Source organism: Hyperolius riggenbachi, chromosome 4, assembly GCF_040937935.1.
Source record: "Hyperolius riggenbachi isolate aHypRig1 chromosome 4, aHypRig1.pri, whole genome shotgun sequence".
NCBI lineage: Eukaryota > Metazoa > Chordata > Amphibia > Anura > Hyperoliidae > Hyperolius > Hyperolius riggenbachi.
The window spans coordinates 466991715-467135893 of NC_090649.1; the positions used below are offsets into that span (position 1 = coordinate 466991715).

At 46.3% G+C, this 144179-nt stretch overlaps 1 protein-coding gene across 3 annotated transcripts; it reads left to right on the forward strand.

The window, feature by feature from the left end:
* The first annotated feature begins 24558 nt into the window (after positions 1 to 24558).
* Positions 24559 to 93447, forward strand: DUSP10 (dual specificity phosphatase 10). Of its 3 annotated transcripts, none has more exons than XM_068232874.1 (4): positions 24559 to 24680; positions 32687 to 33542; positions 85742 to 86110; positions 88808 to 93447. In XM_068232874.1, the coding sequence occupies exons 2-4, from the start codon at positions 32735 to 32737 to the stop codon at positions 89071 to 89073; spliced, it is 1443 nt and encodes a 480-aa protein (XP_068088975.1). In that variant the 5' UTR covers positions 24559 to 24680; positions 32687 to 32734; the 3' UTR covers positions 89074 to 93447. The 3 variants fall into 3 exon arrangements, with proteins under 3 accessions (XP_068088975.1, XP_068088974.1, XP_068088976.1); XM_068232873.1 differs by having other exon boundaries at positions 24559 to 24665; XM_068232875.1 differs by lacking the exon at positions 24559 to 24680 and adding an exon at positions 24842 to 24989.
* Positions 93448 to 144179: the final 50732 nt, after the last annotated feature.

Here is a 144179-nt window from a genome sequence, read left to right on the forward strand (position 1 = left end):
TATAAGCTCTTTTTGCTAAATTTTTTTTTCCTCTTGTACCCACTCCCAAGGTGCACATACCCTGTAAATTTGGGGTATGTAGCATGTAAGGAGGCTTTACAAACCACAAAAGTTCGGGTCCCCATTGACTTCCATTATGTTCGGAGTTCGGGTCGAACACCCGAACATCGCGGCCATGTTCGGCCTGTTCGGCCCGAACCCGAACATCTAGATGTTCGCCCAACACTACCCCCTGGCTACCTATCCTGGGCACATATTACCCCCTGGCTACCTATCCTGGGCACATATTACCCCCTGGCTACCTATCCTGGGCACATAATACCCCCTGGCTACCTATCCTGGGCACATATACCCCCTGGCTACCTATCCTGGGCACATATACCCCCTGGCTACCTATCCTGGGCACATATACCCCCTGGCTACCTATCCTGGGCACATATTACCCCCTGGCTACCTATCCTGGGCACATATTACCCCCTGGCTACCTATCCTGGGCACATATTACCCCCTGGCTACCTATCCTGGGCACATATTACCCCCTGGCTACCTATCCTGGGCACATATTACCCCCTGGCTACCTATCCTGGGCACATATTACCCCCTGGCTACCTATCCTGGGCACATATTACCCCCTGGCTACCTATCCTGGGCACATAATACCCCCTGGCTACCTATCCTGGGCACATAATACCCCCTGGCTACCTATCCTGGGCACATAATACCCCCTGGCTACCTATCCTGGGCACATATACCCCCTGGCTACCTATCCTGGGCACATATACCCCCTGGCTACCTATCCTGGGCACATATACCCCCTGGCTACCTATCCTGGGCACATATACCCCCTGGCTACCTATCCTGGGCACATATACCCCCTGGCTACCTATCCTGGGCACATATACCCCCTGGCTACCTATCCTGGGCACATATACCCCCTGGCTACCTATCCTGGGCACATATACCCCCTGGCTACCTATCCTGGGCACATATACCCCCTGGCTACCTATCCTGGGCACATATACCCCCTGGCTACCTATCCTGGGCACATATACCCCCTGGCTACCTATCCTGGGCACATATACCCCCTGGCTACCTATCCTGGGCACATATTACCCCCTGGCTACCTATCCTGGGCACATATTACCCCCTGGCTACCTATCCTGGGCACATATTACCCCCTGGCTACCTATCCTGGGCACATATTACCCCCTGGCTACCTATCCTGGGCACATATTACCCCCTGGCTACCTATCCTGGGCACATATTACCCCCTGGCTACCTATCCTGGGCACATATTACCCCCTGGCTACCTATCCTGGGCACATATTACCCTCTGGCTACCTATCCTGGGCACATAATACCCCCTGGCTACCTATCCTGGGCACATATACCCCCTGGCTACCTATCCTGGGCACATATACCCCCTGGCTACCTATCCTGGGCACATATACCCCCTGGCTACCTATCCTGGGCACATATACCCCCTGGCTACCTATCCTGGGCACATATACCCCCTGGCTACCTATCCTGGGCACATATACCCCCTGGCTACCTATCCTGGGCACATATTACCCCCTGGCTACCTATCCTGGGCACATATTACCCCCTGGCTACCTATCCTGGGCACATATTACCCCCTGGCTACCTATCCTGGGCACATATTACCCCCTGGCTACCTATCCTGGGCACATATTACCCCCTGGCTACCTATCCTGGGCACATATTACCCCCTGGCTACCTATCCTGGGCACATAATACCCCCTGGCTACCTATCCTGGGCACATAATACCCCCTGGCTACCTATCCTGGGCACATAATACCCCCTGGCTACCTATCCTGGGCACATAATACCCCCTGGCTACCTATCCTGGGCACAAATACCCCCTGGCTACCTATCCCGGGCACATATACCCCCTGGCTACCTATCCCGGGCACATATACCCCCTGGCTACCTATCCCGGGCACATATACCCCCTGGCTACATATCCTGGGGACACTGGCTGTTTGTCATTATGTGCATTTGCTGGTGAAAAGCAGTCTCTTGTTATGTGAATTTGCTGGTGAAAAGCAGTCTCTTGTTATGTGCATTTGCTGGTGAAAAGCAGTCTCTTGTTATGTGCATTTGCTGGTGAAAAGCAGTCTCTTGTTATGTGCATTTGCTGGTGAAAAGCAGTCTCTTGTTATGTGCATTTGCTGGTGAAAAGCAGTCTCTTGTTATGTGCATTTGCTGGTGAAAAGCAGTCTCTTGTTATGTGCATTTGCTGGTGAAAAGCAGTCTCTTGTTATGTGCATTTGCTGGTGAAAAGCAGTCTCTCGTTATGTGCATTTACATGGGGAAAAGCAGTCTCTCGTTATGTGCATTTACATGGGGAAAAGCTGTCTCTTATGTGCATTTAGTGGGGAATTTTTGTCAGTAAAAATCTTTTGTCAGTAAATTTTTAGGTATTTGTCAGTAAAAAATAACGTGAAAGGTTGGCAACACTGGCAGGCTGTGTGGTGCAACGGGAAAGATACAGGCAGCCCACCTTGGGCTTGGCAGGGGGGAGGAGCCGACGTCAGCGAGCGAGAGTAGGGTGGCCGCAGGCAGCCATAAATACGCAGTGTGTGACTGCGTCGCACTCGCAGAGCCTCTCAGCCTGAGTCAGTCCAGAGACTAGCAGACTGTCACTCGCAGGAAGCCAAAGCCAGCCAGGAGCAAGCCCATGGAAGAGGGGTAGGAATGGGGTATCACATGCATGCGTAAAGAGGTGGAAGGTGTGGGTGTGATTAGGAAGGACATGGGTGTGGTTATGTGGTTGGGCGTGGTTAATTTAACCACTCCCATAGGCGCCAGAGAAAATCTTGCACCCAGGTGCCAGGCACCCCAGGCTCACCCCTGACCACTCCAGTGCATTATTATCTCACTGTATTCTGATAGTACTATTGCATTTCTCTGTGTGTGACACTCCACAGCCCGCTGACACCCTGAGCTGAGCACACTCAGGGCCGGATTTAGGCCTAGGCCACCTAGGCCATGGCCTAGGGCACCACAGGAGCAAGGGCACCAAAGCAGCAGACTAACCTGATGCAGCATTTGCAAGCTTGCAAATGCTGCAATGCAGGGAGATCAGGTGAGTGCCTGACCGCGAGTACTCTGCCGCCATGCTCTCTGTGCACGTTGGCATTGTGGCGGGCAGCTACGGACTTTGGCAGCATTGGAGACGGAGGGGAAGAGGAAGCTTTTACACTGAAGATAAGCAGAGAAGTGAGTGACACTGATGGCTGCTGCGGTGCGGAGGCAAGCTGTACTGAAAGGGGGGAGTGGGAAAGGAAGGGATTCAGAGAGTAATCTGGCTATCTATACTGGAGGGGGAGGAGAAGGGGTCATCAGGCTACCTATACTAGAGGGAAAGAGGGGTGGGGTCATCTGGCTACTGATTCTGGAGGGAAGGGTTATCTCGCTACCTATACTGAAAGGGGGTGGCTGGTGACATTGGCCTTGGGCGGTAAAAAGTACAAATCCGGCCCTGAGCACACTAGTGCTAATGTGGCCACATTATTAGTTACTCACACTCCAGTGCATTATTTGTAGGAATGTAATGTGATTTCTGCCCTTCAGCGCTTAAAGAGACACTGAAGCGAAAAAAAAATGATGATATTATGATTTGTATGTGTAGTACAGCTAAGAAATAAAACATTAAGATCAGATACATCAGTCTAATTGTTTCCAGTACAGGAAGAGTTGAGAAACTCCAGTTGTTATCTCTATGCAAAAAAGCTATTAAGCTCTCCGACTAACTTAGTCGTGGAGAGGGCTGTTATCTGACTCTTATTATCTCAACTGTAATTGAACTGTTTACTTTTCCTCTGCTAGAGGAGAGTTCATTACTTCACAGACTGCTCTGAAAGACTCATTTTGAATGCTGAGTGTTGTGTAATCTGCACATATTATAGAGTGATGCACGTTAGAAAAAACACTATATACCTGAAAATAAAAGTATGAGAATATTTTCTTTGCTGCTAATCTTCTAGTAATTATTCATAGTACACAACCAATTCATTATATCATATATTTTTTTTCGCTTCAGTGTCTCTTTAAAACACGACTGAGTCAACTGTTAGACCCGTTGAAACAAATTTTCCATCACTTTTGAGGCCAGAAACGGTCTTTGTAGGATTTTAAATTCGCCTGCCCATTGAAGTCTATTGCGGTTTGCCGGATTCGACTGTTCGCGAACATTTGCGGAAGTTCACGTTCGCAGTTCGCGAAGCCAAAATTTAATGTCCGGGCCATCTCTACCTGAGAGCCCTGTATGAACACTCTCAGAATGGGACAAGTCAGAGGAACACCTCTCTTGTGGGTGTGGCTTAGGTCGGGCACCTACTTGCATTTGCAAATCCATATCGCAACCGCTCAGCATTTTGCTAGCAATTTTACAGCGATTTCCGGAGTAATTTCTGGCGCTTTTAGAAGACATTTTTTTTGTGCTTGTGTTCTCAGAGCGACTGCGATTTGCAATTTTTTTTTGTTGTTGTTTGGGTAGTGAAATTGCTGCAAATTCGCTTTTCCACAGTGATGGCGAAGTGATTTTGCAGCGTCTGTATCTTGTTGTATTAGAGCGCAATCACTCCAAAAATTCAGCAGGACTCGCAATTGCTATTTCCCTCATCGCAATCGCTCCTATGGGCTCTCCTGCATTGACTTTTGAAATCGCTGGCGCTTATAAAGCACTGGTAAAAGTACTCAAGTGGGCCATAACCCTAAGGGCCTATTTCCAATAGACCCAGATGCATCCGGAATTCACAGTGTTTCTGAGTTGCACGGGGAAACTTTGCCTATCCTGTCAATAGCAGGCCATCTGAATTGCACATTGCTGCGATTCTGGATGACATACTGCAGTTTACCGAAGTACGCACCCAAATCCCTATACAAAACAAACACAGAGCATTTATATCACTTTTTTCTCCTGGCGGACTCAAAGCTCCAGAGCTACAGCCACTGGGGCGCGCTCTATAGGCAGTAGCAGTGTTAGGGAGACTTGCCCAGGGTCTCCTACTGAATAGGTGCTGGCTTACTGAACAGGCAGAGCTGAGATTTGAACCCAGGTATCCTGTGTCAGAGGCAGAGCCCTTAACCATTACACTATCCATCCACTATAGGTGTGCATGATTCGGTTGTGTACTCACATCACTGCATGTGGCGGCATGTGTCCTGCAAGACGCACCCCGGCTAAGTGGAAACCAGCCCTTATCGATTGAGCTTATTTTCAGAATTACCTTGTGTCATGGACAATCAAGTCATCGCTCTCCCAGCTGATGAGAAAGGAAAAATACAGAGCAGGAAATTTAGGAGCATGGCTAAAGCGGCGCTCTGTCAACAATTTGGGTCCCGTCAAAAGACGGAGCCCAAATTACTATAAAAACTCTAGAACGCTCAGTAATGAACATTCCGTACAGATCACCTGGCAGAACTAAAGATGTCACTCACCACTAGTGATAAATTTCAGAATGTAAATCAGGGAGAGGAAAGATTTTACAATGAGCCAACACTAAGGGCCCATTCACACTTGAAAGCGCAAAATGCCGGCACTTTTGTGTGAGACATTTTTCAGCAGAAAAATCACTAAACAGTGCGGCGATTTTTCCGCAATCGCGTTTAACGCTTCTATAGCACTGAAACGCGATCGCCGGGAAATCGTCTGAAAATGGTGCAGGCGACGCGTTTGCGATTTTGGGGGATTTGCGGCATTTAGCGCAAATCGCCTAAGTAAGAACGGGCCCATAGAGTTTAATCACACTAGCGCTTTCAAAAGCGCTACCGTTTGAGCGTTTTCCTGAAATCGCCAGCAAAACGCTCAAGTGTAATTGGGCCACACACCATACAATTTACATTTTAAATATCTGTTCAATTCAAGAATTGCAATCATTTTTTCCGACTGATTGTAACATTTCAAAAATCTGACCAATGTACCACACACACATGTTCAATTTTTCCCCAATTATAATAAAAATGATTGGAAACTCGGAGAAAATTGCTAGGGTGTGTATACTAATAAATTGACAATCTAACACACACCATACAATCTTTAGAAAAATTGAAGAAAAAGTTCCAGCATTCCGGATCGATAAAAATCGAAAAAAAAATGCGAAATCCGATCAGATTTTTCAGTCGAATGAAAAAAAAACTTTCGATTTTTTCGGGAGATCCGATCATATTTATCAAATTGCCATAAAATCGGATTATTTTATTGTATCGTGTGACCTTAGCTAAATAATCTATAATTGAATATTGTTAAAAAATAAGCAATTTTATCCATTATCTTATTTTCACTACAGTTCAGATAAACAATTGTATTTATCCTCCTATTCTTAAAATTACTTTTTTAGACATCCCATAGTTATTTTATATTTAAACATCTTCAAAATAGATTGAATGTTTTGTTGTCTTTGCTCAGTGACAGTCTATTAAGTGTCCCTGAGTGAAAATACATGAACTATTGACCTTTTTCTATCTCTCCCCTGCCCTCAGAAGTTGAATTCTGCCAGGAAAACTTTTATGGCTGTAGTCTGCTTATCAGTGATGGTTACTATATTCCCGACAAGGTACTGGCAAGACAGACGCTGTCACTTCCATGCCCAAAAATTAACTCTTTCTGGCAGCAAAATAAAACATATTAAATGGCTTGGTTATTAATATGTTTTGCACTGTACATACACATATCATCCTGTGCCATACGTCTGAGGTGAAAATAAACTGAAGAGATAAACAATTGTATCTACCCTCCTTCTCCTAAAAATGACTTTTTTAGATATCCTAAAGTTTTGTTTTATATTTAAAGGGAACCTTAACTGAGAGGGATTTGGATGTCTCCTTTTAAACAATACCAATTACTTGGCAGTCCTGCTGATCTCTTTGGCTGCAGTAGTGGCTGAATCACACACCTGAAACAAGCATGCAGCTAATCCAGTCTGCATGCTTGTTCAGGGGCTGTGGCTAAAAGTATTAGAGACACAGGATCAGAAGGAGAGTCAGGCAACTGGTATTATTTTAAAAGGAAAAATCCATATCCTTCTCAGTTTAGGTTCCCTTTAAATCTACTTTTAAGTTTTTTCTATTTCATTGTCTCTGCTCAATGACACCTTCATTGAAGTATGCTATGAACTATTGACCTTTTTTATCTCGTTCCTGCTAAAGGAAGCCATTTACTGACAGGAAAGTGTTTTATGGCTGACATTACTTATCAGTGAGGGTTATGCTATACACTGAGCCAGACAGAAACTGTCACTTGCATACCTGATGTTTAACTCTTTAAGGCCTTGTTTACATTGCGTTTTTCCCGCGTGGGCTTTTTTTCCGCGTTTTTTTAAAGCGTTTTCCGGCGATTTTCTGTGTGTTCGCTCGTTTTTGTGGGCGATTTTGTAAGCGCTATTGCAGAGCACGTCCGTCTTTTGATCTGGAACAAAATCCGGAAACAATAAATACAATGTATTTTTTACTAAAACGCTCACGCAATCGCTTGCCAAAGCGACTTTGTGAGCATTCTGCGTTTTCCCTATACCTTCCATTGAGGCAAATCGCCTCAAAAATGTCCCAAGCACCGCTTTTCTAAGCGGATCGCAAACAAACTGCTCAGATATAAACTCTCTCATAGAGAATCATTGCACAAGCATTTTCAGGGCGATTTTGAAAATCGCCCACGCTTAAATTTTTCCAAAAACGCCTATAATGTGAACAAGGCCTAAGGCAGTGAAAGGAAAAAAAGGAACACAGCATAGTTACCGTATATACTCGCATACAAGCCGAATTTTTGACCCCCAAAAAGGGGGCCAAAAGTTTGGGGGTCGGCTTGTATGCGAGTCTTGGGTGGTGGTGGTCCACGCCCCCCCCCGCCCGCTCCCCCCGCTGCTATTACCTGTTCAGCCGGCGGCCGCTTCCTCTAATCCGGGTGCCCCTCTCGCTCTCCATCATGCGTATAAGTGACAAGGCAGGAGAGAGTGGTTCCCCTGGTAACGGCGATGTGCTGTGATACACTTATATGCATGATGGAGAGCAGAGCAAGAGGGGCACCCGGATTAGAGGAAGCGGCCTCCGGCTGAACAGGTAATAGCAGCGGCGGCCGCGGGGGAGGGATCACTATACTGGCTATACTGGGCACTATACTGGGCACTTTACTGGCTATACTGGCCACTTTACTAGCTATACTGGGCACTATACTTGCTATACTGGACACTATACTTGCTATACTGGGCACTATACTGTGCACTTTACTAGCTCTACTGGGGCACTACCTACCAATACTGGGGCACTATACTAGCTATACTGGGCACTTTACTGGCTATACTGGGCACTATACTAGCTATACTGGGCGCTATACTGGGCACTATACTGGCTATACTGAGCACTTTACTGGCTATACTGGGCACTTTACTAGCTATACTGGGCACTTTACTAGCTATACTGGGCACTATACTATGCACTTTACTAGCTCTACTGGGGCACTATACTAGCTATACTGGGCACGATACTAGCTATACTGAGGCACTACATACCCATACTGGGCACTATACTTGCTATACTGGGCACTTTACTAGCTATACTGAGGCACTACCTACCCATACTGGGCACTATACTAGCTATACTGGGCACTATACTAGCTATACTGGGCACTATACTGGCTACACTGGGCACTACTGGCTATACTGGGCACTTTACTAGCTATACTGAGGCACTACCTACCCATACTGGGCACTATACTAGCTATACTGGGACACACTGGGGAGATCACGCTGCCTGCACCAATCCAGCATTTCCTACCCCTGGCTTATATGGGGGTCAATCATTTTTCCCTGTTTTTTTAGGTAAAAGTTGGGGGGTCGGCTTATATGCGAGTAAATACGGTATTTGTGTACTTGGCACTATAAATACACATGTCTATCTCATCATGTCACGTCACTTCGGTTGTTCTTTAAGATTCAAGTCCCTGTCATTGAAGATGTCCCTTTAAAGAAGACAGTTTGCTTTGCCTTTGCTCCAGAAGCTGATGTAAGCGGCGAGGATATTTCAGCTATGCCTAGGTGAGCCGGCGTAAAGCGATTGTGATCACATCGCTCCACAGCGGATTACCAGTTCAGCAACATTATCTGCATCTCTCCAGCGCACCCACTACACACATCATTCTATCCAAGCAGACACCCGAACTAATCTGCCCCACAATGACTTTACATTTCTTTTCAGCTTCATAACAAGAGAGGCAAATTAGACAGATATTTCCAAGAGAATGTGGACTACACACTGCTATAGGCGAGCTTCACCCAATGTTGGTATTTCAGGTAAGATTGTCAACAAGTGAAGAGAGATAAGTGCTATTTATTTTGGGCTGGTTACATACCTATCCCCATTGAAAACAAAGAAGACAAACGTATGTTGATCACCAGCAGTCTCTGGCTCCTGACCACGTGATCAATGTAAGCCAATGGGAGTTGCTTACATTGAAAGACAGGGCCAGGAGCCAATTAAATCATCTCCTGGCCCGCTCACAGGGCTCTGCTGTCATAGAGATGGCAGGGCGAGTGAGCTGCGGCGGGCAGAAAGCGACGTGATCGGCAAGAGCGGCTGCGCGGCGGCGAGGATATGAAATCTATGCCTTGGCAGGTATTAGGGGATCAAGACAGGGTGTAGATTGCAATCATCCCTGTCCTTAAAGGATGCCCGAACTGACATGTGACATAATGAGATAGACAGGTGTATGTACAGTGCCTAGCACACAAATAACTATGCTGTGTTTCTTTTTTTCTTTCTCTGCCTTAAATATCAGGTATGTAAGTGGCTGACTCAGTCCTGACTCAGATAGGAAGTGACTACAGTGTGACCCTCACTGATAAGAAATTCCCCTTTTTATCTCTTTCTTGCTCTCAGAAGCCATTTTTCTGCTAGGAAACTGTTTTATAGTTGTAATTTCTTATCAGTGAGGGTCACACCGTAGTCACTTCCTGTCGGAGTCAGGACTGAGTCAGCCACTTACATACCTGTTATTTAACTCTTTTAGGCAGAGAAAGAAAAAAAGGAACACAGCATAGTTAATTGTGTGCTAGGCACTGTACATACACATGTCTATCTCATTATGTCACATGTCAGTTCGGGTATCCTTTAAGTGGTTAAAGTAAACCTGTGAGGTTTAAAATGCAAAAAATGGGATACTTACCTCGGGAGAGGGAAGACTGGATCCTCCTGAGGGCTTCCCCATCATCCTCCACCAGATGGTTCCAGCTTTGAGACTCCTGAAGCTTGTGGGTACTTGACTACACTCACAGGCATAACTTTAAATCATGGGGTCCCCCAGCAAAACTTTGATGGAGACCCCCAATCTTTACACCCTTTGCCTTGTCTACTTCTGGTGATCCTCACCGCCTGGGGGCCCATCTCACAAGGGTCATAAAACAAGTGAGGAGCACCGACAATGTCGTCCGGGAAAACTGCAGCCTGCACCTGTAAAGGTCTGTGCCACAGGAAGTAGCCAAATGAAGTCTCCTGAGTCCTGACCGAGTACTCTTATCAGCTAATCCAGTGGTCCTCAAACTACAGCCCGCTGGCTAAATGCGGCCCCCCGAGGCTTTTTCACTGGCCCCCCAAACACAAAGGGCCTGATTCACAATGCTGTGCTAACAGTTAGCACGCTGGTGAAAAGCCCTTTATCACGCCTAAACTCAGTTTAGGCATGATAAGTTTAGGTGTGATAAGTTTAGGTGTGATAAGTTTAGGCATGATAAGTTTAGGCATGATAAGTTTAAGCACCAACTGGGTTAGCACCGCAGTGCACAGCTGATCAAAAGTTTTGCGCTAGCAAAGTCTGGTGCACTTTGCATAGAATTTAATGGCGCTGCTTTGCATGCGGGACTTTGCACGCTATCTACACTTATCTAAACTTAGCATGCCTAAACTTATCACACCTAAACTTATCACACCTAAACTTATCACACCTAAACTTATCACGCCTAAACTGGCTTTTCACCAGCGTGGTGCAATGGTTATCACGCCTAAAGTCTCTAACTGGGTTAGCACCGCTTTGTGAATCGAGCCCAAAATGTATAACTGATAGATGTGGCCCTCTGCTCCTTAAATATCAGCAGCCCGCATATAGAATAGCAGTGCTGACACCACCCATCTGCATACTGTAGAAGCCAGTGAGCAGTATTTCTCTGGCTTCCAATCCAATTCTACATCAGGTGACACTGCTGTCCAAATGGACGGCAGGTTGTCACCCGGCTATGCTTCACTGTCTGGTGCACAAAGACGTTCTTCAGACACAGCATGACACTGAACGGCTGCTGCTGGGAGTTCACCAGGCATGATTGGGGGAATCAATACCTAGATTCAATGTAATGTTTTTCAATGTATTTTCCGGCCCTCCAGCAGTATTCAGTCTCGGCCCACTTTGTATTTTGAGTTTGACACCCTTGGTGTAAAAGAACTTTGATTATCCCCAAATTTTTTTGGCCAAGGGCCAGGTCAACATACTTCAAGTATGCTGACCTGGCCCTTGACCGAAAAAGTTTGTTGATAATCAAAGATCTTTTACACCAGGGGTGTCAAACTCAAAATACAAAGTGGGCCGAGATTGAATACTGGGACCAAGTCGTGTGTCAACTTCAATGTCTACCTCTCTTATAAAATTCCCTGGTGTCTAATAACAACAACAACAACAAATAACATTTGTAAAGCGCTTTTCTCCCGTGGGACTCAAAGCGCATAAGCATGGCTCAGACCATCGTGGTACAGAGGAAGAAATTTTATAAATCTGGAAATGCCAGGCTAAACAGGTGGCTTTTCAGTCTGGATTTGAATAGCTCCAGGGATGGTGCTGTCTTTACTGGGTGTGGTAGGGAGTTCCAGAGAGTAGGGGCAGCATGGCAGAAGGCTCTATCTCCAGATTTTTTGAGGTGCACTCTGGGAGTGACCAAGTTTATAGAACTTGCTGATCTGAGGTTGTGAGAGGTGTGGTGCAGCTTCAGCAAGTCCTTCATGTATCCAGGGCCTAGACTGGCCCCCTTACTCCCCTATACAGCTCCTTGGTGTCTAGTGCCCTCCCTCATTCAGTTCCTTGGTGTCTAATGCCTCTTCCCTCCCCTATGGAGTTCCCTTGTGACTAGTGGTCCTCCCTCATACAGTTCCCTGGTGTTTAGTGGTTCTCCTCCCCTATACAGTTCCCTGGTGTCTAGTGGCACCATTCCTTCCCTATGCATTCCCCTAGTATCTAGTGGTCCTCCCTCTCATATACAGTTCCCTGGTGTCTAGCGGACCCTCCCTCCAGTATGGAGTTCTCTGGTGTCTAGTGATCCTTCCTCCCTCTCCTATACAGTCCTCTAGTGTTTAGTGGTCCTCCCTCCCATATTCAGTTCCCTGGTGTCTAGCAGCCCCCCCCCCCCATACAGTTCCCTGGTGTTTAGTGGTTCTCCCTCCCCTATACAGTTCCCTGGTGTCTAATGGCCCCCTCCTTCTCCTATACAGTTCCCTGGTGTCTAGCAGCCCCCTTCCTACCCTATACAGTTCCCTGATGTCTAGTGCCCTCTTACTATTTAGTTCCCTGGTGTCTAGTGGCCCCCTCCCCTATTCAGTTCCCTAGTGTCTAGTGGCCCCCTTCCCTATTCAGCTCCGTGTTGTCAAGTGCCCCTCCATTATTCATTTCTCTGGTGTCTAGTGGCCCTATCCGTTCCCTAAAATGTGATGGTTCCGTGGGCCAGATTTGGCCCGTGGGCCAGCGTTTGACATGTATGTTTTACACAGATAAAAATGAGCTTTACCGCAGGATTAGGCGACTACACGTGCCTAGAGTGAAGCTTTAGAAAAGCGCTCGCTCCATAATACTCACGCTCTGCCAGGTCACACGCTGAGGTGTGCCAAATATTAAGAGTAAAACTTTATCAGGCCTACTTTTTATTCCGCCTGGGACATAGAGACATGATTTTTAAGATGTCTTTCAAACCCTGGCAGCTCCGTCTTATCCAGGATCCGTCTTATGACTCTCTACTGAGAATAGCGAGGGGAACTGCGCTTATAAAATATTCATTGCATTTTGTGTAATCCTTTAAGACTCAAATCCAAAGCAGATAAGTGAGCGGAGGGAGGAGGCGGGACTGGAAGAGAGAGCTTTGGGCAAGCTACGAGTGACAATTAAAAGTCTTTATAAAAAAAAAAAAGGAATTCAGTAGCATGCCCAAATGTGCTGTGTGATGTAACAAGTAAGGACCTCTATACTGGAGCGTGTACGAAGACACTGTGATTGGGATGCATTCGGGGATGCATTTGCGTTTTTTTCAACCACAGCAGAATAAAACATTCTGCGTTCAGGAAAAATGCAACAGCAGCTCAACCGTGACTAAACTAGCTGTGTACACAAGTTCCGGAACAAATCTGAACTTTTAGGCTGGTTTCAGGCCTCATGCACGCTACATGCGATTTCAATTTTGTAAACGATCCAATTTTTGATTCCGATAAAAAAAAAGTACTGCATGCTGCACCTTTTCTTAATCAGAATCAAAAATCGTATCGTATAAAAAAATTGGAATTGCATGTAGTGTGCAAGAGGCCTGAGGACTTGTTCACATTGCGTCCGGCTGGCGTGTCCGTCCGATGTGGGCTTTTTTTACCCGCGTTTTTTAAAGCGTTTTCCGGCGATTTTCAGCACGTTCGCTAATTTTTGTGGGCGTTCTTGTAAGCGCTTTTGCAGAGCGCTTCCATCTTTTGATCCGGAAATAAATCCAGAAACAATAAATACAATGTATTAAAAAAAAAACGCTCGCTATCGCTTGCCAAAGCGATTTTGTGAGCGTTTTGCAATTTTCCTATACCTTCCAGTGAGGCAAATCACCTAAAAAATGGCCCAAGCACCACTTTTCTAACGGATCGCAAATGAACTGCTCAGATATGAACTCTCTCATAGAGAATCATTGCACAAGCGTTTTCAGGGCGATTTTGAAAATCGCCTACGCTTACATTTTTACAAAAACGCCTATAATGTGAACAAGGCCACACTTGATTTTTGCATTGCAGTTTGATGCTCCTGCAACAACAAAAAACAACAATCATATGACTGGGGTTGATCAAAGAGATGCAAATTCTTCCGAGTTGATGCAAATTTATATGCAAATATATGCCGCTTGAAAATGGACCAATCAATTTAACCACTTAACCTCCCTAGCGTTCTGGACAAGCTAGGCTCGTCCAGAGACGCCGGAGGTGACCGCTCAGGCCCCGCTGGGCCGATTTGAATATTTTTTTTAAAAAACACGCAGCAAGCACTTTGCTTGCTGCGTGCCTTACCCGATCGCCGCCGCTGATACCCGCCGCGATGCAGGGCCCCCCCAGGCGAGACCCCTTGCGCTGCCTGGCCAATCACTACCAGGCAGCGCTGGATCGGGTCTCCCTGTGACTTCACGACGTCAATGACGTCACGACGTGCGTCGCCATGGCGACAATGGGAACCCCTCCAGGAAATCCCGTTCAGAACGGGATTTCCGGACGGGCCATTGCGCCGGCGGCGATCGGAGGGGTGGGAGGGACGCCGCAGGGAGGGGGGAATCATGTAGCTAGCGCTAGGCTAGCTACATGAAAAAGAAAAAAAATATGTGCAAAAAACACTGCGGCCGCGGGAATCAGAACGCCAGGCAGGTTAATGACAACTGGATGTTTATTAACATCCAGTGTATTTGTGGAGAGTGCACCACCAGTTTGTTACTAAATGAGGCACATGTGGTGTCATTTTAACCGTGACGAGTTGTAGAATACATTTTGGTGTGTCTTAAAGCTGGGACTCATGTCACGCAAAAAGTAGGTACGAACAATCTCAATCCAACATAAAAAAGTCATTTTCAAAATTATGCTCAAATTTGGGAAAGTTTTAGCAAAACTACAAGGGACATGTGAGAACATTTTAACCGTGATAAGTAGTAGAATAGAGTTTAGAAAGTTTTAGGGTTGAGGCCCATGTCTTGTGTATTCTTTTAGTCACAAACTGAATCAAAGGTAATTAACTTTTTGCATATTCTGTACCAAAATAAAAGACTTGTAGAATGAAAACAAAGTGACAGAATACGAAAGAAACAACATATATTGTTACCTTAGGAACTTGGCTTTTTAAATATGCATGCCATGAGGGTATATTACTATTATTTTGGCAAATAATCATCAATAGTGTGCAATGAGAAATGAAAAACAGAAAAAAGACACCTTTATTTCTAAATACAATATTGTCACCATACACTGTGCTAGGAGCATAATCTAAATGTTGTTATAATAACCAGGATGAATAAGCAAATAAAATTTGTGGGTTTAACTTATAGTTAGCACTGTTTATTGTAAAGCTATAATGGATGTAAATGGAGAAATAGTGTTCCCCCCCCCCTTTCTTTTCTCTTTAAATGCATTAAAATATGGTAATTACTAAACAAAATTATCACACACTAAAAGCCTAATTTGTCCTGAAAAAAAAACAATATATAGATCATTTAGGTGTGATTAATAGTAATAAAGTTATTGGCGAATGAATGGGAGCAGTGCTGATAAGTGAAAATTTGTTTGGTCCTGAAGTGGTAAAACTTTGTTGGTTTAAATTGTGGTTTAAATTGATTGCTCCATTTTTAAACTAAATATATATTTGCATAAAAATGTTGCATAATAAGCCATGCGTACTTATCAGGAATTGCTGCGGCGTACGTGGCCAGGATTCTCACACACCTTCTGTATAAGGCATGTGCTGGGAGCCACGACAAGCAAACAGCTTGCCAAACAAATGCAGCTAAGTCTGAAGGAAGCAAAACTAAAATAACAGGGCCTAGCGTGACATTTGGCATTCATGCTTCTGTCCACGTCACACCCCACTCACACGGTCAGGCCATGCTTTACATACTTTATACAGGCAACTTTGTCACACCCCCTTCCTCACCATTTTCATGTTTTCTAAAGTCTGTTATTACTAAATCTGAGATGGGGGGGGAGATAGTCGTTTTCGGAAGATTTTTATCTATTGTGTGTATTTTATCTAATGTGAGTACCTGAGACAGAAAAAATATATACATACCTGGGTCTCCCTCCAGGCTGATCGCTGCCTCGCCGTCCTCCGCCGAATGGATCGTCCACAATTCGTCCCGGAAAGTCCTCCAGTCTGGGGCGTTTTGCGCAGAACACTCCCGGTGACGGCAGCGCGATGGCGACTTGTCCCAACTGAAGGATTTTCGGGGCCCAACTGCAGACAGTCCAAGCGGCAGAGGAGGACAGCGAGAAACCAATCAGCCCGAAGGGGGCTGGAGGAAGCCCCAGGTATGAATATTTTTGTTTATTTTTTTCCGCCTCAGGTACTCACTGAATAACACGAGAAACAAGCATGCAGCTAATCTCAGATCTGACAATAGTGTCAGAAACTCCTGATCTGCTGCATGCTTGTTCAGGGTCTAGGGCTAAATGTATTAGAGGCAGAAGATCAGCAGGTTAGCCAGGCAACTGGTATTGCTTAAAGAAAACCTGTAGCAGAAAAAAACCTCCCATGGGGGGTACTCACCTTGGTTGGGGGAAGCCTCCGGATCCGATTGAGGCTTCCCCCGTCCTCCTTGGTCCCACAGCGGTGGTGATTAAGCTCCCCGAAAAGCGAGCATGTAAATATTTACTTTCCTGACTCCAGCGCAGTATCGGCTCTCCGCTCGGAGATAGGCGGAAATAGCCGATCGCTGTCGGCCCGCTCTACTGCGCAGTCGCAAGTCTCCTGTGCAGTAGAGCAGACCGGACAGAGATTCTGCTATTTTCGCCTATCTCTATGCGGAGAGCCGCAGCAGCGCCCCCGCTGGAGCCAGGAAAGGTAAATAAATCAGCTCTTGTCAGGCTTGTCGAGGGAGGATTGCCGGACACTTCGGGGGAGCCAGCGCTGGACTGTCTGCAGCTACAGGGGAGAGGGAAGCCTCATTGGGATCCAGAGGCTTCCCCTCCCGAGGGGAGTACTCCCCAGGGGAACTTTCTTTGTTTTTTTTGTTACATGTTCTCTTTAAATGGGAATAAATATGGCAGCCTATTTATATCCATCCATCCCTCGCCTACAAACTCCATGCATTCTCTTGCCTCCATTTATCTATCACTCCACCACCTCATTATATCCCTCTCAGTTCAGGCAACTGACACCTCACTGCTCCTCAGTGCACATCTGCTGGAGGTACGTTCTGTGATCTGACAGACATCTCTCAGATGAAATCTGGCTGTCTGTGGCCAGTAGTTCAGTGATATAGTACCCAGGCAATTCACAGCTGCACAAGTGTTGAGCCGTGGCAGCACACGAGCACTTCTAGGGAAGCATTTATTTAACATGCGGTTAGATCGGCGATTGCACAGGTTAATTCCAGTCTCCTTTCAAATGTTACACATATCACCAGGATCACCTGCTAACCAGCGATGGTAGACTTTCATACACTGTGACAGGGCCGACGCTGCTGTTCTATAGTACAGGTGTGAGGCGGCAATAGTGATCATCTATCATGTCTTTATAAATAGCAACACAGCTTTATTTGTGAGTTAAGAATGTGACTTGACAGTTTACATTCTTAACTTAAAAATAAATAAATAAATATATATATATATATATATATATATATATATATATATATAGACACACGCCTTAAAGAGGGCTCAAAATACTGTCTGAATTAAACAAATACATTTATTATTGGTACCCCAAAAGATGCAACGCGTTTCGCAGGCACAGTCCACTTCATCAGGCAATAAGGGGAAAAACTGTGGACAAAGACAAAAGACGTCGCTGTAGCGAGCCACATGAAATACACTAACTATGTAGTATCATGCAAATTGTATGCAACATTTTCACAATATAAACACTGGATATGAGGTTGCACAATTAAAACAAGGTTGGCAGACCCTAGCGGTATAAAATCTACAAAGTGCATCTTGTAGCCTAAAGGTGCGTACACACATGCGACTATAGTCGTTTGAAACGATCGTTCCCCGATCATTTCAAACGAGGATTGTTTAAAAAAAAAACAGCCAACGATCATTAAGTCAAACGATGGACAAGCTAGATCGTTAAAAACGAAAGATCTGTCCTGGAAGATTTTTTTAAACGACGATCGTTAGAAAAAGTAGTACATCGTTAAGAAGTAGTTGTTCGTAGTAGGCAAGACATGCGCACTTCGTTTTATAGTCACAGCACATTAAATTTTCCCCTCGCGATGTAACGTTCGTTCTATGATTGTGCCCAGTGACGCGTTGTATACTACATGATTATACCACCATTTTTATTTTAAACAGGACAAAGTGTATTTTTGTATGTTTTGGCAACACTATATTATCTAGATGCTCTACTACATACCGACAGTATGAAATAGAAATTTAGTTATGTCATAAGCGTAACGTACGTTTTGAACCGTTCGTTACGTGCGGAACTTGCTATGATGTAACTTCCAGGAACAGTATGTGATGTTGTTCCGGATCGTTCGTTACCAAACGATCAGATCACTACACACCTTTAAAAGCTAGGTTCTTTCGTCAATTAAAAGATCGTTCGTCGTTCACAACTAACGATCGTTGTCGTATGTGTGTACGTGAAGAAAACCTGTACTGAGTAAAAATATTTAAAATAAACTCATGAGGTAACTTCAAATGAACATTACATAGTTACCTTGCCATCAGTTCCTCTCAGAAGCTCACCATTTTCTTCTGACAATGATCCCTTCCAGTTCTGACAATATTTTGTCAGATCTGAAATGTATCAGTTGCTGTCAGTAAAATATCAGTTGCTGTCAGTTATAGCTGAGAGGAAAACTGATGTACCAGGTAATGTCCATGTTTCCCTATGGCTTAAGTGGGCTAAGTTACAGTTTAACTGTGTGCTGACCAGAAAGCCGTTATGGGTAATGGCCATTTTCAAAATGGAGGACGGAAAGTTCCCTTGATCACAGTGAACAAACAGGACGCGGGAGAGGAGAAAGACGCTGAGGAGTAGACTACATGGAAGGTAAGTATGACTTGTGTATGCTTATTTTGACTTTTAATTTTCAGTTCAGGTTTTCTTTAAGGTGCACTGATGCACTGACTTTTTTGTAGATTTTATACCGCTAGGGTCTGCCAACATTGTTTTAATTGTGCAACCTCATATCCAGTGTTTATATTGTGAAAATGTTGCATACAATTTGCATGATACTACATACTTTAAGGCTTCTTGCACACCAAGACGTTGTGTTAGGTGTCACGTTAAGGTCGCATAACGTGCACCTAACACAACGTATGGTGCTGCAAAAGCCGACGGTAGAGTGAGCCGCGTTCGGCGGCTCGATTCCTATAATGTCTCCCAGAGTGGCGCTGATTGGCCAGCGGGACCACGTGATGCGGAGCGAGACACTCCGCATCACGTGGTCCCGCCGGCCAATCAGCTGCCGCCAGTGCAGTGAATATTAAGTAGCCATGTGCGCGGCTACTGTAGCTGGCTCTCCCCGCCTCCTCTCCGCCCCCCACTGCGCATGTGCAAACAGTCTAACGCGGCTATAGCCGCTCCAACGCCGTAGCATGCTGCACTTTGCACCGAACGTGCAGCATTACATGTAACGCAACGTGGGCTGTGTGAACAGCCCACTCGTGTTACATTGCTGTGCGTTAGGGGAGCGTTACAGGCTGCACTAACGTGCGCCTGTAACGTCTTGGTGTGTAAGCAGCCTTATGCAATGTATTTTTACTTATATGTGCCCTATATTGCTGCACTTTACGATTATTTTTTCTGTGGTCACTCATTTTGTGCTGCTACACTACTGCACCTTATTACTAGCAATATTTTGCAATACATAGTTAGCACTCTGCACTTTCTTGCCTCCTGCACAAAATTAAAATTTTCCTTAGGCTACAAGATGCACTGACCTTTTTTTGTAGATTTTATACCGCTAGGGTCTGTCAACCTTGTTTTAATTGTGCAACCTCATATCCAGTGTTTATATTGTGAAAATGTTGCATACAATTTGCATGATACTACATACTTAGTGTATTTCATGTGGCTCGCTGCAGCATCTTTTGTCTTTGTCCACAGTTTGTCCCCTATCTTATTGCCTGATGAAGCGGGCTGTGCCTGTGAAACGCGTTGCATCTTTTGGGGTACCAATAATACATTGATTTGTTTAATTCAGACAGTATTTTGAGTCTGCTTTCCGGAGGTAAGTCCACCACTGCCTCCCAGCAAATTTTAAAACTTTTATTACCTTTTATCCTGCTGGCGCCTCTGTTCTCTTACGGTAATACTGTGTCCACCCCTGGTGGAGGGGTGACCTACCCCTACTTTTCTGATCTACAGAGAGCGTCATCTTAGGCCCCGTTCACACTTGCGTTTTGCCATGCAAACGGACCGGATCCTGATCGGATCAGGACCTGATCCGGATCGGAACCGTACGGTTCCGATCCAGATCCGATACGGATCCGGTCCGTTTGCATCAGGCATGCATCAGGCTGCCATCCGGATCCGTGGGCAAAAAATAGCGAAATTTAAATAAAAAAATGTTGGGGTCAGCAGAAGGTGCACCTGTAGAATCAGGTTCCTCCGCTGTAGGCCTCACCTCCACCTCCGACATTCTGCCAAACAGCCCCAGCACGTCTGTCACTGCTGCTCCACTCCAGACATGCTTGGCCCATGTGTCCCCATCCGAAATGGCCGCTTGGATACGCATAGGAAGTGGGGTAGAACGTCAGGTGTTTGTAGGCAGTGTGTTCTGTGCCTTCCGTTCCCCATTGGTTTCTGTGTGCCGGATGGTGCTGTCAGGCTCAGGTCCGGCTCCGGTCCGGGTGCGTGGGCCGGAGAGCCGGACCCAAAAAATAGCGCATGTTGGAAAAGTGTCTGGAGTCCGGATCCAGTCCGGCTCCGTACTGTACGGAACGTACGTATGTGAACGTCCGCATAGCCTTTGCATTCCTATTTGGAACGTACGTTCCGTTTGTACAGTATACGGTCCGGATCAGATCAGGCGGATCCGGACAGGGAACGCTAATGTGAACCGGGCCTTAATCCTGAGTGAGGACAGGTCTAATCTCCTCACCTGCATCTACAGTGGTTGCCTAAGAGGTAACCCATGTTTGTGAGTATATTCATCTCATCCACGGTTTCCAATACATACTACACTATATTGGGCTCCCGGTGTTTCTTATTTAACGCCTTAAAGAGGAGCTGTCAGCCATACTATCTCAGAAAAAAACACATATATAAGGGGAAAAATACTTGCTCTATTTATGTATTGCACGTAATGATTGTCCACGTAATGATTCCTGTGAATTTTATAAAGGAAAAGCAGAGAATCCTATTCTAGACAGTTTCCATATTAACTGTGGTTATTTTGAAACCAATCCTGATGTCATTTCCTGCCCTATTCTCCTCTGCCTGATCTGCTTGCCCTTCACTAAAGAAAGTGCATTGTCTCTGCATGAGAAATATTGGCCAATCAGAGAAGAACAGAGGTGTGGGAGGGGAAAACAGGAGGGAAAGAGGCTTCAACCAATCAGGCTGCATTAGTCTGAGGGGAAAGTAGAGAAGCAAAAAAGGACAACCCAGCATGCCCTGCAACTTCCTTTTTGTGTACCAAATTTTGTGTGTACCAAATAAGAGTCAGGTAAACTGGGGAATGATCATTTATCAACAAGAAAATTAATAGTGATTTTAACTTTTTGATTGCATGGTTAGCATCCATATTACTTGTTTACCAGATAAAAATAAAGAATTGATTTTTTATTTTATGCCCGACAGTTACACTTTAAAGAGGAACTTTAACCCAAGATTGAACTAGCTTATCTCAATCAGTAGCTGATACCCCCTTACCCAAAATAAATCTTTACCTTTTTTTCAGATAGATCATCAGGGGGATCTGTATGGCTGACATTGTGGTGAAACCGCTCCCACAATGTGATCTCAGGGCCATGGCAATGACAGTTCGCTGTCGGTGAACCTTGTTGCATAGTAGGAAATACTAAGTAAGCAGTATCTCTCTCTGTACATAGAGCTCTCAGTAACGAACATTCTGTACAGATCACCTGACAGAACTAGAGATGTCACCACCAGTGATAAATTAGCTGCTCCTGTACTGTGTAGTGTAAGTGTATGCAGAGTGGAAGCAGACTCAGCTGTCTTGCTTCCTCTCAGCAGCAACTGCACAGTAAACGGTGCAATGCACAGGTTGACCACTAGGTGGCAAACATAACATATGCCTAGGTGGCCAAAGCCCAGAAATGGTCATATTCTCTTATTTATTTTGCAAATCAGTTCTGGAAAATGGTGAATTGAGCTATACATACTCTTAAAGAAACCCTAAAGGTAAACTTAAATAAGTGCTTAAAATGCCCTTTGCTTGTTTAGCACAACTGCTTTGAATTGCTCTATCACTAAAGGTTACACTGAATATAGTGTTGCATCTATCTGACCACAAGCAAACTAGTTTTAGGTTTTCACTTGTGCGCCGGCATGCGTCTTGCAAAACACGATGCCGACACAGCTGCTCGCGTCCGAATCCCTCTAGCCGCGCTATGCACGGCTATGCTATGCACGGCTATGCTATACACGGCTATGCTATGCGCGGCTATGCGATGCACGGCTATGCGATGCACAGCTAAGCGATGCACGGCTATGGGATTCGGACAGTCACACACAAAATTATGCTGCGGGGCCTCAGATTTTTCCTCGGCCACGAATTCAGATGGCTTACATAGACTTCTATAGGCTGCTAAAATCCATCCGAATTGATCGGTGAGGAATCGGCTCGGATTCGCAGCAATTGGAACCTAGCCTGAGTGTTGTTCTGTCAGAAATTCTGATATTCATCAAATATAAAATCATTATTTCTCCAGTGTGACATCTAAGGCAAAATATTACCCCTTTGTCTCAACTAGGTCCGTAATCTCCACATCTATCCCCAATCTGTTGCCTTACCACCCCTCCACTACCAACTCCATGCATTCTTCCCTGCATTAATCTATCCCTCCACCACCTCATTATATACACCTCTCCCCTACCACCTCCATGCATTCATCCCTCCATTCATCTATCTCTCCACCCCCTATCCCACCCTCTGCCTATCGCCACTTCATTATATCCATCCCTCCCCTACCAACTCCATGCATTCATCCCTCCATGTATCTATCCCTCTACCACCTATATCATCCTCTATCACCAACTCATTATATCCACCCCTCCACTACCAACTCCATGTATTCTCTTCCCTCCATTCATCTATCTCTCCACCACCTCATTATATCCACCCCTTTACTACCAACTCCATGCATTCTTCCCTCCATTTATCTATCTCTCCACCACCTCATTATATACATCCCTCCCCTACCAACTCCATGCATTCTCTTCCCTCCATGTATCTATCTCTCCACCACCTCATTATATCCATCCCTTGCCTACCACCTCCATGCATTTTCTTCCCTCCGTTTATCTATCTCTCCACCACCTCATTATATCCATCCCTCTACTACCAACTCCATGCATTTTCTTCCCTCCGTTTATCTATCTCTCCACCACCTCATTATAGCCATCCCTCGCCTACCAACTCCATGCATTCTCTTCCCTCCATTATTTATCTATCCTTCACCTCATTATATCCATCCCCCGCCTACCAACTCCATGCATTCTTCCCTCCATTTATTTATCTCTCCACCACCTTATTATATCCATCCCCCGCCTACCAACTCCATGCATTCTTTTCCTTCCATTTATCTATCTCTCCACCACCTCATGATATCCATCCCTTCCCTACCAACTCCATGCATTATCTTCCCTCCATTTATCTACCTCTCCACCACCTCATTATATCCATCCCTCCCCTACCAACTCCATGCATTCTCTTCCCTCCATGTATTTATCTATCCTTCACCTCATTATATCCATCCCCCGCCTACAAACTCCATGCATTCTTTCCTCCATTTATCTACCTCTCCACCACCTCATTATACCCATCCCCCGCCTACCAACTCCATGCATTCTTCACTCCATTTATCTACCTCTCCACCACCTCATTATATCCATCCCTCGCCTACCAACTCCATGCATTCTCTTCCCTCCATGTATCTATCTCTCCACCACCTATTCATTCATCCATTCCTAATCCACCTCCATACATCTGTCCCTCCTCCTCCTCTCATTGATCTATCCCTCCCTGCAGCACCTCCGTCTATCCCTCCCTCCCTCGCTTCCATTCATCCCTCCCTCCATTCATACATCCCTCCCTCCATCCATCCATCCCTTCATCGTCCGATAGAAAAGGATACACACAGCGCAGCTGCCTGTCTCCGGCTCAGTCTGGCTGCCGGCGTGACGTCTCTGATTGGCTGACAATGACATCAGCCGCTGTCCCGTAGAACCCCAGCGCTCACCCAGAGCAGCACCGCTCCATAGGGCCTTCTAGCCACACCCCCTCCCCGTCTCCCCCAGCCAATCCAAGCTGCTGGGGGACCTCCTCGCGCTGCGCCCCGCCCCGCTCTTGCTTTAATGTAGCGTCAGTCATCTCTTCCCCCCCTGAGCCACGCCCCCTCAGAATCTTTTCATTTACTCCGTGCTAAAGAGAAAGTAACTGTGTTGCAGCTGCACATCAATGGAGCCAAGTGAATGGGAGCTGTGCAGACAAATCAGAGGTGGCAGGAAGGAAGCCAACGGCTGGGGGAACATTTCTGCTCAGTGAGTATCAGCACGGTGGGTGGTCCTTTAATATTTTTTTTTTAATTTTCTAGCTGTGGGCAAGAGGTCTGATGGGGGAAATTGCATTGTTCCAGCAGCCTTGGGCAGTCCAGCTGCTGTGGGACTAGAAGTCCCAGCATGCCCCCCATCAGGGCTGGGACTTATATCTGCAACAGCTGGCAGAGAGAGACAGAGACCATCTTCTGGTGCTGCTTGCTATTCTTCCCCCCTCATTCAGGATCTGACTTCCAAAAAGGGTGCCCTGCATTGGGAAGTGTGCTGCTTAGATGTCCATGGAAGATCTGCTGCAGTGGCAATGAGATGGTACCTTCTTACCTATTCATTTTTTGTATTACTGTTCTTCTTATGATCATCTATCTTTCCCTTCGTCTTATCTTTTACTGGACTGTCACCCCATCAAGATTGGGACGTTGCTTGGCTGGAGCTAGATCTGTTACTGGTGATTTATAGTAATTTTTTTTTTAAAACACAGAGATATATAGCAGCTGCAATACTACCATCAGGACAATCCAGGCAGTTCTGCTGCAGGAATGCGGATTTTTTTTTCAGGCTTTTTACTTTTGACAGGAGATGCTGGGGAACTTAACTGCTGCCTGTCTGGAAGGATCACATGTTTGTAATGTGTGTGTGAGTGTGCTGATTGAAGGCGCCCTTGCGGGTCACATGTGCTCCAGTCTTCAGGCACCTTAGGCTGTAAGGGAATGTTAACAGACATGTTGGGCAGGGAGGGGAACATGTAGGGATGGGGCATGTGACTACATCTTATAGACTGTTATTAAGGTAAGAACTGCTTGCTATCTGCATAGCTTCAAGCCTGATACTCACTGTCAATTATGATTGTGCAATTACTGACCAATTTTACCACCTCCGTGTAGTACAAGGGTTTATCTACACAGTCTGCTCATAGTATTCAATATCTCTTCACCCTCCTACAACATGGAGGTGGTGGAATTGGTCAGTGGTTGGCCAATTATAATTGAAAGTGTGTACCAGACTTAACTTTAAGGAGATAAAATTGGCGTTTTCTCAGGCGTTACGCTTTGACAATACATCTCTTAGATCAGATGTCTTTATTTTTAATTGTAAAATAAATTCCATATTTAAGGATTATTTGCCGACTTGGTAGGCGGCAGACCTCCGCCAGGCACAGATCTCCCCCCCCCCCCCCACCTCGTGGTTGGCGACAGAATAATTTGTTTTTAATAACGATTTTGGTTGGTATAGCGCTGATGCGGAGATGCGGGTTTCTAAAGGGTCATATTATTCCGGCTGGCATGGCAGAGGCTGCTGATCTCGTCCGCTCTCGGTATTTTTAGCAGCTGTATATCCTTACCATAAAAAAAGCCTGTCTCGTTAGTTATCTCTGTGCTTGCGTTGAACGTTGCAAAGGAAGGCTTAAATGATTGAAACCGTAAGCAGCTCTCTGTCTTGTATCAAAGCGGAGAAAAACTTTTGCCATTTTTTTCTTACAACCACTAAAAAAATAAATAAAATAACAATTTCTGGGGCAACAATATCTCATCCAATCACACTGAAGAACGTTTCTTATTGTGACTGGTTCATGTCATTAATAGAGAAAACACAGATGGTTTGTCCTTTTCTAATTCTGCACACTACTTGTTTTATTATTATTGCTATTATTAAGCCTGATACACACCTTCTATTATGATTGGCCAATCACTGACCAATTTTACCACCACCATGTAGTATGTAGTAGCATGAGGGCCAATAGATTTTGAATACTATGAACAGACTGTAGGTAATGCTCTCATACTACAAGGAAGTAGCAAAATTGGCCAGTCTCCTGTAGATAAAAATTGCATGTGTGTACAGACCTTATAGCAGAAGGTGTTTTCTAAAAAGGCTATCACCATATTATGTATTTATATAACGATGACAGTTCTTAAAGAGACACTGAAGCGGAAAAAAAAATGATGATATAATGATTTGTATGTGTAGTACAGCTAAGAAATAAAACATTAGGAGCAGAAACACAAGTCTAATATTGTTTCCAGTACAGGGAGAGTTAAGAGATTTAAGTTGTTATCTATGCAAAAAAGCCATTGAGCTCTACGACTTTCAAAGTCGCAGAGAGCTCTGAGTTCTGAAGGTTGTTATCTGAGCTGTCAGTCAAGGATTTTCTTTTTTTCTGCCAGAGGACAGGTCAATAGTTTACAGCCTGCTCTGTAGAACCGTTTAGAATGCTGAGTGTTGTGTAAACTGCACATATTAGAGAATGATGCAATGTTAGAAAAAACACTATATAACTGCAAATAAAAATATGAGAATATTTTCTTTGCTACTAATCTTCTAGTAATTATCCATACTACACAGCCAATTCATTATATCCTAATTTTTTTACGCTTCAGTGTCTCTTTAAAGTGCTTTATGGAGCACTGAATACATTTAAGTCACGTAAGGTGCTTCAGTAATGACACAGTCTTAATGGTACAATCTTACCACTTCTACGTCATTGTCATATAAGGGACTACCTAAAGTGTATTCACTCATTTTGCCCTTCTACCATAGTAGTAGCAGTAGAGTATTGTACCATGTTAGTCATAAGTAAAAGCAAGAAGTTGTGTATCAGGATGATACCATTTATTAGCTAACTTAAAAGAATCAGAGAAAGTAATCAAGCTTTTGGCTGTGCAGCCTTCGTCAGATAACAGGATTGAGTCTGATGAAGGCTGCACAGTCGAAAGCTTGCTTGCTTACTCTTATAAGTTAGCCAATAAATGGTATCATCCTGATTCACAACTTCTTGCTTTCACCCTTCTACGATATTGATTTGGTAAGACCCGTTGTATAAATTGTGGAAGCCTTAAAGCGCACCCAAACTCTTGCACAGCACACAATGAAAAGTCTTTGTTCCACATATAGTTGATGAAGCAATGTACTGCTTTGTGTTTATTTAACCAGATCAAAGGGTCTAATTACAGAAGAACTTCCTTATATAAACTCTGATATAGTGAAACCCCTGGATATAGTAAACTCAGTCCTCAGGTCCCAGCAAATGTGTGTCTGTATAAATATAAAATGTATGACCAGTTCTGATAAAGTAAACTTCTCATGTAGTAAACTACTTTTCCTGGTCCGTTGGAGTTTACTATAAAGGGATTCATCTGTAGTTCTGATCAGCAGCTATGAATAGAGAGGGAAAGCCAGTTAACCTGTCTGTAAGTTCCTTTGTTTAAAGTGTAACTGTCAGGCATAAAATCAAAAATCAATTCTTTATTTTTATCTGGAAAACAAGTAATAAGGATGCTAACCAGGCAATGCAAAAGTTAAAATCACGATTACTTTTCTTGTTGATATATGATCATTCCCCAGTTTACCTGACTTTTATTTGGTACACACAAAATTTGGTACGCACAAAGGAAGTTGCAGGGCATGCTGGGTTTTCCTTTTTTGCTTCTCTACTTTCCCCTCAGACTTTAACGTAGCCTGATTGGCTAAAGCCTCTTTCCCCTCCTGTTTTCCCCTCCCACACCTCTGTCCCTCTCTGATTGGCCAGTATTTCTCATGCAGAGACAATGCACTTTCTATAGTGAAGGGCGGGCAAACCAGGCAGAGGAGACTAAGGGAGGAAATGACATCAGAATTGGCTTCAAAATAGCCACACTTAAAATGGGAAATGCTAGGAAGGATTTTCTCTTTTTATGCTGTAGAAAAATCACTAAAATCAAAACATGGACAGTGCAATGCATATGTTATGTAAGTAGAGCAAGTATTTATACACTTATATATATTTTTTTCTGAAATAGTATGGCTGACAGCTCCTCTTTAAAAAGAAGGTTCAGGGTGAGGCCAAAAAAAATAAAAATAAAAATCCACTTACCTGGGGCTTCCTCCAGCCCGTGGCAGGCAGGATGTGCCCTCGGCGCCGCTCCGCAGGCTCCCGGTGGCCGACCCGACCTGCCCAGGCCGGCTGCCAGGTCGGGCTCTTCTGCTCTCCAAGGACGGGCTCTTCTGCGTCCCACGCAGGCGCGCTGACGTCATCGGACGTCCTCCGGGCTGTACTGCGCAGGCGCAGTAGTTCTGCGCCTGCGCAGTAAAGCCCGGAGGACGTCTGATGACGTCAGCGCGCCCGCGTGGGACGCAGAAGAGCCCGTCCTTGGAGCGCAGAAGAGCCCGACCTGGCAGCCGGCCTGGCCAGGTCGGGTGGGCCACCGAAGACGACCGGAAGCCTCTGGAGCGGCGGCGAGGGCACCTCCTGCCTGCCACGGGCTGGAGGAAGCCCCAGGTAAGTGGATATGGATTTTTATTTTTTTAAAGGTTTCCCTGAACCTTCCCTTTAAAGGATACCCGAACTGAAATGTGACATAATGAGATAGACATGTGTATGTACAGTGCCTAGCACACAAATAACTATGCTGTGTTCCTTTTTTTCTTTCTCTGCCTGAAAGAGTTAAATATAATGTATGCTAGTGGCTGACTCAGTCCTGGCTCAGACAGGAAGTGACTACAGTGTGACCCTCACTGATAAGAAATTCCAACTCTAAAACACTTTCCTAGCAGAAAATGGCTTCTGAGAGCAAGAAAGAGGTAAAAAAGGGGCATTTCTTATCCGTGAGGGTCACACTGTAGTCACTGATATTTAACTTTTTCAAGCAGAGAAAGAAAAAAAGGAACACAGCATAGTTATTTGTGTGCTAGGCACTGTACATACACATGTCTTTCTCTGGCTGTTATCTGCTGTGTTTGTGGGTTTACAGAAACTAGGAGAAAAAAGGGGAGGGATGAACACCCCCACACAGATGTTTTCTGAACTTTGTAGAGATCACACAGTATACATTTGGGGTTACAAAATAAAGTTTAGATCTGGTGTTGCTTTCAAGGGAACCCAAGATGAGAAGGATTTGGAGGCTGGCATGTCTATTTCTTTTTAAATAATGCACATTACCTGGCTGTCCTGCTGATCCTCTGCCTCTCATACTTTAAACTATAGACCCAAAACAAGCATGCAGATCAGATGTCTATGAAACCTTAAAGAAAATCTGTAACTAAAAAAAGTTCCCCTGAGGAATACTCACTTCGGGTTGGGGAAGCCTCCGGATCCTATTGATCCTTCCCCTGTCCTCCTGTGTCCCACGGCGGCGGCGATAAAGCTCCCCGAATTGCGGGGATGTCAATATTTACCTTCCCGGCTCCAGCGCAGGCGCAGTATCGGCTCTCCACTCGGAGATAGGCGGAAATAGCCGATCTGTCGGTCCGCTCTACTGCGCAGGTGCAAGTCCCTGCACCTGCGCAGTAGAGCGGACCCGACAGAGATCGGCTATTAGGCCTGTTGCACACCAAAAACCGCTAGCAGATCCGCAAAATACTAGCAGATTTTGAAACGCTTTTACTTCTTTTTCTGTAGCATTTCAGCTAGCATTTTGCGGTTTTGTGAAGCGGTTTTGGTGTAGTAGATTTCATGTATTGTTACAGTAAAGCTGTTACTGAACAGCTACTGTAACAAAAAACGCCTGGCAAACCGCTCTGAAGTGCTGTTTTTCAGAGCGGGTTGCGTTTTTCCTATACTTTACATTGGAGGCAGAAACGCCTCCGCAATCCAAAATCTGCAGCAGCCCGGGAGTATGCGTTTCTGCAAAACGCCTCCCGCTCTGGTGTGCACCAGCCCATTGAAATACATTACCCTAGCGGATCCGCACCCGCAAGCGGATCGCAAACCGCAGCCGAAACGCTCTGGTGTGCACTAGGCCTTTCTGCCTATTTCCGATTGGAGAGGCCGTACAGCGCCCCCGCTGGAGCCAGGGAAGGTAAATATTGCACGGCCTGACAAATTGTCCTGCATTCCATGGGCTGCAGCGAGATCATCGTGGGACACAGGAGGACAGGGGAAGCCTCAATAGGATCCAGAGCCGTCTCCCTACCTAGGTGAGTACCCCCCAGAGGAACTTTTTTCGTTACAGAGTCTCTTTAAGGCCTCTTTTCCACGGACTGTTGATAGGCAGTAAAATGCCACTCAAACTCTCACAACTGCTCACTGTTGCCTGGCAACTGCTTGTTGCTGCCTGGTAACTGCTCACTGCTGCCTGGTAACTGCTCACTGCTGTCTGGTAACTGCTTCCTGAGCACACAGTTCAACTGCCCGTGGAAAAGAGGCCTAAAAGATTAGTTGCATGCTTGTTTCAGGTTTGTGTTTTAGACTAAATTATTTAGTCAGTATTTTTGCTCATTTCTCATCCCAATTTACATTTTGAAATTTATCACAGGTGGCGATATCTTTAGGGTTGGCAGGATGCATCTCTGTGGAATGTTTGCTTACTTTGTGTTCTGAGGCTAGTAAACGTCATGACAGCACCTGGCTTCCCACAATGCTCTTGGATGAGAATTCTGCATCCCTAAGGGAATTCTCCACCCAGAGCATTCTGGGAAAGCGGGTATATTTTGTACTGGCTTTAGAACTCTCAGTATTCAAACTTTCCGTAGTGCTGTACCTGCCAGGACTAAAGGTGTCACCACTTGTGATACATATCAGAATGTAAATCAGGGAGAGGAAACATTTTACAATAGGCAAACATTTACTAAATCCTATACAATGAAACCTAACTGTCCCTGCGTCATCCCCTATGTTTCCCAATGCTTCATGTCATCACACATATGGGAAGATGCCCTGCCTGCTCTACCCCATAGGACGTTAGATATATAAATTAAACAGCATATCCCTCCCAGTCTTTTGTCCTTGGAACTCACCTCAGGGACGTACAGGTGTCACATAAGTTGTTGTAAACATAGTGATTAAATTGTCCTGGTGTCACAGCAATCATTTTTCCTCCCATCATTTCCTAGATAAATCCCATGTGTGTGACGACATGAAGCATTGGGAAAACTGAAAATTGTGTCTCACCTGTCAGTAATTTTCCTTTCCCGATGCTTTCATGTCATCACACAGATACCCTGCCTTCTTCTCGACTTTGGTGATTCCAATGTTGACAAGACTGGGGGGGCTAAGCAGTTTAATTTATATATCTAACGTCCTATGGGGTAGAGCGGGGAGGGGCATCTACCCATATGTGTGATGACATGACGGCATCAGGAAAGGAAAATTACGGACAGGTGAGGTACAATTTTCCGTTTTCCTGTCCCACAACAGTCCATTCTACCTGACCTGTCAGTCCTGAAGTTCTCTTTAACCACTTCACCCCAAAGCGGTTTTTACCCTAACGGACGAGCGATTTTCACCTTTCAGTGCTCATCCCTTTCATTTGCCAATAGCTTAATCACCTTCTAATCACAATGAAATGATCTATATCTTGTTTTTTTTCACCACCAATTAGGCTTTTTGGGGTTGATATTTGTTTTCAGTAATTACTTTATTTTCTATGCATCTTAAAGGGAAAAACAAGAAAAAAAATACACTATTTCTCCAATTTTATCCCCTATAGTTTTAATATAAACAATGCTACCATACATAAAACCCACACATTTTATTTGCCTATTTGTCCTGGTTATCACAACATTTTAATTATGTCCCTAGAACAAAGTATGGGGACAATATATTATTTGGAAATAAAGGTGTACGGGAACGCACATGCACGCGCAGGAGCGCACACGTGCACGCGCACAGCAGCAGCAGCACTGTTTGGCTTATAAAAACGTCCTGGTGCCATTAAGAGGCTCTAGCAGGACGTTTTTATAAGTCTGGTTGTGGTTAAAGCCCTATCTACACCATACATTTTTTTGTCCAATTCGATTCATTGATTCGATTCAATCCGACATGTCCGATTGGGATTCGATTCGATTCAATTTGCCATTGTTTTGCAATGGCAAATTGAATCGCATTGAATCCCGATGTGGACATGTCGGATTGAATCGAATTGAATTGAATCAGCCAAACAAATTGTATGGTGTAGATGGTGCTTTAGGAGCAATATAATATTAAGCTCTTCAGGGCAAGAATATTAGTTTGGAAGCTCCTTAATAGGACATTAAACTATAGGCTCCTCATGGGTGGAGACTGAATAACAATAACATGCTTCTGTGTTTTCCAGCCCATGACCAACTCTTCTACTTGAACTGGCAGTCCTCCGGGGTTACTCATGCCTCCTTCGCCCCTCGACGATTCGGTTATTGTGGCATTGACCAGACCCGTGAGACCGCAAGAACTGAAGCTCTGCATAGACTCCTCCTTCCTCGACTGCGCCACGGTGAGTGGCAGCTGCAAATCCCTACTCAGTGCCAGCGTTGTCTCCTTAACCGCGGCGAATCTGACGTATATGCCCTCTTCCAACGGCTCTGCTCGTTCTTTGGGTTGCGGATGTAGCAGTGCCAGTTGTTGCAGCGTGGCCTCCTATGACAAGGACAGTCAGAGCCAGGCCGTCAGCAGCACCACCCTCACCAGCAACGTCGCAGGACCCTCCGCCGCCTCGTCCTGCAACCCGATGGTCAACAGCAATGAGAACAGTGCCACGAGTCTGAGCCCGTCTGGTGGAGTTGGCAGTCCGGTGTCCAGCGCTACCAAACAGTTTGCCAACATCAAGATCATCTACCCCAATGACCTTGCCAAGAAGATAGCAAAATGCAGCAAGACCCACGTCCCCCACCAGGGCCCGGTCATCATAGACTGCCGACCTTTCATGGAGTACAATAAAAGCCATATTCAAGGGGCCGTTCATATCAACTGCTCCGACAAGATCAGCCGAAGGCGGCTTCAGCAGGGAAAGATTACCGTTTTGGATTTAATATCATGCAGGGAAGGGAAGGACTCCTTCAAGAGGATATTTTCCAAAGAGATCATCGTTTACGATGATAATACCAATGAACCCAGTCGGGTAATACCCTCCCAGCCTCTGCATACTGTTTTGGAGTCACTGAAAAGGGAAGGAAAAGAACCTCTGGTGCTCAAAGGTAATAACGAGTGTTGCAGAAGGCCTGTGGTTTAAGTTTTTGGTTTTCTACTCTGTGCAGCTTTTTGCTGCTTGTTTCGCTTTGGCCTTCAGTGAATGCCGAACTGTTTAAAGTGTACTCGAGGCGATATGTGACATGATGAGATAAACGTGTTTGTACAGTACAAAACATATTAACAACCAGGCTGTTTTACTTGTTTATTTTGCTGCATGAAAGAGTAAATTTCTAGGCATGGAAGTGACAGCTTCTGTCTTGTCGGTAGCTTGTCGGGAATATAGTAAACATCACTGAGAAGCTAGTTACAGCCATAAAAGTTTTCCTGACAGAATGCAACTTCTGAGGACAGGGAGAGATAAAAAAAAAAGGTCAATAGTTCATGTATTTTACCGGTGAGATGCTTAATAGGCTGTTACTGATTAGAGACAGTATAACGTTCAACCTACTTTGTAAATGTGTAAATATAAAATAAAAACCTAGGATACTTAAAAAAGTAATTTTTAGGAGTAGGAGGATAAATATAATTGTTTATCGCATCAGTTTATTTTCACCTCCGGCAGCAGATATGGTCCTGAGCTCACAAAATGGGAGGCGGCACCCCGGGTGTGGTATGCATTGCAATGGGTAAACTTGAGTAAGGGCAAGTACACCCATGGGTAAACAGTTTCTCAGAGCGGCCAATCAGGATCCTCGATCTTGGCCTCTGCTCCAGTTTTCTTTGCGCTGATCTTGATAGCTCTGTTTCAGAATCTCAGTAAAATATTCAAACGTGTTCTAGTGGATAACTTTTGAAAAGTAAAAAAAAATATTAGAAGGTGTACAGTGGGGTAAAGAGGCTTTGGATTAAAATTAGATTAAAAGCAATAGTAATAGGATGTAAAGCGGTGGGTTACCCAAAAGGATGACACTGGGTACATAATAAGGAATATATTGGATAAATGATATATATATGTATGTATGTATGTATATATATGTATATATATATATATATATATATATATATATATATATATATATATACTGTATATATTGGATAAATTGGCAAGCAATGGCACCATGTTTCGTGAACACGTCTCCACTTCCTCAGGGCAATATTTAATGCCAGTGTCTAGCTCTGAGCGCCTGCCTGGGTCTCCAGAATCCCTGATTCCCGATCCAATGGAGTGCTGCGGAGTTCTCTTTTAGCTTGCCTCTCCTGTCACCCACTAGCCTGGATAACACATTTCAGTCTCAGAAGACGCAGAAGGAGATGATTAAAGTCTTGTAGACAACATGAACTATCGCAGTTCCCACACTTGATGTTGTGGGCGTCGGCCGTCTGCACCTTCCATTTCCTGCTCTGTGTGAAACACCCTTGTGTCCTGGGAGGGTGTAATTGCCAGTATGGACCAGAACAAAACATAACTTCAACTATTTTAATGGAGGAGATGAATTTAATGAGTGTGGAGATCTGAAATAGTAAAGCCACTTATGAAACTGGAAATTAGTCAGCAGCTGTGGACAAGTCAAGGAAAGATCAACACGGAAACCAAATATTTGCTACTCAGTTATACCAGATGCCCTCTGCACCCCCCTCCTCCTCCTCAAATGTCCCTCTATTGCACTGGTCCTCAAACTAAGGCCCGCGGGCCGAATGTGGCCCCCCGAGGCTTTTTCATTCGCCCCTAAAAACAAAATGTATAACTTATAAATATGTCCTGCACCTTTAAATAGTGACAGCCCACATATAGAATAGCAGAGCTAGCACCACCCATCCACATACTGTAGAAGCCAGTGAGCAGTCATTCTCTGGCTTCCAATTCTGCATCAGGTGACACTGCTGTCCAACTGGATGGCAGGTTGTCACCTGAGTATGCTTCACTGTCTGATGCACAAAGACATTCTTCAGACACCGCATGACACTGATTGGCTGCTGCTGGGAGGTCTAGACCAGGCATGATTGGGGGAATCAATACTTAGATTCAATGTAATGTTTTTCAACAACATTTTATGTATGTTGCGGCCCCCCAGTAGTCTGAAGAATGTTGACCCTGCCCTTGACTGAAAAAGTTTGGGGACCCCTGCTCTATTGCGTACAATGCCTAAATCTACACAAACACTTACTCTTTTGAGTTAAAACCCAGAGTCGGACTCATGTTGTAGTAATGCAGTTTAAAGTGAACCAAGGTGAGAGCTATATGGAGGCTGCCATATTTATTTCCTTTTAAAGAGGAACTGTCGCGAAAATCTTAACATTTTAAATACATACAAATAAGAAGTTCATTTCTTCCAGAGTAAAATCAGCCATAAATTACTTTTCTCCTATGTTGCTGTCACTTACAGTAAGTAGTAGAAATCTGACATTACTGACAGATTTTGGACTAGACCATCTTCTCATAGGGGGTTCTTAGGGTTCTCTTTATTTTTAAAAGCACTTAGTGAATGGCAGTTGCTCCGTCCAACTGCCAAAAAAGTGTACGGTGAGCAGGGAGGCTGGCCAGCATCTTTGTATACATTGTTCAGGGAGTGTCTTGATAAAGAATAAAGGCCATGCTGAGAATCCCCCCATGAAGAGATGGACTAACCCAAAACCTGTCGGTAATGTCAGAATTATACTACTTACTGTAAGTGACAGCAACATAGGAGAAAAGTCATTTATGGCTCATTTTACTCTGGAAGAAATGTACTTCTTATTTGTATGTGTTTTAAATTTTAAGATTTCCGCGAAAATTCCTCTTTAAGTGCTGCTGTGCCGCTCTGCTCTATTGTCGTTGTGGTTGGTTCTTGCACTGTGTGAGATGATCTTGCCTGGTTGCTGTTATCCCATGTTGATGCACAAGTAAGGCCTATCTGCTGAGCTGCGTGTTCCCTGTGCGATCTTCCTAAACGCCACATCTGCCTACAGCAACCCCTGTAACCCCTCTAAGCACACTATCCAAAATGTGCATCATTTGTATTCCTGGGATCGGAATGTTGGAAGTATCCAGGGAGAGTAACAAACGCTCATCACGCATCAACATATATTGCTGGACAGCGAATTGCTATTTAATTGCGTTTGTCTGGAGAGCATCATTTCTCAGGCGTTGTATAATACAGATATCATATCCCTATGCTGCTTGCCTGAGGATATCTCTGTGATAGCAAATGACTGCTTCTTGAGTTATCTTCCTGGTGATTCATTCATAAACTATGGGCAGATCTCTGAAATGTCACTACAGTGTGGCGGGTTAAAGAGGAACTGCAATGACTATATTAGCCTAGGCTGTTTATTATACGCAAATCTCAGAGACCTTCTCTATTGGCTTTAGAACTCTCTGTAAACAAACATTCCACAGAGATCACCTGACAGGTAATCCCCGATTTACGAACGCCCGACATATGAAGCAGCCGCAGTGGGAGATTGAAGGAGCCGCTTTAAACTACCCTCCCCCTGTACCGGCGCGCGTCACCCGCTGCAGCAGCGCTGGACTCGCCTCCGAACCAAGTCCAGCTCTGTCCATCCTCTCTCCACCACCTGCTGGCTTTTGTGCATGGCATTTCTTCCACGTCACGTGACACACAGGAAGCGGTGCCATACACTAGACGGAGCAGTAGGCGGAGTGGATAGATGGACAACGCTGCTGACACGGGCTGGAAAGTGAGTTAAGCGCTGCTGCTGCTGCTGCTGTGGGGAAAGTTCCACAAGTTTGTGAAGACAGAAACACAGAAGGAGACAAAGCAGCACAGAAGGGGACAGAGAGGAACAGAATGCGAGAGAAAGGCACAGAGTTGGACAGAGAAGCACAGGGGGGGGGGGGGGGCAGAGAGGCACAGTAGGAACAGAGAGGCACAGAGGGGGACAGAGAAGCACAGAGGGGGGCAGAAAGGCACAGAGTTGGACAGAGAAGCACATAGAGGCACAGGGGGGGGGGGGGGCAGAGGGGAATAGAGAGGCACAGAGGGGGACAGAAAGGCACAGAGGGGGCAGAAAGGCACACAGAGGCCTTTACCTGATATTTAACTCTTTCAGGCAGACAAAGAAATAAAAGGAACACAGCATAGTTATTTGTGTGCTAGGCACTGTCCATACACAGGTCTATCTCATCATGCCACATGTCACTTCGGGTATCCTTTAAATAACTATTTAACAGTCCATAAAAGCTTCTGATCAGAAATGTAACGTCACTTACGGCTCTGACGTTTCAGGGGTTGTGAACTTCACTTGAGCGGCAGGCGGCTCCGTCTAAATATAGCGCGCCCGGCCTGCTTTACTTTTCACTGAATGCTGATCCAATTTAGTGACACTCGGTTGAGCCTGTGACAGGCCCCTGTCATCCCCAGCGCCCTCCTATTAAGCTTTAACGCTTGCTTAAAATACGAGGCATGAACTACGGCCGCAACTCCCAGAAAGCTGGTTTTATAGAAGACCTAGCATACAAACGGCAGGCATTAGCAGAGATCAGGGTGGAAGTAAAGCTCTGCTATTTTGTAAGGGGGACCCTATTAAGGGGGTTCATAAGGGGGACCCTAACCTTAACTCCCTCTTGGTGGTGCCTAACCTTAATGCTCCTCTTCCCTGGATAGTGGCGCTACATGTAAAGACAGCGGCAATAGAAGGAAATTTGGGCACCCCGAAAAAATAGCGGGCGCCAGGCCTTCTGCTATGTAAATTGTAGAGATGGTAGCCCTGGTTTTTATAGCCGCAATTTGCATAGCGGTTAGCCCTCACGCCCGCTACTTCATTGGGCGCCTCTGGGCCTCCAAATTTCCATCTATTGCCGCCATTTGTGGCTTCTATCATTGGCACCTATGATGGCGCTCTGCTTACCAGGACATCTCGGGTACGTATGGATATGTACGCTGCCGGCAAGCTGGACGCAGTCATCACAACTCGGAGGGCGATTGGCAGAACCCCAAATTACCCTTATGCGCCACTTCAGAATCAGAATCAGAATCCATTTATTCGCCGAGTATGCTGTAGGCATACCCGGAATTGGTTGTGGTACACATGGCAAGGCATTTAAACATTCAAGACATTAAGACATTTGAGACAATCGATAGTTACGAGAGACAGCGCATTCCACTAATTCAAGAGACAGACATACATGCATTGGTGAGAATATATTCATATTGTACATGCCAGGCACTGAGAGAAGTACTTTAGGCCTGGTTTAGGGTGACTCGGGAGCTGGGTGGTCCGTGAACCAAACTATAGGGGCCAGATGGACAAGTGTTCAGCAGGAGAACAGCTTGAGGAAAGAAGGTGTTCTTGCGCCTTGTGGTTCTGGTGTGGATTGTTCTGAAACGGCGGCCTAGTGGGAGTGGCTCAAAGAAGCGACTACCTGGGTGGGATGGATCTTGTGCGATCTTGCAGGCTCTTTTCCTCAATCTGGCGGTGTGGATGAGGTCAAGGGGGGGCAGGGGCGTGCCGATGACCTTTTCTGCCGCGCTTATTACTCTCTGTAGTTTATACCTGTCACTAGCTGTTGCCCCTGCATACCAGGCAATAATGGAGTATAACGTTACTGCTATGGCCGTGCCTACTTTCGGCACTAAGCGCCGTGCACCAAAACCACCTGCTTTGCCTTGGGCACCTTTTTTTCCTGCTTCCAATTCAATAAGGAGGTTGTTGCTGGGTCTAAAGCGGGGTACACACATAAGATAAAAGTCTTTGCAAACCAAGGAATCAATCTGTTACATACAGAAAGGTTTGAACAACAGAAGAAGACCCAAGTAATGCTTTTGTAGTCTCTTTACTTTTTTCATGCACGGGCTGTCCACAGAAAAGTTAAAGAGGAACTCCACTGAAATAATGTAATAAAAAAGTGCTTCATTTTTACAATAATTATGTATAAATGATTTAGTCGGTGTTTGCCCATTGTAAAATCTTTCCTCTCCCTCATTTACATTCAGACATTTATCCCATGGTGACATTTTTACTGCTGGCAGGTGATGTCAGTGGAAGGAGATGCTGCTTGTTTTTTTTGGCAGTTGGAAACAGCTGTTATTTCTCACAGTGCAACAAGGCTCCCACAGTGTGATGTGAGAACCTAGGTGCTGACATCACACTGTGGGAGGGGTTTCAACACATTATCAGTCACACAGCGCCCCCTGATGATCCGTTTGTGAAAAGGAATATATTTCTCATGGGAAAGGTGGAATCAGCTACTGATTGGGATGAAGTTCAATTCTTGGTCACGGTTTCTCTTTAAGAAACATCAGGCAATGGTCTCATACACACATTGTTTAATGAACAATAATATTAATAATTAATATTAGTATAAATAATAATAATAATCATTCATTATTATCTCATGCACACATTGTTTAATGAACAATCATTTGCAGATCAGATCCACTGGGATGGATTGGAAAGATTGAGAGATAGATACTGTATATTTCGTTGGATATCTTTGGAGGTGTTTTATAAACGTTTCTGCTTGTCGTTGATCTTTTTTTTTTTTATCTTACGTATGTACACAGCTTTATTGGCCCTCTACAAAGGTCTTAGTGATTTTGGAACCGGAACTCTTGCATAGGACAGAAGGAAAACAGAGAGAAATACACCCTGTATGTATTTAGAGAGTTTAGCCTGTCTAATTCCCCCCACATCTGTGACTAATCACAACTGTTATTTGATTTTTCAGCTATGTGAGATGGCTGCCCTTGGCAGAGCAGCTAATTTGTAAACACAGGATGTTAACCTTATGTCTGCTTCCATAAAAGCAGGAAGTAGACACACTGCAGATTTATTGCAGGATTTGTATCAGCTGTTACAAAGAACGCCTTTATGTAGCAAGTGCTGCCGTAAAGCTGTATCAATCCACACGGCAAACCAATAGTGGCCGAAAACGTAGGACTGACATTTCAGGGGCACAGAAGTGTGTGTTGGACGATCCGCTCACCGTCCAGAAGGGATTCATTATGGGTACAACTTCTTGCCCGTGCGTAGCTGATTTCTTTCAAATACCTTCTGTTGTAAGAAGACAAAATTGTACTTTGCATAAGTAGTGCAGCACTATAAAGGTCATATCAGATCCTAGTGAGAGCTGCAGAGAGGTTTGTGAATTAGTGGTTGTGTGATTGCAGTTGCTTTTCCTTTTATTTATTTACTAGTGACCTTAGGCCGTCTACAAACGGGCTAGGTCTGTCACCGCTTACGCGCGCACACGCCTGCCCACCCCTCCTTGCCCCCCTTCGCGTCATTCCCCCAGCTCTTCTCGGTGTCTCTGCATCCCTCCCTGCACATGCGCACCGCAAAAGAACACACATACGGGAACATGGGACGCAGAGACACTTGCGTTTTATTAGGTAGGATTATTAAAATCAAGACAGCCTTTTTGCTCGAGGCTTATGCTGATAGAAAACTAGGTACAGTGTGTTCTGATCTCTGACACCTCCAGTTTGCACAGTATAAGCTTGTGTCTATACTGATGGAAAACTAGGTACAGTGTGTTCTGATCTCTGACACCTCCAGTGTGCACAGTATAAGCTTGTGTCTGTACTGATGGAAAACTAGGTACAGTGTGTTCTGATCTCTGACACCTCCAGTGTGCACAGTATAAGCTTGTGTCTGTACTGATGGAAAACTAGGTACAGTGTGTTCTGATCTCCGACACCTCCAGTGTGCAAAGTATAAGCTTGTGTCTATACTGATGGGAAACTAGGTACAGTGTGTTCTGATCTCTGACCCCTCCAGTGTGCACAGTATAAGCTTGTGTCTATACTGATGGAAAACTAGGTACAGTGTGTTCTGATCTCTGACACCTCCAGTGCGCACAGTATAAGCTTGTGTCTATACTGATGGAAAACTAGGTACAGTGTGTTCTGATCTCTGACACCTCCAGTGTGCATAGTATAAGCTTGTGTCTATACTGATGGAAAACTAGTTTCAGTGTGTTCTGATCTCTGACACCTCCAGTGCGCACAGTATAAGCTTGTGTCTATACTGATGGGAAACTAGGTACAGCGTGTTCTGATCTCTGACACCTCCAGTGTGCACAGTATAAGCTTGTGTCTGTACTGATGGAAAACTAGGTACAGTGTGTTCTGATCTCTGACACCTCCAGTGTGCACAGTATAAGCTTGTGTCTGTACTGATGGAAAACTAGGTACAGTGTGTTCTGATCTCTGACACCTCCAGTGTGCACAGTATAAGCTGTGTCTATACTGATGGAAAACTAGGTACAGTGTGTTCTGATCTCTGACCCCTCCAGTGTGCACAGTATAAGCTTGTGTCTATACTGATGGAAAACTAGGTACAGTGTGTTCTGATCTCTGACACCTCCAGTGTGCACAGTATAAGCTGTGTCTATACTGATGGAAAACTAGGTACAGTGTGTTCTGATCTCTGACCCCTCCAGTGTGCACAGTATAAGCTTGTGTCTGTACTGATGGAAAACTAGGTACAGTGTGTTCTGATCTCTGACATCTCCAATGTGCACAGTATAAGCTTGTGTCTGTACTGATGGAAAACTAGGTACAGTGTGTTCTGATCTCTGACATCTCCAGTGTGCACAGTATAAGCTTGTGCCTGTACTGATGGAAAACTAGGTACAGTGTGTTCTGATCTCTGACACCTCCAGTGTGCACAGTATAAGCTTGTGTCTGTACTGATGGAAAACTAGGTACAGTGTGTTCTGATCTCTGACATCTCCAGTGTGCACAGTATAAGCTTGTGTCTGTACTGATGGAAAACTAGGTACAGTGTGTTCTGATCTCTGACACCTCCAGTGTGCACAGTATAAGCTTGTGTCTATACTGATGGAAAACTAGTTTCAGTGTGTTCTGATCTCTGACACCTCCAGTGTGCACAGTATAAGCTTGTGTCTGTACTGATGGAAAACTAGGTACAGTGTGTTCTGATCTCTGACACCTCCAGTGTGCACAGTATAAGCTTGTGTCTATACTGATGGAAAACTTGTTTCAGTGTGTTCTGATCTCTGACACCTCCAGTGTGCACAGTATAAGCTGTGTCTATACTGATGGAAGAGTAGTTTTAGTGTTGACTGATTTCTGACAGTGTGTGCAGTACTGTATAAGCTGTTAGGCTGGGTTCACACATAAAATGTGTACAGTTCCGTTCCAGTCCAGTTTTCATCAGCTTTGCATCAGTTTTAATGGACAGTACCATACACACAAATGGACACTAAAGCTTGCTAAGTGTTAGCACGCCAGTGAAAAGCCACTTAGCACGTGCAAACTGGCTTTGAACGTGCTAATATGCGCGCAAAAGTTTAGTTTCGCGTGCAACATCAGCCGCTTCGCGTGCTGAGTAGCGTGATAAGCATACTGTGCACGCGAAGCAGCTGACTTGCATGCAAACGGTGCGTATGGTGCAGCGCCGTTCGTATGCACCGCGTTATGCGGTGTGCGCAATAAAATAGCACGTGATCAGTAACAGCTTTGCCGTGCAAACTACTTAGCACCCTAGTTTGCACGTTCAAAGCTTTTAGGTGTGCTAACTGTGTTAGCACGCTTTAGTGAATCAAGCCCCTTGTATGAGTGAACCCATCTATAGAAAACTGACACAAAACCGACAGGAATGGAACAGATCTGTATGCATTTTATGTGTGAACCCAGCCTAACTATATGCCTGTACTGATGATAACTAGCTGCAGTGTGTGCTAATCCCTGCTATCTCCAGTATGTACGGTATATGCTGTTACTCTGTGCCTATACTGATTTTAAACTAGCTGCAGTGTGTTTTGATCTCTGCTACCTTCAGTATGTACAGTGTAAGCTGTTACTCTGTGTCTGTACTGATAGTAAACTAGCTGCAGTGTGTGCTGGTCTCTGCTACCTTCAGTTTGTACAGTATACGCTGTTACTCTGTGCTTACACTGTTAGTAAACTAGCTGCAGTGTGTGCTGATCTCTGCTAACCCCAGTATGTACAGTATAAGCTGTTACTTTGTGTTTGTACTGATAGTAAACTAGCTGCAGTGTGTGCCGGTCTCTGCTACCTCCAGTATGTACAGTATAAGCTGTTACTCTGTCCCTGTACTGATAGTAAACTAGCTGCAGTGTGTGCCGGTCTCTGCTACCTCCAGTATGTACAGTGTAAGCTGTTACTCTGTGTTTGTACTGATAGTAAACTAGCTGTAGTGTGTGCCGGTCTCTGCTACTTCCAGTATGTACAGTATAAGCTGTTACTCTGTCCCTGTACTGATAGTAAACTAGCTGCAGTATGTGCCGGTCTCTGCTACCTCCAGTATGTACAGTGTAAGCTGTTACTCTGTGTTTGTACTGATAGTAAACTAGCTGCAGTGTGTGCTGATCTCTGCTTCCTCCAGTATGCACAGTATAAGCTGTTACTCTGTGTTTGTACTGATAGTAAACTAGCTGCAGTGTGTGCTGATCTCTGCTACCTCCAGTATGCACAGTATAAGCTGTTACTCTGTGTTTGTACTGATAGTAAACTAGCTGCAGTGTGTGCTGATCTCTGCTAACCCCAGTATGTACAGTATAAGCTGCTACTCTGTGTCTAACTGTCTATATACTGATAATAAACTAGCTGCAGTGTTCTGATGCTCACTACACCTGTTCCAGGCTAGGGTTAGGTGTCAGGGAAGAGTAGGTGTGGCTAGGGGTAAGTGTCAGGAAGGGGTTACTGAGGCACATGTGTGATAGGGCTTTAATCGGCGGGAGCACAGTGTGTCGCAATGTGCATGCACAGACCGCCGGTGCGCGGTATCCCAGTAACGTACTTCCCGCCCCAGCAGACAGTCGTGACTGACCGGGGGGCGGAGCTATGCATATGACCCTGTCAGCGCACTCTGCTGCAGGGTCACATGTTTGTCATTTTTTGTGTTGCAGTGGGCTGCGGCAGGAGCATCTCATACCAACGGCAGCGCACAAAATACACGTAAAACTGGCCTTAAAGGACAACTGAAGTGAGGTGAGAGGTATATGGAGGCTGCCATATTTATTTCCTTTTAAGCAATACCAGTTGCCTGGCAGCCCTGCTGAGCCTCTGCCTCTAATACTTTCAGCCATAGACCCTGAACAAGCATGCAGCAGATCAGGGGTTTCTGACATTATTGTCAGATCTGACAAGATTAGCTGCTTCTTGTTTCTGGTATGATTCAGACACTGCTGCAGCCAATAGACCAGCAGGGCTGCCAGGCAACTGGTATTGCTTAACCACTTGAGGACCGCAGTGTTAAACACCCCTAAATACCAGGCCATTTTTCTGTTAATAGGCCACTGCAGCTTTAAGGCCACGCTGCAGGGCCGCACAACTCAGCACAAAAGTGACCCCCCCCCCCTTTCTCCCCACCAACAGAGCTTTCTGTTGGTGGGGTTTGATCACTCCCCCAGTGTTTATTTAATTTTTTTATAAATATTCATATGTTTATTTTTATAATACATTTTACTATTTCTTTCTTTCTTTCTTTTTTTTTTTAAAAACCTCCCTCCCCCCAGCCAGCCAATCACAGTGATCGGCTGTCATTGGCTTCAGCCTATGAGAGCCGATCGCTCTCCTGTGTCCCAGGGGGACAGCCGTGTCACACGGCTCCCCAGTACATCGCTGCCTTAGATCGCAGCGCTGTACAGCCTAATTAGACAGCGGTTTCGCCCTCTAACAGTCTCCGAGCGGCGATCGCCACTGGGAGACTGAAGGAGGAGCGGAGCTCCGCCTTCCAAGTGGAGATGCGCACACGCATCAGCGTGCGCGATCTCCTGCTAGCCCCATAGAAGGCCGTTCTCGCCAATTGGCGTGGAGCGGTTGGCTAGAGGTTAAAAGGAAATAAATATGGCAGCCTCCATATACCTCTCGCTTCAGGTTCCCTTTAAGGTTAGGAAGGGGGGGCTGGGGGGACCTAGTTACAGGGATTGTATGTGTATAGCTGATAGACAGGGAGAAAAAGACAGAAGCGTTGTGTCTCGGCGATACTAGCGTCACACAGCTGATGCGCGGCACCGGGGCCAATGTAAACGGCGCTCAAATAAAACGTACACCTGTGGGGACCCTGCGCCGTCTTGCACATCCCTCTGTCATGTCACAGTGTGTGTAAGGACAGGGCTCTCGCCACTGACTGCACAGGATCAACAGACTCTCTGTACCGGGGGACGGACTGTGTTCCCGTCTTGCCCTAAGCGTGACCCCGGGCTTTAAGCGAAAAACAAAACAACGTATACAGGTCCAGCAGAGCCGCGTCTAGCCTGCCGCGTGCTCCCAACAAATGTCGCAGCCGCCCTGCTCTTATTTTTAGGGAGGTGTATTTTTAAACCCTGCAGCAATTTCAGGCATAATTTATCGCCTGGACAACTGATCCCCGTGTTTTTGTGTTTATAAACACTGGTTGCTAGCCTCCCGGTCCAAGTATAAACCGCCCTCCCCCCACCTGCCTCCGGCAAGCTCCATGTTTGGTGCTGCTGCGGAGGACCCGGGGCTCTGGCCTGCGTTTCATTAGCAGCACATCACACAGGACCAGAGATTGATCGGAGAGTCACCGAGATGAAATTACCGCCTCCACTCGCAGCACTAATAGAGCCAGGCTCTCCGCTCAAATGTTATCTGTCTGTGGGAGAAAAGGAGCACTCCGCCTCGCCATAAACACAGCCTGCTGTTTAAGGCTAGGTTCACCGTAAGACAGTATAAAGTCTTAAAAAGCAGCTTACTGCACTGCAATAAGAAGTCTATGCCACGTTCACAGGGCGACGTTAGCGTTGCATTGTACCGTGTAGCGTTATGGTAATGCACTGCTGCAGTGCGTTGCCTCTAAACGCACACGTTACCAGGTACAGGAAATCATACTTGCCATTGCCTGCATGCTTCACTGCACCTACTGTATGTGACGGTAACGCAGCGCTAATATGTGTTTCCACTTTTTTGTTGCGTTGAGTTGTAATGTTGCGTTGAACCGCAAAGTGTTACTGTGAACCTAGCCTTAAAGAAAACCTGTACTGAAAAAAAGTTCCCCTGGGGGTACTCACCTCAGTAGGGGGAAGCCTCTGGACCCTATCGAGGCTTCCCCCGTCCTCCTGTACCCCACGGCGGTCTCGCTGCACCCCCCGGAATGCACAGGCGACAAATCCGACAGCCTGTGCAATATTTACCTTTTCTGGCTTCAGCGGGGGCGCTGTTGCGGCTCTTCTGACGGAGATAGGTGAAAAAAGCCGATCTCCGTCGGGTCCGCTCTACTGCGCAGGCACAGGAGACTTGCGCCTGCGCAGTAGAGCGACCCGACAGAGATCGGCTATTTCCGCCTATCTCCACGGGAAGAGCGGATACTGCGCCTGCGCTGGAGCCAAAAGGTAAATATTTACATCGCCGCCGCTCCGGGAGGATTTTCTCCACCGCCGTGGGACCGAGGAGGACGGGGGAAGCCTCAATAGGATCCGGAGGCTTCCCCCACCCGAGGTGAGTACCCCCCAGGGGAATTTTTTTCATTACAGATTTTCTTTAATGACACCTATAAAAAGCCCTAAATAAAACTACTTAAAGGACAATTGTAGTGATAGGAATATGGAGGATGCCATATTTATTTCCTTTTAAGCAATACCAGTTGCCTGGCAGCCCTGCTGGTCTATGTCGCTGCAGTAGTGTCTAATGCTGCATACACACTTGAGATAAAAGTCTCTGGAAAAGGCAAGATCACAGACCAATTTTACCCCCTTCCATGTAGTATGAGAGCCATACTCTACACAGTCTATTCTATGGAGCTGCACTCCCCATCAGATAAAATCTTTGCAAGATGCTGCACACAAAGATGCCCGTACACATTCAAAAGATCATTATCTGCAAAAGATCTCTTCCTGCAATAGATCCATTCCTGCAAAATGCATTTATAGTCTGTGAGATCTGCAGATCACCATACACACCTTGTTTAACAGGCAATCATCTGCAGATCATCTGCAGATCAGATCCACCAGGATGGATTTTCAGATCTGCAGATGATTGCCAGATATGCAGATGAAGTCTGTTAAACAAGGTGTGTATGAGGATCTGCAGATCTCATAGACTATAGGTGCATACACACATCAGACCATAGTCTTTGGAAAATGAAAGATCACAGACCAATCTTACCACCCTTCATGTAGTATGAGAGCCATACCTAACACAGTCTTTTCTATGGAGCTGAACTCCCTATTAGACAGAAATGTTTGCAAGATGCTGCACACAAAGATGCTGCACACACTCAAAAGATCTGTAGCTGCAAAAGATCTGTTCCTGCCAAAAATCCATTCCTGCAAAATGCAATGATAGTCTATGGGATCTGCAGATCCTTATACACACATGATTTAACCGACATTCATCTGCAGATCAGATCCACCAGGATGGATTTTCAGATCTGCAGATGATTGCTTGATCTGCAGAAGAATGTCAGTTAAATCATGTGTGTATGATGATCTGCAGATCCCATAGACTATCATTGCATTTTGCAGGAATGGATTTTTGGCAGGAACAGATCTTTTGCAGATACTGATCTTTTGTGTCTGCACAGCATCTGAGTGTGCAGCATCTTGCAAAGATTTTTTTCTGATGTGGAGTTCAGCTCCATAGAATAGACTGTGTAGGTATGGCTCTCATACTACATGAAGGGTGGTAAGATTGGTCTGTGATCTTTCATTTTCCAAAGACTATAGTCTGATGTGTGTATGCACCCTAAGGCCTGGAACCCACTGAAAACCGCAAACGCAAAACGCAACCGCTAGCGTTTTGTCTGAGCGGTTTGCAAGCGGATTCATGCGCGTTTTTGGTCGTGTTTTGCAACATTGTATTTCTTTCCCCAGCGGGTGCCTAGCGTTTTGCGTTTTTATCCTGATTGGTCCTGTGAATTATTTTTCATTTTGTTACAGTGTGCTGAACCGCAAAACGCTAGCAAAACCGCTCAGTTTAGGTTTTGCTGAGCGTTTCCGCTAGCGGTTCAATACTTTACATTGAAGCGCTAACGCTCCCAAAATGCTGCAGGTCCTGCGTTTGCGTTTCTGGGAAACGCAAACGCTCCTGTGGAAGTTGCCCCATCCATTAACATTAGCCCAGCGTTTTGGCAAACTGCTAGCGTATCACAGTGCTGCCAAAACGCTGCCAAAAGCGCTCCTGTGGGTTCCAGCCCTAAGAATGCATTTTGCAGGAATGGATCTATTGCAGGAAGAGATCTTTTGCAGATAATGATCTTTTGAATGTGTACAGCATCTTTGTGTGCAGCATCTTGCAAAGATTTCTATCTGATGGGGAGTTCAGCTCCATAGAATAGACTGTGTAGAGTATGGCTCTCATACTACATGGAAGGGGGTAAAATTGGTCTGTGATCTTTCATTTTCCAGAGAATTTTATCTCAAGTGTGTATGCAGCATAAAGTACACCAGAAACAAGCATGCAGCTGATCTTGTCAGATCTGACAATCATGTCAGAAACACCTGATCTGCTGCATGCCTCTTACTTCTTGGAAAAAGTTTATTATAGATTACAATGTTAAAACTATGCAGACTTGCAATTGACTTGTTTGCCTGCCCTATCTATAGCCTGACTGGGTTACTCCAAAAACCAGGATGCAGGTATTAGATATTTCGGCACATCGCCAAGACCTGAATGTGATGGTCTGGTCCTCCAGGCCGAATCAGATAAAAGAAAATGTGCAGGAGCCCTTATGGAAGAAACGGCACAGCCATAGGCGCCTGTTATAAAAACCGCGATTAGCGGCAAATAAGAGATATTTGGGGGCATTGTGGTGGCTGCTATTAGGTGCTTGCGGGCGCCCAAATTTACCTTCTTTACTGCCGCCTTTATAATGCGGCAAAAAAGGTACATTTACAATACAATAACATTTCTATAGCGCTTTTCTCCCATAGGACTCAAAGCGCTTAGGCTCTCTCAGATTCAGTAATTGGTAGTAGGATGAAGTATTCACACAACAAAAGTTATATTTCTGCGAATGCCAAACTGAACAGGTGGGTTTTCAGTCTGGATTTAAACATGTCCAGGGATGGAGTGGAGCTGTCCTGATCTGTCGAGGTAAGGAGTTCCAAAACGTAGGAGCAGCATGACAGAAGGCTCTGGGACCAAAAGTTCCAATGTGGACTCTGGGTATGACTAGATTATTAGAACCTGTGGATCTGAGAATGCGGGGATTGCTACGCAGCTGTAACATCTTTCATGTATCCAGGGCCCAGATTATTCAGGGATTTAAATGTCAGTAGGCCGATCTTGAATAGGACCCTTCATTCTATAGGTAGCCAGTGAAGGGAGTGCAGGACTGGCGTTATGTGGCAGTGACGGGGTTGGTTGGTTAGCAGTCTGGCAGCAGTATTCTGTATCAGCTGTAGGCTGTACAAGTCCTTTTTTGGAAGGCCAGTGTAGAGCATTGCAGTAGTCCAGTAATTTGGGCGACCAATTACTGGCAAGCAAGCAAATATTTCAGCACAGGGAGGCATTGCATTGCTGCTGCGGGATGTGCGTTGCGGGAATTCAAATTGCGGCATTGTATAGCAGGTGCGGTAACCGGCGCTCCAATGTACCCTTTTTGCTGCATATCGCAGCTTTCTGGCACGGGGGGGGGGGGGGGGGGGGGGGGAGGTTGAGGTTTGGGTGGGAAGGGTTAAGCACCACCATGGTGAGTTTTAGGGTAAGGCACCATGGGGTGGGGTTTAGGGTTAGGCACCACCGTGAGGGGGGGGTCTTAGGGTTAGGCACCACCGTGAGGGGCGGGGGGTCTTAGGGTTAGGCACCACCGTGGGGGGCGGGGGGGTCTTAGGGTTAGGCACCACAAGGAGGGGTTTTAGGGTTAGGAAGCAGTAAAATGAGGGTTCTGCGTGAGAGTAGGTTTAGCTGATGTAAGATTTTGGTAAATTTTACCAATATTTTACTTACACAATCCAGCAGTAGGATAACGCTAATTTTAGCGTTATTCCACTAGCGCCAATACCCTGCACCCTGTTTTTCCAGGCGCCTTTATTACATGTATGCACTCCAGCCATGTAGGAGTTTGTGTCTGAAGTGGTTAAACGAGTCGAGCTGTCCCTCTGCAGTTCCTGTACAGTACAATGTGTAGAATAAATGTTTGCGCGCTGATCTCACTCCGTGACAGTGATGGGACACAGCCGGGTGGAGGAATTTTTGCGCTTTTCTGAGCTGGAGGTATTGCAGATTGCTTTCAACCAGTGAAGTCATTTGAAGGGCCATATATGACTGCACTGGGAATTGTCCTTCGTGACAGATGATCAGTACATGACTTACCACCTTAGGAGCACCATTCCCATCTCCGCCTCCTTGTGTGCTTTTCACTGCTTCACCCTGGCTTCACTGTTTCACCTCGGCCTGATTGCACACGTTTCCCTTCTTTAAAGGCATTGTAGTGATCACAAAAGTGATAAACGCCAAGTGACATGAGAAAGTGCGGGATAAAAGGTGCCAGCCCTCTCCCCCTAAGAGATTTAAATCCCACCCCCTTTCTCTCGTCAGAGTATAAGATTGTATGCAAGAAAAAGTGGGAGGGATTTATATCCCTCTGGAGGAGGAGGGGGCTGGTTCTGCGTCTGGATCATCATCTTTTGACCTGCCAGATGGTCAGATAGGAGCTGATATACTAGAAAAGATACCACCTCAATACTAACAACAAGGAAAGGGGGCGGAGATCATAAGTACCTCCTCCGTTACCTGGTGACACCTGTAAATTTCAATTTTTATGGTCACGTCAGGTTCCCTTTGTAGCCTTAAAACTGACGTTTGTGGGTGACGAAAGGCAAGTATGTAAAGTTATACTCACAAACATGGCTTACCACTATGGCAACCACTGTAGATGCAGGTGGGGAGATTAGACCTGTCCTCACTCAGGATTTAGAAGTCACTCTCTGTAGATCTGGAATTCCATGGGTGGACTCGAACAATGTTAAAAGGAACAGAGGCGCCAAAAGGATAAAAGTAGCTAAAACTTTTTTTTAAAAAACGGGGTAGGCAGTGGTGGACTTCATTCCTCCAAGCAGATACAAAAACAGGTTAATATATCAACAAGCAAATTTATTTATATACACACTGCATAGGGTCAAAGCAACGCATTTCGCAGGTGTGGCCCCTCTTCATCAGGAAATAGGGGATGGAGCTTTTCCACATCATGTGACTTCTGTACACTCATTGTGAAGGTTAGACCAGAATATCAGCCCTAATGAGGTTAGGATGTAAGTTCTCATGTCAGGAATGGATTTCTTGAAAAGACTATCCGAGCTGAGAGCATCAATGCCGGATGCCAGGCCTTCCTTTCCGGTAGGCCTCCACAACGTCCCGACTCTACCTATGTCACAAATCTGAGATCTTCAGGGAGGGCAGGGATCCAAAAGAACCATAAAAATGTAAGACGATAAGGCCTCTTCAGACAGACGCTGCAGGGGCGTGACTACAAGTCATGAGGCCCCCCAGGGACACTTTGATGGCCCCTTTAATGTTCACACCCCTTTCCTTTGCCTCCCCTTGGTGACCCTCACAGCTTGGGGGCCCATCTCACAAGGGTCATAAAACAAGTGTGGTCATCATTTGCAAAAAAAAAATAAAATCCAAAAACCTATTTTATCTATTATAACAATGGAAGATAAGTATGTCTTAAAGGGGCACTTTGGTGAAAAATTGTAAAATTTAAAATATGTGCAAACATATACAAATAAGAAGTACCGTACGTTTTTTCCAGAGTATAATGAGCCATAAATTACTTTTCTCCTATGCTGCTGTCACTTACAGTAGGTAATAGAAATCTGACAGAAGTGACAGGTTTTGGACCAGTCCATCTCTTCATGGGGGGATTCCCAGGGTTTTATTTATTTTCAAAAGCACTTAGTGAATGGCAGTTGCTCTGTCCAACTGCCAAAAAACTGTAGCGAGCAGGGAAGCTGGCCAGCATCATTGTTTAAATCCTTTTTAGGGAATATCTTTATAAAGAATAAAAGCCCTGCTGAGAATCCCCTATGAAGAAATAGACTAGTCCAAAACCTGTCACTTCTGTCAGGTTTCTACTACCTACTGTAAGTGACAGCAACATAGGAGAAAAGTAATTTATGGCTCATTTTACTCCGGAAAAAACGTACTTATTATTTGTATATGTTTGCACATATTTTACCTTTTTTTTACATTACAATTTTTCGCTATAGTGCCCCTTTAAGCTGTCCACACTTCCCCCCCCCCCCCTTTTACTTTCTTTCAACTTTTTATAATCCCCCCCCACACACACACACACACACACTCCTTTTGTACAGTTTTTTTCCCCCTCTAGCCTCTCCCCCCCCCCCCCCCCCCACCACCACCTCTTCCCCTAATTTTCAGTGTTTTCTTTGCAAACCATGATGTGAGTTCATGCCCAGTGCAAGAGCGTTGCAGTGACATCTGTCTAAACTGGTTGGGCTCTACTCCATGGTGGAATGGTGTTTGCATTGGTGGAAATGGGGGGGAAGGGTTTGCAGAGAACAAAAAAAAAAAGAAAGAAAGAATATCAGCCCTGCAACTTGCACCTTCATCAGTTAGGTACACTGCTCTCTAGACAGGTTCTCTTTTATTAGAGGAAGAACGCTCAGGGAGGAGACTGAGCCCCATCTGGAAGCACGGTAGTGTCTCCTGTCCTCCCGTGCACCGTCATTCCCGGCTTGGCAGGCTCCATGGCCTTTCACATCCTCCCACACTGTTGGGACGGGCCCAGGTCACATGGCAGCTATTCCTGTGACGTCCCAATTTGGTCTCTTTACCATCTGTGGCCACTTGTGTTCTCTGTGTCCTCCCCGGTCTTCTAGGAATGAGCACAAAACTCTGCTAACAGGCAGTTGCCCTCTGCCCCAGGAAGTGTCAGATGTGCCAGCAAATAAAAACCACTAGCCGCTAACCAATCCGTTGGCAGCTGGCTTTGCGTCAGAACGTGAGGGGCAGAAATCGATATGGCCGAGAATCTCACCAAATGATCGGTTTTGTTTGGGAATTGGAGCTTAAAGGACAACTGATGTGAGAACAATATGGAGGCTGCCATATTTATTTCCTGTTAAACAATACCAGTTGCCTGGCAGCCCTGCTGATCTATTTGGCTGCAGTTGTGTCTGAATAACACCAGAAACAAGCATGCAGCTAATCTTGTCAGATTTGACAATAATGTCAGAAACACCTGACCTGCTGCATGCTTGTTCAGGGTCTATGGCTAAAAGTATTACAGGCAGAGGATCAGCAGGGCTGCCAAGCAATTGGTATTGTTTAAGGCTACTTGCACACTAAGACGTTGCGTTAGGTCACATAACGTGCACCTAACATGACGCCTGGTGCTCTTCGTTGTGGACGTCAGAGTGAGCCGCGTTGTGCATCTCACTCTGGCGTCCAGGATGCCGTGATGCGTACTCTTGTGCGCATGCGGCATCACGTGGTCCCGCCGGCCAATCACCGCACAGAGCGGCCGCTCCAGGAAGTAAACACTGCACGTCACAACGTGCAGTGAATATTAATTAGCCATGTGCCTGGCCGCTCTCCCCTCCTCCCCAACGTGACTGCGCATGTGCAGACAGTCTAACGCGGCTTAAGCCGCTGTAACGCCGTAGCATGCTGCACTTTCGGCAGAACGTGCAGCGTTACATGTAACGCAACGTGGGCAGTGTGAACAGCCCACTTGTGTTACATTGCTGTGCGTTGGGGGAGCGTTACAGGCGCACTAACGTGCGCCTGTAACGTCTTAGTGTGTAAGCAGCCTAAAAGGAAATAAATATGGCAGCCTCCATATACCTCTTACTTCAGATGTCCTTTAATCCCCTCTGAAGAAACAACCGATTCTATGATTGGACATCAAGTGATTGGATGCTCTGATAATGACCGAATGGTCATACACACATCGGCCTGTGTTTATGGACGATCTTATCAAAGAATATTATTATTTTTTATTTATATAGCGCCAACATCTTCCGTAGCACTGTACCTTGTACAAAACAAATAGTGGGGAGCATATACATGAGACAGGACATCCAGCAATACAAGCACAAATACATACAGTTGATTTGGGGTGTGAGACATCTCTAATACTGGTACATGTCCATATGATAAATTATAGCAGAATCTGTAATCTCTGTTAAATACCGGATAACGGATTAAAAAATTCACTTTGGTTGTTTTGAGAAAACCTTTGTAAATCTGGACGAGAGTTTATTGTGTTTCGCCTGCAGGTTTCCATGTCCAAGATAACCATGAAAACAGTTCCAACCCCCCCCCCCCCCCCATGCAATAAAACACTGTTTGCTTCTATGTTTTTACTGTATAGGTGACATATTGTTTATCAGATTGGCGACACGTACCTGCCGGTACCGGAGATGCATGGCGTGGTGCTGTGCACCTGCTCACGGCAATCTCCAGGCTAAGCCAAGCATGCTTCAGTCAACATTGGCCAGTGTTGCCTAGAGAGGACTTCTCTGCCTCCATCTGTCTCTGAGCTCAGCGCGAGGCTCTCGTTGCCTCTAATGATCCGTGCGTTTGAGTTTAGACGGGCCTCTACGGTCATTTCTCTTAGAAGGAAATGATGAAAAGATCGCGGGACACAGAGAGGCTCAGTGTGTTCTCAGGATAAATGGGGTTCAAGGCAATTTATGTCTGCATTCATACACTGGAAATTAAAGTGGACCTGAACTCCTGCATAGGGGCAGAAGGAGCACATAGAGAAATGCACCCTGTACCTATTTAGCCGATCTAATTCCCCCTCATCTGTGACTGATCACCAGTGTAATTTGATCTCTCAGCTGTGTCAACTGGCTGCCTTGGCAGAGCAGCTAATTTGTAAACACAGGATGCTAACCTTATGTCTGCTTCCATGAAAGCCGGAAGTAGACACACTGCAGATTTATTGCAGGATTAGTATCGGCTGTAACAAAGAAATGTTCTTCTTCAAGGCTTTGTTGACATGTAAAATCAAAATCGCAAGTGTTTTGCGATTTTGTGTGCAATTTTTTTAGCCCCTCCCGGCAATTGCCTGCATGCTGCGGTTTTTTAAAGCACTTTTCTAAAACTCTTTTGCAGAGCGATTTTTTTTTTAATTCACTCCCTGACGCAAGTCAGAAAGGGAACTCTCTGACCCCGAAAAGAATAAATATAATGTATTTATTCTTAAAATCGCGAACGCAATTGCCACACAAAGTGATTCTGTGAGCGTTCAGCGCTCTTCCTATACCTTCCATTAGACCTAAATCTCCCCAAAAATGGTACAGGCACCTCATTGCTAAATGCACAGTGCACGAACCGCGCTGATATGAACCTTCTCATATTCATTGCTCAAGCGTTTTGTGGGCGATTTTGAAAATCGCCTGCGCTTGAAAAAAGGCCGAAAATGCCCCTAGTGTGAACCAGCCCTTAATGTTATTATGCTGTTGCTTATCTTTTAGCGCAGAGAGGAAGTTCTGAGTTCAGGTCTGCGTTAATGGAAGGGTTAGTACTCAAAGGTTTAATTTCACTTAGAAGCTAATTGATAAAATGACCTTTCCTGTACCAGAATTATCAGATTGACTTGAGCTGTACTAAGTTGTGTAAACAATGCAGAAAAGTGTCTACCTTGGCTGGGGGGAAGCAAAGAACTTTCTCTACTTTATTTGCTCAGTAATGACTTTATTACAACCCGATAATTGGTAATGTTATCAATTAGCTTCAGTGAAGTGTAAATATGCCTTCGAATCTTGTACAGTTTCATATTTGTTTATGGCTGTGCTTAAAGGACCTCTGTCACGAAAATCTTAACATTTAAAATACATGTAAACATATACAAATAAGTAGTACGATTTTCGCGACAGTTCCTCTTTAATGTTATAAAGCAAAAATGTAATTTTGAGGGTCATCCCACTTTACTCTGCGACCGCCTAACCCGGAATCGCGGCTGCAGAGTAGCTCTCCGGAGACCACCTTGCCCAGGATTGCGTCATCTCGCGATACGCGAGATTAGCAGGGAACGAGCGCTCACTCATCATCCGTTCCCTGTAGGGGGACGCAGAAGGCCGCAGCAATCAGCTTGCTAGCTTGCGATCGTGGCTAGTAGGCTGAAAATAAGCAAAACAGCATTTATTTACATGTACAGTGCTGCGATCTACTGCAGCACTGTACGGGGGGCAGCTCTGTCGCTGAGCTGTCCCCTCTAGTGGCTCACAAACAGATCGATCTCATAGGCTGATGCCTAGAGGCGACCTATGTGATTGGCTCTCAGGGAGAGGGAGGAAGGGTGGGAGTTTAACCACTTTATCCACCACTACAGTATATCTACGTCCTCTGTGACTTCATCTAAACCACGAGTCAGTAGATATACGTCTTGTAGCAGATGCAGTGCTGTGCAGGATTGGGCTTGCTCCTGTGCACATTTCTGGCACCATCTGATGCAGCACTAATTGGTGAACAGGAATATATGTTCCCTGAGCTAATGAGATTGATTTTAACCATTAAAAATACTTTTATTTTCTCAGTTTATAGTGAAAAATGCACTCTGTGGCATTATTTCAGAATGATTATTTTTATTATTATTATTTAGTATTTATATAGCGCCGACATATTACGCAGCGCTGTACAGTATATATATATATATTGTCTTGTCACTAACTGTCCCTCAAAGGAGCTCACAATCTAATCCCTATCATTGCCATATGTCTATATTATGTAGTGTAAGTACTGTAGTCTAGGGCCAATTTTTTTTTTTTTTTTTTTTTTTTTAGGGGGAGCCAATTAACTTATCCGTATGTTTTTGGGATGTGGGAGGAAACCGGAGTGCCCGGGGGAAACCCACGCAAACACGGAGAGAACATACAAACTCTTTGCAGATAGTGCCCTGGCAGGGATTCGAACCAGGGACCCAGCGCTGCAAGGCGAGAGAGCTAACCACTACGCCACCGTGCAAATATCTTCACCATTAATTGTGACAGGAACATAATCTAAGTGTTGTGATAAGCAGCAAGAATAGCCAAACAAAATTTGTGTTTTTTATCTACAGTAGCACTTTTTATTTTTAAACTGGAATTGGTAAAACTGAGAAATAATGTGTTTTTTCTATTTTTTTTCCCTGTTTTCCCATTAAAATTCATAGAAAACAAAATTGTTCAAGGGAAAAAATGGCACACAATGAAAGCCTAGTTTGTCTTGAAAAAAACAATATATACAGTATTTCATTTCTGTGTCATAAGTAGGGATAAAGTTATTTCTGATTAAATAAGAACATAGCTTAACTGTCAAAACTGCTCTGGTCCATAAGTGGGAAACAAGGTGTGGATGTGAATTGGTTAAAATAAAAAAATGACATTTTTATATAAAAAAAAAAAAATAACAATAAAATAATAATAATACAAAAAATCTCAGTAGCAATCACCAACAGAAAGCTCTGTTGGTGGCAAGAAAAGGAGGCACGATTCATTTGTGTGCTAAGTTGTACAGCCGTGCAGCAAGCTGTTAAAGCTGCAGTGGCCTAAATTGTACAAAAAATCGCTTGGTCACCAGGGGGGCGTAAACCTGTGGTCCTCAACTGGTTAAAAGCATCTTGTGAGCATTTATGAAACTGAATTTTACTTTATTTTTACGTTCCCAAAAATATGCTTTGCATCGGATTTAGCTGCGGATGGCAGATTTTGGAAATTCATGCATGAAAGAGAAAAAAAAGGCAAATAGATCAGTTAGCGCTCTGATTTGTGTCGCCAGGCAGCGGCGGCCGTGAGAGATTTGCTTTAATCATCTGTTTAAAAATAAACGTATTTTGGGATGGAATTAGCAGGAGGTTTGGTGTCAGTCAAGCCAGTGGCTGCGCAGATGATTAACCGATTGTCTTTGGGGAAGTTGGAGGCCTCTCGTTGAAATCGGAAAGCTGCAGAAACGGTGAACAGGCAATTAAATCCGGCAAATTTGGAAGCGGGAGAATGAAACCCAAAGTGGACCTGTCACCTTAGATTTGGATAGTGTGGTAGGGGGTTGTTCTGTGTCCTCGTCTTTGAGAAATGTCATCAAGACGGGAATGAGAGAAATCTCTCCAAAAATCATAGAGACAGAAACAAAACGGTTCCATAGAGTGGGGAGGAGCAGGGCCAGAGTTGTACTCTTTACCACCCAAGGCCACTGTCACCAACCGCCCCCTTCACTATAGGTAGCGAGATGACCCCTTCCCTCCAGTATAGGTAGCCTGATGATCCCCCCAGTATAGGTAGCCAGATGACCCCTCAACCCTTCCCTCTAGTAAAGGTAGCCAGATGACCCCTCCCCCCTTTCCCTCCAGTATAGGTAGCCAGATGACCCCTCCCCTTCCCTCTAGTAAAGGTAGCCAGATGACCCCTCCCCCCTTTCCCTCCAGTATAGGTAGCCAGATGACCCCTCCCCCTTCCCTCTAGTAAAGGTAACCAGATGACCCCTCCCCCCTTTCCCTCCAGTATAGGTAGCCAGATGACCCCTCCCCCTTCCCTCTAGTAAAGGTAGCCAGATGACCCCTCCCCCCTTTCCCTCCAGTATAGGTAGCCAGATGACCCCTCCCCCTTCCCTCTAGTAAAGGTAGCCAGATGACCCCTCCCCCCTTTCCCTCCAGTATAGGTAGCCAGATGACTCCCTTAATCCCTCTTTTTCCCACCCCCTCAGTATAGTTAGCCAGCTCGCCTCCACACTGCAGCAGCCATCAGCTTCACTTATTTCTCCGCTCGTCTCCAGTGCAGAAGCTTCCTCTTCCTTTCCGTCTCCAATGCTGCCCAAGTCCATAGCCACCGGCCACAATGCAAACGTGCACAAAGAGCAAGGTGGCTGCTGTGCAGGTGGCTGGCAGCAGAGTACCGCAGTCAGGCGCTCGCCTGACCTCCCTGTACTGCAGAATTTGCAAGCTTGCAAATGCTGCACCAGTTTAGCCTGCTGCTTTGGTGCCCTTGCTGCTGTGGTGCCCTAGGCCATGGCCTAGGTGGCCTTGGCCTAAATCCTGCCCTAGGGAGGAGTAAGGTCCCTCCCCCACCTCATCACATCGCAAAACAGAAGGGCCGCCGCAACACACCGCACTTCTGTTCCGATACGATTTGTGGCAATGTGATTTGCGATTCTATTCATTTTAATGAATGGAAATCGCAATGTGTCTGTGTACTTTTGTCGGCACCAGTGCATTGCAGTTTCGCTGTAAATTAGGGGGACATCAGACAGTGCCGTCTATGCACATCTGATGCTCCTGTGATCGCATCACATTGCGGCTCAGAAAACTTGATGGAAATCACGGTATGTGGGTAAGGGGCCTAAAGGTATGTCCACACAGTAGATAAAAATAGGCTGAAACGGATGATAAAGACCAAGTAGGCTGACTATCATTTGCCTTTCTAATGTGTGTGCAGCTTAAAGGGACTCCGAGCAGTGCAGAAACTATGGAAAGATGCATATCATTTTAAAGCTCTCTTTCTCCTCTTTCCAATGATATATAAACCGCCGCCCTACGCCTTTTAGTTTTCGATATTTTCACAATTGAAATTGCTGTGGCCGCGATTTCGATCGCGAAAATAGAGAAAACTAAAAGGCGTAAGGCAACGATTTAGGTGTCGCCAGAAAGAGGAGAAAGAGAGCTTTAAAATGATATCCATCTTTCCATAGTTACTTGTATTACACAGGACGACTTTTTCCTAAAGTCAGCAGCTCCATTCTGCTGAATGCAGCTGCTGACACTGGGGAAAGTGTCGCCCTGTGTAATACAAGTAACTATGGAAAGATGGATATCATTTTAAAGCTCTCTTTCTCCTCTTTCTGGCGACACCTAAATCGTCGCCCTACGCCTTTCGGTTTTCTCTATTTTCGCGATTGAAATCGCGTCCGCATCAATTTCAATCGCGAAAATAGCGAAAACTAAAAGGCGTAGGGCGGCGGTTTATATATCATTGGAAAGAGGAGAAAGAGAGCTTTAAAATGATATGCATCTTTCCATAGTTTCTGCACTGCTCGGAGTCCCTTTAATGTCGCCTTGCATATCCTTTAGGGATCCAACAAGATAGTGAGCTCCTCTGGGGACAGTCAGTGACATGACTTTGCACTCTGGTGGAAAGTACTGCAGAAGATATCAGTGCTATATACAGTAAATACATAATAATAATATGGTAGTACATTAGATTATGACTATGGTAGGGATTAGATTGTGAGCTCCTCTGTGGCAATGACTGGACTATGTACTCTGTAAAGTGCTGTGGAAGACGTCAGTGCTATATATCCCAGCCAGGTCAACATCTGCAAGGAGTTTGTATGTTCTCCCTGTGTCTGTGTGGGTTTCCTCTGAGTACTCTGGTTTCCTCCCACATCCCAAAAACATACAGATAAGTTAATTGGCTTCCCCCTAAATTGGCCCTAGACTACGATACATGTGACTATGGTAGGGACTAGATTGTGAGTCCCTCTGAGGGACAGTTACAGTGGTTTGCACCACTTTGTATTGGTCTTTCACATGGAATTCCAATAAAGTTGATTCATGTTTGTGGCAGTAATATGACAAAATGTGGAAAACTTCAAGGGGGCTGAATACCACTGTAGGTGACAATATACTCTGTACAGCGCCGTGTAAGATATCGGCGCTATATAAATACTAGGATGGGGCGGACTATTTCCGGGCCAGTAATCTAATGTTGTTTCTGAAAATGACTAACTGATCAGCTTCTACTTTCTGGGGGTAAAGCTCCTCCCCTCTTCCTCCAGTGGCTGCTCTGCTGATCATGTGACTCCCCTTTACTGCTGTAGTGGTCAGAAAGTCTCCCTGTCCCCATAGTTACCTGCAGCCAGGCTTGCTTCAACCTTCCAGCAGGCTTTGCACACACATCAGTCTATTAATAACACAGAAAGAAGGTTTGCGTGAGCCTCAGACTGCAGCCGTGCACGCCTCGCGTTCCTTTTCCTTCCATTTCTGCACTATTTCCGCTGTTACGGCGATGAGTTGTGATGTGTTTGTTTTGCCGCTCTGGCTAATTTTCGGCGGCCGCCCTGATGTTTCTGGCTGGTCTCTCTGGCAGAGGCTGTTCGCGAGGCACCAATAGCCTTGAGGGGAGGGGGCAAAGCTTGCTAGCAGTGCATGAAAATTGGACATGAACGCGGCCCAGTTCAAAACAATCCCTTTTGCCATCTGTCACATGTTATTTGTCAACCCTCACAGCCAGGTTCTGAAACAAAAAGCCCCGGAAAACCTATTACCTGCTTTATCTAACATTATTTTAGCATGGTTGGACTCCGCGTCCCGCAAATATATCATGTATACGTGGGGCCTTGGCTTGGGAGGTCGCTGGGAACTTCTAGAGGACAGACTTGAAGCAGGCAAGTTTATTTTCGCCTCTGAATAATAATAAAATGGTTTGTTTTCATTGTTTGTGGTGCTGCAAGTGGATCAGCCTTAGGGATCATACACACATCAGACCATAGTCTTTGGAAAATGAAAGATCACAGATCAATTTTACCCCCTTCCATGTAGTATGAGAGACATACTCTACACAGTCTATTCTATGGAGCTGAACTCCCCATCAGACAGAAATGTTTGCAAAGGTACTGTAGACATTCAATAGATCAGTATCTGCAAAAGATCTGTTCCTGCAAAACATCCGTTCCTGCAAAATGCATTAATAGTCTATGAGATCTGCAGATCCTCATACACACCTTGTTTAACAGACATTCATCTGCAGATCAGATCCACCAGGATGGATTTTCAGATCTGCAGATGATTGTCTGATCTGCAGATGAATGTCAGTTAAACAAGGTGTGTATGATGATCTGCAAGTCTCATAGACTATGAATGCAATTTGCAGGAATTGATTTTTGGCAGGAACAGATCTTTTGCAGATACTGATCTTTTGTGTCTGTACAGCATCTGTGTGTGCAGCATCTTGCAAATATTTCTGTCTGATGGGGAGTTCAGCTCCATAGAATAGACTGTGTAGGTATGGCTCTCATACTACATGGAAGGGGGTAAAATTGGTCTGTGATCTTTCATTTTCCAAAGACTATGGTCTGATGTGTGTATGCACCTTTAGGGTGGGAACCCACTAGAGCGTTTTTTTTGAGCATTTAGGGATCCCTTTCAATCGCTAGCAGTTTCCCTATACGCTTTGCCACTGTAAATCGATGCAATTAGGGAAATCGCAGGACATGCAGCATTTTGGGAGTGTTTGCACTCCAATGTAAAGTATTGAAGCACTGGTAAATTGCTATTGAATCGCGACACACAGCAATTGGTTTTGAATTACTGCAATCTGATATCTGCCTGTTTGACATTGCTCATTAGAAGACTGGGCGCTAGTCTAGTTGAGGTGACCCAGCGGGAAACCTCATAGCCCAACGGCAGCTCCCTGGCACTTTGGTAGTGTTCACTAATTTGCAAGAAATAGGGGACCAATAGGGGACCAAGCAAGTGCACACCAGGACCCTCGCCTGCGGACTTTACTAAACCTGTGGCGTGGATAGTGTCTCCTGCTGAGTCCCCTATTTCTTACTAAATGACACTATCTGCACAGAGTTTGTATATTCTCCCTGAGTCTGCATGGGTTTCCTCTGGGCACTCGGGTTTCCTCCCACATCCCAAATAACATGCAGATAACATACCTCCCAACTTTTTGAGATCAAAAAGAGGGACACTTAAGCCACACCCCTGATCACACCCCGGCACACCCCTAGTCATGAATACCATAAGGATTTCTTAAGAAAAATATGTTGTTTTATAACTCAAACCACACCGGTCTTTTCCATCCTGGTTGATTTTCCTTCATAGTAACATTTTAAAATTACCGTAGTAATATATCAATTTATAGGGTGGGGATAAAGTTTAGGGTCAGTCAAACACATTTTTTCAGTAGAGAAATACATATGTTTACAGTGGGTTGCAAAAGTATTCGGCCCCCTTGAAGTTTTCCACATTTTGTCACATTACTGTCACAAACATGCATCAATTTTATTGGAATTCCATGTGAAAGACCAATACAAAGTGGTGTACATGTGAGAAGTGGATCGAAAATCATACATGATTCCAAACATTTTTTACAAATAAATAACTGCAAAGTGGGGTGTGCGTAATTATTCAGCCCCCTCAATACTTTGTAGAACCACCTTTTTCTGCAATTACAGCTGCCAGTCTTTTAGGGTATGTCTCTACCAGCTTTGCACATCTAGAGACTGAAATCCTTGCCCATTCTTCTTTGCAAAACAGCTCCAGCTCAGTCAGATTAGATGGACAGCGTTTGTGAACAGTAGTTTTCAGATCTTGCCACAGATTCTCGATTGGATTTAGATCTGGACTTTGACTGGGCCATTCTAACACATAGATATGTTTTGTTTTAAACCATTCCATTGTTGCCCTGGCTTTATGTTTAGGGTCGTTGTCCTGCTGGAAGGTTAACCTCCGCCCCAGTCTCAAGTCTTTTGCAGTCTCCAAGAGGTTTTCTTCCAAGTTTTCCCTGTATTGGCTCCATCCATCTTCCCATCAACTCTGACCAGCTTTCCTGTCCCTGCTGAAGAGAAGCACCCCCCGAGCATGATGCTGCCACCACCATATTAGACAGTGGGGATGGTGTGTTCAGAGTGGTGTGCAGTGTAAGTTTTCCGCCACACATAGCGTTTTGCATTTTGGCCAAAAAGTTCCATTTTGGTCTCATCTGACCAGAGCACCTTCTTCCACATGGTTGCTGTGTCCCCCACATGGCTTGTGGCAAACTGCAAACAGACTTCTTATGCTTTCTGTTAACAATGCCTTTCTTCTTGCCACTCTTCCATAAAGGCCAACTTTGTATAGTGCATGACTAATAGTTGTCCTATGGACAGAGTCTCCCACCTGAGCTGTAGATCTCTGCAGCTCGTCCAGAGTCACCATGGGCCTCTTGACTGCATTTCTGATCAGCGCTCTCCTTGTTCGGCCTGTGAGTTTAGGTGGATGGCCTTGTCTTGGTTGGTTTACAGTTGTGCCATACTCCCTCCATTTCTGAATGATCGCTTGAACAATGCTCCGTGGGATGTTCAAGGCTTTGGAACTCTTTCTCTAGCCTAAGTCTGCTTTAAATTTCTCAATAACTTGATCCCTGACCTGTCTTGTGTGTTCTTTGGACTTCATGGTGTTGTTGCTCCCAATATTCTCTTAGACAACCTCTGAGGCCCTCACAGAGCAGCTGTATTTGTACTGACATTAGCTTACACACAGGTGCACTCTATTTAGTCATTAGCACTCATCAAGCAATGTCTATAGGCAACAGACTGCACTCAGATCAAAGGGGGCCGAATAATTATGCACACACCACTTTGCAGTTATTTATTTGTAAAAAATGTTTGGAATCATGTATGATTTTCGTTCCACTTCTCATGTGTACACCACTTTGTGTTGGTCTTTCATGTGGAATTCCAATAAAATTGATTCATGTTTGTGGCAGTAATATGACAAAATGTGGAAAACTTCAAGGGGGCCGAATACTTTTGCAACCCACTGTACATAGAAAGAGGGACAACATCCTGAAAGAGGGACAAATGAGGAAAGAGACACAATAAATACATAGACATAGGACTATGGTAGGGATTAGATTGTGAGCCCCTCTGAGGGACAGTTAAGTGACAAGACAATATACTCTGTACAGCGCTGCGTAATATGTCAGCGCTATAAAAATACTAAATAGTAATAATAATAATAAAATCACAGCCAAATTGACACAAGCAGGAAGAGTCTGTTGGTCCCCTCAACTGGACAGGCTGTGCAAGAGGCGTGTCATGTGTACACTGGTGTGAGGGTGTGGCCTCTATCTCCCCGGCTGGTCTCAGGGCCAGGCTGTAGTTTGCCCAGTCTCCCTGCTTAGCCAGTGTGGCGATGGGTGCTGCCTCAGCCTGGTACATCTCCCCATGCTTGTACAGGTGCCAGTCCATGCAGGAATCAGGATGTGTACTCAGTACTGTACATACTGGCTCCCAGCCGGGCACACTGCTTGTGTGATGTAATGTCTTACCTGTATTTCAGGTTTCTTGTGACAGTGTGTACAGTACAGCGTGGCCACAGCTTATTAAAGGTAAAGAATGAACAATTTCTCTCACATTTCACAGTGTTTTATAATGGCTGTGTTCTATATACATTGAACCAGGGCCTTGGAGGCGGAGTTGTGGAGGCGGAGCAATTTTGGGTACCTGGAGTCAGAGTCAGTGGTTTCATATACTGAGGAGTTGGAGTCGGATGATTTTTGTACTCACTCCATAGCCCTGGATTGAACTTTTGTCATCATGTCTATAGCTGGCAATAAAAGGATTTAGGATGAAGAATTATTTTTTACCTTTCATTGAGACTCCTTAGTAATATTAATTTTAAAGTTAGCTCTGTGGCTGAATGCTGTACAGGACCAGAATAAAGGGATGTACACATGCATAATTACTGTCGCCCAAAGGTATGGGGACTCGATCTCTAAGGGCATAGTGCTGTATAGACACGTTGCTAGCCTGTAGCCTATTTTGTTGCTTTGGAGGGGTGGGGGGGGGGGGCGGTTACAATGGAGTGGCGTAGAATGGAGTGGTTTCAAGCAGGAAGGGGTTGGGCAGGGACAATTGAGTGGCGCAGAATGGAGCTGTTTCACGTGCGAGAAGGAAGGACAATGGAATGGCGCATGATGGAGCAGTTTCAAGTGGGAGGCAGGGACGGAGCAAGACCAAGTTGCGCCTGGGGCAAGGTAAGGTTTTGGCGCCTAAACTGCCATTCATTTTGCCGCCTTTTTAAGAATTCAACAAACTGCGCCTGGGGCAAGAGACCCGGCTGCCCCCCCCCCTAGATCCGTCCCTGGTGGGAGGGACAATAGAGTGGCACACAATGGAGCGGTTTAAAGTGGGAGGAGGTGGAGAAGGGACAATGGAACTGCACACAATGGAGTGGTTTCAAGTGGGAGGGGAGGAGGAGGGGCAATGGAGCGGCAAACAATGAAGCGTTTTTAAGTGGGAGGGGGAAGGAGAAGAACTATATACTCGATCTGTGTTTGGATCTCTTGGTGGCGCGTTAGGGCCACTGACGTACACATGCTAAATTCTGATGGCCCCCATTGGCAGCCTTGGTTAAGAACCATCTAGCCTATGTACAGTATGAGGCCTAGCATTTATTTCAGGTGTGGGAACATGAAGTCATGTTTTTAGAATGTTCTGTGGAACCTTTACCCCCTGTAGACTAAATTCTGTCCCCCTTTACACTCCCGCCGTACACCGCCATACCCCGGTCTCCTGTGTATGCCGAGGGCGACGGTTATAAAATCACACAAGGTTGTAAAGTAGACAAGAGGTCAAGCGGAAGATTAGCCCAGATATTTTCACTATGTCCTTAATGACGTCTTTAATGAACATCTAAGCGTGCTGCCCTGGAAGTCCTCCCGTCTCAAGAGGAATTAATAGTGAACATTAGCGGGACGCTGGCGCCGCAAGGAACAGCATTCCCCCAGTGGCAAGGACGCAACCGTGGACAGGGGAGGGAGCAATTAGTACTTGGTATAATGTGCTGATTCTGCCAGTGCGCTGGCTTCGGTTATTCTAGGCTTAGTCCTAAGCCGGGTGATAATTAAATAAGCATCTAGTCCTTTCTCCCCGTACACGATAGTCGTTATGTAACGTCTTGTTAGTGGGGGATTAAGCTGAGCCCCCCGGCATATGGCCGCTCCTGCCGCCTTCTCTTCTTGCTGGAGTTTTACTCTCCGGCACCAATTTGTCCTTAAAGGACGACAATGACTACATTTCTGACATCCAGCTACCCCCAGAGTCATTCTTAGAATAGTAGCGGAATACAGGCCTTAAAGTGAACATGAGGTGAGAGTGACATGGAGGCTGCCATATTTATTTCCTGTTAGAGAAAAACAGTTGCCTGGCAGCCCTGCTGAGCTATTTGGCTGCAGTAGTGTCTGAAACACACCAGGAACAAGCATGCAGGTAATCTTGTCTGATCTGGCAATAATGTCAGAAACCCCTGACCTGCTGCATGCTTGTTCAGGGGCTATGGCTAAAGGTATTAGAGGCAGAGGATCAGCAGGATAGCCAGGCAACTGGTATTGCGTAAAGGAAATAAATATGGCAGCCTCCATATCACTCTCAACTCAGGTTCACTTTAAATCCTCAGTTATAGCTTTTAAATACATTGATTAATTCATTTCATTTTCAGTAAAAAAATAAAAAAAAAAGTATTTTGTGTTAAAATGTTGTAATTCTTGCAAATGGAAAATCTCTCTTCCCCACCAAAAGAGTAAGCAGACAGATGTCATTATCTCTCTTTTATATTATTATTATGTATCGTGTGTTGACATCTCCTGCAGCATTGTACAGAGTACATAGTCATGTCACTGACTGTCCCCAGAGGAGCTCACAATCTAATCCTACCATAGTCATAGTATAATGTCCTATCATACTATTAATATTATGTATTTATATAGCACTGACATCTTCTGCAGGACTTTACAGAGTACATTGTCATATCAGTAGCAGTAGGGTATTGTACCGTGTTAGCCATCAGTAAAAGCAAGAAGTTTTAAATTAGGATGATACCATTTATTGGCTAACTACAAATGAATAAGAATAAACAAGCTTTCGGCCTTGCAGCCTTCGTCAGGTTTACATCCTGTTAGTTTGCAAGCTGGTGGTACAGACAGCTTATATACATGCAACATCAAAAGGGAAAACAGATATTTTTTTCAAGCATAAATACATCATTAAGATGCCTTAATACAAACAGACCATCTAAATGGGGTAAGATAAGGATCCTTGTTTACTTTATTGCTCACAGACCTGGTATTAGGATTGACCCAGAGGTATCGTAAATTCTTAGTTCACAAGTTTTACAGTTACTGTTTTTTTTTTTTATCACAAACGCTGACTTTTGTTAATGGGGTTTATGTGTAAACCGTATTGATTGATAGGTGTCCTATAGTGACCCCTGGGCTATGAGGGTCACTAGGGGTTATGGCAAGGGAAGGGGTGTTAACATTGGGGGCCCCATCAACGTTTTGCTGGGGGGCCCCATGATTTGTAGTTACACAACTGGTTTAATGCCTAGTACACACCATACAATTTTCTGTTAGATTCTTCTGTTAGATTTTCTGTAATTAGATTATTTTCTGTAAAGTACTGGTAGAGACTGGTCATTATCTCTGGTGCATTGTCTTCTGGTTATCTCCTGCTGAGTAGAACAATGCCTAATTGCTGGGCAGATAGATGGCTAGATAGATCATTTCCAACATGTTGGAAATGATCTATCTGGCAGGTGAATCTAATGCTGGGATTATACCATACAATTTTCTGTTAGATTTTTCTGTAATGCCGTGCATACACGGCTCGTTTTATGCGCCGGATCGAGCCAGCGGCTCGATGCCGGCGCATCCCCGCGCGTCCGCGCGGATCGATTGCCGCTCGTCCCCGCCGGCGCTTCCTTATCACCGCTCGATTCCCTGCCATTGTCCACCGGCGGGAATCGAGTGGGTGTGGGTCGAGCGGCATGATCGGGCCAGCTGAATATTATCAGCTGGCCGGATCAGCTGGTCGATACACGATACAGAAACGTACTGTGTATCCCCAGCATTAGAGTCTCTAAATTCAATATGTTGGAAATGTATCTATCTAACCATCTATCTGCCGAGCAATTAGACATTGTTCTACTCAGCAGGAGATGACCAGAAGACAAATCACCAGAGATAATGACCAGTCTCTACAGAAAATAATCTGATTATGCATTCTAACAGAAAATCTAACAGAAGAATCTAACAGAAAATTGTATGGTGTAATCACAGCATAACAGAGAATCTAAAGGTGCGTACACACGCCTTAAGGTGCTCATACACTGGTCAGTTTCAGCCATCGATTGATTCTATGGAATCGATCGATCAGAAATCGATACTTTCAAATCTATCGATCGATTGATTTGTGGCCGATTTCAATGGATTTCATCTATCTGACAGGATGGAAGATCTAGGTCGATCTGCTGCTGGTAGCAGATCGATGGCCCATAGAGTTGCATTTGATCTAATGGTGCAGTAATGCCTTTATTTATTTCATTCTGAAATCTATTGGAAATCTGTTCCTAGTGTGTGGCACACATCAGATAGATTCCTGTCAGACTGAACCTGACAGGCATCTGACAGAAATCTATCTGATGGTCGAATCTGATGCAAATCTATCAGTGTATGGCCACCTATACTGTAACAAACAACGGATCCGTCAGACCCTCCCACGGGGCGAACGTTCTGCCGACAGTACGTGTGTACACGCTGCCAGCAGACTGATAAGGCTGTTTCTGACAGATCCGCTGAGCGTGTACACACGTCCTACTGTCGGCAGAACGTCCGCCCAGCGGGAGGGTCTGATGGACTCGTCGTTTGCTACAGTATGGCGTGTGTACGCGCCTTAACAGAAAATTGTATAGTGTGTACCTAGCATTAAGCATTCAGTGTTCAGTGCAGTAAACAGCACCGTGATGTAATGTAATAACAAAAAAACACTGAGGTCTGGAACTCACTAGAAATCGTTAAAATCGCCACATTGCTGTGTGTTCCTAGGCCTATTGCGCTTGCATTTCCCAGCGATGAGAAGTGCTGTACAGTAAACTGTACAGCGCTTCCAATTAGCGATTCGAGTTTTTCTTTCTTCAATAAACTTTATTATACTTACCAGGTGCCCTGAAGTCCGGCTTCTGTCCGTAGCCCCGCCCTCTAAAGGAAGAGGTAATAGGTGCTTCTCTAGGGCCAATCAGAGAAGCATCTGTGACCTCTTCTGCTAGGGGGCGGGGCTACAGACAGAACACCTGGTAAGTATAATAAAGTTTATTTAAAATTTTAATCGCTCGAACACCCAAATTGCTGTAAAATTGCTTTTCAAAGCGATTTTGCAGCGCTCCTATACACAGCATTGAGTGCAAACACATCCAAAATGCTGCATGTCCTGTGATTGTGATTACCTCTAATCGCAATTGCTCTAGCGGGTTCAGTCCCATTAAAATATATTTGCAAAGTGTTTTTGGGAATCGCCGGCGATTTTTTGGGACCCCAAAATGCTGCCAAAAACTTCCTAGTGGCAGAGCAGGATTATCCACCAGGCAACCTAGGCAGTTGCCTGGGGCCTAGTGGGTGTCAAGGGGCCCTCCTGCCCCCTTCTTGTACCTCTCTCCACTTCAGCTTACCAAAAGGACTAAGAGTGCCCCCAAATCTACTACCGTGCCTGGGGCCTCATTACATCTTAATCCATCTCTGCCTAGTGCAGCCTTTCTCAACCTTTTTGCCCTGGAGGAACCCTGCAAGTAATTTTTGGATCTCAAAGAACCCCTGAATTTTTTTTGGCAGCTGGCATTGTCTTTAAAAGCTGGAGTGGCTGTTTATGTCACTACCCCCTATTATAGTGCCCTTCATTAACCACTTCACCCCAAAGGCGTTTTTACCCTAACGGACAAGAGCGATTTTCACCTTTCAGTGCTCATCCCTTGCATTTGTAAATAGCTTAATCACTACTAATCACAATGAAATGATCTATATCTTGTTTTTTTTCACCACCAATTGGGCTTTTTGGGGTTGATATTTGTTTTCAGTAATCACTTTATTTTCTATGCATTTTAAAGGGAAAAACAAGGAAAAAATGAAAAATTACACTATTTCTCCAATTTCATCCCCTATAGTTTTAATATAAACACTGCTAGTGTACATAAAGCCCACAGATTGTATCTGCCTATTTGTCCTGGTTATCACAAGATTTTAATTATGTCCCTAGTACAAAGTATGGTGACAATATAGTATTTGGAAATAAAGGTGTATATTTTCAATATTTCTTTTTCACTACTCTCACGTGCGCAGGAGCGCGCGCGCACATCGCTGTTTGACTTATAAAAATGTCCTAGAGCCATTAAGAGGCTCTAGCAGGACATTTTTATAAGTCTGCTTGTCATTAAGTGGTTAAAATATCTCCTTAGTCTAGTGCTTTTTATTATTATTCTGAATTGAATGCTTGGTTTTACAGAACCCCCTATTATAGTGTGCTCTCTATCATACTTATGCCAAGGAACAGCTGCAGAGTACTCAAGGAACCCTGGTTGAGAAAGCTTGGCCTAGTGGGTCCCAGCCCTAATGCTGCGTCCGTTAGCAGCGCTGCAACCTTTACATGAATAGTATTTTGTTCAGTGGGAAGTGACGGTTGGCTTGTAACCTTGTTTTACTCCCATCCTGAATGCGTTCATTATCTCTGTTTTGTTGCCTATTTGTACCTGCGCTATTGTACGGCGGTGCGTAGTCGTTCCCTGCATGCCGTTATTATTATACTTGACATAATTTCCTATTCATCTTCTCTATTCATCTCCCGTCTCCCATGAAGAGGTGAGCAGCGCGGCGGGCCATGCGCTGGGGATCTGCTGCTGCTTTCCAGGCTGTGTTTACCCAGAGAAATGCTAATCTGTATCGCAGCTATTGACTTTGCGGTTCTGAAATAAATGAAAGGTTTAATGTAGAGGAGTGTGTTGACTTTGGTCCACGTCATCTGTTGTCACTACAAACACAGGTGGGAACGCGGCGGGTGATGTCAGCCTTGTTTTCCTTGTGCGAAAAAACCTGTTTATATTACTTATACCAGCGTGAGAGTCTCTGGGAGAGCAGATTGTGGAGGAGCAGGACGTGCTCTGCTGTGTCGCGCTTCATCCCGTCCAATACAGCGATTCTTAAAGTAAATCTGAAGCGATTGTAAAAACAAAAATCAGATACTTACCTAAGGAGAGGGAAGGCTCTGGGTCCTATAGAGAGTTCCTGTTCCTCTCCCGGGGTCCTCGTTTCCCCGCGGGCTTCTCTGTTCAAATCTCCCGCCGCAGGAGACTTCGGAAGTCTTTGGAAGCCCATGTCCTCCTGAAGAGAAGCAGCTCTGTACTGCGCATGCGCGAGAGTGGGCACTCGCGCGTGCGCAGTACGGAGCAGCCGTCTTCGGGAGCCCGAGTGCTTCCAAAGACTTCCGAAGCCCACCAGAAGCAGAAGAGAGCAGTGTTCAGTCGTAGACTGCTAACTTGGGAGTCTGCGGGGGAACGCAGGGACCGTGAGGAGAATGAGAAGGCTGTATAGGACCCAGAGCCTTCCCTCTCCTTAGGTAAGTATCTGGTTTTTGCTTTCCCCTTTAAAGAACAAGCTACACCCATGCTAACCTAGAAATAAACAACACATATATAAGTAGATAAATACTACTTCTACTTGCATAACATATGTATTGTGCTATCCATGTAATGATTCCTGTGAATTTTATAAAGGAAAAGCAGAAAATCCTATTCTAGGCAGTGGCCATCTTGCCAAGCTAATGCTGACATCATATCCTCCCTGACTCTTGTCCCCCCCCCCCCCTTCTCTTGCTCATTGTGTATTCATTAGCTGCCCTCCTCCCAGAGTCTTTTTTTATTTACACATCCAATCGCTGAGTCACCTCAGCCTTGCTTGTAAACACAAGTAATCAGAGGGTGTTTCTGATAAGAAGCTAGGCAGGGAAATAAATGGAAGAGGAATATATTATAGATAAAAATAACTCCCAGCATTCAACTCTTTGGCACTGTTTGGCACTAGGGCCAGTGCTCCTAAAGTATGTGATCACTACAAACCATAACAGCAGAAAAAGTTTTGCAAGTTTTGAATGCAGGATTAGCATCTTTATCACTTAATACACTCAGACCAATTGCTGTTGAAATTTGATTTTTATGGTGACACTTCCGCTTTAATAAACTGTTTTTGCCCAACGTAACCTCCAGTCTTGTTACACTATCACATTATGCGACCCTTCGCCCATAATGATCTGTAGTTACGCAGACACAGAACATTTTATATTGCGTTTTTCTCCTGGTGGACTAAAAGCGACTCAGGGCTGCAGCCACTTAGGATGTGCTCCACGGGCAACTAGGATCGTTAGGGAGCCTTGCCCAAACACTCCCGACTGTTTTACACACCAGCTTTAAAGCAGACCTGAACTCAGAACATCCTCTCTGCCCTAAAATACGGTATATGCAACAGCATAATAACCTTTAAAGAAAAATGTTCTTTGTTACAGCTGATACAAATCCTGCGATAAATCTGCACGGTTTCTACGTCCTGCTTTTATGGAAGCAGGCATATTGTTAACATCCTGTGCTTTCAAATTAGCCTCTCAGCTGTGGCAGTCAGGTGGCGCAGCTGAGGAATCAAATTGCAACTTGTGATTAGACACAGATGAGGAGGAAATAAGATAGGCTGAACGCTGTAAATACATACATGCATTTCTCTATATGTTGCTTCTGTACTTTGCAAGAGTTCAGGTCCACTTTAAGTGACATGTACATGAGATAGACACATGTACATACAGTGGCAAGCACACAAATAACTGGACTGGGTTTTTGTCTTCTTTTTCTGCCTGAAAGAGTTAATATTCAGTTATGCAAGTAACATTTTCTCGCCACTTGGGTCCCAGTACTATAGCAACCCACACTGATAAGAAATCTTAGCCATAAACTAATTTCCTTGCAGAGAACGGCTTCTGAGAGCAGGGAAGAGATAAAAAAAAAAAAAAAGGTCAATAGTATATTTTAGCTCTCTGAGACACAGAACTTTGGGTCATTAAAACATTGTGTCATTTAGCAGACAAAAAACAATAAATAAGTTTTTAAACATAGCATAAAACTGTGGGATATCAAGGAATTTTTAGGAGTAGGAGGATAGGTACAATTGTATATAATCATCAGTTTGTTTTTACTTTATGTTCACTGTAAATTAAAGTTGTGCAGCAGTGGATGAAGGATAACTGTCAGAAGTAAAAAGCCCTATTTCTTTATAGCCGTCAATAACTTGTCAGCCCTAGAATCAGTACGGAATATACTGTATATAACAGGCAACGTGCTCTGAGGAGTCACATGACAGCATTGATGAAAGGACGGCATAGATGTCTCTAGATAACAGCCAGTTATTTGCCCTTGGCCAATAAAAAGGCTGTTTAATCTGTCCAATCAGATTTCAGAGAGTCAGGTGCTTATTTGTCCTGCCGAATACACAAGCCCAGAACAGGTCTCACGCTGATAAAGGAACCAGGGAATCCATCATGATAGCAGACTTGTGCTAAAGCAGACCTTCCACTCTGCTCTGAGGCCGGGTGCACACATAGCAGAAACGCTAGCGTAAGGGGAACCGCTGCGTTTTATGCAGCAATGTTAGTCTATGGGATGCAGAAGAAGCTGCGTTTCGCTGCGTTTGTACAGTATGCTTTTCGCAAACGTTGGTAGTGTCATCATATGCAGACTGGCTGCCAGAACGCACATAATGAAAGTCTATGGTAACGCATATGCATTGCGTTTATAATGCGTTTTTTATGCGTTTTTAATCAAAAATTGAAGTTCTCTGATGTGTTTACGCTTCTTGTTGTCTTAGTGATTTGCATACATTAAAAAAAAATGCATACAAAACGCATACGCGTTTTACATTAATGAATCGAAAACGCACTCAAAACGCATCTGCGTAGAAAATACGCAAAACGCACCAAAAAACACGGTAAAAACGCGACAGAAAATTGAACCGCACCATACCAAAACGCTACTTTTTCACGCTATGTCATATGTGAACCCAGCCTAAAGATAAGAAACAGCATAATAACCTTTAGGCCTGGTTGCCACTTGTGTGTTTTGTGTCAGATTTTTCTCGCATAAAATTCGCATTGATTTGGCAACTAATGGTAGAGAATGGGGCTGTTTCCATTTGATGCCAATTTTCACACGCGTTCGTACGTGTGAAAAAAGGTCCTGCATAATTTTTTTCGGGCATTGCGTACAATTTGCGTATGCTTTGTATAGGCAATTTGCATAAAAAATTTGCATAAAAAACGCGTAAAAATTTACATGTGAATTTTCACCAAGCAGAAAAATCTTATACGATTTTTTGCAAGCGAAAATTTCACGCTACAGCGGAAACGGAAAAGCTGATACAAATCCTGCAATAAATCTTCATTGTGTCTACTTCCTGCTTTCATGGAAGGAGACATTGGGTTAACATCCTGTGTTTACAAATTAGCTGCTCTGCCGAGGCAGTCAGCTGATAGATCAAATTACAACGCGTGATTAGTCACAGATGAGGAAGAATTAGACATGCTGAACTCTCTAAATACACACAGGGTAATTTCTCTATGTTTTCCTGTGCAAGAGTTCAGGTCCACTTTAAAGAGCTTGGTGACCACATAAAACAAGAAAAACGCTCTTGTATTTGACACAGCTGTTCAACTAGAGCCTTTTTGGTCTGATAATAAACCATCAGATGGTATTTTGGATCAGCTCTATGCAAGGTAGCAGCTCTGACTACCCTTTGCCTTCAGGCGTATTTGGTAAGGTGAGGGGAGGGCTCAGAGGAGCTATCAGATGGGCCCTTGCCAACATGGCCCTAGGCATCTGACTAGGTTGCCCTGTGGGTGAACCACCTATGATGTTTACTATTTCAGTTTGTCATAAATATCCCCTAAAATTCCTGTGAGCCAGATCTGCCATTCATGTGACTATTTTTAGCGGAAAGTCCAAACTGTAGCTGTGTTTGGCTGAGTGGATCGGATGTGCCCCTGAGGTACAGGTAGTGCTGTCCATGCGCTGGGCCGATGAGTATTGTCCGGGGGGAGGGGATGCGCTCGCCGTGTCTTGTAGAGCTTTCTATTTTCCCATCGATAGTCAGCCATCTGTCGAGTGTACAGTGTAACGCGATCGTGTCCCGGGCTGTTGTGATTCTGTGTAAATACATGATCCAACCCATCAGAAGGAGCTGATTCTATTTACACAACCCCACAGGGAAGTGTCTCTCCCTTCTCCTTCTGTCACACAATACATCGCTGCTGCGCACACTGAGAGGGAGACTGCTGTGTATGTACTGTATGTATGTATGTTGTGTAAGTGATTCCCTCTGTATATTTACAGTGTATATTATAACAGCTGCGCTTGCCTTCTTCATATTAAAGGACAACTTACCTGGGAGGAATATGGAAGCTGCCATATTTGTCTCCTTTTACACAATGCAGATTGCCTGGCTGTCCTGCTGGTCTTCTGCCTGTAATACTTCAAAGTGGACCTAAACTCAGAACTTCCTCTCTGCTCTAAAAGATAAGCAACAGCATAATAACCTTTAAAGAAAACCTGTAACATCAAAAAGTTCCCTTTGGGGGTACTCACCTCGGGAGGGGGAAGCCTCAGGGTCCCAATGAGGCTTCTCACGCCGTCCTCCGTCCCTCGGGGGTCTCGCTGCAGCCCTCCGAACAGCAATGATGTAAATATTTACCTTCCCGGCTCCAGTGCAGGCGCTGTGGCGGCTTCCCGAAGTAGGCGGAAATACCGGATCGCTGTCAGGTCAGCTCTACTGCGCAGGCGCAAGTCTCCGGCACCTGCTCAGTAGAACGGACCCAACTGAGATCGGGTATTTCCGTCTACTTTGGAGCCCGAAAGCCGCAACAGCGCCCCCGCTGGAGCCTGGAAAAGTAAAACAAGGTGTCGGATCTGTTGGGCCACTGTTCGGAGGGCTGCAGCGAGACCCCCGTGGGACAGAGGACGGCGTGGGAAGCCTCATTAGGATCCCGAGGCTTCCCCCTCCCGAGGTGAGTACCCCCCAGGGGATCTTTTTGATGTTACAGTGTCTCTTTAAAGAAAAACATTTCTTTGTTACAGCTGATACAAATCCTGCAATAAAGCTGCAGTGTGTCTACTTCCTGCTTTCACAGAAGCAGACCTAGGGCTAACATCCTGTGTTTATAAATTAGCTGCTGTGCCAAGGTAGCCAGCTGACACAGCTGAGAGATCAAATAACAGTTGTGACTAGTCACAGATGAGGGGGAATTAGACAGGCTGAAAATCGTCGCGATGTTCGCGTATACGATTGCAAAATCGATTTTTACCACGATTTTAATGAAAGTGAATGGGAGCGATTTTTAAAAAGTGCTAATCAATCACAAAGCGCTCAGAAAAGCGCTTCTAGTTTGAATGAGCCCTACACAAGCATACAGATCAGGTGCTCTGACTGGAATCTGACAAGATTAGCGATTACTGTCAGAGGGTTTGCAGCCGACAGTCCCCCATTATAATTCAGCTAGCACTAGGCTAGATAGCAGTGGTGGCCGGCATTCTCAGATTACTTTTTATCCTGCTGATCGCCCGCTAAATACATTACCCAGCCTGGATCCAGCGATCGGCGCAGCCTCCCCGGACAGCTCAGCTCTTCTCTATGGGGAGGATCGCTCATGACGTCATGCACAGACCCGATCCTCCCCATAGAGAAGACCGGAGATGTGCAGGGAGGCTGCGCCGATCGCTGGATCCAGGCTGGGTAATGTATCGGGGGGGATCAAAAGTAATCTGAGGATGCCGGCCACCACTGCTAGCTAGCCTAGTGCTAGCTGAAGCTATTACAGCTATCCAATCGCTTACAATTATACTGGGGGGCTCCTGGGGACAGCCGGCGGTATGCCCGACACAGTGTTTTTCTGCTCGGTTTTCCACCCAATTGTTGTTGTTTTTTTGCTCTATTCTGCGCTCAATCCTCTTATCGTCCACTCGTTTTATTTTTTTCCATTCACTTTTATGAGAAATCTAGCGCAGAATCGATGGAAAGGAATATTGGACATGTCAGGAATTATCTATCGAATCCATCTATCGAGCGGAAAGACGTGTCGTGTGTGCCCAGCATTAGGTGTGTGATCCACACTACTGATGCCAGAAAAATCAGCCGAGTGTCAGGCAAGTGGTATTATTTCAAAGGAAATAGATATGGCAGCCTCCATATCCCTCTCAGGTCAGTTGTCCTTTCTAAAGTGGACCTGAACTCAGAACTTCCTCTCTGCTCTAAAAGATAAGCAACAGCTTAATAACCTTTAAAGAAAAAAAACCATCTGTGTTACAACTGCTAAAAATCCTGCAGTACATCTGCAGTGTTTCTACTTCCTGTTTTCATAGAAGCAGACATAGGGTTAACATCCTGTGTTTTACACATTAGCTGCTCTGCCTAGGCAGCCAGCTGACACAGCTTAGAGATCAAATTACAAATTGTGATTAGACACAGAGGAGGGGGAATTAGACAGGCTAAACTCTCTAAATACATACAGGGTGTATTTCTCTCTGTTTCCTCTGTACTGTGCAAGAATTCAGGTCCATTTGAATGTTGGCTGGATAGTGTAATGGTTAAAGTGTACCAGAGCTGAATGGAACAAAAAGATGTATACATACCTGGGGCTTCCTCCAGCCCCATCCGCTCGTATCGCTCCCCCGCTGCCATCCTCCTCCTCCAGTCTTTGCAGGAGAAGTGCGCCCTCTAGCAGCTGCTGGGGCGATACACTAAGAGCGCACTTCTCTTACGTCAGACTGGAGCCGACTGACGGAAGTGCGGGGACCTGGTTCCCGAACCTGCGGGCAGCGGAGGACGGTGGTGTGGGAGCGAACCGAGCAGGTGGGGCTGGAGGAAGCCCCAGATATGTATACATCTTTTTGTTCCATTCAGCTCCCTTTAACGGTTCTGCCTCTGACACAGTAAGCCAGCACCTATTCACTAAGGAGACCTTGGGCAAGACTCCCTAAGACTGCTACTGCCTACTTAGCACGCCCTAATGGCTGCAGCTCAAGTGCTTTGAGTCCGCCAGGAGAAAAGCCCAATATAAATGTTGTCTTTTGTCTTCTTAGAAAAAAAACAAGTACATTTTTCTAGCAAGCACTTTGCCCGTCAATAAACGAGGCCCTTTATTTTAATTTCCGTTTCCATACTGGGGGACACCCAGCGCTGGAGAAAATGTCAATTTTCAATCAGGCTGTAAACTCTGTGAACATGTATCATTTCATCAAACGTATGGCTGTACAGGGTATATTGTCTGGTCTGGTCACTAACTGTCCCTCAGAGGAACTTACAATCTAATCCCTACCATAGTCATATGTCTATGTATCTATTGTAGTGTATGTATCAGAGTCTAGGGCCAATTTTTAAGGGGAAGCCAATGAACTTATCTGTATGTTTTTTGGGATGTGGGAGGAAACTGGAGTGCCCGGAGGAAACCCACACAGACATGGGGAGAACATACAAACTCCTTGCAGATGTTGACCTGGCTGGGCCCTATGCCTAGTATGTAGGCGTCTCTGTAAGTCGATACACATAGTAAATCGCAGCAGTGTCCGGCATGTGGGACTGTTGTTGTTGTTCCGCTTTTACGAGCAACTGGTTAATGAATTATTGAAGTCACTGAGATTCCTTCCCCCTCCATATGGCATCATAAAAGCTCAGGGAGAGTTAGGGAAGAAGTGCTATCATTGTTAGTTCCTTCTCTGTGTGTGTTTTTGTCCTCTTTGGTTGGGTAAATAAAATCCCCGGCACCTGTTCGCATTACATCATCTGTTTGGGAGGATTGGGCGGCTGCACGATAAGCGCCGCACTGAAGAGGTCATTGTGAGCGCTCTGAGGGCTGATGTCATGCTGGATGATGTCACTCTGCTATTGTGTGGTTGCCATAGTGTCTGGCCAGGTGGAGGGCCTGAAAATGATGAACGAGCAGATGCAATTAAATCGTCCTTTGTGTACCGAGACTTGGTCTGAGAGGTGAAGGGCGGCTGGGGTCTTCATTCAGCGCAGCGTGTGATTGCGAGGTTCCGGGAGTTTGTCAAAATTCAGAAAGGATTTTTCGAACCCGCACACGTGCGGCATTCACTGAAAATGCTGTCATTTTGCTTATCTTTTATGTCTTGTGTTATGCTCACAAAACTGAACGTGGGTCCGAATTTTTGGATTTACCAATAATAATAATAACTTTGCCATAGGCACAAGCCTAGGGTCGCTGTTGCCTAGAAGGAGCGGCAGAAAGGGAAAGAGGGGTTGCTGTCTATGGAAGAAATGCTGAACAACACATGAAAGAGAGGAGGGGCTGCTGTACACGGATGTTACACATGAAAGAGAGGGCTGCACGAGGAATGGGAGGAGGGCTGCTGTACATGGATGTTACACATGTAAGAGGAGGCTGCACATGGGATGGGACAGGGGCTGCTGTACATGGATGTTACACATGTAAGAGGAGGCTGCACATGGGATGGGACAGGGGCTGCTGTACATGGATGTTACACATGGAAGAGGAGGCTCCACATGGGATGGGAGGGAGGTGGTGTTCATCGAAGTTTGACATGGAAGAGGGGGCTGCACATGGAATGGGAGGGGGGCTGCTGTACATGGATGTTACACATGGAAGAGGGGGCTGCACTTGGAATGGGACAGGGGCTGCTGTACATAGATGTTACACATAGAAGAGAGTCTGCACATGGAATGGGAGGGGGGCTGCTGTACATGGATGTTACACATGGAAGAGGGGGCTGCACTTGGAATGGGACAGGGGCTGCTGTACATAGATGTTACACATAGAAGAGAGTCTGCACATGGAATGGGACAGGGGCTGCTGTACATAGATGTTACACATAGAAGAGAGTCTGCACATGGAATGGGAGGGGGGCTGCTGTACATGGATGTTACATATGGAAGAAGGAGCTGCAAATGGAATGGGAGGGGGGGATGCTGTACATCAGGGGTCTCAAACTCGCGGCCCTCGATACAATATTTTGTGGCCCTCGCCGGCAAAAGCTTCCTTATAGTTCGCTTCAGTGCTCCCAAGTAATCCGCCGCATCCCCGCCGCTAAACGAGGGCTGCAGAGCCCCCAAATCGCCCGGGGGGCAATCCGCCGACATTTCCTGGAAGGGGCAGAGCTTTCAGCTTCAGCTCTGCCCTTCCTGACGTCAATCGCCGCACTGATCGCTGCCTCTCCCCGCCCCTCTCTGTGAAGGAAGAGTGAGAAGGGCGAGCAGAGGCGGCGATGCACCGCGATTGTGAAATTCCTTATGCGGCCCAGCCTCATCCTGACTTTGCTTCCTGCGGCCCCCAGGTAAATTGAGTTTGAGACCCCTGCTGTACATGGATGTTTCATATAGAAGAGGGGGCTGCACATGGAATGTGAAGGGGGCTGTTGTACATGGATGTTACATATGGAAGAGGAGGCTGCACATGGAATGGAAGAGGGGCTGCTGTACATGAATGTTACACATGGCAGAGGGGGCTGCACATGGAATGGGAGGGGGCTGCTGCACATGGATGTTACACATGGAAGAGGGGGCTGCACATGGAATGGGAGGGGGCTGCTGTACATGGATGTTGCACACGGAAGAGGGGGCTGCACATGGAATGGGAGGGGGCTGCTGTACAGGGATGTTACAAATGGAAGAGGGGGCTGTACATGGAATGGGAGAGGGCTGCTGTACATGGATGTTACACATGGAAGAGGGGGCTGCACATGGAATGGTAGGAGGGCTGCTGTACATGGATGTTACACATGGAAGAGGGGGCTGCACATGGAATGGGAGGGGGCTGCTGTACAGGGATGTTACATATGGAAGAGGGGGCTGTACATGGAATGGGAGAGGGCTGCTGTACATGGATGTTACACATGGAAGAGGGGGCTGCACATGGAATGGTAGGAGGGCTGCTGTACATGGATGTTACACATGGAAGAGGGGGCTGCACATGGAATGGGAGGGGGCTGCTGTACATGGATGTTACACATGGAAGAGGGGGCTGCACATGGAATGGGAGGGGGGCTGCTGTACATGGATGTTACACACGGAAGAGGGGGCTGCACATGGAATGGGAGGGGGGCTGCTGTACATGGATGTTACACATGGAAGAGGGGGCTGCACATGGAATAGTCTGTGCCCCTCACAAGTGTAATTTAGGGATCTGGCTGAACCCCAAATTATTCCTCCCTCCGATTTGCTACGACTTGGAGGGGGAATAGTATCTTTAATGCCGTCGGGGATTTGAGCGGCAGCCGGGTGAGCCGTCATTTGGCTCACCCTGCGCCAAGCTCAGTGGCGGTGCAGTAATACGTACGTCCATGTCTTCTCATAGCAAATCCTGAGTTCTGTTCTGCATGCCTGTTGGCCAGCTGCTGTCCACTCTGAAAAGCAGACTTAGTGTGAAGCGGCCTTTAACCCTATCAATTCCATTTCCGTGATCACCCACATACCACCCCCACAGCAAGTAATGTTTTCCTGTGTGCTGGGATGCCGATGTGTGCTTCCTCAGGTGGCGTCACGTGTCAGGGAGGCATCCCCCTTTCCCTCCCTGGCTGCCCACCCCTCCTCCCTCCCTGGCTGCTCATCCCCCTCCTTCCCAGCCGCCGCTAGATTGGTTACCCAGGGCCGGTGTTCCAACATTTTAGCATACCCCACAGAATAGCATACAAATGCTACTGAGCATGTGCAAAGTCATGCAGGGCATACATTAACCCCATAATACCCATCAGCAGCATTAACCTTTTCAACCCCAGTTAGCTGCCTGTGTGCTGATGTGCAATCTCCACTATCCAAGTGGACATAGAGTTAGAATAAAAAGTACACCGGTTCTAGACTTTTTACTGCCTGAGGCAAACTTGTGAGGATGCCCCCCCCCTTCTCCCCATTTTGGAATGACTGCATAGCACCCGAAAACTTTCACACTCAGTATAGGTAGGTAACCAGGTATAGGTGCCCCCTGCATAGGGTAGCCAGCTATAATTGCCCCAGTGTAGGCAGTATAGTTGCCCCAGTATAGGTAGCTAGTATGGTTGCCCCCAGTATAGGTAGTATAGTTGCCCTAGTATAGGTAGGTAGCTAGTATAGTTGCCCCAGTAGAGGTAGTATAGTTGCTCCAGTATAGGTAGTATAGTTGCCCCAGCATAGGTAGTTAGGATAGTTGCCCCAGTGTAGGTAGCATACTTGCCCCAGTATAGATAGCTAGTATAGTTGCCCCCAGTATAGGTAGTGTAGTTGCCCCAGTATAGATAGCTTGTATAGTTGCCCCAGTATAGGTAGTATAGTTGCCCCAGTATAGATAGCTAGTATAGTTGCCCCCAGTATAGGTAGTGTAGTTGCCCCAGTATAGATAGCTAGTATATTTGCCCCCAGTATAGGTAGTGTAGTTGCCCCAGTATAGATAGCTAGTATAGTTGCCCCAGTATAGGTAGTATAGTTGCCCCTGTATAGGTAGCTTAGTTGCCCCAGTATAGATAGGTAGTATAGCTGCCCTCAGTATGGGTAGTATAGTTGCCCCAGTATAGATAGCTAGTATAGTTGCCCCAGTATAGGTAGTATAGTTGCCCCTGTATAGGTAGCTTAGTTGCCCCCAGTATAGGTAGGTAGTATAGTTGCCCCCTATAGATAGCCAGTATAGTTGCCCCTGTATAGGTAGCTTAGTTGCCCCCAGTATAGGTAGGTAGTATAGTTGCCCCATATACATAGCTAGTATAGTTGCCCCGAGTAAAGGTAGTGTAGTTGCCCCTGTATAGGTAGCTTTGTTGGCCCAATATAGATAGCTAGTATAGTTGCCCCCAAGTTGGTTGCCAGCCTGCTCCCCCCTCCCTCCCCAGCCACTGCTAGATTGTTTACCTTATTTAAACCAGCGGCGGCCGACTCCTGCAGCTCGTAATTAGTGACTGATGCAAAATAAAATAATTCTTAGTATGATATACCACCCAAAGTAAGTCTAATTGTCAGCAAAAGAAACAATATATAGATTATTTCATTGTTATAAATAGTGATAAAGTTATTGGCGAATGAAAGGGAGGAGCGCTGAAAGTTGAGAATTGCTCTGGTCTTTAAAGGGACTCTGAGCACCTCTCATTGTTATGCCTTTAAATAGACTCCGACCAGTACTGAAAAGTACTTAAAGATGCATACCATTCTGTAGCTTGTGCTCTCCTCTTTCATTTGATACCTTCTACACCAAATAGTTTTCGTTCGATTTCAATTTAAAAATCGCGGCTGCCATCTTGGCTATGTTATAACTTCTGGGTCACCCCTGTCTTCTCTGTTAGAGAAGTGCATCACTGAATGAAGCAGGAAGAGGAAGTGACACGCATGGCCATTGCAAGAGGCTCCTCCAGAGGGGTCATAGCACGACTTTGTTGGAAGTCGTCTGGCTTAAAGGCATTCCCATGAGAGTTGCTCGGAGTCCCTTTAACCAGTCCAGCCTTTCTGTACGACTATGCTCGCCCAGATAGGCACTGCTGCTGTTCCTGCGGGGTGCGCGCGATCGGGCGTGCTCCCGCGCACGCTCCTGCCGCCCGCCGTTAGCCCCCCGATCAGTGAATGGGAATATAATTCCCATTCACCGATCTAACTTCCCCGCAGAAAAACCGATGCTTTCTATTCAGAGAGCGCTGTATTTCTGTCATCAGGAAACTTCTCCGTCTTCTTTTAGTTCCTGGATCCATCCAGGACTTTTTTGACTGTGGCCATCTTGTGGGCAAATAGTAAACTGCACGCACACACATTTTTTATAAAACAATTATATTATTATTCATTTAAAATTAGCTGTTTCCCTCCCACACCCAAAATTACCCAAATACATTTTTTAATAAAAAATAAAAATAAAAAAAATTACAATAAAAAAACAACAACATAAATAGTCTGAACTTTTTAAATATGCATGTCAAGAGAGTATATTTTTATATTATTTTAAATTATAAGCTTGTAAATAGTGATGAACGCAAATTGAAAAAAATGCACCTTTATTTCTAAATAAAATATTGGCGCTATAAACTGTGATAGGGACATAAATTAAATGGTGTAATAAGCGGGACAAATGGGCAAATAAAATACAGTAGTTTTAATTACGGTAGCGTATTTTAATTTCAAGTTATAATGGCCAAAAACTGAGAAAAAATGATTTTTTTTCCCTTTCTTTCTTAATCTTCCTGTTAAAATGGATTTTGAAAAAAATAATTTTTAGCAAAATGTACCACCCAAAAAAAGCCTAATTAGTGGCGGAAAAAACGAGATATAGATCAATTAAATGTGATAAGTAGTGATAAAATAATTGGTGAATGAATGGGAGGTGAACGTGGCACGGATGCATGAGGTTTTCGACACTGTGGTGCTGAACCAGTTACGAGGAAAAAAAACCTCAGTGATTAACTTGTTAAAAAATAAGACACATAGGAATAGAGATGTCGCCGGCGAACCCCTCACCCTGTACTACTTCCGGGTCACTATGACTCGGAGTAGTAAGGCTGCGCTGGGCCGGTGGTTCGCATCCTTGATCGTGCGCCTGTTGCCGGGCAATTTCTGCGCATGCGAGTGACGTCATGAGTGAAGTCACGCTCATGCGCAAAGAGTGCCCGGGAACAGGCGCGCGATGAAAGACGCACACTGCCGGCCCAGCGCAGCCGTACTACTCCGAGTCATAGCGACCTGGAAGTAGTAGCGGCCCATAGAGATTCGCCTACATCTCTATATAGGAAAACAAAAACAGGACACTTTTTTAAAATCCTTCATAAACTTTTTTCTCTTAGTTTTAATGAAAGTTGTACGCTGCGCAGTGATAATCACTCTCCCGTCTGACGCTTCTTCCAGGTGGACTCAGCAGCTTCAGACAGCACCACGAGAGCCTCTGCGACAATTCCCTCCAGCTCCAGGACTGCCCGGATGGAGGCGGGGCCTCAGCCGTGACCATCACACTACCTCAGTCCGTCCCCAGCACTCCGGACATCGAGAACGCGGAACTGACCCCCATCCTCCCCTTCCTGTTCCTCGGCAACGAGCACGATGCTCAGGACCTGGAGAAGATGCAGAGGATGAACATCGGATACGTCGTCAACGTCACCACCCACCTCCCCCTCTACCACTACGAGAAAGGGATATTCAACTACAAGCGTCTTCCGGCAACAGACAGCAACAAGCAGAATCTCAGGCAGTACTTCGAGGAGGCGTTCGAGTTCATAGGTACAGTTCCTGCTTTCTTTGTTTCTGTCACGTATTATAGAATGTGGTAAAGCGGACCTGAACGTTTGCACAGGACAGAAGGAAAACAGAGAAATGCACCCTGTATGTATTTAGAGAGTTTATCCTGTCTAAATCCCCCTCATCTGTGACTAATCACACATGTAATTTGATCTCTCAGCTGTGTCAGCTCAGCTGCTCTTCTGAGGCAGCAAAAATGCCTAATTTGTAAACACAGGTCCAAGTTTTTGCAGGGGGGGCCCGGTGATTTATAGTTACGCTCCTGATTATTCCTGTACAGTGCTCAGTCCGTCCAGTCACACTGTGAGGAGTTCTCCTTTAAATATAACCAGAAGGCTTGTAGTGTCATTAAAGTCTAATCTGCAGCATGCTACAAATTCTCGCACGGCCGTATCCGCGTCACGTCTCCTCCTATTCACTTCCATATTAGAAGATGCAGAAGTGACATGAATGGGAGCGGAAGTGATGCGTAGCCGCATCACCTCCCTTTGGCTCCCATTCACTAGTGAAAACGGGCCCTTAGCAGTGTCTACAGGCCACAGCAGTGTCAGTATTTTGTTACAAACGAAACATGTTGCAATACATTACCTGTTAGACTACGTTTCCACTTAATATAGCCCGTCTGCGGCGGCAGCGGTACTGTGTAATTTAATGAAGAGCAGCATCTAAAAAAAAATAGCAAGCAAGGTTGTTTTTTTTTTTTTTTTTTTTTTGCTGTTTTTTCACAAACAAACAAACATTGCAAGCAAATCAGACCTTTAATTAAAAATAGGGGCAGTCAGTCTAACACATTTCCGTGTGTGGGGAAAGAAATTCTGCTAGTGGTAAATATACTTTGAGGCATGAATTATGTAGCAATGCAAGTCAATGGGCAACACATTAACCTCCTTGCCGGTTATCCCGAGCTCAGCTCGGGGTAACCTGCGCAGGAGGATATCTCAGGCCCCGCTGGGCCGATTTGCATAATTTTTTTTTTGTTACAAGCAGCTAGCACTTTGCTAGCTGCTTGTAACTTCCGATCGCCGCCGCTCTCCGCCGATCCCCCGCAATCCGCCGCGCCGAGTCGCTCCCCCCCCCCCGCCCCAGAGCCCTACGCTGCCTGGCCAATCAGTGCCAGGCAGCGCTGAGGGGCGGATCGGGATTCCCTATGACGTCGGTGACGTCATCCCGCCCCGTCGCCATGGCGACCGGGGAAGCCCTGCAGGAAATCCCGTTCTCAATCCCGATTTCCTGCATACTCTGATCGGCGATCGGAGTGGGTGGGGGGATGCCGCCGCTCAGCGGCTATCATGTAGCGAGCCCTGGGCTCGCTACATGATTTAAAAAAAAAAAATTAAAGAAAAGTGCGGCGCTGCCTCCTTGCCGGATTTTTTAGACCGGCAAGGAGGTTAAGAGCAAATGACGGCATGCATGGGCAGACCGATGGGAATCCCAGTGGTGTACTTCCTGTCCAGCAGGGAGTATGTCGCGGGAAGGCATGATGCATATGACCCTGTCGCCATTTAGATGGCTCGATAGATCATTTCCGACATGTCCGATCTCCGGCCCGATCGTTTCCATACTCGATCCTGCATGGAGGACTATGGGAAAAGATAAGAAAAACGAGTGGAAGATAAGAGAATCGAGCGCGGAAAACGATCGGGCATGTAATCGAGCCGTGTATGACCAGCATAAACTGAAAATAAGAATATGAGACTCCTAGAAAGTTTTATCTTTCCTTAGTACTACACATGCAATTAATTATCTCATAAGTTTATTTTCAATTCAGCTTTAAGCAACTGAAGTGACATGTGACATGATGAGACAGATATGTGTATGTACAGTACCAAGCACACTAATAACTATGCTGAGTTCCTTTTTTTCTTTCTCTGCCCGAAAGAGTTAGGGTGCGTTTCCACTAGTGCGGTGGGAAATCGCCGCGGATTCTCCGCGGACGAATTCGCATGCAGGAGCGAAAATTCGCATGAAAAAACACCATGCGAATTCCCTATTAAATACATTGTATTCGAATCGCATGCGTGTGTGCGGTGTCCGAATTCGGATGGCTCTGCTGAGCAGATTTTTCCTGCACAAGAAAACGCTCCGTTTTCCTGACAAGTGGACACAGGCTCATTCACTTTTATTGGTTATGCGAATTTGCATGCGGGGAACGCATGCGAATTCGCGTTAGTGGAAACGCACCCTGAAACATCAAGTATGCAAGTGACAGTTTCTGTCTGGGTCGGGAGCGGGTCGGACTGGGTCAGACTATAGCATAACCCTCACTGATAAGTAATTACAGCCATAAAACACTTTCCTGTCAGTAAATGGCTTCTAAGAGCAGGAAAGATATAAAAATGGTCAATAATTCATAAATTTGAGCTCTAGCATACTTCAATGAAGGTGTCATTGAGCAGAGACAATGAAACAGTGAAAACCTAAAAACTAGATTTAAATATAAAATAAAACTTTGGGATATCTAAAAAAGTCATTTTTAGGAGAAGGAGGACAGATACAATTGTTTTTCTCATCAGTTTATTTTCACCTCGGATGTCCTTTAAAGGTACCCAAATAATTTTGTTTCTTGAACTTTAAACAGAGTATCTTATCCCCCATTTATCATTTTATTGTATTATTTATTTTTATCAGTATATATTAAACTATATCCTATTCTTATTTTTGTTGTTGTTTGCCTTACAGAGGAGGCCCACCAGTGCGGCAAAGGCTTGCTAATCCACTGCCAGGCGGGCGTCTCTCGCTCCGCCACCATTGTGATCGCCTACCTGATGAAACACACGCGGATGACCATGACCGACGCCTACAAATTCGTCAAAGGAAAGCGACCAATCATATCTCCCAACCTAAACTTCATGGGCCAGTTACTGGAGTTTGAGGAAGACTTAAACAACGGTATTACGCCGCGTATCCTGACGCCAAAGCTAATCGGGGTAGAGACCATGGTGTAACCAAACCACTCCCCCTTCTAAGTAAAACAAAAACATTTTACTGGTATGGCTTTAAGAGAGAGAGAGAGAGAATGAAGATATCAAGTCATCTGGAGCAAAATGATTTCAGGACCGAGGGTTAAATGGTGAATCAGACAAGATTGAATTTTTATTTCCCTTTAAGCCCTCTGTCACCTTGGCAAAAAAAAAAAAAAATATGCCAAGGCTAAAAAATTTTTTAGAAAAAAAACAAAAATAAATCCATGGTGATCTGTGGTCTGTGCGGGTTCATAGACAGGCACGCTGTTTACACGATAGTGCGTTACTTTACAAATACAAGCCAGACCGTAGCTCCAAGGATGGATATCGACAAAAAAATAAATAAATAAATACAAAGTTACATGCAATGGAAAGAGCTGCCATAAATCACATACATGAAAGCGGCAAAGACGAGAAAAAATAATCGCAACTGTTAATTCTGTGTGTGTTCTCTTCTTCTATTTTTATATTTGCGCTGAATACGGTTTCACGAACACAGAACTTGACCATTACTCGCCCTTGGCGGCTTCTTGTGCAATAATTTTTTCGTTTTGAGTGTAAGAATGGTTAGAGGCGGCTGAATGTTTTATGAAACGGCCTACGGGCTCAGGTAGGCGGCCATTTTGCAGACCGAACCAACAGCGGGGTGAACATTTTTGTAAAGTATTGGCTAAATTTTTATTTAAAAATTGTTCTGCAGGCGAAATCATAAAGAATTTTATAAGGGTCCTTTTACACTCAATGCCGGATTTATATCTCTTCTGCCCCTTGGCCAAATGTGTTGTGACTCCCCTTCCATGTGCAGCAGTACCCCTTCCATTCCATGTGCAGCCCTCCTTCCATGTGTAACATCCTTGTGCAGCAGCCCCCCTTCCATTCCATGTGCAGCCCCCTCTTCCATGTGTAAAATCCATGTACAGCAGCCCCTCCCATTCCATGTGCAGCCCCCTCTTCCATGTGTAACATCCATGTACAGCAGCCCCTCCCATTTCATGTGCAGCCCCCGCTTCCATGTGTAACATCCATGTACAGCAGCCCCTCCCATTCCATGTGTAGTCCCCTCTTCCATGCGTATCATCCATGTACAGCAGCCCCTCTAGTGCAGCCCCCTCTTCCATGTGAATCATCCATGTTCAGCAGCCCCTCCCATTCCATGTGCAGTACCCTCTTCCATGTGTAACATCCATGTACAGCAGCCCCTCCCATTCCATGTGCAGACCCCGCTTCTACTGTATGTGTATCATCCATGTACAGCAGCCACTCCCATTCCATGTGTAGCCCCCTCTTCCATATGTAACATCCATGTACAGCAGCCCCTCCCATTACATGTGCAGACCCCTCTTCCATGTGTATCATCCATGTACAGCAGCGCTCCTCCCATTCCATGTGCAGCCCCCTCTTCCATGTGTAACATCCATGTACAGCAGTGCCCCTCCCATTCCATGTGCAGCCCCCTCTTCCATGTGTAACATCCATGTACAGCAGTACCCTCCCATTCCATGTGCAGTCCCCTCTACCATGTGTAACATCCATGTACAGCAGTACCCTCCCATTCCATGTGCAGCCCCCTCTTCCATGTGTATTCATGTACTGCAGGCCTCTCCCATTCCATGTGCAGCCCCCTCTCTTTTTTGAACAGTTCGCATGGACATTAGCTTCCCTTTTTTGGGGGTTACTCCCCATTGGTAGCCTCCTCTTTCGTGTGTATCAATCTCTTTTTCATGACCAGGTGCCTCCCTTGGGCTGCAGCTGCCCAAGGCCCGCACCTTTGTGGCCTTTACAGAAACCCGGCTCCAACTTAGCAGGATGGAAGTATAAGTGTTAAAGGACCCTAGGACCCATTTATATTTGCAAATTGTAGTGGGAGCTGAACGCATGTTTCTGACTGGCATGATATTTCTGGACTCGAGCTGCATCTGCTGTGGTTGCTAACGGAATTAGTGCAAGCCTATTGGAAGGGACAGTGTTTGTTCTCACTAGGCTGTTTCTTCTGTGTCTTCCCCCGCAGGTATTCGGGGGCCCCACGCTGCTGAGCTCCTTGACAAGCGCCAGTATCGGAATCCCAGCACAACCAGGGCTATCATTGCAGTGCAAAAGACCAATGGCGATCCTCCATAACACCAGTGAGGATTCTTATTGGTTCCCAAGTGGTAGACCAATGAGAATTCTCTCTGTTGCTAAGTAGAATCCCATTGCTGTAGCCAATGGTAGCCCTTTGTTTCTGCCAGGGCCCTCAGCTTACAGGCACTTGTCCCGGAGCCCAGCAGTGGTGTCAGCTGGGTGGAGGATCCAAATGGCAACCGAAGACATGTGAGGACTCAAATGGCAGCGGTGATGACAGGGGGGCAGCAGCGGAGAGCCAGATGCACAATGGTGTAATGTGAATACACTCACAGTCACAACTTATCCGCTTATCATACGCTGTAACGCACCTTTGTGTATCTGTCCCGAAGTGTGAACCTAGCCTAACCAATTTGATCAGGTCAATGGGATGATTCCTGGTGGTTGAGACACCATCCGCCAAGGCTCTGCAATGAGAGGGACCAGGAGCCCGATGGTGCAGTATCGTAAGGTAAAATTGGTATGAGTAGGATAGTAAGATATACTCACAAGGGTGGATTGCACTCCTGAACCCACCGACAGAGCTTACGGGAAGTTAACCGTTCTCGTTCGGTATCCCAGATCCGCTTGGCAGGTGGTGGTCGGTCGCTCTCCTTAGGTATTTGGACACGTGGTGTCCCATATACTATCCTAAAGGGTTGGACCACAACTAAGAAAACTTGTTGGAGGCGCCCAGAATATAATTATCTTAAAAGAGGCGCCCACAGCTGTGACTGCTACAGACTTAGGCACTTTGTTTTTGACCTGAGGAAGCGGGCCAGTATCCGTGAAATGCGTTGTCTTTTTTGTGCATTAAAAACTTTTACTTATATGGCTTGTCCATTTATGGAGGTAAGACCGAATTTCTCCTATACTTTATGATTTAAGATAATTATCTTCTGGGCGCCTCCAACAAGTTTTCTTAATTTGATCAGGTGATCGATTTACAGCACTGGTCATGCCCAGTTTAGGGAGCTGCTTTATTTTTGCTTTGGATACTGAGGGAGATGGTTAGAAACTGTTTGTGTTTTTTATTGCTGCTTACGTCCCTATTCCCTCACTTCCTTTCCTTGCAACCTCTTTGAAACCTTGTGGAATTCATGGAAAAACTGGTTATTCCAGAGACAAAAGTAAAAAACTTTTCCCACCCTATAAAAAGGGGAGTTGTGTTTGCTGCAGTTTCTGCCACTCTTAGGGGGCCTTACCCAGGGCTGGCGCTGCCATTAAGTCAAAGGGGGTAGTTGCCCCAGGAACACCGACAGCTTCCGGGCCCCCTTGTGCTGCTGGAACTCCAAGGGGTCTCCTCTGACTGCTTCCAGGACCCCTGCATGTGTGGCTGGGTGCACTGCATTGAAGCGCTGCGTAGGGGATGCTGAGGCCAAATGCGTCAGCACTACAGCCCCCACAATCCTTCTGCTCGTACCAGGTGGCAGCTAGGAGCAGTCACCTGGTACAAGCAGCAGGCGATGCAAGGGATTATGGGGGCTATAGTGCAGATGCATGTGGCCTCTGCATCCCCTATGCAGCACTTCAGTGCCGTGCAGCCAACCACACATGCAGGGGCCACGAGAGCAGACAGGGGAGACCACCTGAAGTTCCAGGGGGGCAAGGGGGACCGGCAGCTGTTGGGTCCCCGCAGAACTGCAGTGCTGTACAATGCAAATGGATGGGGATGGATGTGCGGTGGGACAGATCTGGGCCCCGAGGGCTGACTTTGGAGGTGAGGGGCCCCAGATTTCCTTTGCCCTGGGGCCCCTGGTTAGCTTAAACCGGCCCTGGACATACCTACTGTCTGTCTAGACAGTGAGAATTCTCACAGATGGGGACACAAAACAGTGATAAAAATCCAAGAGACGTTTGCAACCTTTACCACGCTGTCCAAAAATAAAAGTAAACACTTTTCTGAGAAAAGAACATTTAAAGTAATTGCCAGGGATGACCATCTTGTTCGACTTAGCGTTTAATCCTCCACTCTATGCGCAACTGAACTCCTCCCTACTAGAAAGCCACACCCATTTCACATAAGCCCCTCCCCTTCTAACGTGATCAGTACGCTCAGAATGAACCCAATGGGGAAGTTGCAAAATGGCCGCCTGTGTGTAAGGCTACGGAAGCACTTACATGGTGAAATGTGCCAGCACTTAGATAAGATATAAACTAAAGCAATTATTATATTTTTTTGTTTTAATTTGACTGGTTATGGTGCCATAAACCCTGTTCAATATGTATATCAGAATGTAAAAAAAGAAACAAAAATGTAAAAAAAAATATATAAGAGGTTTTATTTTAACTATTTTTTTGCACAAAAAAAACATAGGCGTGTTCCTGTTGTCTGTGTAAAATGTCATTTTTGACTATAAAACTATTGAAAATTGAATTTTACCACGTCTCTGGTTGCTTTATTAGTAAATTGACGGCAATGGCATTGGTGTTTCGTGCTGTTATGGTGATGGGGTGCAGAAAGGAATGGGGCTAATGGACTATATGGGTGCTGTAAGGCCTGACTGGTTATGTCTCTATGCCCCAATCTAGTGCCGCAGCTCTGAGCTCGGCCCGCGTCTTCACCTATAGACAAGCCCCCACTTGAACAGGACACAAGATATGTCTCCTGACTTCGGTTACCCCCAGGTCTTAACGTGCAAGGCATACAAACTGAAGTAGAGATAACAATAGGACCTGCTAGGACCCCACTAAGGCTAGTAACACAGTTCAGATAGTTCATAAGTATCACACAGGGCAATTACCTTGATTCAAGAGGATGAGGTCCTCTGTGTCGATGGCCAGTAATGACAGAGGTATGAGGATCAGGCAGTGTGGGATCCAGGCGGATTTGCAATAGTTCATGCCAGTCCACATGCAACATTATTCAACAGGTAGTGAATGCTCCAGGCAAGGAGAGAGTTCAAGCAAGGATTACATGCAAGATTATTCAATATGCAAGGATTAGGGTCCAGTAACTTAGCCAAGGTCAGTCCAAGCAGCAAGCAAAGGTTATTCAAGAAACAAGGCAGAGGTCGCTGCAGGCAGCAGGCAAGGGTATCCAGGAAACAAGGCAAGGGTTAATCACAGCAGACAGGAATCGTCAACAAGCCAAAGGTCGAGACTCAGTAATATCAATAAGTGAGTGCGCACCTAGCAACTAGCCAAAGCTATGCTTATCACGGGCGATGACTGGGAGCACTCTGCAGGTTTAAATACAACTTTCAACCAATCAGTGGCCGGCCACACTCCGCACATCCAATCACACAGGGTTCAGCCTACCTAGGTGTCAGCTGTAACGTCAGCTGATACCGCACTATTGCTTACATTTGCGGAGGGCGTATTGCGAACGCGTCCTTCGCCTATCCGGATGTGCGGTTTGTGTCTCAGCTGTGATGTCATCAGTGGAGAACAAGCGGCAAGACCCGGAAGCGACGGATTCCGCCCAGGTCTCGACGGAAACTTCAATAGCAGGCAAGTTCCTTATAGGTGCCACATAGACGCTAATGCAAAATATTGGCTATTGGGCGCCAAAGCAGAAATTTGGGTGCCTGATAAATAGTAGGCGCTGGGCTCGTCCAACCAAAAATTTCATTTTTAAAAAATATTGTTTTTAAATTCGTTTTGACAATTATTTTGTAAATTGTTTTAACATTTTTTTTATTATTTTGACATTTGTTTTGAGAGTTATAATTATGTAAATTATCTTTTGAAATGTATTATCTTAGAAATGTATCACTTTTTGTATTAGCGTTATTTGCAACGGAGAAAGGGAGTTTTAGGGTTAGGCATCAGGAAGGGAGTTTTAGTGTTAGGCACCTCCAGGAGGGGGGGGGGTCTTTGGCTTAGGCACCACCAGGGGGGGATCTTAGGGTTAGGCACTGCCAGGGGTCTTAGGTCTAGACACCACCAGCGGGGTCTTAGGGTTAGGCACCACCAGGGGGGTCTTAGGGCTAGACACCACCAGGGGGGTCTTAGGGTTAGGCACCACCAGGGGGGTCTTAGGGCTAGACACCACTAGGGGGGTCTTACTGTTAGGCACCACCAGGGCGGTCTTAGGGTTAAGCAATACCAGGGGGGGTCTTAGGGTTACGGACCACCAGGGGGGCTTAGGGTTAGGTACCACTAGGGGTCTTAGGGTTAGGCACCACCAGGGCGGTCTTAGGGTTAGGCACCACCAGGGGGGTCTTAGGGTTAGGCACCACCAGGGGGGTCTTAGGGTTAGGCACCACTAGGGATCTTAGGGTTAGGCACCACCAGGGGGGTCTTAGGGTTAGGTACTACCAGGGGGGTCTTAGGGTTACGGACCACCAGGGGGGGTCTTAGGGTTAGGTACCACTAGGGGTCTTAGGGTTAGGCACCACCAGGGGGGTCTTAGGGTTAGGCACCACCAGGGATCTTAGGGTTAGGCACCACCAGGGGGGTCTTAGGGTTAGGCACCACCAGGGCGGTCTTAGGGTTAGGCACTACCAGTGGGGTCTTAGGGTTACGGACCACCAGGGGGGGTCTTAGGGTTAGGTACCACTAGGGGTCTTAGGGTTAGGCACCACCAGGGCGGTCTTAGGGTTAGGCACCACCAGGGCGGTCTTAGGGTTAGGCACCACCAGGGGTGTCTTAGGGTTAGACACCACCAGGGCGGTCTTAGGGTTAGGCACCACCAGGGCGGTCTTAGGGTTAGGCACTACCAGTGGGGTCTTAGGGTTACGGACCACCAGGGGGGGTCTTAGGGTTAGGTACCACTAGGGGTCTTAGGGTTAGGCACCACCAGGGCGGTCTTAGGGTTAGGCACCACCAGGGCGGTCTTAGGGTTAGGCACCACCAGGGGTGTCTTAGGGTTAGGCACCACCAGGGCGGTCTTAGGGTTAGGCACCACCAGGGGGCGTATTAGGGTTAGGCACCACCATTGATCTTAGGGTTAGGCACCACTAGGGGGGGTCTTAGAGCTAGACACCACCAGGGGGGTCTTATGGTTAGGCATCGGTAGATGGAGGGTTCTGTGTGAGAGTAGGGTTAGGTTTAGTTGTACAATATGGGTAATATTTGCCAATCGTTGTTATAAACAATATTTTAAGGTTTCAGCTTCACCCGGCGCCCTTTTTATTACCATTGTTTTAACATATTTATTATTCTATCTCAGATAAAGGTGAACAAATGATAAAATTATTGTTATAGACAATATTTTAAAATTTAGTCTTTACCCCACACCCTTTTTTTCCTGGCACCCTTATTTGATGTATACGTGCAGAAATACTATTGTAAAGGAAATGCATGCATTGCCGATGGCCACCCAATTGGATGGCAAGAGTTATTTTACTATTAGTGCTGGAATTTTAGCAAAACAGATGTAAACTGGTTGGATCCTTTGGGCCATTGCTGATATCACTCTACATTTTGTAAATGAACCCTAATGTGTTCATACACCTTTCTTCTGTGCAGCTAAAAATGAGGCTTGTATAAGAGAAACAAAGTTCTGATGCTGTGAAACTGTTAAAGAAACACCAGGCCTTTTCAGTTCTGCTGAGTCGATTTTTAGTCCGGAGGTTCACTTTAAAGAAAACCTGTAATGACAAAAAGTTCTCCTGGGGGTACTCACCTCGGATCCTATCGAGGCTTCCCCCATCCTCCTGTGTTCCACGGGGGTCTTGCTCTGGCCCTCCGAACAGTGGGGATGTAAATATTTACCTTCCCGGCGCCAGCGCAGGCGCAGTATTGTCTCTCCGCTCGGAGATAGGCGGAAATAGCCGATCGCTGTCGGCCCGCTCTACCGTGCAGGTGCAAGTCTCCTGCACCTGCGTAGTGAGTGGACCCGAAGGAGATCGGCTATTTCCGCCTATCTCCGTGCTGAGAGCCGCAACAGCGCCCCCGCTGGAGCCGGGAAGGTAAATAATTGTAGCTTGTGAGGCTTGTCGAGCGTGGATTGCAGGGGACTTTGGGGGAGCCAGCGCTGGACTGCCTGCAGCTACAGGGGAGGAGGAAGCCTCATTGGGATCCGGAGGCTTCCCCCTACCGAGGTGAGTACCCCTCAGGGGAACTTTTTTTTGTTACAGATTCTCTTTAAAGGACAACTGAAGCAAGAGGGATATGGAGGCTGCCATATTTATTTCCTTTTAAGCAATACTAGTTGCTTGACAGTCCTGCTGATCCTCTGCCTCTTTTAGCCATAGCCCCTGAACAAGCCTGCAGCACATCAGGTGTTTCTGACATTATTGTCAGATCTGACAAGATTAGCCACGTGCTAGGTTCTGGTGTGATTCAGCCACTACTGCAGCCAAATCGACCAGGAGGGCTGCCAGGCAACTGGTATTGTTTAAGAGGAAAATAAATGTGGCAGCCTCCATATTCTTCTCACTTCAGTTGTCCTTTAAATGCATAAGATTATCTATACTGTTATGGGTCATTGGTTCCTGTTCTGGCTGGCTAGGAACACAGAGAAGACGGCACTGCTTATGTAGAGTTGGCAAATCCTTTAAATAAGCCTAGTTTGTTATTCTGCGTCCATGACTACTGAACACAACAAATTGACGACGAAGATGGCTCTAGCCTTACAAGGACATGGTGGCTGCCATATTTATTTCCTTTTAAACAATATCAGTTGCCTGGCTGTCTTGCTGATCTATTTGGCTGCAGTAGTGTCTGAATCACACACCTGCAGTCAGAAACATTTGATGTGCATGCTTGTTCAGGGTTTATGGCCATAAGTATTAGAGGCAGAGGATCAGCAGGACAGACGGGCAAAGTGCATTGTTTTAAAGGCAATACATATATCAGCAGGGCTGGTTGTGGTTTTTGTGCTGCCTTCCCCTCCCCCCCCCACCCCCCCCCCCCCCCCCGATTTGGAATGATCATACACATGCAACAATTTGCACCCCAACTTATAGCTGCAGTCCAACAAAAATAAGACACCCTCAGTATAGGTAGGTAGGCAGCCAGGTATAGGTGCCCCCTGTGTAGAAACCCAGGTACAGGTGACCCCAGTATAGGTAGCCAGATATAGGTTCCTCCAATATAAGAATCCAGGTATAGTTGCCCTGAGTATAGGTTAGCTAGGTATAGTTGCCCCCAATATAGGTTAGCCAGGTATAGTTGCCCCCAATATAGGTTAGCCAGGTATAGTTGCCCTCAGTATAGGTTAGCTAGGTATAGTTGCCCCCAATATAGGTTAGCCAGGTATAGTTACCCCCAATATAGGTTAGCAAGGTATAGTTGCCCTCAGTATAGGTTAGCCAGGTATAGTTGCCCTGAGTATAGGTTAGCCAGGTATAGTTGCCCTCAGTATAGGTAGCCAAGTATAGTTGCCCTCAGTATAGGTTAGCTAGGTATAGTTGCCCCCAATATAGGTTAGCCAGGTATAGTTGCCCCCAATATAGGTTAGCGAGGTATAGTTGCCCTGAGTATAGGTTAGCCAGGTATAGTTGCCCCCAATATAGGTTAGCGAGGTATAGTTGCCCTGAGTATAGGTTAGCCAGGTATAGTTGCCCTCAGTATATGTTAGCCAGGTATAGTTGCCCTCAGTATAGGTAGCCAAGTATAGTTGCCCCCAATATAGGTTAGCGAGGTATAGTTGCCCTGAGTATAGGTTAGCCAGGTATAGTTGCCCCCAATATAGGTTAGCCAGGTATAGTTGCCCTGAGTATAGGTTAGCGAGGTATAGTTGCCCTCAGTATAGGTTAGCCAGGTATAGTTGCCCTGAGTATAGGTTAGCCAGGTATAGTTGCCCCCAATATAGGTTAGCCAGGTATAGTTGCCCTGAGTATAGGTTAGCCAGGTATAGTTGCCCTCAGTATATGTTAGCCAGGTATAGTTGCCCTCAGTATAGGTAGCCAAGTATAGTTGCCCTCAGTATAGGTTAGCCAGGTATAGTTGCCCCCAATATAGGTTAGCGAGGTATAGTTGCCCTGAGTATAGGTTAGCCAGGTATAGTTGCCCCCAATATAGGTTAGCCAGGTATAGTTGCCCTGAGTATAGGTTAGCCAGGTATAGTTGCCCTGAGTATAGGTTAGCCAGGTATAGTTGCCCTGAGTAGAGGTTAGCCAGGTATAGTTGCCCTCAGTATAGGTTAGCGAGGTATAGTTGCCCTGAGTATAGGTTAGCCAGGTATAGTTGCCCTGAGTAGAGGTTAGCCAGGTATAGTTGCCCTCAGTATAGGTTAGCTAGGTATAGTTGCCCCCAATATAGGTTAGCCAGGTATAGTTGCCCCCAATATAGGTTAGCGAGGTATAGTTGCCCTGAGTATAGGTTAGCCAGGTATAGTTGCCCCCAATATAGGTTAGCCAGGTATAGTTGCCCCCAATATAGGTTAGCCAGGTATAGTTGCCCCCAATATAGGTTAGCGAGGTATAGTTGCCCTGAGTATAGGTTAGCCAGGTATAGTTGCCCCCAATATAGGTTAGCTAGGTATAGTTGCCCTGAGTAAAGGTTAGCTAGGTATAGTTGCCCCCAATATAGGTTAGCCAGGTATAGTTGCCCTCAGTATGGGTTAGCTAGGTATAGTTGCCCCCAATATAGGTTAGCCAGGTATAGTTGCCCTGAGTATAGGTTAGCTAGGTATAGTTGCCCCCAATATAGGTTAGCCAGGTATAGTTGCCCTGAGTATAGGTTAGCTAGGTATAGTTGCCCCCAATATAGGTTAGCCAGGTATAGTTGCCCTGAGTAGAGGTTAGCTAGGTATAGTTGCCCCCAATATAGGTTAGCCAGGTATAGTTGCCCTGAGTATAGGTTAGCCAGGTATAGTTGCCCTCAGTATATGTTAGCCAGGTATAGTTGCCCTCAGTATAGGTAGCCAAGTATAGTTGCCCTCAGTATAGGTTAGCCAGGTATAGTTGCCCCCAATATAGGTTAGCGAGGTATAGTTGCCCTGAGTATAGGTTAGCTAGGTATAGTTGCCCTGAGTATAGGTTAGCCAGGTATAGTTGCCCTGAGTAGAGGTTAGCCAGGTATAGTTGCCCTCAGTATTGGTTAGCTAGGTATAGTTGCCCCCAATATAGGTTAGCCAGGTATAGTTGCCCTGAGTATAGGTTAGCCAGGTATAGTTGCCCTGAGTATAGGTTAGCCAGGTATAGTTGCCCTGAGTAGAGGTTAGCCAGGTATAGTTGCCCTCAGTATAGGTTAGCTAGGTATAGTTGCCCCCAATATAGGTTAGCCAGGTATAGTTGCCCCCAATATAGGTTAGCGAGGTATAGTTGCCCTGAGTATAGGTTAGCCAGGTATAGTTGCCCCCAATATAGGTTAGCCAGGTATAGTTGCCCCCAATATAGGTTAGCCAGGTATAGTTGCCCCCAATATAGGTTAGCGAGGTATAGTTGCCCTGAGTATAGGTTAGCCAGGTATAGTTGCCCCCAATATAGGTTAGCTAGGTATAGTTGCCCTGAGTAAAGGTTAGCTAGGTATAGTTGCCCCCAATATAGGTTAGCCAGGTATAGTTGCCCTCAGTATGGGTTAGCTAGGTATAGTTGCCCCCAATATAGGTTAGCCAGGTATAGTTGCCCTGAGTATAGGTTAGCTAGGTATAGTTGCCCCCAATATAGGTTAGCCAGGTATAGTTGCCCTGAGTATAGGTTAGCTAGGTATAGTTGCCCCCAATATAGGTTAGCCAGGTATAGTTGCCCTGAGTATAGGTTAGCTAGGTATAGTTGCCCCCAATATAGGTTAGCCAGGTGTGGTTGCCCCCAGTATAGGTAGCCAAGTATATTTGCCCCCAATATAGGTTAACTAGGTATAGTTGCCCTGAGTATAGGTTAGCTAGGTATAGTTTGATTATGCAAATAAACTGTGCAGTTTTTGAACAGCATATACTGGTTTGGTTTCTCTCTTCCCTTTTTTGCCAGGTATAGGTGCCCCCTGTGTAGAAACCCAGGTACAGGTGAGTGACCCCAGTATAGGTAGCCAGATATAGGTTCCTCCAATATAAGAATCCAGGTATAGTTGTCCCCCATTATAGGTTAGCCAGGTATAGTTGCCCTGAGTATAGGTTAGCTAGGTATAGTTGCCCCCAATATAGGTTAGCCAGGTATAGTTGCCCTCAGTATAGGTTAGCTAGGTATAGTTGCCCCCATTATAGGTAGCTAGGTATAGTTGCCCCCATTATAGGTAGCCAGGTATAAGTGCCCCCAGTATAGGCAGCCAAGTCTGGTTGCCCCCAGTATAGGTAGCCAAGTATATTTGCCCCCAGTATAGGTTAGCTAGGTATAGTTGCTCCGAGTATAGGTTAGCTAGGTATAGTTGCCCCCAATATAGTTTAGCCAGGTATCGTTGCTCCGAGTATAGGTTAGCTAGGTATAGTTGCCCCCAGTATAGGTTAGCCAGGTATAGTTGCTCCAAGTATAGGTTAGCTAGGTATAGTTGCCCCCAGTATAGGTTAGCCAGGTATAGTTGCTCCGAGTATAGGTTAGCTAGGTATAGTTGCCCCCAATATAGGTTAGCTAGGTATAGTTGCCCTCAGTATAGGTTAGCCAGGTATAGTTGCCCTCAGTATAGGTAGCCAAGTATAGTTGCCCTCAGTATTGGTTAGCTAGGTATAGTTGCCCCCAATATAGGTTAGCCAGGTATAGTTGCCCTTAGTATAGGTTAGCTAGGTATAGTTGCCCCCAATATACTGTAGGTTAGCCAGGTATAGTTGCACTCAATATATTTGACTTTTCAGTTTGCAGTGTATTGATTTATTTTTTTCCTCCTACTATTATCTTTAGTTACTGTTTAGATTTGAATACATTTTTATTAGAACTTTTTATGAATTCATACCGCCAGTCTGTGGAAACTTTGGCTAGCGTATACGTGAGTACTCTAAGTTATAGCACACTTGTACCTGAATGTGGAGTTTTAACCTTGGATAACCCTGATTATGAGAGCTCTAGGCAGGAACGGATCAGTAACACAGACACAAAACAAACTTCCCAATTCAGTCGGTTGCACAAGAAGAAGAACGCATCACCGTCTTTCTTCCCCTCCGGTCGCTGCGCTACGCAGCCGCATGCCCCATTTGTGTCGTACATGACACAATGGATTAAGCCGTTTGCGGGGCAGGTATGGTAAAAGCCTCTCTTGTTCTGTGGCACGTAAGAACAATCACTGAACTATTCAACCAAACTCCCGTGACCTCGATTTCCACCGCCGCAGCATTCAAGGATCTTCTGCATGAAGGATTATTTCTAAAGGAAGAACGACGGCCTCTTTTATGCTTTAGCTGGGACGTGGTCACCTGTAAATATTCTAGGTGTCGTTTTTTTAAATGGCCGTGGTCCACAAGATACTAATCATTCCAGATTGAATGCAAATTGTATGCAGCCTGGAATTGTCTTGTCAAAAGCACTTATGCCTAATACAAACGGTATGATTCAGGTATGGATCCGATTGATAAAATCCGTCATGTCTGATATTGCTCCCGATCATTTCCGATCTCGATTTCTCATAGCAGTGAATGGAAAAATATAAGAAAAACCAATGAAGAGTATCGAGCGCAGAATCGTACGGAAAAAACGATCGGGTGGCAAAATCGCAACGGAAAATCTTACCGTGTGTACCCAGCATTAAGCGAGTTGCGACCTCGCTATGTAACAGTACTTGCCTGGGGCTTCCTCCAGCCCCGAGAACACTGCCTGGTCCCTTCGCAGAAGCTCCGTCTTGTTTGAGGGTCCTGCTGTCAGCCTCTCCGACCCAAAGTGTCCGTATCTTGTACGCATGCGTGGGTGCACTTGTGAGCTTCCCGTGATCGCTCTCCTGCCACCAGTAGAGTTCTGCACTTCTGCAGCAGTACTGAGCAGTCACAGAACAATCCTGGCAATGTAAGTGTGATCATGGCCTGCGCATGTGTACAAGACACAGACCAGTAGGGTTGGAGATCCTGAACAGTGGGACCCTCAAGCAAGACGGAGCTGCTGCGAAGGACCAGAGAGGCTTCTAGGGACTAGAAGAAGCCCCCAGTAAGTACAGCTCTACCATCAACCAGAGCAGTTATCCAAACCACCAGCCAGCTACCACCGCAACCCCAGGGGATTCTCGGACTCTCTGTCTCTTATCTATTATTTCCTTCCTCTCTTCTCTCTCCTTCTCTCTATCATGCTCTCTTTCTCTTTCCAAAGACCTCCTGTGGGGCGTTTGAATTGCTGCAGAGCTGTTGAGCGCCGCAACGGGATTGTGGCAGCTCCGCTCAACATAGCACTCGGATGCCCCCTCTGGTCCTCCTACACTATGGTTTTGTGTATATGCCATGCTATGGATATTCTATTGTATGTATTTACTGTATGCAATTGCTGTACCATCATCGACCCTGTATGTGCCAAAAATAATTCCGGATACAGACCCCATTGTACTTGGCGAAATAAATTATTCTGATTCTGAGATAAATCCTCTCACCAAATCTGATTAGAGAGGGATCTGTTGCCTGCCCCACACATTTCAGCATGAAATCTATTGGAAATTGTCCTGCTACTGGCTCCCAAGTGTATATGTGTCCAACCCCCCCCTGCCGGTGGTCTGTGTTCAAGACTGACCTGTTACTGCCCCTGTGCTGTGCACCGCCATGCCTGCCCCTGTACACTGTCCCATGCCTGCCCCTGTGCTGCACCGATATGCCTGCCCCTGTGCTGCACTGCTATGCCTGCCCCTGTGCTGCACCGATATGCCTGCCCCTGTGCTGCATCCCCATGCCTGCCCCTGTGCTGCACCGATATGCCTGCCCCTGTGCTGCATCCCCATGCCTGCCCCTGTGCTGCACCGCTATGCCTGTCCCTGTGCTGCACCGCTATTCCTGCCCCTGTGCTGCACCGCTATTCCTGCCCCTGTACTTCACCGCTATGCCTGCCCCTGTGCTGCATCCCCATGCCTGCCCCTGTGCTGCACCGCTATGCCTGCCCCTGTGCTGCACTGCTATGCCTGCCCCTGTGCTTCACCGCTATGCCTGCCCCTGTGCTGCTCCCCCATGCCTGCCCCTGTGCTGCACCAATATGCCTGCCCCTGTGCTGCATCCCTATGCCTGCCCCTGTGCTGCACCGCTATGCCTGTCCCTGTGCTGCACCGCTATGCCTGTCCCTGTGCTGCACCGCTATTCCTGTCCCTGTACCTCACCGCTATGCCTGCCCCTGTGCTGCATCCCCATGCCTGCCCCTGTGCTGCACCACTATGCCTGCCCCTGTGCTGCACTGCTATGCCTGCTCCTGTGCTGCACCGCTATGCCTGCCCTTGTGCTGCACCGCTATGCCTGCCCCTGTGCTCCACCAATATGCCTGCCCCTGTGCTCTGCCCCATGCCTGCCCCTGTGCTGCATCGCCATGCCTGCACCTGTGCTCCGCCCCATGCCGGCCCCTGTGCTGCACTGCTATGCCTGCCCCTGTACTGTACCAATATGCCTGCCCCTGTGCTCCGCTCCATGCCTGCCCCTGTGCTGCACCGCTATGCCTGCCCCTGTGCTGCACCGCTATTCCTGCCCCTGTGCTGCACCGCTATGCCTGCTCCTGTGCTCTGCCCCATGCCTGCCCTTGTGCTGCACCGCTATGCCTGCCCCTGTGCTGCACTGCCATACCTGCCCCTGTACACTGTCCCATGCCTGCCCCTGTGCTCCACCAATATGCCTGCCCCTGTGCTGCACCACTATGCCTGCCCCTGTGCTGCACCACTATGCCTGCCCCTGTGCTTCACCGCTATGCCTGCCCCTGTGCTGCTCCCCCATGCCTGCCCCTGTGCTGCACCAATATGCCTGCCCCTGTGCTGCATCCCCATGCCTGACCCTGTGCTTCACCGCTATGCCTGCCCCTGTGCTGCTCCCCCATGCCTGCCCCTGTGCTGCACCGCTATGCCTGCCCTGTTCTCCACCAATATGCCTGCCCCTGTGCTCTGCCCCATACCTGCTCCTGTGCTGCACCGCTATGCCTGCCCCTGTGCTGCACCGCCATGCCTGCCCCTGTGCTCCGCCCCATGCCTGCCCCTGTGCTGCATCGCCATGCCTGCACCTGTGCTCCGCCCCATGCCTGCCCCTGTGCTCCGCCCCATGCCTGCCCCTGTGCTGCACCGCTATGCCTGCCCCTGTGCTGCACAGCTATGCCTGCCCTTGTGCTGCACCGCTATGCCTGCCCCTGTGCTCCACCAATATGCCTGCCCCTGTGCTCTGCCCCATGCCTGCCCCTGTGCTGCATCGCCATGCCTGCACCTGTGCTCCGCCCTATGCCAGCCCCTGTGCTGCACTGCTATGCCTGCCCCTGTACTGTACCAATATGCCTGCCCCTGTGCTCCGCTCCATGCCTGCCCCTGTGCTGCACCGCTATGCCTGCCCCTGTGCTGCACCGCTATGCCTGCTCCTGTGCTCCACCCCATGCCTGCCCTTGTGCTGCACCGCTATGCCTGCCCCTGTGCTGCACTGCCATACCTGCCCCTGTACACTGTCCCATGCCTGCCCCTGTGCTCCACCAATATGCCTGCCCCTGTGCTGCACCACTATGCCTGCCCCTGTGCTGCACCACTATGCCTGCCCCTGTGCTTCACCGCTATGCCTGCCCCTGTGCTGCTCCCCCATGCCTGCCCCTGTGCTGCACCAATATGCCTGCCCCTGTGCTGCATCCCCATGCCTGACCCTGTGCTTCACCGCTATGCCTGCCCCTGTGCTGCTCCCCCATGCCTGCCCCTGTGCTGCACCGCTATGCCTGCCCTGTTCTCCACCAATATGCCTGCCCCTGTGCTCTGCCCCATACCTGCTCCTGTGCTGCACCGCTATGCCTGCCCCTGTGCTGCACCGCCATGCCTGCCCCTGTGCTCCGCCCCATGCCTGCCCCTGTGCTGCACTGCTATGCCTGCCCCTGTGCTGCACCTCCATGCCTGCCCCTGTGCTCCGCCCCATGCCTGTCCCTGTGCTCCGCCCCATGCCTGCCCCTGTGCTGCACCGCTATGCCTGCCCCTGTGCTGCACAGCTATGCCTGCCCCTGTGCTTCACCGCTATGCCTGCCCCTGTGCTTCACCGCTATGCCTGCCCCTGTGCTTCACCGCTATGCCCGCCCTTGTGCTCCGCCTCCGCCCCATGCCTGCCCCGTGCTTCACCGATATGCCTGCCCCTGTGCTGCACCGATATGCCTGCCCCGTGCTCCGTCCCATGCCTGCCCCTGTGCTGCACCGGTTGATCTAAGCCCCCGCAATGATCTGCTGCTTCTATGAGAAACAGCGCGATCATTGTGATATTCCCAGCCTTGCAGTGCTTCCTGTAAGCGCCCTTCCGGACACTTACAGGTCGCATGACAACAAACTTACTGTGGCCATCTTGTTACCAAATAGTAAAACTACACCCTAAAGCATTTTACATATACAAATACATTCGTCTTACACAATAAATAAACTCATTACCTCCCACACTCCCCAATTTTTTTTTTTTTTGTAATTAAAAAAAAAAAAATACAATAAAAAAAAACATAAATAGTTACCTTATGGACTGAACTTTTTAAATATTTATGTCAAGAGGGTATAACACTGTTACTTTATAAACTACGGGCTTGTAATTAGGGATGGACGCAAAACTGAAAAAAATGCACCTTTATTTCCAAATAGAATATTGTCGCCAAACATTGTGATAGGGACATAATTTAAACGGTTTTATAACCGGGACAAATGGGCAAATACATTTTATGGGTTCTAATTACAGTAGCATACATTATTTAAAAACTATAAAGGCCAAAAACTGAAAAATAATATTTTTTTCCTACATTTTTTCCTATTTTCCCATTAAAACACATTTAGAATAAAATAATTCTTGGCATAATGTCTCACCTAAAGAAAGCCTAATTGGTGGCGAAAAAAACAAGATATAGTTCATTTCATTGCGATAAGTAATAATAAAGTTATAGACAAATGAATGGAAGGAGCGCTGAAAGGTGAAAATTGCTCTGGTGGTCAGTGGGTAAAACCCCTCAGTGGTGAAGTGGTTAAAGGACACTTCAGACTCCTTGCGACTTCTTGATGAATTGTCTGGAGGCATGCGACTTCTTTATTTTTTTTATCTGGAAGAGATATTTCCAAGCCAAAAAAAAACAAGCCAAAAAAACAGCGGCAACCATAACAAGTGTACATGAGAAAGGATGATGTTTTTCCATGGGTATTTGTATGTGATCCCCTGATCAACCGCTCGGATCAAAGGCCAGCCCTAGCTATAGCCAAACCATCTGTACAGCTCTTGTCCCGGCAATGTCACCCGCACAATCAACCAACGTTCGCTGGGAATGACGTTCCTTGGCGGTGTTTGTGCCTTTAGGCATAGTGAGACAACATAAATACGCTGCACTTTTCCATGTGCCCCACGATATACTGGGGAGACCTTGGTGCATATCATAGAGTCGCAAAGCCCAAATTGAAGTGTTTATCAACAGCATCCATTTCAGTGTAAACAGCATCAAAGACTATTTTTTGCATCAGAAGAATTTGTGCTCAGGTTGATGGACAGCTTAAGCCACCCGGAAAGCCAAGCCGGGGCTTTTAAAAGACAATCTTGCGCACTCCTTTCTAAAAGAAGGAGCCCGGGGGTAGAGTTACAGCCTCCCGCTGCTATATTTAATATCGTCTCCATCTCTCGTATACGGTCCACCCCCCCCCCCCCCCCCCCCGGCCTTGCTTCGGAGACCGGCAGCGCCCTATGTCACAGTCTCAAAAATAGCAAGAAATATGAGGTGTCAGACAGTATGTATGTATATAAATATACATGCAGGTGGCATCTGTGGGATAAATATAAACGCAAAGGTCCTTTCTGCGCCGCAAATAGCGACTGAGGGTCATCCAACATTCTTCTTGTTGCTAAAAAAAGACATTTTGGCGGCTCCCAAATATTAGCGGCCATCATTGGGAGCTGCCATTAATGAGGAGGATGACCAGTGCTATTCACAGTGCTAAGTTTAGGGTGCATGCCGGTCTTGAGAGACATATCAAATAGAACGGGCCGCTAATGACCAATAATGGACGGGATTAAGATAGAAGATATAGAAAGAAAGCAGCCCAACAAGGATCAAACTCACAGAAGCAGAGGTGTGACTACAGGGGAGCGCAGGGGGGCTCAGAGCTGTAAGGGGGCTCCAACTATTATTTCACTCCCTCCAATAAAGGGGTCCATCCTTCAGATCAGGTGTTTTGTGGCTACACTTGTTATGGGTATGAAGAATAAATGTCCACACTTGTTTCATGACCAGGGCCGGTCCTCTCATGAAGCAAGGTGAAACATTTGCATCAGGCGCAAAGATTACAGGGGCAGCATGTTTGTACTGTGTGTTTACACTTACAGCATGCATTCAGAGGTGACGAGGTCATCATTGGGGAAAGCAGCTTGTTGTGCTGTGTGAGGAGTCTGACAGTGAATGAGGAGAGGGAGAGGCAGGAGAGCAGCAGTGTGCCATTTGACTTGCCCAGCTGAAGGAAGTAGGTGGCGCTGCCGTCCTGACTGAGGAGGAATGGAGGACGGCCGAGCAGAGTAAATTCTCAGGTGCTGTGCGATCATTCCAAATCAGGAAGGGGGGGGGGGGGGGCGTCCTCATGATTTTGCCTCTGGCATCAAAAAGTCTAGAACTGGCCCTTGCAAGATGGACCCCCAGGCTGTGAGGCTCCCAAGGGGTTAGCAAGAGAGAGGTTGTAAACACTGGGGGGGGGGGGGGGAATTAAAGTTTTGCTGGGGGTACCCGTGATTTGTAGTTATGCCATTGCTAGGAATTGTCGTTATTGCAGGCCGTGGCTTCAATTCACTGTGCGCTGTTAAAAATTAGTAAAAGTAATGGGGCTTGATTCATAAAACGGTGCTAACTGTTAGCACATCTTTTCGCGCTTTTTCGGGTGCAAAACGTGTTTTGCTTGAAAAACGGTTATCGTGCACAAAAATTCACATGAAAAGATGTATAGCGCGAACGCGACCGTTAACGTGCAAGACATTTGCGAATGCAAATTTTTGCACGCGATAACCGTTATCAAGCGACATTTCGCGCGAAGCACTTTTCACAGCGTGCTAACAGTTAGCACCCTTTTTGTGAATCAAGCCCATAGTTTGGTAATTTACCAAAACATAGCACTTCAATTCACTAAGACCTGTTCGGTAAAAAGTAGAAGTCTAACCGCCTGTGGTGTAGGTCCCGGCAGCAAGACGTGTTCTGCTACGGTGATGTTTTCTTATTTCTGGCTAGAGTATCCCTTTAGATCTGCATCCCACCTCTAGTCCCTCTGATTCTCAGTTTTTCTGTTTTAAGAAGACATACTTCTGTTTTGCATAGCATTTTCGTAAGAAGGCTTTTTGGTCCTTTGTAGCACCTTACACACTCCTAGGAGGTCTGGTTCACCATGAGCTCGCTGGGCAATCTGTTACTCTGGATGTTTCAAGTCCTACCCCATTTGAAGAGCCACATTAATCCATGCATAGGGTTGAGCCGAAATTTTCGAAATTTCACGTTACTATAATTACGCATGCGAAATTTGCTATTACGACGCGAAATTATGGTAGCGTAATTGCCATTAAAATCGTAATTGAAAATACCGTAAGCGTAATTTTCAACGCGTAATTTCGCGTTTCGTTCATAACGTAATTTCGTGTTAAACCATAACTTAATTTCGCGTTAAACCATCCTGTAATTTCGCATTCCTTCGTAATTTCGCGAATTTCGTAATTACTTGTTAGCTATAAAAAATTACTTGTTCGCATTAGCCAATCAGAAGCGAATCAGCGGTAGTCAGACCAACACTAACAAATTTTCGCATATAAACGCTTTTTCGCGTTAAATAATGTAAAAACTAAGCATGCGCAGTTCAAGGGTGTAAACTACGCTTACAAACATTTGCATGCAAGGCAAACGTAATTTCGCGATACCCACCGTAACGCGAAAACGACGCGAAAATTAACGCTTACAGTAATATGAACTATCGCGAAATTACGTTATGTAACTACGCTTACAAACGGTTGCATGCAAGGCAAACGTAATTTCGTAATACCCACTGTAATGCGAAAATTACGCGAAAATTACGCTTACGCGGAATTTCGCGAAATCCTTCTTCATTACGATTATGTACTTATGGCCATAATCGTAATTACACTAATTACGCGAAATTTCGCGAAATCATAATTAAGTCATTACGCTCATCTCATGCACCCACAGTTCTGATCCAGTTCTGCATAGTGGCTGAAGAAGAAACTTAACCTTTTCGAAAGCTTGAAATAAACCATGTACAGTAATTATCAAAGGTATGACTGGAATCAACCTTTGTTGGTTTGATGTCTGTATTGCAGCTCCTCAACTAATGCCGGACAACACTTCACTCACCTGGCCACTAGTGTGGCTGTAATTTGTTTGAAGCTTAAAATTCAACTAGTCCATCAATATTTGGACAGTATGTTTCCACAATCCTGTTTCTGTGCATCACCGCATAGAATGGAATAGAAATGAAGCAATTGAGATGCAGTTGGAATTCAATTTTTGGGGTTTTAATTTTATGGGACAAGCAAAAATATTATATAAATTTAGGAACTTGATTAACTTTTTTTTTTATGCATCCCTCTTATTTCAGGGGCTTATTCAAATTGAAAACTGTAATTTATTTAAAAAATAACAATTTTAGTAATGACCCAGCGTTGCTCGGGTACGAATTTGGTTGTTGGCTCCGCCCACTTTTTCTACCCTTGACACACAGTCACTCAATGTCCAAGATTGTGAGCTTTGGGGTCCTTGGCATCAATTATTTACAGTAAATGTTCCCAGTGAAATGAAACAAATCTGATTGTCTGTTTGTAGCCAAGCCCAGGAGGGTAACAATAGGGGATGCAGCCCGCTCAGGGCTGTTTTGGGGGGCAGGAGGGGTTGCAGCATGAGGGGAGAGCATTGCACATCGGCGGGGAGGAGGGACAATCCCCCCCCCCCTCCTCACCTCGGGCTCTCCCCTCAGCGCGCTCCCCTTCCGCATTAATCACAGTGACAGCGGCGGGAGACACCGCAGGAGGTTCCGATCTCTAAGTGCATCACGTTACTTCCTGTTTACACAGGAAGTAGTGAGAAGCCCTTAGAGATCGGAGACCTCCGCGGTGGATGGAGGTATGTGTCTTGCGCCGCTGCTGCCGCTGTTAAAGATGCAGGAGGCCCTTTCAATCCTGGTTCATTTTCCTTCATATTAACATTTGAAAATAAGAAGTATATGAATTTAAATGATGAGAATAAAGTTTAGAGTCAATTAAATACATTTTTCAGTAGAAAAATACATATATTAACATAGATCTGTACTTCAGTCCCTATAGAGGGACAAATGAGGGAAGAGAGGGACTGGGTTTCCAAAGAGGGACAGTTGGGAGCTATGTTGGAATAAATGATTATTTTCTTATATATATGCGAGTATCTGTCTGGATTTAGCCTACAAGAGGCGGGAGTCCAAGAAAGGCTTAATCCCGGCGCTGCTGAAAGATCGGCCACATACAGGTGCGGCCTCGTCTCCCTTCCATCTGCACTTTCTAGGCGGTCTTAAAATACAGCGCTTTATTAGTAAGGAGTCATGTTAATAGTGTTGGGTTTCAAGGGTCATCTTTGAACTAATTAAACCGGCCGGTGAGAGAGCGGCAGAGAGATTTAGCCGCCTTCCTCGCTGCTGCTATTTTAGGGAGCTGCACTCTCATCTGTCACCAGCGGATTCTCAGTTCAAATCTTATTTATATTACCCCGCTGTGACAGCGTCAGCTCCGATCCCGCGCTCCGGCCCTGACGAAGGTCACGCCGCTTGTCGTGGCTCTCTTTACATCATTTTTTATATGAATATTTGGAAGAACACAACTTTAGTTATGAGGGTCATCCAGAAAGTAAACACCATTTTTATTTAAAGTGACCCTTAATACAGGTTAAAAAAAAGCAAATCTGGACTTTCCTAGGGCTACCTCCAGCCCCCCTGTGGCCTGTGAGGACCCTTGGTGTCCTCTGGGTGTCCTCCGTGGTCCCGCTGGCGGCTCCGTAAACCTGGCAACTTTGGCTGAAGACGCACATGCACGACCCGTCCAGGCACCTAGCGCATCATCACGCCAATTGCCTTAAAGAGAGTCTGAAGCGAGAATAAATCTCGCTTCAGACCTCATAGCTAGCAGGGGCATGCGTGCCCCTGCTAAAACGCCGCTATAGCGCGGCTTAACGGGGGGCCCTGTCCCCCCAAATCCCCTCCGTGCAGCGGGGGAGCGCTTCCTGGTTGGGGCAGGGCTAACCGCCGCAGCCCTGCCCCATGCGCGTCTGTCAGACGCGTATCTCCGCCTCTCCCCCGCCCCTCTCAGTCTTCCTTCACTGAGAGGGGCGGGGGAGAGGCGGCGATGCGCGTCTGATAGACGCGCTGGGAGGCAGGGCTGCAGCCGTTAGCCCTGCCTCCAGGAAGAGACAGCCAGCGACCATTTTACGACCAAGTATTGCGGGGGGTGGGTTGGGGGTAAAGGGACCCCCGTTAAGCCGCGGGATAGCGGCATTTTAGCAGGGGCACACGTGCCCCTGCTATATATGAGAGCTGAAGCGAGATTTAGTCTCGCTTCAGTGTCTCTTTAAGGGTCCTGCGCATGCGCGGTACTAAAAAAACTGAATTCCCAGGACCCTTACGGTGACGGGTCCAATGACGCGCCGGGTGCCTAGACGGGCTGCGCATGCGCGACTTCAGCAGAAGTTAAACTAAACAAAAATATACCCTAATAGAAAAGTATAAAACTTAGCTTTTATTAAAGTTGCATTAAAACATTATCATATTTGCTGGCTATTTTGTCAATTGTGAAAAAAGTGGACTGGAGGAATCAGGGTTCTGGGTCAGAAGACCATCCTCCTAGTTCACACTAGTAAACATTATAAACCCCACACCAAACTCAACATGTTTCATTTCCTAAATCGGAAACTTCGTCAGGAGTGAATATACCCTAGTGATAGGGTGATAGAGTGCTATACATAATAAATACAATATAAATTTCACATATTTACAAAAAGTTAGCAAAGTAGCAGAGTTACGGCCGCTAACCAGCAGCCTGCTGAAGAATGGACGTCCATGTTCTCCTTTTATAGTGTGGTCAAGTGCCCAAGGGATGCTGGGTAGGGCGGGCAATCACCACGCCCACCTCCCTGATAAGGAAATCACGTCTCATTGGACTGTAGAACCATCTATCAACATAGCAACATCCTGAAGGGTCTCCCTCAGCCACGCACAATACAGTATAATAATATGGTAGGACATCATGCTGGGTACACATAATGCAATTTCCCGTCCAACCGACCGATCAACAACGGGATTGATCAGGAGCAGTTTGGATACAGATAATAATGAGGACAGCCGACATTGGTAATGAAGGGGGAAGTGAAGCATTCACCCAGCAGGAGCACAGGGCTGTGCTCATACTGGACTCTGCTAAGTTCCCCAGAGCTGTTACATTCTCTGTACAAACACTGCTGCTCCATGCTCTGTATAAACGCTGCTGCTCCATGCTCTGTACACACGCTGCTGCTCCATGCTCTGTACACACGCTGCTGCTCCATGCTCTGTACACACGCTGCTGCTCCATGCTCTGTACACACACTGCTGCTCCATGCTCTATACACGCTGCTGCTCCATGCTCTGTACATACGCTGCTTCTCCATGCTCTGTACACACGCTGCTGCTCCATGCTCTGTACACACGCTGCCTCTCCAGGCTCTGTACACACGCTGCTGCGCCATGCTCTGTACACACACTGCTGCGCCATGCTCTGTACACACACTGCTGCTCCATGCTCTGTACACATGCTGCTGCTCCATGCTCTGTACACACAGTGCTGCTCCATGCTCTGTACACATACTGCTGCCCCATGCTCTGTACACACACTGCTGCTCCATGCTCTGTACACAAACTACTGCTCCATGCTCTGTACACACACACTGCTGCTCCATGCTCTGTACACACGCTGCTGCTCCATGCTCTGTACACACGCTGTTGCTCCATTTTCTGTACACACGCTGCTGCTCCATGCTCTGTACACACGCTGCTGCTCCATGCTCTGTACACACGCTGCTGCTCCATGCTCTGTACACACGCTGCTGCTCCATGCTCTGTACACACGCTGCTGCTCCATGCTCTGTACACACGCTGCTGCTCCATGCTCTGTACACACGCTGCTGCTCCATGCTCTGTACACACACTGCTGCTCCATGATCTGTACACATGCTGCTGCTCCATGCTCTGTACACACAGTGCTGCTCCATGCTCTGTACACACGCTGCTTCTCCATGCTCTGTACACACGCTGCTGCCCCATGCTCTGTACACACGCTGTTGCCCCATGCTCTGTACACACGCTGCTGCTCCATGCTCTGTACACATGCTGCTGCTCCATGCTCTGTACACATACTGCTGCCCCATGCTCTGTACACACACTGCTGCTCCATGCTCTGTACACATGCTGCTGCTCCATGCTCTGTACACACGCTGCTGCCCCATGCTCTGTACATACGCTGCTGCTCCATGATCGTACACATGCTGCTGCTCCATGCTCTGTACACACAGTGCTGCTCCATGCACTGTACACATAATGCTGCCCCATGCTCTGTACACACACTGCTGCTCCATGCTCTGTACACACGCTGCTGCCCCATGCTCTGTACACACGCTGTTGCCCCATGCTCTGTACACACACGCTGCTGCTCCATGCTCTGTACACATGCTGCTGCTCCATGCTCTGTACACATACTGCTGCCCCATGCTCTGTACACACACTGCTGCTCCATGCTCTGTACACATGCTGCTGCTCCATGCTCTGTACACACGCTGCTGCCCCATGCTCTGTACATACGCTGCTGCTCCATGCTCTGTACACACACTGCTGCCCCATGCTCTGTACACACACTGCTGCCCCATGCTCTGTACACACACTGCTACTCCATGCTCTTTACACATGCTGCTGCTACTTCTAAAGTCAACTGTAGCAGGGAAAGAAAGGGGGCGGTGCTGTGAGCTGCAGGAGGCCTGCAGATATTCTGGTGTCTCAGCTTGTGCCTGTCCCCAGGCACTGCACCGGCCCTGGTCTGAGGGGGGTTTCTGGGCAGCTGTTATTCCCCCTGCGTTTGCCTATGCCTTCCCCCTCTGTTTCAATGCTGGGACCCCCAAAGCACTAGGAACTCTTGGGGCTTATTCACACTAAGAGCGAGTTCGCTCTTTTTTCAACGCTAGCAATTTTAAAAATCGCAGCTCTAGGGCCTCCCCCAAGCCCCCCCCCCTCCCCCAACCGATCCACGCTACAGGCTATCTCCTTTGCGATGATCAGGGAGGAGGCACTTGAGCTGCGCATCCGCTCTTGTGTCTATGCCGACTGCACAGCCACCGCCAGCTCCGGCGGCCATTTTACTAGAGGCAGGAGAGCCCGACCCGGGATGTGGTGTCGGGAGCGGCCCAGGAGGGCGATTAAACTGCATGGACCCAGCGGAACTGCACGGAGGGTGCGGATGGCGTCCTCCATGCATTCAAGCATAATGCAGGTACTTAACTTTTTTTTTTGTATTTGGCCTCGTAAGTCCTTTAAAAGCGCTTGTACAATGTTAGCTTATATGTTCTCACATAAGCGATGAGCTTCCTATCCAATCGCAAACGCAGGTCCTGCACCATTTTCTGAGCGTTTGCAATTCAATAGAAAGTATAAGAAAATCGCAAAGCGCTTGAAAAAGCATTTTGAACTGTGATTTCCCAGCGCTTTAATGAATAAATACGTTGTATTTATTAATTTCCAATTCAAAGACTTCACTTCCTAACTGACGTTAGGAAGTGAAAAAAACATCGCTGCACAAAAGTGCTTAGAAAACTGTTTTTCTAAGCGAAAATTGCTCAGAAAGCGCTTGTGAAAGCGCTTAAAAAAAAAACCTTATAAATCGCTTGCTTGTGATAGCGCTGGCGATTTATAATGTGAACAAAGCCTGAAAGAGAAAATACTCCTTAGGAAATTTACTCCTTTATAAAAAAAAATCCCATATACTCACCTAAGGAGAGGGAAGGCTCTGGGTCCTAACGAGCCTTTCTGTTCCTCTTATGGTCCACTTGTTCCAGCACTGGCTCCACCCATTTCAAATCTCCAGCCGCAGGAGACTTCGGAAGCCCGAGTGCCCCCAAAGACGGGCAGCTCCATACTGTGCATGCGTGAGCACGTGTAGGGCATCGAGAATTAGCTCGGTAACTGCTAACAGGGTAATCAGCAGTGACAGTAGCCGTCCCTCTCCTTGGCTGAGTATCTGTTGTTTGTTTTTTTCTTTTTTTTTTATATTCACTTCAGACTCTCTTCAATGCAAGTCAGTGTAACAGCGGCGTAACTAGAAATCAATGGGCCCCCCTGCTAAACTTTGAATGAGGCCCGCTCACTTTCTGCACAGGTAAAATGAGAACCAGCGTTATTCAATTGACTAGTGCACACCTGAATATGTTTTCCCCATTCTTATAAAAACAGACAGCAGTGAAGCACTGCACACATTTTCTCTATCAATTACATTAGCTTCTGTGATAAAATGTGCATGTTTTCACACATACAGGCACATGTGGTGTGTAGAAAACGTATACAGAAAACCATCAGATGAATGTGCTCCCAGCCTCAGCTTATTACACTCACTCTGTCCGTCTCTGATGGAGCAGAACTGGCTCTGCAGACTCCTCTAGCATCACTACAATACAGAGCACTTGGGCAGGTTGGGGGCTGGGCGCTTTACACAAGAACCTGCTGCACACCGAATAGGGACTGTCTACAAATCTTTGTCTGCAAAACTTTGTTTGATTCCTTATCAGCAGATGCAGTCATTAGAACAATTGTGCAGCGAGCAGAAAGTTTTTTTCTCTCTGTGCCCTTAGTTGTTAATTTCTCAGGACGGGGAAAAGAAACTTCTCCCTCCCACGGGACCCCCTGTGGCTTTTGGGCCCTGCCGCGGCTGCATCCCTTGCAGGGTCTATTGTTATGCCCCTGCAGTATAATGTTCTAAGCATAGTTGCTCTATGGCCAATTTGGGGGAGAGGGAAGTTAAGGTATTACTGGGAGAGAGGAGGCGCCCCAAGATGGGATGTGTGGAATGGATAATGTAAGCTGGATAAAACATACATAAATAGGCTTACCTCTAAAAAAGGGGGGGGGGGGGGGGGGGGGGGGGGGGGGGAGTCTAAAAACAGTAATAACATTTTTTTATAGAAACCAGACATTTTTATTACTGTTTTTGAGCTGCCCCCTTTTTTTTAGAGGTAAGCCCACATCACATCTTGGGGTGCTCCTCTCTCCCAGTAATATCCCACACCAGCCGCCTCTGCTGTTCCTTGGAACCCTTACATCCCTTTTTCTTTTCCTGGAGAGCGACCTATATTGACGAAGATCAAAGAACCCGAGTGAGGACGGCCTTTCCTCACCAGCCGTTACACTGTGGTTGCTGGTCTTGCAACCTATTCTTGTGAGTATTCTGCACATACTGTTGTTGAGTGTCCCACACCCTCAACGTGCTACACTATCAGGGGCTCCTGGTGTCCGTCTCATTTTTTGTCTCCTTTGGAAGGTCCTCGGACTCCATTGGTACCACACCCTCTACAAGGTATAAGTATGTTTCTGGGATGTGGGATGAAGTCAGGCAACCTGAAAAATTACATGGGGAAAAGAAAACAAGCTGCATGCACATGCTGGTGGCTGGATAGTGTAATGGTAAAGGGCTCTGCCTCTGACTCAGGCGACCAGGGTTCAAATGTAGACTTTTTCTATTTAGTACACCAGCACCTATTCTGTAAGGAATCTTTGTGCAGCCCCGATTTCATGTGAAACATTTCTCTACTGCAGCCCCTTCTTTCATATAAAGCCTCCTTGGGCACCATCTTCCCTCTTTTATGTGTTGTTCTCCATTTGCAGCCTTTTTCTATGTAGCGACCCCTATTTCATGCCCAGGTTCTCCCTGGGGCTGCAGCCACCCAAGGCAGGGGCCTTTGTGCCTGTCCTAGAAATCCGGCCCTGACCATGCCCTCCGCATTGATAACTCCCCCTTTCTCCCGTCCCAATTCCATTCCAAACAGTTACCCACAACAGAAAGGATTCTAGTGTAGACTATTTCTTCTCCAAAATGTAATTGACATTTTTTTTCCGGTGTTTCCTCACAGAAGGAGAACCACTTTGGCAGTTATTTGTTTTGTGAGGTAAAGTAACGCTTCCAGCAAATCTCTGTTTCTCTGCAGTCCTCACAATGCAACTTCCAATTATTCCAGTCCGTCTGCAGATACGTTATGTTATTATGTGCCGTGCAGGAGACGCTGTTGTCCTCTTTCAGCACCTCGGCATTGTGGGGAATCTTGTCCATATTAGAGGAACGCGGACCATTTTCATCGTGGAAGAAGTGCCGCCTCAGCACAATCACTTATAGCGGTATAAAAGCCATCGCTGGGAGACAAGCGAATACGCTGGCGCTGCCCTCCTAGACCGCTTGATTTAGCAGAAAATGACTGGGGTGTTCCAAGTGACATCAGATTCAGCTCAGAGACAAAATCCATACAGCGAGTCGCAGGGGAATCGCCTGGAGGACAGTTCCTCAACTTCTCTTAAAGGGAACCCGAAGTGGGTTTTAAGAATGCTATTAATAATAATAATAATAATAATCCGAACATTTGTATAATGCTTTTCTCCTGTCGGACTCAAAGCGCTCAAGAGCTGCAGCCACTGGGATGCGCTCAAAAGGCCACCCTGCAGTGTTAGGGAGTCTTGCCTTGAACTCCTTACTGAATAGGTACTTGACCTAGCCAGGATTCGAACCCTGGTCTCCCATGTCTAAGGCAGAGCCCTTACCCAGTACACTATCCAGCCACCACTATTAAGACACAGAGGCTGGTTCTGCATACTAACACCAGCCTCTGTGTACTGTGACCCCCAGCCCCCCCCCCCGCGCGCTGCTGTCCCCCCATTAAAAAAAAAAACGCCATGCTAAAGACATGCAGCTTGTTGCTAGCTGGCTGTTTACCTTCATGCTGCCAGTCACCGCCTCTTCCCCGCCTCCTCTATATAGCAGCTCTCCGCCTGCGTCCCTTCCCTCCCTGCCTCAGTAAGCTGATTGGAGGGAAGGGACACAGGCGGGGAGCGGCGCTATAGAGGAGGTGGGGGAGCGGCGGTGACTGGCAGCATTAAGGTAAATCGTTTTATGCGAGGTATCTTCCTCAGCGGTGAGCACAGGTAAATTGGCTATATGTGCACCACTGCCTGATACATCTAGTGCCAGTAGCTTGCATCTACTAGCGAATTTCAATAAAATGCATTTTAAGCCACCAGTGCTCAAGAAACTAGTAAGAATACAGTGGAACCTTGGTTTGCGTGCATAATTCGTTCCAGGAAACATGCTTTTAGTCCAAAGCACTCTTATAGCAAAGCAAATTTCCTCATAAGAATTAATGGAAAACCAGTTGATTTGTTCCGCAAGCCAAAAACAGTTATAATAAAATAGTATACAATAAAAATGTAAAGACTTTCAGTATAACTAACAAAATTATTGCCACCTGTTGGCCCAACCCAACCTTTTTTGTGTGGCTTGAACAAGGAACTTATCCAATGACCGGATTTCATGGAAATGTGACTTTGCACAGTCTACACTCAGATTAAGTGCAATTAAGTGCAATCCTGCAGAACCAAAGAGAGAAGAACTATTAGCTCAGTTGTGATGACGTGATGCATGTATCATTTATTTTGTATGTACTGTATATCAAGACATTGCTTGTATATCAAGTCAACATTTCACAAAAATGATTGCTTGTGTTGCAAAGGGCTCTTAAAGGAAAGGCCCAGAAAGATTAAAAAGCAAAAAGCTACTTACCTGGGGCTTCCTCCAGCCCCTGGCAGCCAACCTGTGCCCTCTCCGCAGCTCTGGTGGCTCCTGGTCTCCTCCAGTGCAGATGCCAACCTCGCCAGGTTTTCCTTGGGCTAAATAAAACAAACAAAAGCGAAAAGGGGGAGGTGGCTTACCTCAATAACAACAAATTCATATATATAAATGTAATTAATTTTTCATAAGCACAGCCAACGCTTTTTCTGGGTCTCTGCCCACTTCCTCAGGCCAAATAAAACAATAAAAGAGAAAAGGAGGAGGTGGCTTACCTCAATAACAACAAATTCCTATATATAAATGTAATTAATTTTTCATAAGGACAGGCAACGCGTTTTGTGGGTCTCTGCCCACTTCCTCAGGCCAAATAAAACAATAAAAGAGAAAAGGAGGAGGTAGCTTACCTCAATAACAACAAATTCATATATATAAATGTAATTAATTTTTCATAAGCACAGGCAACGCCCTCTTCCTCAGGCCAAATAAAACAAATAAAAGAGCAAAAAGGGTGAGGTGGCCTCAATAACAACAAATTCATAAATATAATTAATTTTTCATACGCACAGGCAATGCATTTTGTGGGTCTGTGCCCACTTCTTAAGGCCAAATATAGTGCTAAAGGGTTTCAGAAACCAGGTGCAGAGCGCCTACTCTATTTTATTTGTTTTGAACTCTCTTATGCACTCCTGGGCACCTTTTTTCTCCTTTGTGACTCAAGATGAGTTTGGTATAAAAAAAAATAATTACCTACTATTTAGTACTTTTTCTATTGCTAGGTACTGAAAACTAAATTTTTGGATAAGATGTGAAATTATCTCCTTGGAGAAAAATTTAGGAGAAAATGAATAGCATATGGTCCACACAATGGAAGAATAAAGAAAGCAAAAGACAATAGAATAGAAGAAATAAAATACAAAAATACAGTCACGTCTCACCATCCAAAACTTTATTAAAGCGGGATTGTCAGCCATAAAATCATTACCCCACTGACCAGGCCCAGCCCTAGACTTTTTGCCGCCTGAGGCAAGCTTTCAAGAAATCGCCGCCCCCCCCCCCCCCAAGCCGTGGGTGTGAGGGGCTGCCCGAGCTGGAGGGGACCCCCCCTCCCTCGCCTGGGTCCCCCGTCCTCCGCTCCCCTCCAGCTTTAAACAGTTACGTCGCTGGCTGCAGCTATAAGAGGCAACGGGCGGGGATCACTCACCTCTTCCTCGTTCCAGCCTGCGCTCCACTGACGTCACTTCCTGCTACGCCGCAGGAAGTGACGTCAGTGGAGCGCACGCTGGAACGAGGAAGAGGTGGGTGATCCCCGCCCGCCCGTTGCCTCTTATAGCTGCAGCCAGCGACGTAACTGTTTAAAGCTGGAGGGGAGCGGAGGACGGGGAACCCAGGCGAGGGGGGGGGGGTCTGACCCCCCTCCCCGCCCACTAGGCCCAATACCCCCTTCCTGCCCGCTATCCCCTACAGCTCGGGCGGCCCCCCACACCCACGGACGGGCGGATGCCGCCCCCAGAAGTGTCGCCTGAGGCAAAAGTTTCACCCCGCCCACTGACTCTGTGTTTATTATGCAGTCTACATCCTGACCATGCATTGCAAACATTCCAATATAATCATAAATGTTTCTACTGTTATGAATCTTATCTCAGTCAGCCTGGCTCAATCTTGTACATTGCAGAGGAGAGGGAAGCTTGTTATACCCCCTCCCACATTCCTGCTCCTCACTGATTGGCTGAGGGCAGTTCAGTGTGACACAAGGCTGAGAAGGAAAATACACCTCACCCCTCTGCAGAAGCTGCTGAAATAAGCTACATATGACAGGCAGTTTCTAGGAGAAGTAAGGGAGGAAATGACATCAGGATTGGCTTCAGTCAGAGGCAGTAAAGCTGGAAAATGCCTGAAAGTTTTCTCTTTATTTACTATTAAAAAATTCACTAAAATCAAAACATGGACAGTACAATACATATGTTATGCAAGTAGAAAGTATTTATCTACTTATATATGTGTTTTTTTTTTCCTGGGATGGTATGGCTGTCCCTGCTGCTTCAACAAGCCAACTTCTGAACAATCAAACACTGCCACCTGTAGGCAGAGCTTTGGATAGACTTGCTGAAAATAGTTATTGCCACAAAAGCACATCCCAACAGTTATTTTTTTTCAGAAATGTGAATGAAAAATCTATGTGTAGGAATGAAGAGCTCCCAGGCTTCCTAGTTTCATTGAGGAAATACGTCTTCATTAAACCAAGTTTATTGCTTTTCTTTCCAAATCGAATCACGCAGCTGAGCAGCAGCAATTGAAGTCTGTGTGGTCGGAGGAGATAGTCTTGTATCTCGGCCAACTATTTTATACTCTATGCAGAACACCAAAGATAATCTTTCTTTGTGACTGGAAGCTGGCAGGCCATTTGTCATGTCGCCATCTAGCGCAACAGCTTCACTGCCTTCCCCCTGTCAACGGGAGGGGGGAGCTTAATATGTTTACCAGACGTTACTGCCGAGAGCATAAAGATGGCTTCCTCCTGACAAAAGGTGCTGTCTCTGGGGATGGCCACATAATGACAGCACGCCTGCTAGGGCGCATCACCGATAAGCGGAAAATTACTTAAAGAGAACCTGAGGTGGGTTTGAAGAATATTATCTGCATACAGAGGCTGGATCTGCCTATATAGCCCAGCCTCTGTTGCTATCCCAAACCCCCCTAAGGTCCCCCTGCATTCTGCAATCCCTCATAAATCACAGCCACGCTGCTGACAAACCTGCAGAACTCCAGTCCCCGCCTGCATCCCTTCCCTCCCTGCTGATTGGAGGGACGGGGGCAGGGACCGGAGCTATGCAGGAGGCGGGGGGAGCAGCCGAGACTGACACTACAGATGTAAACACAGCCTCACAGCACGGCTGTGATTTATGAGGGATTGCAGAGTGCAGGGGGACCTTAGTGGGGTTTGGGATAGCAACAGAGGCTGGGCTGTATAGGCAGATCCAGCCTCTGTATGCAGATAACATTCTTTAAACACACCTCGGGTTCTCTTTAAAGCATCTATCCACTCATAAAGCTAGCTTAGGCCCGGCGCCCGAGTGTGAGAAATGTTGGAGCAGAGTGTTCTGTACAAACCTGGCCAAAAGTTTTGAGACTGTCAAAAATATTAGTTTTCACAAAGTTTGCTGCTAAACTGCTTTTAGATCTTTGTTTCAGTTGTTTATGTGATGTACTAAAATATAATTATAAGCACTTCATACGTTTTAAAGGCTTTTATTGACAATTACATGAGATTTATGCAAAGAGTCAGTATTTGCAGTGTTGACCCTTCTTTTTCAAGACCTCTGCAATTCGACTGGGCATGCTCTCAATCAACTTCTGGGCCAAATCCTGACTGATAGCAACCCATTCTTTCATAATCACTTCTTTGAGTTTCTCAGAATTAGTTGTTTTTTGTTTGTCCACCCGCCTCTTGAGGAATGGCCACAAGTTCTCAATGGGATTATCTGTGGAGTTTCCTGGACCCAAAATGTCAACGTTTTGGTCCCCATCGTGCTGAAAATGCATTGTTCTTCACCAAACTGTTCTTGGATTGTTGGAAGAAGTTGCTGTTGGAGGGTATTTTGGTACCATTCTTTATTCATGGCTGTGTTTTTTGGCAAAATTGTGAGTGAGCCCACTCCTTTGGATGAGAACCAACCCCACACATGAATGGTCTCAGGATGCTTTACTGTTCGCATGACACAGGACTGATGATGGCGCTCACCTTTTCTTCTCATGACAAGCCTTTTTCCAGATGCCCCAAACAATTGGAAAGGGGCTTTATCAGAGAATATGACTTTGCCCCAGTCCTCAGCAGTCCATTCACCATACTTTCTGCAGAAGATCAATCTGTCCCTAATTTTTTTTTGGTAGAGAAGCGGCTTCTTTGCTGTCCTTCTTGACACCAGACCATCTTCCAAAAGTCTTCGCCTCACCTGCATGCTGCCATTCTTAAGCAACCTCTGCACTAGTTGCACACCGATCCATAGGCGGACTGGCCTGGGGGGATGGGGGGCGTTTGCCCCCCCCGGGCCGGTGCCTGCTCACACAAGGAGGGCCGGTGGGGCAGCATTAGTCATCACAGCTGCCAGCCAAGTCAGTTCTCCATAGCCGCTCGATATACTGTTAAGCCCCGCCTCCCGCAGTGAACCAACCTGGGCACTCTGGCTGTCGCTCAGTTCAGTGGAGGACTGACTCCGAGGACATAAGGGATAAGGCTGTGTTGCAGCACAGGAGCCCCTTGATTAACCGAGCTGAATCATATGTTGTTGTGCCACAGAAATGCATTTTAGGGGCACAGAATGAAAGACAGAACTATCACCTCGGAACTCCTGTTTGTCTCATGGAGCTCCACCTCCCCATTATCCTCAGAGCACAACAGCCAATCAGCAGCCGCCTCAGCAGTCATCTGATGGCTGCGAAGGCAGTAACACTGAGGACTGAGAAGAAGAGGGAAGAATTAAATGCTGGGCTGAGTTCTCTGCTGAAGAAGCATCCTGTGGCCTGAGGAGCAGGCACTGTGTGCTCTGATGATATTGCAGGCTGCAATTTGCAGCTGAGGGCAGACCAGCAGCACAGAGGATGTTGTTCATTGCTTTGAGAGGATCAGCCCAGCATTGATAGAAGTGCAGAGACATATGCAGAATGGAGGCGACAGACAGGGAAATCATCTACACTGGAGGCTGCACAATATTGTCACACAGTGCTGGACAGGATGACAGCCAGGGGAATCACTGCACACTTCCAGGCACCCCTCCCCCAGCACAGGTGATATGGATCTGACCTGGATCATCACCAGTAAGTAACAGCACAGTCTTACTGCTGACACTGCAGCTTTTGAAAAGTAAGCAGGACATAAGTTTAATATAAATATTTGTTTCACTGACTAAAAGGTGGCATACAGGCATGGGCTCATGAGTAATCACAAGTGCTTATTCGTGATTCAAATGAGCCTTAATTGGCGCAGCTGAGCGGCTGGATTACTAGGAGTTATTTACCCGTAATTCCGCCGTCCGCCCTGCGTTCCAAAAAGCTTGCACGTGTCCTATTTGTTGCATTGCAAGCTTCACCACAGCGCACTTCCGGCTTGAGGGAGGAAATGCGCCGTGGTGAGGGTTGCAATGCGACCAATAGGATGCGTGCAAGCTGTTTGGAACTCAGGGCAGACGGTGGAATTACGGGTAAATAACCCTTTGTAATCCAGCCGCTCAGCTGTGCCAATTAAGGCTCATTTGAATCACAAGTAAGCACTCGTGATTACTCGTGAGCCCATTCCTGGTGGCATACACTGCTCTCTGATCAGAGAGGGATCATATACTGTCACTCACTGAAAACAGCATAAAATCTATTAAAAATCAATAGGACTGCGGCCACTGACCCCTTTGTTCCCACTGTAGTCCCAAATTTGGCTGACAGGCCCCCCAGCTCTCCCGTAATTAATATTACTCCCCCAGGGCTCCTGCAGAGTACTGGCAGTGAAGCGCACACTCATCAGTCTCCCTGCTGTAATCTCCCCAGTGCCAGTTTTCAATGACCTGGTGGCATATACGATACGCACTTTCCCTGGAGTCACTGAGAACAGACACTGGAGAAAAAGACGAGAGCACACAGGAGGGAGCATGCTGGCCAGACAGGTGAGTGCTCTCTGCTGCCAGCATTCTGCAGGGGTGGAATAGTAGGGAAAAAAATATTGGGGGGGGGGGGGGATTTGGAGGACCCATCATTGGCTCTGGGGACCGATCTATAACTGATTTCACTGGAAATCGATTTAAAATATGATTGAGCGGCTGCAATGATGGAGCATCAGTCTCCAGCAGATGTGATCACAGTGATCAAATCTGCTGTGGAAAATCAATTAGTGTATGAGCACTATATACATTTGGGCTCAAGAAAGATATGGATTGGGGCTGGGACTGCCGTGAAAGGGCCTCTAGGTTGTGTTTTCCCCCCAGGCCAAAAGGTCCCAGTCCTCCCCTGCACCGATCCCGCAGCTGAATCCTCTTTAGGAGACGATGCTGGCGCTTGGTGGACTTTCCTGGATGCCCTGAAGCCTTCATAACATTCTGGAGTATATGCAAAGTGCTATTTTAAAAACTGAAGCACCAACTTTTCTAATTTCCAATATTTTTGACAGTCTCAAAACTTTTAGCCAGGACTGTAGATAGGCACCCAGTATGACAAGTTAGAACTCTTTACTGAAGGGAAATGTGCAGATACAAATCATACACTACCATAGGAAATTAAGCTTACTTAGAACAGAGAGAATACAGTGTGAATACAGGAAATGACAATCCCATATAGATTACCATCACGTTTTACACACAGTGACATCTTCTGGTTGTTTGACTATACTGCAGTTAATGGTAACTATGTTGTTAAACCTCCAATAAGAAATAAAACTATGTAGCCTCCACCCTTGGCTGGATAGTGTGCTGGTAAAATGATACCAGAGCCGAAATGTATATTACAAATGGGGGGAACAGGCATGTATCAGAGGCGGTCCTCATGCCCCACCGCTCCCCCATTCTCCTCTGTCTCTCTCCTAAAGGCCCTAACACCTCCACGGCTGCTCAGCCCAGGTCGCCGGAATCTACCTGATGACATCACTGGGCCGTTATGCCCATGCATAGAGCGCTCCTGGCTGTGTGTGCCAGCGCACTACCGCCCAACTCCAGCAACCTGGACTGAGCTGCCGTGCAGGTATTAGGGCACTTAGGAAGGAGTGCAGGAGAATGGGAGAGTGGTGGATAGGAGGACTGCCTCTGATACATGCCTGCACCCCCCCGTTTCCAATAAACGTTTCGGCTCTGGTATCCTTTAAGGGCTCTACCTCTGATACAGGAGACCAGGGTTTGAATCTCGGCTCTGCCTGTTCAGTAAGCCAGCACCTATTCAGTAAGGTGACCTTGGGAAAGACTCCCTAAAACTGTTACTGTCTATAGAGCGCACCCTAGTGGCTGCAGCTCTGGTGCTTTGAGTCTGGCAAGAGAAAAACAGAAATGCTCCGTGTCTTGTCTTGCCTGTGCCTACAGTAGCTGTATTAAAGAGGAACTTTAAAGCGGATGAGAGATGAAAAACTAACTATAACAAGTAACTTGTTTATATATCTTATCTAAATCTTATCTAAGGTTTGGATAGTTTACACAGCAAATCTAACTGCAAACAGCTTCAACAGAATATGATTATTTATTCCTGTGATAGAATGAGAGCAGCCATGTCCTGCTTGTGATCATCACACACAGACATGCTGCTGTGCATCTCCAGCCCTCAGCATGTAAAAACTTCGCTACCCTCTCCTCCTCCCCTCTGCCTCTGAAATCTCTGGCTAGTAACACCTCCTCCTCCTGCCCAGAGCGAGCTCCCATAGGCCCTTGCTACATGGGTCTCAAACTGCCTAGGCTCTGGAGGAGCTGTGGGCGAGGCTTGTTCTAGTTTATAGGGAATTAGAGTATTAAAACAAAAAAAAAAGTATTTGGCTTGAGGCATGCCCTATAAACTATATGAAAGGAACACAATTAGGCAATGAGTAAAAGTTTATCCACAAAAGATAGTAGTATGGGAAGGCAAATAACTCAAGACATTGCATAGTCAGAAGTGAAAAATAGATCAAGAAATGATTCAGGTTGTTTGATCCTTCGTGAGCTTGTGGGTCAGCAGGCATGGAAAACACCAACAGTACATGACACTGTCATCTCAATATCAGCCACTCAGACATTCCTGATGATCTATTCAAGAATAGATCATATTTTCTCATGAGAAAGGGGTTATTTGCTACGGAGTGAGTTGAGTTCAATGCTGGGTTAAAGATCCTCTTTAAGGGGCAACATGTAAATGTTTTGAAATTGCATATTCGAAGTCCAGATCTCAATCCAATAGAAAATCTGTGGTCAGACTTGCAGTTCACAAGCAAAAATCTTCCAACACAAAGGAGCTGGAACAGTTTTGTCGTGAGGAGTGAGTACATATGCCTATCAGTGTGTATGAATTTAAATATGGCACAAATATGGCCTCTTATCAATGAAAGCCCATCTACAGTATTTGGCTTAATAAAGTTTTAGTGTAAAACTGCTTCAGAAGAAAATGCCTGACGCACGTTTCACATCAGACGTCACTTCCTCGGAGGCCTAAGGTGACACTTTCTGGTCAGTATACATATATCAAACCTGCAAAACAAATGGAAAATCAATACATCAATACATGAACCATGGAACCTGGTGTTCTGATGCCAGAAAAAAAAATGGTTCAGTTTCGTGTGTGTGGTGTGTGTGTGTGTAGTGTGTAGGTAGTGTGTGTGTGTAGTGTGTGCGTGTGTAGTGTGTGTGTGTGTGTGTGTGTATGTGTGTAGTGTGTGTAGTGTGTGTGTGTAGTGTGTGTGTGTGTGTGTGTGTGTGTGTGTGTGTAGTGTGTGTGTGTGTGTGTGGTGTGTGTGTGTGTGTGTGGTGTGTGTGTGTAGTGTGTGTGTGTGTAGTGTGTGTGTGTGTAGTGTGTGTGTGTGTAGTGTGTGGTGTGTGTGTGTGGTGTGTGAGTGGTGTGTGTGTGTAGTGTGTGTGTGTGTGTAGTGTGTGTGTATAGTGTGTGTGTGTGTGTGTGGTGTGTGTGTGTGTGTGTGTGTAGTGTGTGTGTATAGTGTGTGTGTGTGTAGTGTGTGTGTATAGTGTGTGTGTGTGTGTGGTGTGTGTGTGTGTGTGTGTGTAGTGTGTGTGTATAGTGTGTGTGTGTGTGTGTAGTGTGTGTGTATAGTGTGTGTGTGTGTGTGTGTGTGTGTGTTTGGGGGGGTTGTAAAGTTTTCTTTCTATGTAATTTATCTTGCATCCATCAGGTTAATCGCCCTGCACCACTTTTCACATGACTGCAGAACGCTCACAACTGTTTGTTCAGCAGCATTACCATGAAGGTATTCACAATCCCTACAGTCCATAGGTGAGGGTTGTAATGCTACCACAACAAAGGGATTGAAAAACCTTCTACTTCTAAAAAGATATTTATTTTAAAAAAAAGAAGAAAAACCTTGGAGAAAAAGTGAATTGAATAAGGGCCAGTATGTCTAAAATGAAATAAATACAATGTTCCCTTAAATCATTAAATTAAAATGGATGTTACTTTCTGGATGACCCATACCAATGTTGATACTTCCCCAAAAAACAGCTATCCATTGTTCTCACCGCTCCGCATTCACATTCCCCTTTTATAAATCCCTGCACTGGCTCCCTATCTGATTCAGGATAAGGTTCTAGATTCTATGCCAGGCCTATAAATCTGTGCATTAAACCTGCCCTATCTACATCTCGGAGCTTCTTCACACCAGGCACCAGTATACACCAGGCCCAAAGCCCCCTCTGGTCCTGCAACGACCTAACTGGCCCACACATGTCCCACTCCCATGCAAGCCAGCAGGATTTGTCAAAAACCATCCCCATTCTCTGGAGCTCCCTTCCACCCCCATCAGACTTGTTTCACATTCAAGCAAGCCCTCAAAACTAGTGTTGGGCGAACACCTAGATGTTCGGGTTCGCGAACGTTCGCCGAACATCGCCGCGATGTTCGGGTGTTCGCGCCGAACTCCGAACATAATGGAAGTCAATAGGGACCCGAACTTTCGTGCTTTGTAAAGCTTCCTTACATGCTACATACCCCAAATTAGCAGGGTATGTGCACCTTGGGAGTGGGTACAAGAGGAAAAAAAATATTTGAAAAAGAGCTTATAGTTTTTGAGAAAATTGATTGTAAAGTTTCAAAGGAAAAACTGTCTTTTAAATGTGGAAAATGTCATGTTTCTTTGCACAGGTAACATGCTTTTTGTCGCCATGCAGTCATAAATGTAATACAGAGAAGAGGTTCCAGGAAAAGGGACCGGTAACGCTAACCCAGCAGCAGCAGCACACGTGATGGAACAGGAGCAGGCGCAGGAGGAGAAGGCCATGCTTTTTGAGACACAACAACCCAGGCCTTGCGTGAGGACAAGAAGCGTGCGGATAGCATGCTTTTTACCGCCATGCAGTCATAAATGTAATAAAGATAAGTGATTCAATAAACAGGGACCGGGCGTCAACGCTAACCCAGCAGCAGCAGACGTGATGGAACAGGAGGAGGCGCAGGAGGAGAAGGCCACGCTTTCAGGTGCAACTCAGGCCTTGCATGAGGACAAAAAAATGTGTGCGCAAAGCAATGCAATGAGTAGTTTTCAGGACACAATGGGCTATTCGGAGGAGCTATTCCCACCCCCACAATCTTCTACCTGTGAAAGGTCAATGGAACAGCCACAAATGTTGTGCCCGGATTCACAACCTTTTTCTGTGGAAAATGCACCTCGCACTGAAATGCAAGGCGAGGTCGGGGATGAACATGACGTCAACAACTCAACATGACGCAAAATGGGGGCGGAACAGAAAGCTGCTTTCAATGTTTTGAAGGCCTTAATTGCCTCCGGTGGCCAGTTAGATGCATCATTCGTCACACCCAAATCCCAGAGCAATGTGTGCAGGAATTTGAATCGCAGGAGGTGTACCGAGATCATCTGGACAAGTGACCAAGTGAAAAGTGACAAAGTGACCAGTGACAAAGTGACAAAATGACAAAGTGACAAAATGACAAAGTGACCAGTGACAAAGTGACAACTGAGAGGTTGTTCTGGGGAGCTCCACTGCACTCAGTCGCATATGAGGAGAGGTCTCGTCGGGACTGCTGATCCTCCTCAGCTTGCTCAAAGCCTTGAGGGTTCCTGAAGATCGTCTGCTTGGAGTTCGCCGGGGTTCAGCTTGGTGTCGGGGTCGGCGGCGTCCTCCTCACTCCAACGTGGCAGATCTTCTGTTGAAGGGAAAAAAAAAAAAACATTGTTAAAAGTCCAGTACCGCTTCTGAAGGACTCACCAAGAGATGCAGGAGCGCTTTAATCTAGCGCACCATCGCTCGCTGGGTGATGTCCCTCCCTACGCGCTGGAATTCTACGCTGCACATGCTAGCACGCTTTTGCGCAGTGCCGAGGCGCATTCCAGCAGCTAGCTACCAAGCTTCTGTGGATCTGATTGGGCCACCGTGTTGGATCTCTGCCAAGTCCTCCAAAATTTTGAGCAATCCACGTTGCGTGACTGAGCAGTGACAACTCTACAGTCAGCATTACAATACCACTGCTGTGTTTACTGAAGAAATCAATGTTGAAGATGAAAACCGCTGGCATGATGCAAGTGGGGGATTCTGAAGATGAAAACGATCAGCGTGATGATACCAACATCAGGCAACCTGCCTCAGGAAACGCTGGTCCCAGCTATGACAAAGAACAGGACGAGGAACAGCTGGAGTTGGAGCAGGAATTGGATGCCCCCACTGCCGAGGGACAGAGCGGTGCACGTTGGACTTCCACAATTTAGCGGGAGTGGACAGCAGAAGAGGAAGAAAGTGATGCTGGTGACGAATATGGTGCATCACAACAATCACAACGCTCACAAGAACATGAAGACAGAGGAGTCTGGCAGGACTCTCTGGCACACATGGCTCAATTCATGCTAGACTGCATTGAACGCGGCCCGCGCATTATTCACTATTCATTATTATTCATTATTCTGGAATCTGGACAACACCAATTACTGGGTTTATACCCAGTTTATACAAACACAATGTTAAAAAACTGATTGAAGAAAGTGTCAGACAGGTCAAAAATGGAACAATTTCAGCAGGCCCTTGAGGATGGAGACTTTAGAGAGGAGATTGACATCCTCCTCCTTCTCTAGCCAGTTGTACGCCGACAGACTGACTTCAGCAAACCCAGGAGGATGAGGAGGGCAGCAAAGAACACAAGCTGCTGCTAGTGCCGAAAAGGGAATGGTATTGGCAGTGTCCTTGGAGTGGGAACATTTTCTGACACTCATGCAGCAGCCCACAGAACAGCAATCTGGCAGTTCCACGTCCTCCAACACCAATCGCCTGGAGAAGATGGTCAAGGTCCAGGACTACATGTCAGATGGCGTAGCTGTGTTGAACAATCCATCTGCAGACAGACGGTGAGTGTGACAGGCAGCACAGAAGTACCATGGCAACTCACTCATAGTACCACAGTTTGATAGTGCTGCCCAAAAAATTATATGGATCCGTGGACCCGGGCACTGCGGGCAGTACTGGGAAGTGGGAACGCAGATTTTAGTACCTAAACACACGATACAACATGTTTTCCGGGGTCGGACTCTGAGGCACATACAGATGGTCCCGATCATCATCCTCATCATACAACTCTTCTCCTGAGTCTGACCCACCCACCACCTCTGCCACCCCAACATCCCCAGACACAGACCCCTCATCGTCCTCAACATTAACTTGGGATGCTGGCCTGAGCCAGACCTCCTCCTCCACATCAGGCCCCATCATCTCCTCAATGGCAGCCCTCATTAATCGCTCTGGCGACGGACCGATGGACACAACGTTCTCCTCCGGGGAGGGCTGCTGCTGACCACTGGCTGCTGGGGTGGATGTTATAGCTTGCGTGGGGCGTTGGCTGTTGCTGTTGTTGGGAGTGCTGCTCACAGCGGAGGTCTCTGAGGAACTCATGGTGAGCTCATATAGTGGTTGGCGGTGCTGATCCCAGCAATATACACACTGACTGGCAGAGTACGCAATGCTATATAGTCTGGCTGAGCGGTGTACACAGAGTGGCAGTACACACAATGCTATATAGTCTGGCTGAGCGGTGTACACAGAGTGGCAGTACACACAATGCTATATAGTCTGGCTGAGCGGTGTACACAGAGTGGCAGTACACACAATGCTATATAGTCTGGCTGAGCCGTGTACACAGAGTGGCAGTACACACAATGCTATATAGTCTGGCTGAGCCGTGTACACAGAGTGGCAGTAAACACAATGCTATATATAGCGTGGCTGAGCGAGGTACACAGTGGCAGTACACACAATGCTATATAGTCTGGCTGAGCCGTGTACACAGAGTGGCAGTAAACACAATGCTATATATAGTGTGGCTGAGCGAGGTACACAGTGGCAGTAAACAATGCTATATATAGTGTGGCTGAGCGAGCGGTGTACTACTGTTCCCAGCAGCGACACACAATGACTGGGGGGGACCCTGGCTAGCGTGGCTGGAGAGCGAACTACCCTGCCTGCCTACCCAAAGCTAAACCCACAGACAAATGGCGGAGATATGACGTGGTTCGGGTATTTATTTACCCGAACCACGTGACCGTTCGGCCAATCAGAGCGCGTTCGGGTCCGAACCATGTGACCCGTTCGGCCAATCACAGCGCTAGCCGAACGTTCGGGGAACGTTCGGCCATGCGCTCTTAGTTCGGCCATGTGGCCGAACGGTTTGGCCGAACACCTGATGGTGTTCGGCCGAACTCGAACATCACCCGAACAGGGTGATGTTCTGCAGAACCCGAACAGTGGCGAACACTGTTCGCCCAACACTACTCAAAACCCACCTCTTCAAGATTGGCCTACCCACCCTATACCAAAAAGTAACTCTCTACTGAATACTCATACTACAGCCCTACCTAGTGTGTCCACCTCCCCTCCCCTTAGATAGTTAGCCTTTGGCAGGGTCCTCCCTTCCCTAGTGTATTCTACATGATCGTGTGCTCCTTTCTTATGATCACCTTGTCCTTGTATTACTGGACCTATCTAAGCAGCCCCAAATCACACAATCATGTTTTTTGTACCTTTAACCAAGGATTGAACTTCATCCCACTTGGTAGGTGATACGCCCTTTCCCATGAGAAGTCTTTACCTTTTTCTGAATAGGGGGGTCTGTATGGCTGATATTGTGGTGAAACCCCTCCCTCGGCATGAAGTCATGACCATGGTTCTGACAGTTTCGCATACAGAAAACCAACAGACAAGTGTGCTCTCAGCCTCAGCTTATTACACTCACTCTGTCCATCTCTGATGGAGCAGAACTGGCTCTGCAGACAGCTACAGCATCACCACAGTGCAGAGCACGTGGGGAGGGGTTGGAGAGGCAGGGGGTTGGGCGCTGTACACAAGATCTGCTGCACATTAAGTAGGGACTGTCTGAAAGTCTGTGTCTACAAAACTGCATGAATCGTTATCAGTGGCTGAGCAGATACAGTCATTAGAACAACTGTGCAGAGAGCAGAACGTTTTTTTCTCCCCGTGCCCTTGGTTGTCAGTCTCTCAGGACAGTGTAAAGAAACTTTCTCCACCCCACGGGGCCCCCTCCAGCTTCTGGGCCACCCTGCAGCTGCATCCCTTGCAGGGTCTATTGCTATGCCCCTGGTGACAGAAGCTGTTTGTATTTGGAAAATGCATAAAAAAGTTTCATTAGTCATTAATAATGCACTCCAGTGCCCTTTGGGTTGACAGAAATCCAATAACTTTGGGGCGGGGTGTAAAAAGCGAAGAGTCTGAGATGATGCGGCGAGTGTAAAATTTGTGACGTGAATTATTGATATTTCCCCTCATTTGTTATTAACTGTGAAGCAACATAGGTGTCTCTGAAAGGTCAGCGCGGCCGCAAATGCCAAATGTGTTTAATAAAAGAGCGAGGGGCGTTCAGGCGTGAAAGCCTCTGCACAACTTCTGCGCTGGGGAAACATCACAACAAACGTCCTAATGTGGAGAGGAGGAGATAGCAGTAAAAGGAGTGATCTGGCCAAGTGGGAACATGCTGCCTGATAGCTCATCCGCCTCCTTCTGAGCCCCACCCCGGCAGGACCGTTTCTAGACTTTTTACCAGCAATACAGTGTGAGGACCAGGGCCGCATTTGTACTTTTTACAGCCCAAGGCCCACTATCCCCAGCTGCCTCTGGACCGACAGCATCCTAACTCCCCCCACCCCCTCTACCCCCAACATGGCAGGGAATAGATTGTAGTCTCCTCTGAGGACAGTTAGTGAAGTGATGGCAGGGATTAGATTGTAAGCTCCTTGGCAAGCGGCACATTTGGTGAGTGACGGGCAGCTCAGAGATCACTGTAAGTGCCCGTTCGCTGCCCTTTCATCCCCCGAGTGCCAGATCCGGCTGTTGGTAGCCGCCCACCTCTATGTGCAAACTCTGTGAAGCAGGACAAATGTTTGGCAGGCTAACTGCTACTGCTGTTCACAGGCCGCCCCTTGCTTTCCTGGTGCCCTAGGCCATAGCCTTTGTGGCTTTGCCTGAAATCCGGCCATGGTGAGGACAATCGTATGATGACTGGGGACAGGCGTCACACTCACCCAACACACTCTATGACAGTCCATTGTACAGCCCACCATCAGCCTTCCTTTCCCTCTATCTCATCTGAACAGGACACTAACCTACAGGGCATAGATGAAAAAAAGGCTCCCGGTAAAAAAGGCGTTGGGCTCCGCGCCTGCTATGCAATGCCGCAATTTTCTTTTCCACAAACCCCCTGTACCTGCGATTCTATCGGGCACCTATATTTTACAGTCTTGCCGCTAATCAGGCGCCTTTTCATATTGCAGCCATTCTAAAAGCAAAGAAGGTAAATTTAGGCGCCCAGAGGTGCATGATAGTGGCCGCCGCCATGTGCCCAAATTTCCCCTTCTTTGATGCAAATGCAGCTTTTCTTATAGGCTCCTATGGCAGTGCCATTTTTTTCTTAAAAGAGCTCCTGCACCCCTTTTTCCTGCTTCGCCCTACAGGTCCTGATACTTCTTGGGCAGCAGTCCTGGTATGTGCGTATGAGGCTTTACTGTCATGCCAATCTATTAGTGTGCGCAGGGGCGTAACAATAGGGAATTCAGCCCCTGCACCTGCTGGGGGGGCCAGGGCCCCTCTGGAGCCCGCTCAGGGCGGTTTTGGGGGGCAGGAGGGGTCGCAGCGTGAGGGGAGAGCATTGCACATCGGTGGGGAGGGGGGACAGTCCCAGGGGCGTAGCAATAGGGGGTGCAGAGGTAGCGACCGCATCGGGGCCCTTGGGCCAGAGGGGCCCCGAAGGGCCCTCCCTTAACTACAGAATTAGCTCTCTATTGGTCCTATGCGCATAATAATGACTTCTGTAGAGGCTTTGAACAGTGATAATCAGTAACAAGCTATTTCCCATCCCCTTCTTGCACCTCTGACACTGTAGTTGCCATTGGCAGATTTTGGTGCGCCGTATAAATTGTTATGTATAGAGTGCTTGGGGGGCCCCATTGTAAAACTTGCATCGGGGCCCACAGCTCCTTAGCTACGCCACTGGACAGTCCCCCCTCACCTCGGGCTCTCCCCTCAACGCGCTCCCCTCCAGCATCTATCACTGGTAGCAGCGGCAGCAGCAGCAATACATACCCATAGCTTTTGGGAGCACTGTCCCTCTGTCCTCCTCATTTGTCCCTCTTTCAGGACTTTGTACCTCTTTCTATGTAAATATATATATTTCTTTACTAAAAATGTGTTTGATTGACTCTAAACTTCCCATCCTTTTTATTGATATATTACTAATTTTAAAATGTTAATATGAAGGAAAATGAACCAGAATAGAAAGGACCAGTGTGGTTTGGATTATAAAACAACATATTTTTCTTATGAAATCTTTATGGTATGCATGACTAGGGGTGTGATGGGGCGTGATTAGGGGCATGACAGGGGTGTGGCTTAAGTGTCCCTCTTTCTCATATCAAAAAGTTGGGAAGTATGCGTACCACCATTCACCGTGAAGGTCTCCGATCTGTAAGTGCTTCACGCTACTTCCTGTTTAAACAGGAAGTAGTGTGAAGCACTTACAGATCGGAGACCTCTGCGGTGGATGGAGGTATGTGTCTGCCTGCCGCTGCTGCTCCTACCACTGATTAATGCTGGAGGGGGAGCGCTCAGGGGAGAGCCCAAGGTGAAGCAGGGGGGACTGTCCCCCTTCCCTGCCAATGTGCAATGCTTTCCCCTCATGCTGCGACCCCTCCTGCCCCCTCCCCAAAAAAAACGGCCCTGAGCAGGCACAGGGGGCATCCAAATTCTTGAAGGGGGGCCAGGTGACTTCTAGTTACGCCCCTGAGTGTGCGGCTAGCTTTAGAACACAACCGTGATGTACACTAGAAATCCCCCGCACACCGCAATATAGGATACAGAATTTTTCTGTGAGCGCCGCATATTATCTGCACTGCAGGCCGAGTTCTGCGAAGACTTGGAAGTTTAATCCTGGAAATGTAGAGTCGTCTCATCCTCCCGCTTTAATTAAGAGGCAGCTGGATGAGGCCGGGGATTACAGGGGGACGGCTGCTAGGACAGGCTGCTCTGTAATGATTAAGATTTTATGTTAATGAAAGGTTTATGGTGCTATCGCTATAGGCAACTGCTGCAGATATGAACACAGCAGCAGGTGTTAGAATTCCTCATCGGTGAGTGGATGAAGCAACTGGCACAGCCGTGACCTCAGCCAACAGGCATATAGGCACACAAACGCACGCGCATGGTCAGTACGCCAGGCTGCCTGTCAGTGCCTATAGGATGCTGGTAACTGATGGCTTTTACATCACAGTTGGATTTTCACTGTGAAGTCAGCACAGGACACATGCATGCACTCTTAACCCCCTTGCCAGTCTAATTCCCGCCGGCAAGGGGGCAGCGCAGCACTTTTTAAAAAATTTTTTTTTTAATCATGTAGCGAGCCCAGGGCTCGCTACATGATAGCCGCTCAGCAGTGGCATACCCCCACCCACTCCCATCGCCTCTGGCTCAGAACGGGATTTCTTGCTGGGCTTCCCCAGTCGCCATGGCGACGGGGCGGGATGACGTCACCGACGTCATGGACGTCGAGACGTCAGAGGGAATCCTGATCCACCCCTCAGCGCTGCCTGGCACTGATTGGCCAGGCTGCGCAAGGGGTCTGGAGGGGGGGGCGGCGCGGCAGATAGCGGCGGATCGGCGGCGGGCGGGGGCGCTCGGATGTTAAAAGCAGCTAGCAAAGTGCTAGCTGCATGTAACAAAAAAAAATTATGCAAATCGGCCCAGCGGGTCCTGAGAAATCCTCCTGCGCAGGTTACCCCGAGCTGAGCTCGGGATAAGCGGCAAGGAGGTTAAAGCAAACCTGAAATGAAAATTAAAAGTCAGAATAAACATACACAGGACATACTTACCTCCAGTGTAGTCTACTTTTCAATCTCTTTTTCCTCTCCTGTGTCCTCTTTGTCCACTGTGATCAATGGAATTCTCTGTCCTTCATTTTAAAAATGGCGATGACCCCGTAACAGCTTCTGGGTAAGCACACTGTTAAAATGTATTATCGCCTACTTGAGCCATAGGGAAACATGGACATTACCTTGCACATCAGTTGTCCTTTCAGTTGTAACTGACAGCAACTGATATATAGTTATATATAGTTATATAGTGGGCAGCACAGTGGCGTAGTGGTTAGCTCTCTCACCTTGCAGCGCTGGGTCCCTGGTTCGAATCCCAGCCAGGGCACTATCTGCAAAGAGTTTGTATGTTCTCTCCGTGTCTGCGTGGGTTTCCTCCGGGCACTCCGGTTTCCTCCCACATTCCAAAAACATACAGATAAGTTAATTGGCTCCCCGTAAAAATTGGCCCTAGATTACAGTACTTACACTACACAATATAGACATATGGCAATGGTAGGGATTAGATTGTGAGCTCCTTTGAGGGACAGTTAGTGACAAGATATATATATATATATACTGTACAGCGCTGCGTAATATGTCGGCGCTATATAAATACTAAATAATAATAATAATAATAATATATAACTGACAGAAACTGATATATTTCAGAACTGGAGGGGATCGTTGTAAGAAGAAAATGGTGAGCTTCTGAGAGGAACTGATGGCCAGGTAAGTATGTAATATTTATTTGCAGGTGCATCATGTGTTTTCATTTTACTTGGTTCAGACTACCTTAAGGCCTCTTTCACAGTGTGACATTAAAGTTGCACGTTAGAAAATGTTTTAACGTGGACTAACGCACAGCAATATTAAGTCTGTGCGACACTCACAGTGCACACGTTGCGTTGTGTAAACCGTGTATCAATATTTAGAAAGTGCTGCATGCTGTGCATTTAGCAATAAATCTGCTGCGTTGTGTGTGTTGCACATGCTCAGTAGTGTTTTTTTTTTATGTAACGCATGCGCCGTTTTTGTTCCATCACTGTGCGACGAAAACGGCGCACCAAACGCAGGGCTAAAGAATGTACTATAACGTCCAAGTTATAGTCTTTCAATGCGTTGCATTAGGGGCACGTTATGTGACCTTAACGTCGCATCAAACGCACCGTCCCAACTGTGAATATGGGATAACTGAAATATTGGACAATGAGCTTTTCAGCGGCTCCCAATCGATCCTACTCAAACATCGTGGGTCATTAAAGGGACACTGAGCAGTGGCCTAAAATCAAAATCGGGACTTACTTGGGGCTTCCCCCCGTAGCCTGCATGGTCCGCCAGCATCCTCTTCCTCTATTTTGTGGTCCAACTGGCGGCTCCAGCAATCCACGACTTTGGATGGAGTCGCACGCACCTTGCACGGCATCGCGCCGGTCACTGTAAGAGTCCTGCGCATGCGCGGTTCAGTCTTCAGAGAATGCATGCGCAGGATTCTTACATTGACAAGCGTGATGACGTGCCGGGGCCACTCCTCAGGGTCCCTTTAAGGATCATGCTGGATCCTCAAATGACCTCCTGATGCCCAAGCAGGGACGATTGTAATGTTATTTCCGTTCCCCCCCACCTGTGGGAATTTGCTCTGTCGTTTGAAGATCATCGGCTCTCCCCCCTGCTTCATAGCAACAGCATGCATTGTTAGCCTGAAGGCTTACGATGTGTCTGTATAGCATCAGTCCTCAATTCTTGCGTGTGTGTACCTAGCTTTACATGTACGGTACAATTGTGGCTTACATATGAATAGGGCATATGCTAATTTGGGCGCAGGGAAAAGCCTAAAGACGGCTCTCCCTGCTCTAAGTAATCATGGAGGAAAATGCAACTAATATATTCCTCTAATGATTACCTTATTTTTTCTTTGACTTCATCATTTGGGGTCTGGCTATTGCCGGCAGCTGAATTACAGTGATTTTATTGTAAATGAGGCTGTGACACTGTAGTCGTAACGCCTTATAGCAGCGGCCAAATCCGATGCAGAGCGGGCGTCAATATGACCTGTCTCTCATTTGTGCCACCTATCTATAGGTGGCCACTAATGATCCAATTTCTAGGGAGAAATCGCTCGAGCGATCAGATACCATCAACAAACGAACCTTCGCTTCCCATCTATCACAACCAACAATAAAATCCAAATTTTGGTTTGATCAAAATCCAATCATTTGTAATTGATTGTGCCCATCAATGGAGGTGATTTACAACCAATCAGATCAGAATTTCTGATCATTTGAATGATTTTTCACTAGAAATTGGACCGTTAGTGGCCACCTTCAGTTAGGGCCTTTGAGATTTTCATGCCTGGTGTACAAGAGAGATGGTCAATGGGATGCTAAAATATGCAAATCTTATACTGCAGCATTCCATTAGGCCCCATTCACACTAGAGCGTTTTGCCGTGATTTCGGCAAAACGCTCAAACGCTAGCGCTTTTAAAAGCGCTAGCGTAATTAAACCCTATGGGCCCGTTCTTACTTGGGCGATTTGCACTAATCGCTGCAAATCGCCCAAAACCGGGCAAAAACGCAAACGCATCACCTGCATCATTTTCAGGCAATTTCCCGGCGATCGCGTTCAGTGCTATAGAAGCGCTAAACGTGATTGCGGCAAAATCGCTGCAGTGTTCACTGATTTTTCCACATGAAATCGCGGAAAAATCACTCTTGCAAAACGCCGGCAAAAATCTCCGGCGTGTTGCATTTTTAAGTGTGAATGGGGCCTCAGAACATTTACAAGCTGCATCCATTAGCATAAAATTTGGATCAACTTGGATTTATTAGCATCTCACTGACCATCACCAAGAACGCAACCCTAAGGGCTCATTCACACTTGAAAGCGCAAAACACTGACGATTTTTCTGCGATCGCGTTTAGCGCTTCTGTAGCATTGAAACGCAATCGCCGGGAAATCGCTGGAAAATGGTGTAGACCATGTGTTTGCATTTCGCGATTTTGGGCGATTTGCGCAAATCGCCAAAGTAAGAACGGCCCCATAGGATTTTATTACACTAGCGCTTTCAAAAGCGCTAGCGTTTGAGCATTTTGCCAGAATCGCCGGCAAACCGCTCAAGTGTGAATGGGCCCTTATAGTCTTAGGAACATGATTACGCCATTCCCTAAACTTACACCAGATGGTGCTGTTATACAAATGTATTCCAGCATAAAAGTTTAATTTTAAAGTGATATGAAACTCAGCCTTTCCTCTTTGCTCTAAAAGATTATTTGCAGCATAAAATCTACTACCACAAAAAAGTAGCAGAACAGCATTCAAACAGTTAAACACAGCACCTTGTTTTTCAGTGGAAAGGTCCTTGCTACAGTGGAAAGCTTCTGGCAGTATCCAAAGAGGTGATAACATTATCTTTTGTTTACATTCCTTTGCCAGATACATTTAGTAAACATTAGCAAAGTGCAAAAACTGAGCTTGTATGTGTGCAACTGAGAAGTGATCACTAGATCAATTTTAATACATAAATACAGCAGCTATGCAATAAAATGCAAGGCAGCTTTCAGAGTGGATAAACTGTACTTTGGGAAATTGTAATTTATAAACAGACAATATTACTTGTACACAAAAGCAAATAAAATAGCTGTATGGGTAATAAAAAATTAGTTTTCGCCCATTTTTAAATAACTATCCATTATCGTTAAAACATTACTATTAACAACACTTATTATATTAGTCCTTCACAAGTAATTTCATGTGTTAATGATATTCTGGATAGAGTTGGGCCGAACCTCCGATTTTAGGTTCGCGAACCGGGTTCGCGAACTTTCGCGGAAGGTTCGGTTCGCGTTAAAGTTCGCGAACCGCAATAGACTTCAATGGGGATGCGAACTTTGAAAAAAAAAATTTTATGCTGGCCACAAAAGTGATGGAAAAGATGTTTCAAGGGGTCTAACACCTGGAGGGGGGCATGGCGGAGTGGGATACACGCCAAAAGTCCCCGGGAAAAATCTGGATTTGACGCAAAGCAGCGTTTTAAGGGCAGAAATCATATTGAATGCAAAATGATTGGCCTAAAGTGCTTTAAAACATCAATCAGGTAGTGTAATTAAGGTACTGCTTCACACTGACACACCAAACTGTTCACTGAACAGAACAGGTATACAGTGGCGGGTTCACTGAACAGAACAGGTATGCAGTGGCGGGTTCACTGAACAGAACAGGTATACAGTGGCGGGTTCACTGAACAGAACAGGTATGCAGTGGCGGGTTCACTGAACAGAACAGGTATACAGTGGCGGGTTCACTGAACAGAACAGGTATGCAGTGGCGGGTTCACTGAACAGAACAGGTATGCAGTGGCGGGTTCACTGAACAGAACAGGTATACAGTGGCGGGTTCACTGAACAGAACAGGTATGCAGTGGCGGGTTCACTGAACAGAACAGGTATACAGTGGCGAGTTCACTGCACAGAACAGGTATACAGTGGCGGGTTCACTGAACAGAACAGGTATGCAGTGGCGGGTTCACTGAACAGAACAGGTATACAGTGGCGGGTTCACTGAACAGAACAGGTATGCAGTGGCAGGTTCACTGAACAGGTATGCAGTGGTGGGTTCACAGAACAGGTATGCAGTGGTGGGTTCACAGAACAGGTATGCAGTGGCAGGTTCACTGAACAGGTATGCAGTGGTGGGTTCACAGAACAGGTATGCAGTGGTGGGTTCACAGTACAGGTATGCAGTGGTGGGTTCACAGAACAGGTATGCAGTGGTGGGTTCACAGAACAGGTATGCAGTGGTGGGTTCACAGTACAGGTATGCAGTGGTGGGTTCACAGAACAGGTATGCAGCCAGGGACAAGCTAAGCCTAACTAATCTTTCCCTATGAGAGACAGTGCAGCAGCTCGCCCTACTCTCACTAATGCAGGCAGGCAGTGGCACACGAGTGACCGTAATGGCCGCCGCTGCCTGCCTTATATAAGGGGGGTGGGGCTCCAGGGGCTAGTGTAGCCTAATTGGCTACACTGGGCCTGCTGACTGTGATGTAGAGGGTCAAAGTTGACCCTCATGGTGCATTATGGGGCGAACCGAACTTCCGCAAAAGTTCGCCTGCGGGACACGAACGCGAACCACGGAAGTTTGCATGGAACCGTTCGCAGGCGAACCATTCGGCCCAACTCTTATTCTGGATATCTTTCCATTTTAGTTGTGTAGACAGCTGGGAATTTTGAGCCATGATGACGCTCAGATTGCTGTTCTTTGCATGCCTGGCATCTGTACTCTCTTGGGATTATAAGAAATGGGATCAGAAACTCCCATCCCTTTTTTCTGCCATCAGAACATGAAAAGCAACATTTCTGAGCATTTCCTGAGTGCACACATAACATAACGTGAAAGGCTGCATTTTATGTTGTGGTTTATGTTAATGTTGTGTGCGTTTGTTGTGCGTTTTTGGTGCGTTTGCGGTTTTTTACGCAGATGCTTTTTTTAAGCGTCTTGCATGCGTTTTAATGTATTTTTATATTTACATTTATGCAAATCACTACGAAGACAACAGGAAGTGGAAGTACATCAGAAATCTTTTTTTTTTTTAAAACCGCATAAAAAAAACCACACATCAAAAACTCATACAAAAAGTGTTTCCATTGACTCTCATTATGTGCTGTTTTGATGCGTTCATGCATAACCCATTCGCGTTCCTTCGTTTTCACTTGAGAAATGTTCACCTCCCATTCATTAGCCTATAACTTTATCAGTACTTATCACAATGAACTGATCTATATCTTGTTTTTTCCGCCACCAATTAGGCTTTCTTTGGGGGGTACATTTTGCTAAGAGCCACTTTACTGTAAATGCATTTTAACAGGAAGAATAAGAAAAAAATGGAAAAAAATTCATTATTTCTCAGTTTTCAGCCATTATAGTTTTAAAATAATACATGCCTCCATAATTAAAACTCACGTATTGTATTTGCCCATATGTCCCGGTTATTACACCATTAAAATTATGTCCCTATCACATTGTATGTCGACAATACTTTATTTGGAAATAAAGGTGCATTTTTTCCGTTTTGCATCTATCACTATTTACAAGTTTAAAATAAAAAAAAATATAGAAATATTTCATCTTTACATTGATATTTAAAAAGTTTAGACCCTTAGGTAAATATTTACATGTTTTTTTTATTGTAAGGTTTTTTGTTTTTTTATATTAAACATTTTATTTGGGTAGTTTTGGGAGGGTGGGATGT

Excerpts from the sequence above, each read along its gene's own strand:
- DUSP10 (XM_068232874.1), top strand. The coding sequence starts at position 32,735 with ATGCCTCCTTCGCCCCTCGACGATTCGGTTATTGTGGCATTGACCAGA. Across the intron at positions 33,543-85,741 it reads AGAACCTCTGGTGCTCAAAG|GTGGACTCAGCAGCTTCAGA; the intron begins GTAATAACGAGT and ends CGCTTCTTCCAG. Across the intron at positions 86,111-88,807 it reads GGAGGCGTTCGAGTTCATAG|AGGAGGCCCACCAGTGCGGC; the intron begins GTACAGTTCCTG and ends TTTGCCTTACAG.